Below are 135,966 nucleotides of genomic sequence, written 5' to 3'. Positions count from 1 at the left end.
CAATCAAGTAAAAATCATCTGTACCTTTTATATATCCCCACCAACACTCTGCAGCTCTTAGTTGTTTGTCTACTTCTTGCGGAGTCCGGATGGGGAGGGTTCCCCCGAAATGGAGAAGTAGAGATCTTGGAAGAGTAGGAAGAGCAACATGGTTAGAATGGCCGAAAAAGTTTTCGGAAACATATCCGTTCTGAGTTAAGATGGCGATTTGAATACAAACATCAAATTCTGCTTCCTCACATGCTTAACCCTTAGTAAAACCCTAGGCCCACAAGGATGATGAAATGACAGCAACATTCTGGAAGCTGGAAAGAACAAGTATGAGAGGTAAGTGCCCCAAGCCCCAGCAGTGGGGAAGGCTGATGACAGAGGCGGATTTAAAGGCGGGCGCGCCGACTTCGGAAGGGCGCCGCAAAACCCCAACTTCACACTTTTTTCTAATGACACCAAGTTTGGTTTCATATGTGCAATTTTAACATTAATAATACATAATATTTTTTATTTATTTAAAAATATGGTTCACATGTATTTTTATTTTCCCTGTCTCTCTCTTTTTTTTAAGGGGCCCAATATTTTCTTCTGCACCTGGGGCCTCAACCAACCTTAATCCGACTGCTGATGAACAATTTAAACCACAGACACCTGAAAAGGTTTGGGAGTTGCAGGAGGCACCTCAGAAATTAGGATTCAAGGGAGGATGGAGTGGGTTTCTGAAAATTCGGGCGATTATGGGAAAGCCGCTCGAAAAGCAGATAGATCTTTAGATTTTTTTCCCCTCCAGCCTCCTGTATCTAGGCAGCTGCCCCTTCCCCACCTAGGCTGAAGTTGTGAGGTTTAATTCTCTGGAGAAAGTGAAATCTCTAGGAGGTGCTTGGATATATACCTGAAAAAGGAAATAAGTGACTTTATGCCTGACCAAAGCTATTGACATTAGGCTTCTCTATAAACCAGATCACTCTGTACTGAAATTCAAAGCCAAGACCACAAAAAGCTCAGAGCTTTTTTCCTTTTTATCTTTTTATTATTATTATTATTTTATTTTTTTTACAGAGACAGAGAGAAAGTCAGAGAGAGGGATAGGGACAGACAGACAAGAACAGAGATAGACAAGAAGCATCAATCATCAGTTTTTTTGGTTACAATACCTTAGTTGTTCATTGATTACTTTCTCATATGTGCCTTGACCGTGGGCCTTCAGCAGACTGAGTAACCCCTTGCTCCAGCCAGCGACCCTGGGTCCAAGCCGGCAAGCCTTTTTTCTTTTTTTTCTTTTTTTTTTTTTTTTTGCTCAAGCCAGATAAGCCCGCGCTCAAGCTGGTGACCTCAGGGTCTCGAACTCGGGTTCTCAGCATCCCAGTCTGACGCTCTATCCACTGCGCCACCGCCTGGTCAGGCCATTTTATCTTTTTAAGTCAAGGACAGCAGACAAGAAAATCCAGCAATATAAAAGAGGCCCATACAACTGAAAAAAGAATATGGAAGAAACAGACACTGCAGGGTGAATACTTAAAAACTTCCAGAAAGTTAAGAGAAGATATTGCCAGTATAGGATACAATTACAAAAGGGTGTGTGGTGGATAAATTGAGTTCTTAAAAATTAGAAGATAGGCCCTGGCCGGTTGGCTCAGTGGTAGAGCGTCGGCCTGGCGTGTAGAGGTCCCGGGTTCAATTCCCGGCCAGGGCACACAGGAGAAGCGCCCATCTCCTTCTCCACCCCTCCCCCTCTCCTTCCTCTCTGTCTCTCTCTTCCCCTCCCGCAGCGGAAGCTCCATTGGAGCAAAGATGGCCCGGGCGCTGGGGATGGCTCCTTGGCCTCTGCCCCAGGCACTAGAGTAGCTCTGGTCGCGGCAGAGCGATGCCCCAGAGGGGCAGAGCATCGCCCCCTGGTGGGCAGAGCATCGCCCCCTGGTGGGCGTGCCGGATGGATCCCGGTCGAGCGCATGCGGGAGTCTGTCTGACTGTCTCTCCCCGTTTCCAGCTTCAGAAAAATAAAAAATAAAAAAAAATTAGAAGATAGCAGAAATGAGGGAAAGAGCTCATAGAAGATTTGAGGAAAATAGAGCAAAAATACTCTTCAAAGAGAAAAGAAAATTAGAAGAGTTGTCTAAAGGGGAAGAAATCATTTATTTCAAGAAAAGCTTTCAGGACATGAGTTTTCAGAATGAAAGAGCAAATAGTAGATCCTAAATGCTTCCAGAGAGAAGATAAGAGTATCAGAATGTCATCAGATTTCTCAGCAGCAACATCTGAACCTCAAAGACAATGAAGCAATGTATTTGAAATTTCTAAAAGAACATGATTCTACCTGAAATTCTGCCAAATTATCAAATGGGAAAGTCATGCAAATTTTCGAAGTATGGCCTATTATATATTCTTTCTCAAGAAACTACTAGAAAATGCATTTCAATAAAACAAAGAGGGATAAAAGTTCAGGTGACCAACTTTTTTACAATGAAAAAGAGGACAAAAATAAATTGAAGAAAACAATATCGTAAATAAAAGAAACATTTTATTCATTGCAGCAATAATACACTATAATATGATAAATGCATAATAAAAACATTTGTAATATTTTATATTGTAATTATGCTTACATGCCGATTAATTTTTAATAATAATTGTAAGAAAAGAGTACTTATTTAGATACAAATACATCACATCACATCACACTCAATGGATGGACTCTGCATCGATGGAATACGGACATTTACAGATTAGTCTTCCAATATCAAAAAGGAAGACATGGCCTGACCGGGCGGTGGCGCAGTGGATGGAGCATCGGACTGGGATGCAGAAGGACCTGGGTTCGGACCCCGAGGTCGCCAGCTTGAGCATGGGTTCATCTGGCTTGAGCAAAGGGCTCACCAGCTTGGACCCAAGGTCTCTGGCTAGAGTGGGCGGTTGCTCAGTCTGCTGAAGGCCCGCGGTCGGGGCACATGTGGGAGGGCAGTTGGTGAACAACTAAGGTGTCGCAACGAAGGGCTGGTGATTGATGCTTCTCATCTCTCTCCATTCCTGTCTGTCTGTCCCTCTCTCTGACTCTGACTCTGTGAAAAGAAAAAAAAAAAAAGGAGGACATGTAGGAGGACACTTTCCGAGGGAGGATGAACTTACAAAAAAGGACTATCCTCCCCAAAGAAGGACGATTGTCACCTTAATAAAAAGGATACAGGAAATAGACAACTTAAAATGGAAGAGAGAAGATGTAAATATCTGTTCACCACCCACCCCCAAATGGTGAATCCCATTATAACTGCTGAGCACCACAGACTATCAAGTTCAGATTGTATCATGCTGGAGAATTTGTAAATGATCTGCTGGATCCCCCATGTCAAGGTACATACGAGAAAGCAATCACTTAACGATGAAGGTGCTGCAATTAAGAATTGATGCTTCTCATCTCTCTCCCTTCCTGTCTATCTGTCCCTCTCTCTGTCTCTCTCTCTGTCACAAAACAAACAAACAAACAAACAAAAAACAACAACAAAAAAAACCTACTGCAAGGGCACATACAGCTAAGTTCTACCTGGAACGTTCAGCCAGAGAAGTTTCACATTCAAAGCCTCAAGCAGTATTTTCTGTAGAGTCTTTAATTAATACATGGTAGAAAAACAGACTTGGTTGCTTCCAATAAATTGCTTTGAAACCTGTAAATAGCCTAGTTCTCTATAGTTACATAAATAACACTGTCAGATGGTGAGAGTGCTAAGATTGTTTCATGTGGCCTATTATAATCTAGTTTTCTGAACTCCAGTCTTTCCCTCCTTTAATCTAAGAAACAATTCTTTGGTTTTCAATCCTTAGTCTTGATAAGAATCATCTGCAAGGTTCAAAATGCAGAGTCTTAGGCCCTACACCCAGATATTCTGATACCGTAGGTTTGTACGGGCCCTTGAATGTGAATTTGAAACAAAAGCCCAGGTGATTGTGATGCAAGTGGTTGTGATATATAATTGGAGAGACACGGCCATAATTAGTGCTTTCATAATCTTTCTAAGTACAGGGTTTGTTTGGGTTTTTTTACATCCTACTACCTTTTCAAAAATCTTTTTGCATTCAGTACAGCAGAGTTTCTTAAACGTATGGGAGCTCACAGTTCCTTCTGAGGATCTAATTAAATAGCTATGAACTCTCTCTCTAGAAAAGTGCCTGTCCATATTCATGCAAATTTTGTAAACAGTTTTTAAGTTTATCTATGGACTGTTGGGGTACTTCATCTTAAGTACAATGCTACAAAGTGATTATTCACATAGATAGTCCTCAAGTGGCATTCATAATATTTATTTCACCACCACAGTCCACCCATACCCTATTTTTCCAAAACTTCCTAGGTTCAACTCCTGCCATTCTCCTCATCCACTGCTCTTTTGTCACTCCCACTGTTAACACATAAGAGCATCACATTTTCCTGAACCAAAACATCAGGAATACATGCAAGTCATGATGCCTGATACAGATGACAGAAAACTCAATTTGGTTTGAGCAAAAGAGGGAATTTATTAGTTTCAGAAACTAAAAGTTCATGTATGAATTTCTAGGACCCAATGACTAATAAAACCACTATTTCTCAGTCTTATTCTCCATTTCTCGTCTTTGCTTTTCTCTGAATTGGCTCCATTCTCAGGCAGCCTTTCCCCTTATAGGAAAAATGATTGACAACAGCCCCAGGCTTCCTAACATCTCCAGAGTGTCCCTAACACTTGCAGGCCTCAGGGCAAGGGCACAAGTGGAAATCCTCACACCTGAAGACTAAATACTTAAGTTATAACAAAGCCAACAAACTATTCTCTACCTTCAAAGATATACTTTATAATGACTAAATGAATACATCTATATATGTATGTCTGTTTTTATAAACCTATTGTTTTTATGACTGAAAATCAATGAACTGTTAAAATTATAACATTTCATTATTATTACATAGATATTCATGGTTTATTTGGGTTTTTTTTCTTTACTTATTCCATAAAATTTATTTTTATGTCTTCAGTTCAATAAGGTCACTAATTATACTACAAAAATCAAGATCTTTACATTATTTGTGTTCTCTTTCTTTTTTTACATGGGATGTCATTTATTTTATCCAAATATATACATGAAGTTTTACTTTTACATTTGAGACCAATGTTGTGTAAGGTTGGTGTTTTTAGCCTTATGTTAACTTCTCCACCAGGCGCTACATCCAGTGGAAGTTAAATGTTTATACTTTTACTTTTGCTTTTTAGAGTAACAGAATTCTAAAATAACTTAGCCACTTTGAATCAAACACAAAGATTTCATTGTTTTCTGTATTTCTGAAATTTTATATTGAAAAACACTAAGTGAACTTGTGATATGTTTTCTAAAACACAGCTTTTATTACAGCCTACTCTCAATCATATATTTTTCTCTGTCAACCTTTTGCACACTCATTGAAAATTTGGTCTCCTGGCCCTGACCAGCGGCTCAGTGGATACAACTTCAGCCCAACATATGGACATCCTGGGTTTGATTCTTGGTTAGGGCTCACATGGGATGTGACCATCTGCTTCTCTTCCCCTCCCTCTCCCACTTCTCTTTCTTCTCCTCCCACAGACAATGGCTCAATTGGTTTGAGCATCAGTTGGATGGAGCACTGAGGATAGCTTGGTTGGTCTAAGCTCATCAACCTCAGGCACTAAAAATAGCTCAGTTGATTGGAGCATCAGCTCCAGACAGGGGTTGCCAGGTGGATCCTGGCAGGGGCATATGCAGGAGTCTGTCTCACAAACTCCCCTCTCCTCACCTAAAAAACAATTTGGTCTCCTAAATAAGCATAATAAACAAATATTAGCAAAATTGTTCTCCAAAAAAGTTTCTTTGGAAAAACTTATTACCATCTTTGAAAAATAACATAAAAATAGTCTACTAAATCATGGTAAAATATAACAATTTGAATTTTAAAGTCATTTTTTTAGTTGAAAAAGTAATCCTGTTTTTAAAAAAATCTCTAAGATTTTAATTTGTCCCTTTGAAGAGCCTAAGCAGTATACAAAATTGTACTTAGAAGCAATAAAAATTATGGTGATCAAGCAATTAAGAAGGTCTAATGATCCTGGATGTTTGGGTAAAATTGGAGTCTACATTTAAGTTTTTTTTTTCTTTTTTTTTTTTCTTTATTCATTTTAGAGAGGAGAGGGAGAGACAGAGAGAGAGAGAGAGAGAGGAGAAACAGAGAGAGAGAAGGGGGGAGGAGCAGGAAGCATCAACTCCCATATGTGCCTTGACCAGGCAAGCCCAGGGTTTCAAACCAGCGACCTCAGCATTTCCAAATCGATGCTTTATCCACTGCACCACCACAGGTCAGGCTACATTTAAGTTTTTTATAAGAAAATATTTTCTTAATTCAGAAAAAATCTAGCATCTGATTTAAGTCTATAAAGCTAAAATATTATTTTTGCCACTGCTCTGTTGAAACATATAAATCAAGGAATTGATTAATTTTACTTCTGATAACTAGCTTAGTGAGCAATTATAACTTAAACATAACATTTAACTTAATGGTTGCAAAAGGGCATCCATCAAAGTAAAACCAGTCTTTTTTTTTATTATTCATTTTAGAAAGGAGAGAGAGAGAGAGAAGGGGGGAGGAGCAGGAAGCATCAACTCCCATATGTGCCTTGACCAGGCAAGCCCAGGGTTTCGAACTGGCGACCTCAGCATTTCCAGGTCGATGCTTTATCCACTGCGCCACCACAGGTCAGGCCAAAACCAGTCTTTTACAGAGATACTAAAAGTATACAGAAATAAAAATAAAAATAAACCTTTATTGGTCAATAAAACTGGCTGTATAACTATAGTTTCAGTGGCTAAAATATACTTCAAGTTGCTTAAAACTCGCTTGATTAAACTAAAGTTCAATATTTAAGGAAGACAAAACAAAACAAAAATCTAGTTTAGTGGAAGTATCCTAGATGATGAAAGATTTTAGACAGAATAGGTAGATTTTTTTTAAAAAAAGAAAGAACAGAGAGACTCTATCAGCCCCTCCCATCCTCCAAACAACACCCATAAAAGTTTCAATTTCTAAATAATTTATAGTGTCAACCAGTGTTTCTCCACATTATTATTATTACTAAGGAGCCTTTTCTAGTCCTTTTAATCCTGATTAACATCTGTTTATATTTTATGTTTATATTCATGTTTATACATAGAAAGAATAAAGTTTTTGCCACAAAGAGCATATTTTCATGAAGAATGTATGGTCGAAACAACGAAATGTCAAATCTTCTCTTTTTCTCTCATGTTCCTTCCCGGTGAAAAGAAAGAAGTACCGTAAGTTGTTCTGGCACACAGAAGACGAGACAGTAATGGTTCTAAGTGTACATTCTTATACATCCCTCTTACCTGGTTGATCCTAGTTAGGACTCACTTCCTTCATCAATGGAAGATGAATCAAAATTCTTGAGAGCCCTGGCCAGAGAGCTGGGTTGGTTGGAACCTTGTCCCCATACGCAAAGGTTGCGGGTTGGTTCCCTGGTCAGGGCACATGCAGAAACAGATCAATGTTTCTTTCTCTCTCTCTCCCTCCTCTTTCTCTAAAATCAGTAAATTAATTGTTTTTTAAATAGAATTCTTGAGAAATAAGGCTTACTTTATATTTGTGGGATAATGTGAATTTTAGTTGGTAGGTCTCTGGTGTGTTTGAACTAAAAGAAATAAACCGGTAATACCTTTTGATCAAATAAAACTGCTGTCATTTAAGTGGAAAGACAGAGACCACAATATCAAAGATCAAGTAAAATTTAAAAATAATGTTCATGCTACAATCACAACTGAAGTTTCATTAAATGCCATCTAATAAAAAACTAAAATAGGATGTAATGGGAAATAATTAAAATGATAATTTGAAGAATTCTGAAGGCAGGGTGACTCATTTTGGAAAACAAAGGAATGGAGCACAAGAAAGAAATACAGAATGTTAGCCTCACATAGCACAGATTTATATGATAAAGTTTAGTTTGTGATCCTTGCCAGGTAAGTACCTTGCCACATGGTGATTACTCGCAGAATTAAAAAGAAAGGAAATAGGGCCTATTTAAATTACATATGAAATTAATAATAGCCAAATGACCAAAAGACTCTTTAGTATGAATTTAAAAAGTATAATACTTTTAATTACTAATAATTTTATTTGTGATCATTCCATTATTAATAACAGCAATATAACTAATTATTTTTAATTGCCATGTTGCTATTTACAAAATACTTTAATACACATTATCTCATTAAAATATGTTCAGTAAATAATCATAAATTTAGATCATAGTATCTCTCTAGTATATTCTAAACCTATTTCTAAAACCGAATGCTTGAATTTGGCGACATGATTAGTACCAACTCTTGCAAAGATGCTAATGCATTCCCTGGTTACCACTGCCCCCAAAGCTGCCTTGGCTCATTTGGCTCCACGCATAACGTTGCTGAGACTGCTTTTGCCCGCTTGGCTGCACAGCTGTTACTGCAGCATCTTTCTCCTTTGCATTCATTATTGTATTTGCTTAAGAGTGTGCCTTGGGCCTGACACATTACCTTACATGGAGAGAAGAAGCCCTCACAGCCTATGCTGTGCTTGTCGCCTTATTTGAGAATAACTTTCCCTGTTCTGAGTTTTATGTGTACTTCTTTGTTCTGCTTACAGTGTGTGCATCACATGGGACCCAGCCACCGCCACCGCTATATCTGTTCTTGACAAGGATAAAAGCGGGTTCATTACCTGCAACAAAAAGGGGGACTTGCAGATCATCTCCCTGCACTGGTTCCACAGCAAGACCCCCCGGCCCTCAGTACTCCTGGGTGGGTCGTTTCAGACTGTGTAGGACACAGTTTGGAAACCTCTGATCACATCAGTGCGGCATTAATTCAGGAGAGAGGGCACCGGGTGCCATGTCCGTCTTGGTGCTGACTAGAGAAGGTGCTAGGGAACTCAGTATAGACTAGGTGGCCATTCACACACACAGTCATACTAGTCTTCATAACCTTCTCCTGGCCAGGGCTGACGTGCTTACAATCACCCAGTTGCAGTGATGGGATTCAAATAATTTAACAACTCTGTCCTAATGACTGTTTTAAGTATAAAAAAAGATATACTGAAAGGTAATTTATTACTTCATGCATTTAGTACTTAAATAAAAACAATAAAAGAGGTACACAAAACTATGTTATAAGAAAGAGTTTTAAAATATTAATGAAAAAATATTAAATAATGCTCATAATATCTTGGAGGAATTTTGGACGTAACACAAAGCTGAAACAAATGACAGTTTGTCACCCTTGATTGACACTTTTCCTCTTACGTTATATGTTTGTTTACTGAAGTAACAAATGTGAGGCTATTAAAATGTATTTCATCAAAGGTATAATGACTTGTAAGAAGTGAATAAATAAATATTAGAAGCATAGTTCCATCAAATTTTTCTCACCTATGGCCGGAATAAACATGACTGCGGGTGCTTAGAATACGCCGCTGCCAAGGTGAAAGTTAAAAAAGAGTAAGGAATGTAAATCTGTGATTTCCACATTGGGCGGCGGCCCAGGCGCCCACCTTAGAGAGAACCCTGATACAAGTGCCATTTTAACAACCAGTTTGCTGAACTTAACACAAAATTAGGTATCGGTTCTGCCAAACCGGAACAAACCGGCTGGATCCTACCACTGCCCATTTGTACTTTTGATCTTCCTGAATGGTGCATCTGGTGGGCAAACTTCAGAAATGCCAACTGCAGACAGGAAGAGAGAGCAAGCTCTTTGTCATCTGATTATCTCCACTTGGAGGCAGAGCGGAAAGTCAGCAAGTACAGGGCTGCATTCACACCCATGTGGCTCTGCAGTTAGTTCATGGTCACATGTGGCATGTGGATAATCCTCAGAATATGATTGTGTTCGAAATATTTTCAGGGCATAATTTTTTCCAACTTCCCATCGGTGACCTCAGATTTAACAGAGACCAAGAGACGGGATACCATTATAAGTTTTACCGAGAGTATGAAGGGGTCTTTGGGCCAGTAACCATTACATTGTCAATTTGGGGAGACTGAATCTGGAAATAAGATGTGGAAGTGGCGAAGCCATTTATCAAATCAAAACATTTGAAAAAATATAATAAATGTCCCTAGCATTTATAAAATATTTGGTTAGTTCACTCTAGCAATTTGTTTATTCAGTCATCTAGTAAATATTTATCATATATCTGCTCAATTTCAGACCCTGTAATGGGCTAAACTTTGACATGATATTCAAAGATCCAGAAAATATTAAGTCATACTGGGACATGTTAGACCTTCACCTGTTATAATTTCTCCCCAGTTCCCTCCCTCTCCATTTCTGAAAATCTATAAGCTTTCAGGGAAGCCACCAGGCCCAGGGCGGCAGCAGCCTGGTTACCCTTTCGGAGAATCCCCAGTGGCCCAATGGTCACCACTGTCGTTTTGAGCCAGCCCTCTGACACGAACTAGAAGAGACAGATCTAGTGTGGGCACGAGGTAGGGTTTTATCGTCTCCAAGCAGAAATCGGCTGGGTGACTCCCACATGAGGTAGGGAGAACCGTGAAAGCCAATTTCAGATCCAGTGGGCAGGAATCCCTGTGAAAGAAAAAAGATCCTGGCAGTTTTTAAATGACCTCAGAAGTATTTTGAACTTAAGAGAGTAACTAAACTGGTAAGATGAACTCTTGGATTTCATTGGAATGCCTCATATATTTGATATGGCCAATTTTCTCCTTGGATTTGGGGATGATCCTTGGACTTAGAGAGGGACAGACAGCCCCTCCTTTCCCTGCCCCTCCCCCAGCCTCATCCCGCGGGCTTCTGGGGCTCCCTTCAGGACTGTCCTCAGCTCTCCCATGTTTGGGGGTGGCTCTCCCCCAGTGTGAGCCCTCTGGAGGGGTGGGCTCCAGTGGCAGGGAAGCATGGGAAACACGATCCCATGCTCTTTATTTCATGCTGCCCAATCAAATAAAGTAAATGGAATCAGAACTGTGTTTAAAAGAGGACATGCCTTGCCTTGAAAGGAGACAAACCCCTGACCCTAGAAAATACTGATAATAATGAAAGAATTGCTGGTGTTCTGAGTGGAAAAATGAAATCATTCATTTTGCTTGCAGGAAAGAATATGAACCATTGAGAAAATTGGATTTTTGTGAAGTCACAGCAGGCAGAAAGTGGAATGAAAACATTGATAAGGAACACACTTACTGATAACAAAGGGGTCTCTCTGTCTGGTTTCTACAACTTTTTAGTTCTTCTGACTCATTGATTGATAAAAGCCACCCTGCCTGAGTCAGAAATTTATTTTAGAAATATTCCTGCATCCCCACTGTTGGGAGATATCTGTGAAAGGACTATATGACATCAAAGATTTACAGCAGAGATACATATGGTCCAGAAGAAAGGGAAGATCAAAAGTGAAATCTCTAGCTAGAAGCAACACTCAGAACATGGCCTATTCAGGAGATAATCCAACCCTGCTATACACCCAAGAGCTTGAGCTGCAGTCAGTGGACATTCCGTGTTCGTTTACAACAACTGAACAAACAGCCTTTAATAGCAGGCTTTGCTTATGTTCCCAGTAACCAAAACCATTTTTATGTCAAGCCTTTAAAACACTTAAAAATATGGAAACAAATGATAGACAACTCATGCACACTTTATTGCAGTAATTAATACAAAGGTGGATAAACTTGGTTTCAGAGGAGCAAAGAGACCAGGGGAGTATAGACAAACAGCTCAATGAAATTATACTATATGCAAGTTTTAATTTTATTTTAATCTCATCATTTAGCCATTTTTGGGTTATGTTGCCCAAGTTAGGAACAATAATGTATTTCTATCACATTAATTTCCTGTAAACTGCATTTGGAAAGGTTAACAGAGGATTGGAGGCTTACAAATTCAATACCGCTGTGACATTTTCAACATTTATTAACTATTTTTACAGAAGCGTTTCATGTAGAGTTTTCTTAAGACAGTGTGGTGGGCATACGGGTGATGTGATTAAGGCAAATAACACAAGCGAGTTGCTATCTCACTACTTACACAGGAGCAGAAGGAGACTGGGTGTGAGGAAATGGGGCAGGTGAGATCACTTGCCGAGAAGTTTTTGCTTAACAAAAATTACCAATAATAGCAGCCAAAGGAGTAGCTGGGTAGTGTGAATCTGGGAGCTTGTCTGTGTTTGAAGGTTTGGCCTAAACTGCACCCAACAGGAGGGGCCGGGAGGAGAGGCCGCCAATGCTTGGGAAAGTCTACCAGAGGCGAGGGCTGAGACAGGAGAAAGGAGCAGCCAGGGGAGAGGGTTGGGCTGAGAGGCTGGGACTGGCCTCGGTCTGGACTCCGCCCGGCTGTGACAGACCCCTCACTACTCCCCGATTCAGCTCCTCGTGTGTCTTCTTTTCTGAAGTCGTGTGCCCTTGAAGTCCACTCGTGCCACCTAGATCAGATTGTGTACTCTCCACCTGAAAAGACTTCTATAGTTTTTGTTGCCATTGTTGCTGCTTCGATGACCTAAACTCCCAAGCTAGCTTGCGAAGCCCAGCTCTGCTTCCCACATATCCTGGCTCCTCACTCCCGCCCTGTGCTCTGGCATCCCAGAGCTCGCGGAGCATGGTCCTGCACCAGCCACCACCTGCACCTTGTTCAAAATGCCCAGTCTCAGGCCCCTCCCCAGATCAAAATAATCTGAGACTCTGAGGGAGGGGCCCAGCAATCCGCATCATACCAAGGCTTGCAGGGGTTAGCATGCATGCTCAAGTGTGAGGATTACTGGTCTTGTTTATTGGACAGTCCCCCAAGCCACGCTCTGTGTCAGACACCTCCAGACCTTTCTACACGCTGTCCTCCTTGACCAGAAGGCTCTTCTCCCTCATACTCAGAGGCGAATTAAAGTCGTTTGAGGCCCCGGGTGCAGAAGAAAATATTGGGCCCCTTACATTAGAAAAAAGTATAAACTTGGGATTTTGCGGGGCCCTTCAAAAGTTGGGGCCCAGGGCGCACACCCTGTGCTCCCGCTGTTAAATCCGCCTCTGCTCCCACTCCTCTTTGAAGAGTCATCTATCTCAAGGTTCACCCCCTCTGTAAATCATTTCCTGACCAGCTGTCTACCCCTGTCCATGGTGACTGCCTCTCTCCCCTAGGCTTCCATGGAAACTTGAGAATTTCTTCACTTGGCTGGAACATTGTCTTGCAATGCAGAGGTGGCTGTTTCAGTCCTTGGCTGGGGAACATACAGAAACTGATCGAGAATTTCTGACGCTCAGGTGCCCATAGCTCGTGTGTCTGCTTCCCTCAAAGCCAGCAGGCTCCACAAGTTAGGAGGTGCGTCTGTCCTGACATAGCACTGGAGCTCAAAATGTTATTAAAAATAAAAGTACAGAGAGAGCAGAGAAAAAAGGGACCATGAAGAGCATGCAAGAAATTAGCAGCTATGAAATGATGATAGCTGACGTTGAATTCTGTCTGTCCGCTGGGTGCTGTGCTAAGTGCTTCACATGGACTATGTTATCTAATGTTCCCAACACTACATTGATGTTATTCAACTCATTTACCAGCGATGGAAACTAAGGCACAGAGGGTTACAGAACATGCCTGCGTGTCCCTAGCTGGTCTGTAGCAGAGCAGAGATTCACACGCAGGCAGATCAGTTCCGGAGCTGGTACTCTTAACCCTACAGTCTGAGACAGGAGGTAGCTTTGTTTGGAGCCATTATCAATATTCACTAGTTCAGCAAACATTTTCTTAGCTCCTGCTCTGTGCCAAACTGAGAATACAAATAGGATGCAGAGGTGGGCACAGATACAATGACAGACACATAATCTGGCCATGGAGCAGCCACATTTCAGCAGAGAAGGGGTATCTGTAAACCAGCGTGAGTCACCTCAGGACACTTACTGAGCAACAGTCAGAGGGCTAGCTACTTAGCTCGGGCAGGCAGGGCGGTCTGCTCTGTCAAGGGCAGCATTTAGGTCTTGAAAGATAAGCATAAACTCACTGGCAGGGAAGCGAGGGAGAGAGGAAGACGCAAGGCAGAAGGAGCAGAGATGATGTGAAGGAGGCAGGAACATCCTGGCAGGGCTGCAAAGGCAAGAGCTGCCCTTGAGGCTGGGTGGAGGCGTGTCAGACCCACAGGACTCACTCCAGCCCATCCCCAGGGACCTGCCTGTCCTGAGGACTGGAACTGAAGCTTCATTTATGGAATGCCTTGAAGTGGTCATTCTGGGTGTAATTCTGTTCATCAGATTCCCTTTACAGGAACCAGAACGGTCATTTAAATGATCATTTACAGTCACCTGAGGGGAAAAAGTATCTATGAAAAGCAAAATATTGTTAGGCCACGCGGCTGTGGTACTAAAAATGTAATGCAAGAGTGAAAAAGTCCAAGACCATGAGGTTGGCTGACTTCTTGAGTCCTTAGGAGCATAAAGAAAGGACAAGCACGGAGTCACCTGCTCTGTCCTGTCTGGTACCAAATTCTATGTCTGTCAGGATTGGACGCAGCAGTAAGGGACAGAGCCTCAGAGGAACAGTGGCTTAACCATGTTAGGAGTTAGTTTCTCACAGGAAATTTCGGAGGTAGGAGTCAGGGCTGTGGGTGCTGCCACCTGGCACCCCCCAGCTCGCTGTCCTCCCTCCCCTGGGTTTGTCCCTGACCTTGATGGTGCGAAGGAAGCCGGCCATCACATCTGTGTCCCAGGCTGTAGGATGTATGAGGAGCAGCAGAAAAGGCAGAGGATGTATGTCAGCTCCCTCCTATGATAAGTCCTTGGAATCTCTTAGATAATACTTCCGTTTATATTCCATAGACTTAGACTATAGTTCTATACTCTTTATTCTCTAACTATATTGCATATTTCAATTCTTATAGTTTGTTACCTGGCCTCATCTAGCAGCAAGAAAAACTAGGAAATGTAATGAACAATTATTATTTTAATCAGGAAGGAGGGAATGTGGATTGGGGAACAGTCCGCAGTCTCTCCACATGATGGGGGTAGTGTCAGGTGTGGGCAGGTAGACGCTGGGTGAACAGGAGCCAGACAAAGGCCTTGGGCTAGGTCAGGTAGTTTGAACTGTGTCTTACTGGTAGTAAGATACTATCAGATAGGTTTAATAAGAAGATAGATTAAAAACTAAGATATGTTTTACCAAGGTCGCCCTAATAGCCGTGTGCAGAGGTGGATTTAACGGCGAACACACCAGGCACACGTCCCGGGCTCCAACTTCTGAAGAGCCCCGCAAAACCCCAACTTTACATTTATTTCTAATGACACCAAGTTTGGTTTCATATGTGCAATTTTAACATTAATAGTACATAATATTTTTTATTTATTTAAAAATATAGTTAACATGTGTTTTTATTTTCCCTGTCTCTCTCTTTTTTTTTTAAGGGGCCCAATATTTTCTTCCATGCCTGGGGCCTCAACCTACCTTAATTCGCCTCTAGCTGTGTGAGTAGGTTCTGTGGATGAAAAAGGGGCCGCATCCTAAACCCGGTAAGCTCATTGGAGGCCTCCATGGTGGGCTCTGCAAACTCAGAGACCCAAAATGACTACATAGATGGTCTGACATAAAAATGCCTAACTAAAAGCGAGTCATGTCCTAGGCCTACAACTTCCCTGACAAAGGTCTATCTTTACCTTAAGTGAGCCTGTCCACTGTCTTTTTTCATCTAAGATAACATACCTTTGATATGTCAGAGCAATCTCCTTTTCCAGACCCCTCAGGACACAACCTCCCACCGAGTGCAAGGCCATAAAACCCCTCACAGTAACCTTGTTCCCCACCTACCATTTCTGTGTGCTGTAAATGTGAACTATTCTATACGCACCGATGTCATAGAAGTATGTGGCTGTTTTATTCTTTATCCAATCTCAGAGATTCTCTCTCTTTACTTTTTCCTGTCTCCTTAATCTGTCACCAGTGGACTTCATATATAACCTCCCTTACATCTCCCACTTTAATTCTAATGTATAAAATAAGCTGTGAAACTACCACTCTTCAGAGCATTTTCTCAATCCATTGAAATTTGGCTTCCCAGAAATTGTCATCAGTTTGGCACAAATAAACTTTTAAAAATTCTCTACAAGTTTGGATATCTCATAAGTTGACAGTTTGAAGAAGAGAGAAGACCAGAGCTACTTACAGTAAAAGGTACATTCTTGGGAAGAATCAGTCCTTCATTCTTAGTCTCTGGATTGTTCTAGGGTCACTCTCTAGGTGACTGGTGGTCCAGATATGTAAATGTTTTTTTCCTCAGTTTTTCAGGGAGTCATCAGAGAGTTATCTGGAAGTTTGGTGTATAGCCAGGCATTGATATAAGACTGGAAAGTTCAAAAGTTTAGATTGCCAGGTTAGTTAAAACAAGAATAGGATCTTTTCATATCTCAACTTACTTGATTGGAGTAATTTAGCAACTTGCCTATAGTGATTTCATCTTACTGGTTCACTCTATTTCTCATCCCCAAGCAAGAGACACAGAGGAAGAGGTAGAGTGTCTCAGATTCTGCTCTAAAATGTTCAGTAGTGGAAGAATGAGCCCATCGTTCTTTATTTATTCAGAATCTTTTTAATAATGCTCTTCACATGCCGTAACAGAGCTGAACATGCTCAGTTAGAAGCTGTTCAAAAATGTTAAACACTGGAATTTCAAAACAGAACTTAATAGGCTGCTTCTATGTTACACGAGTCACTTAAAATTAAGATTCTATATTTTTTAGAACAGGTAGGATGATTTCGTCTCTCAAGGACTGCTTGTAGAGATGCTCTGACCTGAACCTTTGTAAATATTGAATGACTGGTTAGACATTAAACATGTTCTGTTCTGCAGACTGCAGCTTTCTTGGTCATTTTCAGAAACTAAGCCCTGAGCTGGGTAAGGGCACAAAAACAGTCTGTAAGACTTGGATTTGTACACTTGAGCCCACAGAGGATGGCCGTCTAATTTTGACCAGGCTGAGACACCAGCAAGAATTTTTCCATTAAGTCACATAGTTTGTGACTTGCCGTACGCTTATTTGTGCACATGTTGGCTGCTCATACAGTACAGACTCAAACGCAGGAGAATCTCATCCTTCCTGTTAGCACATGGACAGAAGAAGAGAAGCCCTCCAAACTTGCAAACAAGAAACAGAAGCATTTAGAGATGACTTTGGGGAACAGAAAAGGTGACAATGCAATGCCCTGGGAATAAAAATAGACTCTAGGAGTTCTTTTGGAAACCGTTGGAGATTATATTTTTGCCTGTTTATGTCAGTGGTTCACCTGAAGTGAGAGGTTTTTTGTTTTTTTTTTGTTTGCATTTTTTTTTTTCATTTTTCTGAAGCTGGAAACAGGGAGAGACAGTCAGACAGACTCCCGCATGCGCCCGACCGGGATCCACCTGGCACACCCACCAGGGGCGAAGCTCTGCCCACCAGGGGGTGATGCTCTGCCCATCCTGGGCATCGCCATGTTGCGACCAGAGCCACTCTAGCACCTGGGGCAGAGGTCACAGAGCCATCCCCAGCGCCCGGGCCATCTTTGCTCCAATGGAGCCTTGGCTGCGGGAGGGGAAGAGAGAGAGAGCACGAGGAAAGCACGGCTGAGGGGTGGAGAAGCAAATGGGCGCTTCTCCTGTGTGCCCTGGCCGGGAATCGAACCCGGGTCCTCCGCACGCTAGGCCAACGCTCTACCGCTGAGCCAACCGGCCAGGGCTGAAGTGAGAGTTTTTACATTAGGATGAAGTCACGTCTGTGAAAGGGAAATACAAGCAAGTTCCCAGGAGCAGAGGAGGACAATCATCATTCTTATTCCTCACCCAAGTGCTCCATTTGTTCAGGGGTGAATCCTGCAGGCTGCGGCTCCTGTCCCTATGACCACAAGATTAAGGACCAGTCTGACACCCAGACCCTGGGAATGAAGCCTGAGCCACCCTGCAGGATCCTGGGGCAATGGCCCTTCCCTGCAGGCTACTAAGAGAGCTCCCTTTCCTAGCTGCCCCTCTGTCTGCCGCTGGTGACAGCTGGGAGAGAGAACTCTGCTGGCACAAGGACATCATGAAGTATCATCCTTCCAGGGGAAGAGGGAAGGAAATTAGGCTCCCAGAAAATGGTGCACCAAACTGAGCCAATGCTAGCTTCCTCTAGTTCCCTGGATATTACATTGAATCAATTATATAACACGGTAATTTATCTTCTGAAATTTCCCTCAACTTTGTGGATATAATTTCTGCATGGGTGACTAAGGAGAGAGAGCCCCGTCTTCTCTCTACATTCCGGCAGAACAAGAGATCGGGTTTGAAGGCAGAACTGTCAGGGTTCCATCACTCCTGCCATCAGCCCACTGTTCTCCTTCTTCTCTCTGTACTTCCCTGGAGTGAGTTAGAAAGAGAAGGCCAAGAGGTCATCGGCACAGGCAGCTTCCAGAAAGGAAGTACGATCATCCCACCATATCCATGGGGATGGGTTTCAGAGACTTCCCTCAGATATCCTCGAGACCCGTATGTAAAATGGCATGGATGGGTGCATAGAGCTGGCCTTCTGCATCTGCAGTTGGTTGAATCTATGGATACGGAGGGTCAACTGCACTCAATGCATTCCCAAGTCCTGGCTGTGAGGAGCTCAGAAATGTACTTCTTTCTGAGGACCACTTTCTTGGAGGATGACTTTTAGTTGTTGAGGAATAGACAAACCATTTTCTGAGCAGCTCCAGGAAAAAAAAATGCAGGCCAGGAGAAACTTTTTAAACAGGTCTTTCCAAATCTCAGTGGGAAGAATATTCTGTGATTTTGAAGCAGAAGTGATAAACTTCCACCTCTAGGTTGAGAGCCATCCAGCAAACCTGACCAACTCCTACAGCCATAGCTAGCCTGCGAGTCCACTGGTAAGTAGGCTGTAGATTTTTATACACTGCGATCCTCATGATCTCCGGGATGGTGAGCTCTGGGCCTGATGACAGACCACTGCAGTGGGTCTTCTCTTGATAGCAACCTTGCTGCCCAGTCTAGTGTTTTTCTACCAGGCCTCACCTGGTGACATTCAAGTGCACAGCACACACCCTTACATGCTAGGGATTAGTCCACACCTTTCTTTTGCTTTCAAGAAACTGAACAAAATGCAAGTACGTGGGATGAAAATAGGAAAAAGTTTTAATTTCCTCTAACATTTAAAAAGGAAATTTATTCATAAGCATTTATACTTTCATATATATATATAGTATTTTTCTGAAGCTGGAAACGGGGAAAGACAGTCAGACAGACTCCCGCATGCGCCTGACCGGGACCCACCCGGCACGCCCACCAGGGGCTATGCTCTGCCCACCAGGGGGCCATGCTCTGCCCCTCCGGGGCGTCGCTCTGCCGCGACCAGAGCCACTCTAGCGCCTGGGGCAGAGGCCAAGGAGCCATCCCCAGCGCCTGGGCCATCTTTGCTCCAATGGAGCCTTGGCTGCGGGAGGGGAAGAGAGAGAGAGGAAGGAGGGGGTTGGGGGTGGAGAAGCAAATGGGTGCTTCTCCTATGTGCCCTGGCCGGGAATCGAACCCGGGTCCCCTGCACGCCAGGCCGACGCTCTACCGCTGAGCCAACCGGCCAGGGCCCATTTATACTTTCTTATAACTAATCTCTTGCCTAGCTGTGGATGGTGACCACTGGCTTGGTCCATGGGATTGTGTTTCTGCTCAGATACTATGAGGCTTTAGTCCGCCCCTGGGCCCAGGGTCCCAACCACCTCCACAGGCCTTGTCAATACCTTCTCCTGGTGAGATGGACCCTTTGCCCTGTATTTTCAACTACAGATTGGCATCTTCTTCTTTTGGGACAAAATGATAATGCTCTTCCTATGGTTATACAAATTGCTAAATTCTCCTTTTGCCTACAATACTTTTAAAAGAGTTTTCATCATTTATACACACATGACTTAGCTATAGGGGACCGAGACTGCTAGCTATGCCCTTGTAGGACCAGCCTAGCCGCTGAGATGGTGATCCCATACCTGGTCAAATCCATGACTGTCTCCTCAGAAGAAGATTATTTTGAGGCCAATAAAAATTGCATGAGAAAAAAAAAATTGCATGAGGCCTGACCTGAGGTGGCGCTGTGGATAAAGAGTCGGCCTGGAACCCTGAAGTGGCTGAGTGGGAGCCCTGGGCTGCTTGGTCAGGGCACACACAGGAAGCAACTACTATGAGTTGATGCTTCCAGCTTCTTCCCCCTCTTTCTCTCTCCTCTCCTCTCTCTAAAAATCAATACATAAAATCTAAAAAAAAAAAAAAAAAATGGCATGAACTTCTATTTTGGAGACCACAACTAAAGGTTTACACTAACACAATCACTTTAATTCATTTACATAGCCTATGACGGCATTCATCTCAGATGGCGGCAGAGCTGAGGAGAGGTGACAGGAACGGTATGTGATGCCTCGTCGCTGTTAACTGCTGCTGCTCAGTTACAACTGCGACCTATAAATTGCAGTTGTAATGTGACAATATTTCAAGTGCTACAGGTTTCACCTTACAGTGACATTTTGAAATTCTTTTTATTACCTGTGCATACCCATTGTGACCAAACAAGAAGAGGAGAGGACTTTGAATATTGTACTCTTGAGGTACGGTGGAATTTGGATATCAAGCTAGATATCAAAGCATGGTTTTATTATGCAATGACACTATAGCTGTGTTGGAAGAATATCATGTATGTTGACATTGTTAGGTAAGCACTCATCACAGTATTTCCAACACATGAGAAAGCAGTGGTCCGAAAAATTAGAAAATTTAAAGTGGAGTATCTTATTGTAGCAGAATTTCTTCATAAAAATAAAAATTGAAAATGAGGGTACAGCCAAGCTAGGTTTCCAAGAAGTTCATTTGTTAGCCAGGCGAGAAAAACTATTTACTGATGGTGAGTTAAAGATTTTAATCACTGCAGCTGAAAAAATGAACCTGTTTAAGACTATCAGCTTTTTGGCAAGAACAGTTACTCTAGAAGCCAAGAACATCAGTAATCAATTTAAAAAACTAAGGCTCTTGATGAGTCAGCAGCTATTACTGATATGGCCATTTGTGGTTTTCTGAGGAGTCAATGGCAGGTTTGAGGTGACAGAAGAATTAACCTCTGTCAATCACTGTCATGAAATTGAAGACGAGCCTTTTCTTTTAAAAAAATGTTTTTTAAAGATTTTAGTTATTGATTTTAGAGAGAGGAGAGAGAGATAGATAGGTAGGGATGGGGGGGGGGAGCAGGAAGCATCCACTCATAGTAGTTACTTCTTGTATGCGCCTTGACCGGAAGAGCTGGTGATCACAGCATTTCAGGTTGTTGCTCTATCTGCTGCACCACCGCAGGTCAGGCAGAATATTTTCAAAGACACTGAGAAAACACTAATTCAGTCCAATCTGGAGTAGAATTTGCAACGATGTATTACAACTGATAGTGGGAAAAGTGTGTGGAACAGCTGATACTGTACAGAAAGATTTGAATCTATTCAGATCTGTTATGTATGATACTATAGGTGTCATTGAACCAATGGGTCCAATGGTGATTTTCTTAATTCTCGTGAACTTAACCATCATCAATTCTGTGAATGTTTGTAAGAAATAGGAGCAGAATATACCAACTTTCCACACACCAGTTTGATGGCTTGGTAGGATAATGTTTTATTGTGATTATTTGAGCTGAGGGCCAAGAGTGAAATTTTTCTGAGGAAACACTTTTATTCACTATTACTGAATATGAAATGACTTGAAAAAATTAGCTTTTGCTGTAGATTTGTTTTAATGAAATCAACCTTTTTGCCTGAACTTACTTGAAATTCTCTCCTGCCTCAAGATGAATAACTTCTTGATATTCACTCTCAAAATCCTGACTCATCTGCTTCCACATCTACCTTTTAAATGCCAGTTAAATCCAAGTCTGCTATTACCTTCTGCTTCTTAAGCTGTTGTTCTTTTGACTTCATGATGCCCACAGCTTCAATAACCACTTATGTGTCAATTCCCAGAACTCACTATTGAGCCCAGCCCCCAATGGTTCCCAGGACAACCCTGATGATTCACTAGGGAAAGCTCAGAAAAACTGTTATATTCATGGCCATGATTTATTGTAGCAAAAGAACATGGATTAAAAATTAGCAAAGGGAAAAGGCGCATGGCCTAACTGCAAGGCACAGGGGGAACCAAGCACAAGCTTCCCGGTTTCCTCTCCTAATGGAGTCATAACAATGTGTGACAATACACGCAAAGTGTTGCCAACCAGGGAAGCTCACCCAAACCTTGGTGTCCAGGGTTTTATTGGGAGTTACTCATATAGGTGTGAAGCTCCCATGTGACAGACCTCGGCTACTCAGATGCCAGCCCAACAGGGAGAAAACAGGCTTTCATTGTAAGTAACCTTGTGAGGATAAACAACGTTGTACAGTATGGCCCAAGACTTCAGGCATACAAAACCACTCCTTTCAGGTGGAATATTCCAAGGTTCAGAGGTTGTTTCCGAGGGGCCAGCCAAAGGCCAGTTCTAAAGACAGAACTCTCTTGGGAGTAATGTGCAGGCAACCCAGGTCTGCTGAGTTAACTTTCCAGCTCAGACCCCCAAAGCTGTCCTGCTTACACTCTATCACGCACCAATACCTGGCCAAGTTCAGCCTGATTGGTGTTAACATCACTCCCACATCTAATCAGATTTGCCTTGTAATTCTAGCCCCTCCTCACAATCACTTCTTGGATCACTGCAACCTGGTCTCAATCTGTTTTCCTTCCAGAAATTCTCCATATTGCTTCCATCTGGAAATTAGAATTGTGATACATGCTATGCCACATGCATGCACAATTAAAGCATTCATAATACATCCTTTAACAGGGAATGCCCACGGTGCTCTGACAAGGAAAGTAAGGCAACAGTCTTGTGACGCATTTGTACTTGAATTATTCAATAGAATCACCAAGCCTTCATGGTAAATTAAAAATCCCTTGTGTTTGAGGCCCTTTTATCCTATCCCCTGCCAATCTCACCCAGGGATCACCTATACTCTTCACTCTGTGCAAACAGAACCATTTGGTATTTTCCCTGAAGGTCATATGGTTTTACACCTCTGATCTTGACTGTTCCATTCCCTATACCTGGAATGTTTACTCTTCAATATATAGCTCAAATATCCTCTCTGACCCCCCACCCCCAGTTTAAGATGCTGCTTCTGTTTTCTGCTCTTCAGAGAATTCTAGCCCCTCTATTGAGGTATTTATCTAACAGCCCTAAATTGTTCATTTACTTATTTCCCCCAGCAGATTGCTAGATTCCATGACAATGGCCAAGTCACCTTTAGTGTTATAACCCCAGCGTCTAGAATTGCAACCCTAATAGGTACTCAATAAACATTTGCTAAATGAATAAAAGGAGATAGTTCAATTCTGAGGACAGAGAGGCGACTGCCGGCTTACAGGATCAGGGAAAACTGTATAGACGTTAAGGCCATTTCAGTTGGTATTAAAGAAAATCGAAGTTTAACGGATTAAGGAGAGAATACGCCATAATTCCCATACAATCCCTGTGTTGAAATATCAGCTCCATCACATATTAGCTGTGTGACACCGGACAAGTTTCTTTACCTTTCCTTGCTTCAGTTTCTTTATCTGTAAAGTCAGTATAAGCATAGCTCCTACCTAGAGTTGCTAGAAGACACTGCTTATTACGGCTTAGTGTGGTGCCTGGCACACAGCAAGGGCTCAATGTAGACAGCTACTTGAGAGTTGGTAAATTTCAGCCCTGCAAAGAGCAGCGTTACAGATGGGTAGATTGGGGAGGCTGGCATGGAATTCCACAAAGCTATCCAGCAGTTATAAATGGGGAGAAGAAAGGCTACTCTATCGGTTCAGCTTTCGTACATGTTCTAAAAATCACCATGTTGTGCAAAATTGTACAGTAAAAAACACAAGACGTAGAGAGAGAGTTGGAGGCACGACTCAAAAATTTCACTGGTGACTAGAATATAGTGCTTCAGAAGTAAAGCATCAAAGCTAAATTGTCAAATTCCAGTTAAAGTTTTTCATGGTTTCTTTAAGATCAAAATAATCTCCTAGAATTTACATGCCAAGGCTTGTGTGACTAGTTGTTGATGGCTATTTCTCCTTAGGGGACTAAACCTAGAACAAAGGTAGTGTTTGGGGGTGAGGGGATGAGCAGTTTGATTTCATTGAGATAAAGAGATTTCATTATTAATACTGTGCTTTAAAAAAATGAAACTACCAAAAATAATCTATCTATTAGTTTTCAAGGTAAGAATGATAGGTGTAAAAAAAAAAAACTAAAAAAATTAAGTTGATATTTTACAAAAGCACTAAAAAAAGGAGTGGATGCAATAGCAAGAACTCCTGGGCAATTCCCGGACAACTCTTTCAAAAGTGCATTTCACTGACCCTCTCACTAGTAAAAATTAAAAAAGATTACTCGGAGTCAGTTCCAGACTGAGAATTACAAAAGAAAAAAATCTTAAGGTATTTGGAGTAAATAAATTACATTACAATTAACTAATAACTATACTTAGGGACTAAGAACTAGCAGTCTGACCCCACCCCTAGCTGGGTGAACAATTTCCACCTCAGTTTGGACATCAGATTTAATACAGAATTGGATCCAAACTGGAATGGAGGGCAGGTTGTCGGATACCAGTCTAAGAACTTTCAGGAATATGCAGTCTACGTTTTCCTGATCAGTGCCCTGGTATGGGCATGGTTTGCTTTCAATGGAGCACTGTACTCAGTAATGAAACTGTCTTAACAGACCAGAAATAAGAAAACAGAGTACTGTAGACACTGCAAGGAAACTAGAAAATCTCACATCCTGCAAGCAGTTCTTCTTTTTTACTTGAGTAAAAATATTCATACACATTACGTAATTACACTACTTGAACATTTCACGATGAAATATCCGCAAAAAGCTACTGGACTTTTGTACAGAACGAAGTGTCTGTGGTCCCTGTGACTGTCATCACAGAGGGACATGGAGCACACAGTGAATGAGACCAGGCCGGAAAAGCAGGTTGCCCAGGTGGATCCAGGATCACTCAGCGGCCTTTGGAGTATATTTGCTATTAAACTAGCTATTTCAGTGACAGCCTTAATGCCCTCGTCTTTAAAGGGCAGAAGTCTAATTATGAATAGGATTGCCACAGTAACCATCACAAAACAAGGCTGTCTTCCCCATGGACCAAATGATAAATACCTTTAATGCAGATGATAGCATAGCAGATTAGGGGTTAAAAATAGAACAATTTCGCTTAAAAAGCCATACTAAAAGGCACTGTAGCAGTCTGGAACAAGTTAGAAATGTAGAAATCAGATTTGTTTTTAAGTTCTGATTTTACCACTGACTAGTTATGGGACCTTCGGTCCATCACTTACCACCTGAGTCTGTTACCAGCTCTAAAAATAAGGTTAATAATCTCTCACAGGGCTATTGGATCAAAAGGAAATGTGTGTTCTGTGCACTGTAAGATATAGTAACTGTAAAACCATTTGAACATTTTTAAAACTTCCTATTATGAAGAAGTTAGAGGAGTCTTAAATACATTCCGTCTAAAACTTAATATTTGAAGTCTTTAATAATAAATCCCTTGCATAGAGTACTGTTTTACTGTTTTTTAAATAAGTAACTGACTGGATGAAACATCAAACACCAACTTTGATCAAATAGCTATGCTTTCTCTATCTCCCAGTCTTGCTTGTAGTGAGGCTGGGGCTGGAGGCCTAAGTTCTTGGCGAAGCAATGAAGATGGAAGCCATGTTTCAGGTCAGGTCCTTAATATCCAACGTCTGCCAGATGGTTCTTTCCCCAGTTTGACACTGGGGGCCTTGGGTTCCAGATGGCATCACGATGGTGGAAGACTGCCCAATCCATGCTGGACATTTCATGTGTAAGAATTAGACTTTCATATTGAGCCACACCAATCTTGTGTTTATTTGTACCTGCTGTATTCCACCCTCATACTCTGTGCAGGGAACAAAGCTACAGAGATATACCCAAAAGTTCCTACCCTCCTGAGAAAAGTTCTAGGATTTTGACATAAAATGTATAGTGTTTATGCCAATTAAGTGATTTGCTGTTTGTCTTATTAATATTTTATATTTCTCATTAACAAATATTGTGTGCTTAATGTGTATTAAGCATCATATTGGGTATATTCCTGAACCTAAAATATATGAATATTGAGGATTATTATGTATTACTGGCATTACAGTAATTCCTAAGACCTCTGAATCAGTTATTTGTAAATGTTAAAAAATTTAAAAATCTTAACCAGTCAAGTGAAACTTTTTATCTAAATCAAATAATTTAATCAATAGTCTACTCCACTTTTACACTCAACCTAAAAAAAAAACCACTATTTAGAAAAATGACTAGAATAACCTATTTTATTATCCTTATTTACATGGTCCCAAACTTTGTAAATACTTTTTCTACTAGATAATACACGTTTTTATGGCACAAAATCTTATACGGCTTTGCGGGTCAATATTTTCTAGAAAACAGAAAAACAAAATGCAGCAAAACAATAATATATCAATTCTCTAGCATTTCCCAGAGGAAAGAATGCAAAGAGTAAGGGGGATGGGAGCCTAGCTTGGTCACTGTTACAAAGTCCTGGAGCAGATCAATCCAAGTGTTAAGACACTGAATGTCTAAATAGCATTTATCATTGTTATTACAATTTAGGTTTATTTATAGAGCTGGTCTTTCAACTCCGAGACTGCAGTGGCAGGCAGTGTGCTCACGTCTTCCAATCCCCACGGACCAGAATACAGAAATAGGTCCCGACATACAGCAGGCTCTTTAGAAATGGTTATTGTAAGACTGAAAGAATGAAGGACCAACACACAGAAAATCTATAATTCCACAACCCATACTTACTTTAAATCCAATCTAGAATTAAGACCATGATTTACATTAGGCAACTTTGAAAATATTACAACAAAGCAATCGCACGAGGGGCCTGCTAGCTCAGTGTCCTGGGAGTAACACCCTGCAGTCTCTCCTGCTCCACCACAGGTCAGGACTGGATTCCAAAGCACTCTCCTCCTCCTCACACACCGTGGAATACATTTTTCCACAAAAACCATGTTATTACTAGCCTACGAACAAGTCCAATAAGGTGGGCAAAATGGAACTCTAACAATAGTAGTCTTTTTTTTTATCTTAGTGAAAGGAGGGGAGGCATAGAGAGACTCCTGCATGTGCCCCAACCGGGATCTACCTGGCAAGCCAACTAGGGGGCGATGCTCTGCCCATCTGGGGCCCTTGCTCTGTTGCAAGAAGCCATTTTTTTAGTGCCTGAGGTGGAGGCCATGGAGCCATCCTCAAGTGCCAGAGGCTGACTCGTTCTAATGGAGCCTTGGCTGCAGGTATGGAGAAAAGGGAGAGAAAGAAGCAAGAGGGAGAGAAAGCAAGAGGAGAGAAGCTTCTCCTGTGTGCCCTGACTGGGAATTGAACCCTGGACTTCTACCGCCTGGCTGATGCTCTACCACTGATCCAACTGGCCAGGACTGTAACAATACTATTCTAATTACACTATGGGGAAAACAATTTGCTGTGGACTGTTCTATGAATCTAAACATTTAATACATTCTTCTACAAGGAAACACCTATCTATTAAGTAAAATTTTAAGCTTAATTTTCTGCCATGATTATTCAATTAATTTTCTCATCATAAATTGAAGATATAAAAATTTAAGAGTAGGAAATCAAGTTTTCCTCTTAAATTTTCTTTGCCACTTTCATGCTTTGAAAATTCAAAATGGATATGCCATGTAAACACAACTTGGTACAAAATATTTCAGATTTACCTACTGAAAAACAAAAAAAACATTTAAGATCATCAGGAGGACTCATGCAAAAGTACGCTATGACACCATCATCTAATCACGGCGAAAGGTCAGACGGCCCTGCAACTGTTATTAGTACACTGCAAATACCTTGAAAGGGAAGGGAATCAAAATCCTAGGAGTAATTTTGGAGTTGTTATTTAGAGTCCAGCAAAATCAACTCTGTTAAGTAAAATACACAACTTTGAGCAGATTTATACTGACTTTTATCAAATGAATTTTTATCAAATTATACAATGAACCTGGCTTTCATTTTACTGTTTTCTCACACCTTAGAATAGATTTTAAGGTAAGTCTCAAGGAATTTGCTTTCCGATATGAGAATTCAACCAATACTGAAATGGAAACATAACAAAATACAGATGCTGCTTTGTATAAATCCATTGTCACAGAATACAATATTCCCTAAAGTAAGATACTTCCTGTAAAAGTTATAATGTTTATTTCTGGCAAAGTATCTCATGGAAACCCTTGGAAAGAAATTCTTGACAAATGTATCACTGACTAAAAATTTGATTGCTTTTCTTTGATCGCAGTACTGCTCAATAGCAAGAAAATTATATCCCAGCTGTTCTTTCCTTTGGAATATGGTATTGTCTCTAAAATGTTTCTAATATTTTAAATGGTAAAAAAATGACAATGCCTTAAGCGACTGTAGTGACTAATTTACTTTTGTTCAAAAGTTAGATCTTTTGAGATTAGATGTGGCCACTTTCTCATGAATAGCTACATTAACCTTGAAAGGTACTTGATGATATCCTATTAACTTGGAAAAATTAGCTGCTGCTACACAATTCCAAAGAGAGGGACAGTGAATGAGTGACAAAAATATATATTTTTAAAAAATATGACTCATTTAAATGGAACAGCACACAGGGTGATTACATGTAAGAGGCTGAACTGCTAGAACATGGGCCTAAACTACAACATTCAGCACAGGTGGAATTTGTGCAGGCTTCTGAGTACAGAGACAAGTAAGATGAGGCACTAAAGACTTTTGGATGAAAATTCGGGAAAGAGCCTGGTCTGCATGTATTATTACTACTATCAATAACAACATACATGAAGAAACATGCAAACAATTCCAAAAATGACATGACACTAGTCTGTCCAGAGTACATGTGGATTATAAAATCTGATGCGATACATTGTCACATCTCCTTAACATTAGTGGCAAATACCTCATTGGAAAATTATTAGAAAATGACTGACGACTATACAAAGCCTTACCTCAGAGGGTCCCCAAACTTTTTACACAGGGGGCCAGTTAACTGTCCCTCAGATCGTTGGAGGGCCAGACTATTAAAAAAACTATGAACAAATCCCTATGCACACTGCACATATCTTATTTTAAAGTAAAAAAAACAAAATGAGAACAAATACAATATTTAAAATAAAGAACAAGTAAATTTAAATCAACAAACTGACCAGTATTTCAATGGGAACTATGCTCCTCTCACCGACCACCAATAAAAGAGGTACCCCTTCTGGAAGTGCGGTGGGGCCAGATAAATGGCCTCAGGGGGCCGCATGCGCAGGCCGTAGTTTGGGGACCCCTGCCTTACCTGGTACAGCTGTTATGGTACTGGTACCTCGCTGGTAAAGAAAGATCACCATCCAAATACCTTAAATATATTAATATCTTCTACTGTCCAAATATCTTGAGCCAATATTCTTAAATTGCTTTATTCAAAGGTACTTTTGTTGTTTTACCTCTATTACCCTATAATCAATACTCTTTTATCCTACATATATAAAAAAATTCTAATGCTGTAGAAGTTTCAAAAATGTATGTTAGTCATTTTAATTATCTAAAGAACTAGGCTTCATGGAATAGCTTTTGAGTATTTATTGCTCAAATGGGTTCAAAAAATTCTTAAACATAATAAGTGGCAATGGCTCTAATGCACCTGTAAACTAAATACCACTAATAAAAATTTTATTGGCATAAAATACTATAATTATGGAAGTGTAAATTTTTAAATCTTAAAGCCTCTTAACAGTCATATATATCTATATACAAAACATACATAAATTCCACTTTGTTTAAGACAGAGAAAATTTCAAATCACACTAAACATAATAAATATAGAACTTGTTTTGTTAAAAATCTACAGTATACATTCAAGTAAAGGCTAAACTCTCAATCCCCACTATATACTGGACAAAATTAAAACATTTTTATAACAGTTTCCTAAAAGTGCTATTTTTAACCTCTAAGAGGAAACTCATTCTAGTGCTTTTGTTTCCATCCAAACATCTGTACATTCCTTTATTCACAGAACCAGATGCTTCTGTTACTAAAAATACATATCCAAACCTTTGTATCTTTTTAAATGTTTAACATTTTAGTTCTTTGGGGGGGGAACAGGAAGTCCAAACAAACAACTCAGACCATTTTAAATTATTAGAGATGATTGACTTTATGGCACACCCTGTTTCAAATGAGATGTGAAATTTGAAGACTATGTTGATGAAAACAATTCCAGTTCACATGTATAAGGTAAGTCATCTTTTTGTCATGAGAATTTGTGGAGGTCAAGGAGCATCCACTACAGCAACCTTCCTGTGGTCCAGGGCTTGCTGCCACACTCCGTCTCTGATCTGCATTCTCTTCCCACCTGATTTGGTTTAGACTCTTCAGGAGTTATATTCAGCACACTGACTGAACTGTTGGGGAAAGAAAGGCAGATCTGAATAATCATCTCCTCCTCCTTTTATATTTTAGATATGCCTCAGTGTCTAAAGGCTGACTGCTCCCTTGTCCCATGCTAAGCAAATTTTGGGACACACTGATCAAAACCAAAGAAGTCTTTCAAAATGTCCTAATTACCACTTCCATGTTATCCATCTATTTATTTTACTTATTGCTTTAGTCTAACTTACATGTAGCTGCCCAACTAAAGCCCGAGGTAGACAGAAAACATGTGAGTTTTGAAAGCTAACGTTTCCCATGTCCCCATCTTGTTGATACTATTTTCTCATCTCTTTATAATTTCTTTCAGTACGTGTCCATTTGTTCACGCACGGTTTCATCTACCCATGCACTCTCCTACACAGATAATTAACGAGTGAGTGCCTACAGAAGTGGCTAAGACTCCAGACCCCAGCTGGACCATGCACTATGTCATTTTGGCAACTTAAACTTCCCTGTTCCTCCGCAGTTATAAACAGAAATAATATCAAAATAATATCAGTAACTATCTCATAAAGTTGGGATAAAAACTAAGTGAGTTAATGTATAGCAACAGAATTGATATTGTATCTTAGAAAATGCTTTTAACGACTTGAGACAGAGGAATATACCAAAATGAGCAGTTAGTAGCAATACATGGGTTTCTTGGGCTGGGGAGGAACTATTTCACTGGTCACTTTGGGCACAGAGCCTCTTTACCAGTCAGGATGGCACTGCTTTGCCCTTCAACACCAATAAAACAGGCACACCAAAAGAAACCTGAGAATATGTACTCTATAAAAATAATATCCTTCTCTTTCATAAAATTAAAGTACTTAAAATACTGATTCCTATAAATATGACCATATCTTAAATTTCATTTTAGATGTGAAACAGAATCACATTATATCACTTAGCTCCCAAAAGATAGGGACAAGGATCTACTTTGTTCACAGCTGTATTCCCAATACCTAGCAGCTGTCTATATATAATGGATACCCAATAAATGTTTGCATAATGAGTGAATCGATCTCCTAAATTCCTCTTGAAATCTCCACTATCGCTGATACTACAGATATGTCAACCTTTCCTGGCAATGCAACTCTAGTGATGTTACACACATGTGATGCGCTCCAGACTAATACCTATGTTCAGATACACAGGAACGGGGCTGGCAAAAGTCTGAAGTCGAAGGAGAAGCAGGAAGAGATTTTGTAAGTTTAGAGGTACAAACTGGAGACCCGTTAGACACACTGTGGGGCTTCTGTCGTGGCCTTGAGAGCACTGTAAGATTGTCCCGATCAGAACCTGTGGGCAAAAGAGGCAGTACATACGGTGAGGTATTCAATATAGTGAAGGTGATGAACACTGGTAGTTCTCAGTAAGGTGTGAGACACAGCTCCAGTCTAGCTCATCTTGTAACCTGTTATGTAGACTCTATAAACATTTAGAAGGATTGTTTGTTTTATAAAATATTTGTTTTATAAAAATATTTGTTTTATAAAATTTTCAAAAACTCAACATACTACACAACAAAAGTTGTGTTTGGTATGCACAGTCCTGTCATTCCCATTTGGACTACAGTAAATAAAATAAGTTGATTCTTTAATTTCAATTGAAAGCACTAATTGGTACTCTCCAAAGTTTCATATTAATAATTTATAGTATTTACGAGCATTTTTAGATGAAGTACTCACTTCCTGAGAAGGCACTGAAAAGCCGCACATTTTCTGAATTCTGGTGGTCAAAAGTAGTCATAGTTAAGAACTGTTGCTTTAACCAACTGGCTCTTTCTTCTTCAAATGCTTTTCTCTGTCATAACAAGCACATCAAAGAATTACTGATCAATATTTCAATATTCATGGAGTTGCTATTTCACATGATTTCCCTAGTGATGTGTTTGCCTCTGGCTATAATAAATGCACGCATACCCCCCCACACACACACAATTTCTTAAGTCAAATGAATTAATCCAGAATATTAAGAAAAATTTCATCTTAAAAAATTGTTTAAAAAAATAAAGTCACCCATTTCACCTAATAAACCAACCAATCAATATTTTTTCAAACCAATTTTGACTAAATTCAAATGGACAATACAAAAAAATAGCATATTAGTGTATGTAACCTTAAAGATATAGAATATTAGCATAACTTTTGAACATATAGAACATTATAAATATAAAACCACAAACAACAGAAAAAACCCCATTGCAAATTAACCACATGAAAAAGGCAGGTAAGGCTTTACCAGACACTGCTGCCATCCACCAACCATCTGCCAGTACTAGCAGCCACCACGAAAGCACAGGGGGCATGTGTCAAACCTCCCCCTTCCTTCCGTACAGCTGATGGATCCTAAAGTAAACTCTCCCCCACCCCTCAGCTCCTGGTCCTTCCTTCCCTCCCCCCCTTCCCTCCCTGCTGCCCCAGTGACAGGGGAGGCGGAGATTGCTCCGCAGAGAACTGGCAGCGGCTGCAAAGTTAGGCAGCAAGAGTTCTGTTAGCGCAGAGGAGACGGGACGGGGACACACACAACATGGGCTCAGAAACGGGATCCTGTAAGACAGTGGTCCCCAAACTTTTTTGGGCTACGGACCGGTTAAATGTCAGAAAATATTTTCACGGACCAGCCTTGAGGGTGGGATAGATAAATGCACAAAATAAAATTATGTGACTGGCGTAAAAACTGTGGTATTTTAAAATATAATTGTCGAACTTATGAGACAAGCGTCAAGAGTGAGTCTTAGACAAATGTAACAGAGGGAATCTGGTCATTTTTAAAAAATAAAACATTGTTCAGACAAATATAAATAAAACAAAAATAATATAAGTTATTTACTCTTTCTTTGTGGACCGGTACCAAATGGCCCATGGACCAGTACCGGTCCACGGCCCAGGGGTTGAGACCACTGCTGTAAGACACAGAAATGCTGGTGCAAACTGCTTTTGTTTCCCGATGAAGATAGCTACTGATGAAATAAACTTTCACAATTGTGAAGAAAATTCACGTCAGCTAATTTAAATAACCAATATATAGTCTTTCACTCATAAATATTAATATAAAATTCTGCATCATCAGACAGGTGAAGAAAACTAATAGCATGAGGGGAAAAGGCCAAGATAAAGAGAAATGACCATGGATAACAGTTCCAGATAGAAAAAAATTTTTTAAACTGTAATACAAATTATCAGATTTATGAGCACCTATAAAATAATGCTATACTAAAAAAAACAAAAAAAAAATAGAGACAATAAAACTTAAAAGATTGACTTTGATCTAAAAACTCAGTGGGTGAAATGAATACTCAAACTGGCCTGCTGGACACCAGGCTGGGGGTACACAGGACAGAGGGCGAGAACTCCCTCGGCACAGAGCAGCCAGCCAGTCACAGAGTAGTCAGAGGCCAAGCATCTGTCTAGTAAAATTCCAGAATGCAAGAAAAGTCGAAGGAGGAAAATACAGAAGAAAATATCTTGTAACTAAAGAAATCCAGTGTATCTTCAGGCTAAAAGATCTACCTAGACAGATTCTGGTAAAATTTCAGAACTTTACGAAGATAAAATTCCAAAACTTCTGGCAGGGAAGGGCAGGGGAGACAAAATACAGGGTTATCTGCAAAGTAATGCAGGTTACACTGTAACCAGGCTTCTTAGGAGCAAAACCAAATACCAGAAGAAATGGAGTGACTTTTTCAAAGTTTCAAGGGCAAAAGTTGGAACCTAAATTTTATATCCAGCCAAAACAATCAAGTATAAATACATATATTTTTAGATATTCCAGAATTCAAAGTATTTTTCACTCACACATTACTTAAGAGAAAATTAATAAGGTAATGCAGCATATTGAAAAAGGAACCCAAGAAAGAGGATAACACGAAATCTGAGAAACACGGCAGCTGAATCTGATTCAGGAAATCCTAAAGAAAGCTACCAAGTCAAGGAGCTCACTATGCAGTGACAGAGAAGAGTCTCTTCCAGGTGGCAGTCCTACTAATATGGATTACTTTCTATGTCTCCAAACACATTAATGAATAATATTTACATAATCATGATGTTATCAAGGTCCGTTCCTGGTTTTCAATTTTTAAGTCTTGACGTTACACAAAGTACTTACACTGGGAATATATTACAGGACAGAATATAAAGGTGATAACATCTACTATGAAAAAGAACATCACAAAAACTGGGAAGTATAAGAGAAAGAGAAGTGGAGTAAATATAACCAGATGAATGTCATCTGACACTGCAGGGACAAATACTGTCTGAAGCTGACCAGATCTGAAGGAGAAGCATTATAAAACAGTTCATGTAAAGTTAAAAGGTCAACCAGAAAACACAATTTTTTAAAAAGTAGTTTAAAAAAGTAACGTTATGAAGAAACCAGACATAGTAGGGGACTATGTAGACGGCAGGTAAGATACGGACATTAAATATATACTTCTCTTTCACAGCAAGGAATCAAGAGACTGGTATCAAGAACAAAGTTGAAGTATATTAAATTTAAAATAGTACTTCCTAGAAGAATTATAAACAAAACTTGTTACAGTGGTTACCTCTGAGGAATGAAAGCGATGATAAGAGAGAATATTTTCTCACTTTTTAGCTTTTGTATAGGTTGATCTGGTTTTTGAAACCATGTTCTGACATTACTTTTATAATTTTTGAAAGGGAAATTTGCAGGTAATACATTACTAAGTAAAAAAATCAAGCTGTAGAAGTGTGTATACAACATTCCAAACTGTTAACCAGTAAGGCAGACATCCCTGGGTGAGGGAGTGGAAAGAGAAAGAACTTTATTTTTTGGCCATACTTCCATTTTTAAAAACAAAACCACCTACTCTTGTTTGTACTGTCTTCTGACACTATACATACGAACCACAGATGGATGACAGAGGCCCAAAAGAGATCTCTCTTGTGAGGCTAAACACTTTAATAGTAGAAACCTAATCCAAAAGATAACAAATGCCTAGTTGTTGTTTTTGTTGTTGTTGTTGTTTGAATTTTCCAATCCTCAAATATGGTACAAAGAGATATCCTCTTAGAGTTCATGTATTTAGTATTCCTCTCATTTCAAGTTATTTATGAAATACTGGTAAAATTCTTTTAAAAAACTGGATAGCAAACAAACACAGAACTTAGATGTATTTTCCTGAGGACTCCCCACATTCTCAAAAGCTCTACATGTAAAGCTAACTGTTTAAAATACCTCCAATCCTAGGCGAATGGCAGCTTCTGTAAAGCTTCGTCTTTCTTTCTCAAAATTCTTCTTTTGTTCTTTAAATAGGGACCACTCTTCTTTGAGGCGTTCCTTTTCTTCCAACAAATAACAGTCTCGCAGCAGGGAAGTGGTATCATCATCACAGGCAGTAGCGAGCTGCTGCTATTAAATTTTATAACAGTGAGTTCCAGAGGGTCCCTGCAACACTCCAGCAAGTTAAAATGAAATGAGGAAAGGGTCAAACTTTAGGGGATGGACAGAAATTACGAAGAATGAGAAAGTCGACAGAGGCATGCCATTTCCCAAATGCTTCTTCTCTAACTGGCAGAGCAATAAGAACGGTATGAAATTTACCTGTTAGTAAGCACAGAACTTAGTTTAGATCAAACACATGTCACACACTACAGATCTTATGAAATAAAAAAATAAGAATTTATTAAGATTCAGAAACATTCTGGTCCTTCTCAAGGGAGAATACTTTTAAAAAGTAATTCACCTAACATCACATCTTAAGGAACAAGAAAAATAAAGCCAACTCAAAGCCAGAAGAGGACAGGAAACAGTAGAAATTAAGAGAACTAAATGAAATAGGGAACAAAAAAATTACAGAAAACATTAATACAACAAAGAGCTTGCTCTTTGAAAAGATCAATAAAATTGACAAACCAGTAGCTAGACTAAGGAGAAAAGAGGAAGGACTCATATAAACAAAACCTGAAATGAAAGAGAAGAAATTACCACAGATATCATAGATATACAAAGGATCATAGTAGAATTTTTTTTTTTTTTTTTTTTTTTTACAGAGACAGAGAGTCAGAGAGAGGGGAGAGAGGGACAGATAGGGACAGACAGACAGGAACAGAGAGAGATGAGAAGCATCAATCATCAGTTTTTCATTGCGACACCTTAGTTGTTCATTGACTGCTTTCTCATATGTGCCTTGACCGCGGGCCTTTAGCAGACCGAGTAACCCCTTACTCGAGCCAGCGACCTTGGGTTCAAGCTGGTGAGCTTTGCTCAAACCAGATGAGCTCGCACTCAAACTGGTGACCTCGGGGTCTTGAACCTGGGTCCTTCCACATCCCAGTCTGACGCTCTATCCACTGCGCCACCGCCTGATCAGGCTCATAGTTATACACCACCAAATTCAACAACCTAGAGGAAATGGATAAATTCCTAGAACTATACAATCTTCCTAGACTGAGTCACGAAGAAGTGGAAAACCTAAACAGACCATTAAGCATGGAGGAAATAGAAATAACTACCAAAAACCTCCCCAAAACAAAAGTCCAGGACCAGATGGCTACACTAGTAAATTTTACCAAACATTCAAAGAAGATTTGGTACCTATCTTTCTCAAAATCTTCCAAAAAATAGAAGCAATACTCCCTAACACATTTTATGAGACCAGTTTAACCCTCATACCAAAACCTGGCAAGGACAACACAAAAAACAAAACTACAGACCATTATCTCTACTCAATATAGACGCAAAAATCCTAAACAAAATTCTAGCAAACCGAATACAACAACACATTGAAAATATAATACACCACAATCAAGTGGGATTCATTCCAGGAACACAAGGATGGTTCAACACACAGAAATGGATCAATATAATACACCACATCAACAAAACAAAGAACAAAAATCATATGATCCTATCAATAGATGCGGAAAAGGCATTTGATAAGATAAAACATCCCTTTATGTTTAAAACACTCAATAAAATTGGAATAGAAAGTACCTCAACATAATAAAGGTCATGTATGACAAATCATCAGCTAACATTATACTAAATGATGAAAAAAATGAAGGCTTTTTCTCTAAAATCAGGAACAAGACAAGGCTGCCCACTCCCTACATTCTTATTTAACATAGTATCGTAAGTTTTAGCCAGAGTGATCAGGCAAGAGAAAAAAATAATAGGCATTCATATCAGGAGAGAAGTAAAGGTATCACTTTTTTGCAGGTGACATGATCCTGTATATAGAAAACCCCAAACACTCTACCAAAAAACTAACAGAAACAATAAATCAATACAGTAAAGTTGCAGGATACAAAATCAATATACAAAGTCTACTGCTTTTCTACATGCCAACCATGAAACTTTGGAAAATGAACTAAAAAAAACCAATTCATTTTACAATTGCAACGAAAAAAATAAAGTACCTAGGAATAAAATTAACAAAGGAGATGAAGAACCTATATACTGAAAACTACAAAACATTAGTAAAAGAAATAAAAAAAAATGAAATGGAAAAATATTCCATGCTCATGGACTGAAAGAATCAATAGTTAAAATGGCCACATTACCCAAAGCAATATACAAATTTAATACAATCCCCATCAAAATCCCAATGTCGGTTTTTAAAGAAATAGAACAAAAACCATCAGGTTTGTATGGAATCATGAAGAACACCACATAGCCAAAGTAATCCTGAGGAAAAAGAATGAAGCCAGAGGTATCATACTACCTGACTTCAAATTATACTACCGAGCCAGGATAATCAAAACAGCATGGTATTGGCAGAAAAACAGACATACAGACCAATGGAACAGCTTATATGGACAAATCATCTTTGACAAAGGAGCCAAAAACAATGGAGAAAAGAAAGCCTCTTCAATAAATGGTGCTGGGAAAACTGGAAAGTCACACATGCAAAAGAATGAAACTTGACTACAGCTTGTCCTTATGCACAAAAATTAATTCAAAATGGATCAAAGACCTAAATATAAGATCTGAAACAATAAATTACATAGAAGAAAACAGGTACTAAGCTCACAGACCTTGGCCATAGAGAACAATTTATGAATTTGACCCCAAAGGCAAGGGAAGTGAAGGCAAAATAAATAAATGGGACTATATCAAACTAAAAAGCTTCTGCACAGCAAAAGAAACTGACAACAAAACAAATACACAGCCAACTAAATGGAAGGTGATATTTGCAAACAGCTCCGATAAGGGGTTAATATCCAAAATTAGAATTCACAAAGCATAAGGGGTTAATATCCAAAATTAGAACTCACAAAGCTAAGCAAACAAACAAGCAAATAATCCAATTAAAAATGGGGAGAGGATCTGAAAAGACACTTCTCCCAAGCAGATATACAAATGGCTAACAGAGATATGGAAAGATGTTCATCTTCACTAGTTATTAGAGAAATGCAAATCAAAACTACAATGAGATACCACCTCACACCTGTTAGGATATTATTAACAAGACAGGTAATAACTATTGGAAAGGCTGTGGAGAGAAAAAGGAACTCTCATTCACTGCTGGTGGTAATGCAAATTAGTACAACCATAATGGAACAAAGTATGGTGGTTCCTCAAAAAATTAAGACTAGAATTATCATATGACCCAGCAATCCCTCTACTGGGTATCTACCCCCCCAAAATAGAAAACATTGGTACGTAAAGACACATGCAGCCCCATGTTCGTTGCAGCATTATTCACAGTGGCCAAGACATGGAAACAACCAAAATGTCCCTCGATAGAGGACTGGGTAAAGATGTGGTACATATATACTATGGAATACTACTCAGCCATAAGAAATGATGACATAGTGACATTTATGACAATATGGATGGACCTTGAGAACATTATACTAAATGAAATAAGTAAATCAGGAAAAGTTAAGAACTGTATGATTTCACACATATGTGGGATATAAAACTGAGACTCAGGATATAGATAAAAGTGAAGCAGTTACCAGGGGCAGGGGGACATGGAAGAGGGGCGTGGGCGAGGGGGTGGGAACGAGGGTGTAAAGAGGGACAAATATAAGGTGACGGAAAATGACTTGACTTTGGGTGATGGGAATACAACATAATCAACAGTTCAATTACTAAAGAAATACTTACCTGAAGCTTATGTACTCTTATTGATCAATGTCACCTGCTTAATTTTCTAAACAAAATTTTAAAAAATGTAACTCATGTTTACCTGTAAAAGTTGTTGCTGAGTTTTAATCATTTCTTTACAGTGCTGAATTTCTAACTCAAGTTTTTCAGTTTCTTCTTCATGGTCTTGTCGTGAGATTACATCTTCATCATTAAAACCTTCTAGGTGTACCTTTGAAACTAACACAAAAGCAGTAATGTGACATAAGTTTAACAGTCACTTTTTAGTTTACGGTGTTTTTTTAAACACATATTTAAAAATCAAGGCTCTCAGAACTTTTCTCTTTCTAGAATCACACGGGTCTTCTAAAACAGTGGTCCCCAACCTTTTTTGGGCCACAGACCGGTTTAATGTCAGAAAATATTTTCACGGACTGACCTTTAGGGTGGGACGGATAAATGTATCACGAGACCGAGACAAGCATCAAGAGTGAGTCTTAGACAAATTTAACAGAGGGAATCTGGTCATTTTTTAAAAATTAAACATCGTTCAGACTTAAATATAAATAAAACGGAAACAATGTAAGTTATTTACTCTTTCTCTGTGGACCGGTACCAAATAGCCCACAGAACGGTACCGGTCCGCAGCCCGGGGACCACTGTTCTAAAAGATACTTATTTCCCTGTGCCCTTTAAAAATTTCATAAGCTATAATAAAATTAGTTATATTATTTCAACACTTGAAAAAAAATTGAAAGCAATGTAACTATAAGGAGTTTATGAAAACTATAAATTGGTACTCTTTTTGGACTAAATGATAGTCTTACAAATAGACTTTTATTGCCAACATTTAATTTGTAATTCACGTTTATTCAAGATCATGTCCTAGTTAAAAATGGACAACCTACATTCATAGAAGAGAAGAATAATTAACATTCATAAACTATGTTCTTCTGACTCTTCTTCAGAGATCGATGTGGTGCTACAAATCTTGCTCTCTGATCGAAAATTCAACAAATAGAAGTGCAAGCATACTTGCTATTCTAACAACAATGATCGACTCACTCAAATCAGAAAAATCTCACGTAACTAATTTTGGTACATATAATAATAGTTTTTCTCATTGCTCTTTATTATTAGACAACTGGTACTGAGTTTGTTATTTTTGACAATTTAGAATAATTTTTTGTTTGTTTTTTAGATTTTATTTATTCATTTTAGAGAGAGGAGACAGAGAGAGAGAAGGGGGGAGGAACAAAAAGCATCAACTCCCATATGTGCCTTGACTAGGCAAGCCCAGGGTTTTGAACCGGCGACCTCACCATTCCAGGTCAACACTTTACCCACTGCACCACCACAGATCAGGCTAGAATAAATTTTTTTTTTTAAATAAGACTTCATTAACTGAACAGGAAATTTTCTTGATGTAAAAGCATCCATACTTTAATAAATATAAAATAGGATATATTCATCAATGTAGATCCATATATACTATCTGTATTGTCAGGAATAAGTCAATTTGTTTATTTATGAATTTTTGGTTTTTTATGTGTTTTTAAATAGTCAATTTGTTTTTTTATGTATTTTTAAATAAATAAGTAATTGGCAAATGTAAGAAGTATAGAACAATATGTACCAAACTGTTAAACATAATGTCAAAATAAACAACACCTGGACATTCTACTTTATGTATTCCATGACTGATGTAAAAACATTGAACATCTATTATTTTGAAAATAATCTTAAAATGGATTATTAGGATCTTTCAAGTATGCAAATATCTAGAATGAGCAAAAGGTTCATACTTATACATGATGATTAATATTTCTTGATTTCCAAGATTTAGTAAGAGGCTGTTTATTTTATGCAGCTGTATACTGCATTTGAGTCACTATGTCCTCTTTTCAGAGAAAGACTCGCTCTGACAGCCAAGTGTACTTTTTCAGTGAGATTCAAACCTCCTGTCTAAGTAGACATCCTTGCTTTTTAAACCACCAAACTGAGCTAAAGCACTTCAGGCTTGAGCTCATAACATGGCTTTTTAAGTGACTGAAAATTTAGTTTACTGAGGGTCACTCCTCACTCTGCATGCATTTAGGCAGTAGTTACCTTGGTTATCAAGTTTTTCTACGTGATTTTTCAAAATTCTCCACTGTTTTCTGATGCTATTTGTAAGCTGCTCTCTCACGGTTTCACAAGAAAGGTCCCACATACTCTCCCGACTCAGTTCCCCAGGATCTTCTTCAACATCAGAGATCACCTACAAGAGATGAAAAGACCAGGATCTTAAAGTGGCTTTAGGTACTTAGGTAGTGATAATCAGACTGATTGTCAAATACCAAAATCATTTCTGTGTTTTATCTTAAGCATATATGACCCAGCACAAATACCTTGAGAAAAAGTAATTACTATCGAAGATAGAAATTCCCCAATTCAGGTCTTGTCCAAACCAGAATTTGAATCCAAATATAGTGAGCAACAAGAGTCATGGAGCTGTGTGAGGAACAGTTACTACTTGTCTAATGTGTTAGGTGCTTCATATGTTAATTAATTCTCAAATCATGTTACAATGTGCGGAAACCCAGGCTTCAAGAAGTAGAGTAACTTAACCAACGTCACACAGCCAAGAGGTAGAACTGAGACAAAGTTAGATCAATCTTAGAATGTCTCCAATCTTAGGCTATTCAAATAAATCTATGAAATACTCTCCCAAGTAAAAGCAACTGTTAATCTTATTTTTCTCATGTAATTTTAAAAAATAAAACTGGAGATTATGTTTGTGAATTCTACCAAGACATTAAATTATAGGGAAGTGTAGCAAACTTAATCCCTGCACATGATCAAACAGAATTAAAGCAGGAAGAAGAACATACAGAAACAAAAGTATCCTGAGTCTGAAGCAGTGTATCAGTATCGACAGTGTGAAGTCAGTGATGGGCTGTGGAGGTCAAGGTCTCCCAGGCAAAGCAGGCAAGAAAATGCCCAGGGTACAGCCCTCATTGTGACTCTGGTTCTTGCTAATCAATCTTCCAGAGCTATTTGCCTATAACTTTCTCTTCTATGTATTTTAAAAACACTACAAATCCATTATTTTTAAAAGATGTACAGAACTGCATATTTCCAAACTGAAACTCTAAAACCACAAAAATTAAAATAAAAAATCACAACATAAATTTTGAGTAAATTTTTTTTTGTAATTAAGTAAACAAAATAATAAATGAAACCTGGATGCTACCTAGACATTACATATTATTCCTCTTGCTATAATCCTTCAATTTTTTCTTAAAAGATATGGTTGGGCGCCCTGGCCGGTTGGCTCAGTGGTAGAGCGTCGGCCTGGCATGCAAGGGGTCCCGGGTTCGATTCCTGGCCAGGGCACACAGGAGAAGTGCCCATCTGTTTTTCCACCCCTCCCCCTCTCCTTCCTCTCTGTCTCTCTCTTCCCCTCCCACAGCGAGGCTCCATTGGAGCAAAGATGGCCTGGGCGCTGGGGATGGCTCCTTGGCCTCTGCCCCAGGAGCTAGAGTGGCTCTGGTCGCAGCAGAGCATCGCCCCCTGGTGGGCAGAGCATCGCCTCCTGGTGGGCAGAGCATCGCCCCCTGGTGGGCAGAGCGTCGCCCCCTGGTGGGCGTGCTGGGTGGATCCCGGTCAGGAGCATGCGGGAGTCTGTCTGACTGTCTCTCCCCGTTTCCAGCTTCAGAAAAATACAAAAAAAAAGAAAAAAAAAAGATATGGTTGGCCCTGGCTGGTTGGCTCAGTGGTAGAGCATCTGCCCGGCATGTGGATGTCCTGGGTTCGATTCCCGGCCAGGGCACACAGGAGAAGCGCCCATCTACTTCTCCACCCCTCCCCCTCTCCTTTCCTTCCTCTCTGTCTCTCTCTTCCCCTCCCGCAGCCAAGACTCCACTGGAGCAAAGTTGGCCCGGGCACTGAGGATGGCTCTGTGGCCTCTGCCTCAGGCACTAGAATAGCTCTGGTTGCAACAGAGCAACACCCTGGATGGGCAGAGCATCGCCCCCTGGTAGGCATGCCGGGTGGATCCTGGTCGGGTGCATGTAGGAGTCTGCTTGCCTGCCTCCCTTCCCCCTTCTCACTTTGGAAAAATATCAAAAAAAAAAAAAAAAAAAAAAAGAAAGAAAAAAGATATGGTTAAATTATTCCAATTTTAACAGAAAAAAGGATTTAGAAAAACATTGTTGGAAAACAGAAAAGATACTTAAGAGACTGTTTCTCCAACCTAAACATTTGAATTATGAATTATGCAGAAACTACACTAAGTAATGGGGAAGGGAGGGATTTAATTATCTGAGCAAGATCTCCTGAATTTATCACCTACTTTTGACAACTAAAAGCTGGTAATGAGAGGTTAGTATAGGTTGGGCCAAAAACGAAAGAAACCACAGGTGTAACAGAAACTACGTTAATCTGGAGAGGTAGTAGCAAATGTTAAGCACTGATGAGAAGAGAGAGACTTTCAGAAAAGGTTAACTAAATAAGCATGTCAAGCAGGCCCCAAATTGTAGAGTTTTAGAAACAGATAATATTTTTTAGAGGAAAAACAAAGGTAAGAGGTGGGATGGACTTATCAGTTGGACAGATCTCTGATACCACAAATAAATACCAGTTTCCCCCATATCAGAAAGTGGAGCATTCCTATGAAACCTTCCATAAAGCAAAACAGCGTAAAGTGAAGAAGCAATTGCTATTGATTTAAAAGCAAAAATCCTCTTCGTATTTCTTTTGCTTAGTGAAAACAGGTACTAATGTAGGTTTTCCGTAAAAGTTAAGTGGCATAATGCGAATTTTGAAGAACAGGAATACTTGTAGTCTTCAAATACAGGTTTAAAAAACAAATTTTGGTGACTTGCTGGTAATTAGCATTTTCTATCAAAATTGTTATTTTCAGATTTTAGTCACAAATCTTGAATCCAGAATTTAAACTTATATGTAAAACAATTAAGTTAAAAGGAGCTTTGCACCATTATGTGACTTGTTTTTTCAGACCTCTGCACATACTATGTTCTACCTTTATTAAATGCATTCCCATATCTTTTACCTCCGAAACACCTACCAACATTATTAAGAGCCAACTCAAATGCTCGGTGATGCTCTCCTTGACTGCCACAGCTGTCCATCTGATTGCAGTCCTATAAAAGCTACATAATTATTACTTCTACACCTGTGCCACTCCAAAAAGGAGCTTAAGGAACACCATGGCCTGAATGCTGTGCTCCCTCAAAATTCCTATGTTGAATCCTACCATCAACACGATGGCATTAGGAGGTGACCTTCAGGAGGTGATGAGGTCATGAGCAGGGCCTCTATAAAAGGGACCGGTGAGCTATCTGACCCTCTACACCACGGGAGAATACAGGAAGTATGCACCGGACCTGCCGGCAACCTGACTTTAGACTTCCCAGCTCCAGAACTGTGAGAAATAAATTTCTTTGTTTATAAACCAGTCTGGCACTTTGTTACAGCAACCCAAACAAAGACAGGGGAAAAGTTCGAATCTTTTTAGCTCTTTCTAGGGACTGGAACATAATGTACACTCAAATATTTATGAACTGAGTGATTATTTGGTTCCTAAAGTTAACAAAACTTTTGCTCTCTGAACAGTAGAGCCTGCTTAAGTGCACAATACTTAAAGTATTTAAAGAGTACTTGGCACAGTGGTTAAAAACACGAAGTCTCGAGTGAGACAGACTTGGACTCAAATACTAGTTCTGTCACGTGTGATAGATACTAGGCTGACTATTGTGCCTCAGGTGCCTACATCTATAAAATGAGGGTAATTATAGTAGCAAAAGCATCAAATTATAAGAATGAAATGATGTAATGTTTATAAAAATGCTTATCACAGTGTCTGACACAGATTAAGTCCTCAGAAAACAATCTCCATCATTTCTCAGGACACACCTAGAAACATCTGGGACATTTTCTAGGTTGTCATGGTGACTGGGGGTAGCAAAGCAAAGGTGTCCTGTCCAAAATATTAAGTGTCCCCACTGAGGATACCTATCCAGCGTTTCAATTGTTCTAATTAGCAATTTGAAGACTGTGAGAGAGGAAAGAGCCACTTACAGTTCCTGTGTTATCATCTGCTCTTTCCCTAGGTTTCTGCTTTTGGGGAGAAAGTAGAGAAATCATTTCCTTTTTCATTTGCTGAAGAACCTTCTTAAGTTCAGCATTTTCCATTAGGATTTGTTTCTGACGATATTCATAATCATTCAAGAGACTCTTATACATTTCATCTTCATTCCTGAAAAGAGAAACTGTGAGTATGAAAATGAGTACAGAGAGCGAAGCCCGGTGAAATGTACCCGTTCCCCTGGGCCTTACCTCGCCTCACTTTTCCCAGTCCTCCAGGAGCCCCTTTTCCCGTCAGCTCTCCCCACATAATTTAAAACTTCCATAGCTACAAGTAAGAACACACAAAACAAAACCAATTCTCATCACACACATTGAAGTGTTTAAAACCCCAATACACTCTTTAATACACCAGGGATATAAGTCAACCTGGTACACAGATTAATATTTGGGCTCAGTCAGCCCAGATTTCAAATTACAGTTCCATCATTTATAAGCACTGAGATCTCTGCAACTTATTTAACTGCTAAGCTTGTTTCTTCATCGATACAGGCAATAATGAAGGTATTTATCCAAAAACAAATTTTTGAAGAGCAAAAGAAATGTTAAAGCAGTTAACATGCCTAATAAGTGTTATTTTATTATCATTAATTTTATCATCAGGCATTGGCAAACTAAGGCCTGCAGGCTGGCTTGCCTGATTTTAAAAATAAAGTCTTATTAGAACGCAACCATACCATTTGTTTCCATATTGTTATGGCTACTCTTGTGCTACAATGGCAGAGATGAACTGTGGAGACCCCACAAACCCAAACATATTTACTACTTGAACTTTACAGAAGTTTGTCAAGCCCTACAGCATCATCAGCAGTAGAGCAGCTGAGGCCCACACAAGTGCTAGTGCCCCATCTGCACCAGGTGGAGATGGAGGCAGCTGGCACAAGAAGCAGAGATGAGAGGAAGCTCCTATGATTTTAGAGCTCATAAACCATGAACTCACTTCCAGCTGGGTTTGGTTTGGACAAGGTCAACAGCCAGGGCACCCCTCCATACCACAAGGGCTCTGCTCCAGAATAAAACTTTAAATAAACTTCTGGAAGCAGGTGATACATTTCATCTTTTAATTTTATTTCCTTCATGAATGAACACCAAGTTAACCAACCTTAAAAACCAATGAGAGTCCAAGTGTAGTTTAAGATTTATTACCACACAACATAATTAACAGTTCAAATGTTACAGAAATGTTTACCTGAAATCTATGTACTCTTATTGATCAATGTCACTCCATTAAATTTAATTTTCTAAATAAAATTTAAAAAAATATTTATTACCTCAGAATACCTAAAGATATTCAACCTTGTCTTAATTGCTTATTACACTTTCATTTTCCAGTAATTTTTAAAATAAAATATTTGAATACTGTATGTGCAGCCTCTGCGCTATACGGCACCATCAGTGGTACAGCCAACACTGAACTGCTTGCTGGTGGAGGCAGAGCCCTCTGTGTGACAGCCTGAGCTGTCCGCTCATCAGCTGTATGCAGGTCCAAGTTCAGGTTAGAGAGGCAGTTTAGGGGTATGACTGTATAATACAGGTTACAGGACAGCCGGGCGTCCACTGGGAAACCACGTTCCAGTAAATAAATGCATAGATTTCCTGTTCCTGAATCTTATCAGGGCAGCAAGACTATGTGTGGAGCTGTGCTTTGTGTTTGTGTAGATTGACTTCTTAATCTATGCTAATCAAGTCATAAATTAATTTTGAAAAGAATACTAGACAGAAGTATACCTTAGATACAAATATAAGCATCCTTTTGAACAGATGTTTCAAAAATGCACAGCTCAGGTAGGAACTCAAACTGACAAATTACTGATCTGATGAACAATTTTCTCAAAAACAGTTCTATTGATACTCAGAAGCTAATTCTGATTTTTAATATTATTGGTTCTTTATCATGGAAGATGAGAGTGTCCTCTGGCTTAGTTTTTCTCTATGGATTAATCCTACACCTGCCATGTTAATAAGAAATGCAATTCTTATATGCCACTAAAAGCAAAGCAAAATTACTATTTTTCACTCACCAGTTGTCTCAATATCTAGTTTATATGAATATATGCCATCTTTAAAATACTATATAAAGCCTGATAATAACACTTCAGGAGTTACTGTGCTCAAGGCTCTTACATTTATTGCTTGCACAGTACTAGCTTATTTCCCTTACCGCTATCTTAGCCAGCTGTTTCCTACCTATTTTTTTATCCTTCTTGTTCATAACAAGTTGATGTAGACGTTCCTTTAGTTTATTATATTCACGCTCCTTTCTCTTCATATCATGATTATATTGAGTAGCTCGACTTGCAATGATATTTTGTAATTTTTGTACCTGAAAAAAAAAATTTCTATCAAATGTGTCCCTTTCAGATTGATAAACCCAGTTGAAATTCACAAATTCAAAATAGAAAAGAGGTCCCAGAGTTCACTTCCCTATATAATAGTTTTTAAATTCTCGGATTATTCTCAACCTTCTTCATCTCGTGGTACACAAATTAATTACTAACATTCTGCAGCATATCAAAAGATCTATTTTGCCGAGCTGACAAAAAATACACTATTGGTATAATTTTGATTCATTTACACCAGACAGCTTTTAGGTTGACTGTTGTCATGTTTTTATTTGACAATCTAAGAGAAAAGAGGTCAGTGCCCCTGACTAAACAGTCAGGTAATACATGTTTTTTTTATTTTATTTATTTATTTTTTGTATTTTTTTGAAGTTGGAAACAGGGAGGCAGTCAGACTCCGGCATGTGCCCGACCGGGATCCACCTGGCATGCCCACCAGGGGGCAATGCTCTGCCCATCTGGGGCATTGCTCTGTTGCAACCAGAGCCACTCGAGCGCCTGAGGCAGAGGCCATAGAGCCATCCTCAGCACCTGGGCCAACTTTGCTCCAATAGAAGCTTGGCTGCAGGAGGGGAAGAGAGAGACAGAGAGGAAGGAGAGGGGGAAGGGTGGAGAAGCAGGTGGGCACTTCTCCTGTGTGCCCTGGCCGGGAATCAAACCCAGGACTCCTGCATGCCAGGCCGACGCTCTACCGGCCGGGGCCTAGGTAATACATGTTTTAAAACCTGCAGCGCATCAATGCGCCTGCTGCAGAGCAGCAATTGGAAATCGCTTTTCTACACTTTCCCACCTATGTCGAGACTCCTGTTAACTTCAAAGCCGAAACTTTATGGAAGTATGTAAGTGATTAAACCTTCATCTGAAACAAGTAGAATTCACCTGATCATTTGCAGTGACTTCCTTAAATGAATGACTTGAATCACTTTATTCCTTATCAATCTGTGACAAGGCAAATTAGCCATGGTACATGGCTGTAGGTGACCAGGTTCATTCTTCTCCAACCACACATAGTTCTCAAATTAGAGTTAAGTACAAATAGCAGCATCTGGTTCAAACATTTTCTTTCTTTTTTTTTTTTCCATTTTCCCAAGATTAAATGATTATTAAAAAAAGCACGCCACACTGTATAGAAATCAACATTCTCTTCAAACATTTTCTGAATATCTACTACTTACCATGTACTAGTGGCTTCTTAGGCAATTCTAATAAAGTTATGATATTAGCCACTTAATCACTATATTAATAACTAAATATAGGAAAATAAACCTATCTAAATAACTACAAGGTCTGTAAAGAAATTTGTCTGCTAACAGTCTTTAATTACAGTTAAAACAACATGTACAACACTGAAATTATAATATTTTTACAGCTATCACATGGTCAAGGATCAAACTGCAGAACAATTACGACATAATCGTTTCTTCTTACATAAATTAAAAAATAATTTAAATTCATCAACTTTATAGGTCCAAATACTAAAAAACCAAAGCTATAGGCCCAAATACTAAGTAACCACTAAAGCAGAAATGAGATTTGAAGTATGATACTTTTAGCCTCAGAAATGAGATTTTTTAATGTGAATTGTTTTTTTTAAACAATAACTCTCGTGCTCAGTTAATCAAATGACTGCTTGATTGGATGAACGATGTCAACACTGAAGATGGGGCAGATATTAAGTATGGGTAGGCAGAGAGTGAACGGTCTGCACTGAAGCACCCCTGTGCTTGACAAGTGACAGTGCATGTGCCCTCAGGAGATTTGGTAGGGGCGCTAGCTGCAGAGCCTGGACTGCCGGTCACACTAAGCCAATGGATCCGCTCGCAGGGGGTGTGGGAGGTTCCTGACCTCAGCAAATATGATACAATGCTATACACAGAAGTCTACAATACAATTTGACACAGGGTGAATAAATTGGTCTTTCTTGTTTAAAGTAAAGTAGCTCTTATGGCCACCTCAAATTATATATTTATAGAAAGTCACTTAAACTTAATCTGCAATAACTGACAACTCACCTCATCTTTCTCATTTTTCAGTAACTGATGCAAATTCCTGTTCTTGCACTGAAGCTGTCTGTCTCTTTCCTGAAGCCCAATCATTTCTCTCCTGGAGGTTTCCAGTTGCTCCTAAAACATTCATATGCACTTTTGATTAAAATTAACATAAGATTCAGAGCAAGTGAATTCTTAAAACATTCGTAAAAACAAGCTAAAATTGAAGTTTGGAGGTACACAAAGTATTTTTAAAGCACTTCTGAAGCTCAATACTATAAAGTTATACAATTTATTTAAATATCAAATTTTATTTAATTTACTTACAAAATGTTTATGTATATTCAAGAGCTTCAATGTGGATTCCCTGAAAGGCTCTTCACTTATTCGAGTGACATCACCACTGAATATTTTAAAACTTCTTTTTAATATTTTTTAACACTTCTGTCGCACACTTTGAGAAAGAGCCAAAAGTGACTCAAAGCTAAGTCTGAAGACTGACCAAGCAAAGTGGAGCACTTCAGGCCAGAAAGGACGGGACTACAGCGCAACACCCCTCCCCCTCGCAGGTGGTCAACTCTGAAGGTTTTCCCCCCAGGGAGAAACGGAGTGATGCTAGAATCAGTATGGGATGAGATGAAGACTTCCAATTCATTCTGCACATTTCTGGAGAAACTGCGCTAAGTTCTGCATGAAGTCACTGCAGCATTTTTTAAATATTCTTTATCTTTTTTAAATATAAAAGCCACTTAAGTTACGTCATAACAGACACAATGATTTGCACAATCTTTATAACAATGGATCCCAAAAAGATACAGACAATTTAGGACTATAACTTGGATAATTCAAAGGTTGTCAAAAATTCTGGCATCTTCTTGTTTAAAACTTCCTATCATGCCAGACCATTTTGCATGACTGGACTTGAAGCCTCTGGGTCCGCTGACATGCCCTACAATACATCCATCAAGTAAGAGATTAGCAGGTGTCCCCAAACTACAGCCCCCTGAGGCCATTTATCTGCCCCCCCACACTTCCGGAAGGGGCACCTCTTTCACTGGTGGTCAGTGAGAGGAGCACTGTATGTGGCGGCCCTCCAAAGGTCTGAGGGACAGTGAACTGGCCCCCTGTGTAAAAAGTTTTGGGGACCCCTGACCCAGAGTGATTATCAACACTCTACCTGAACTCATCACCAACCCTGTAAATTTGTCCTCTGCCCTCCTGCATTTCTTATCTTAGAGGATTGTACCACCATCCTCAGCAAACTCAAGTCAGAGACTTGAATGGTATCTTAAATTCATGACTCTTGTTCCCCAAATGATTTTTCATAAAATTCTACCCATTCTACCCCCCTAAGTTGCCCTTATATCTCACTCTATCTCCACTGGCACTACCTTCATTCAAGTCCAAACCCTCCCTGGTCTGGTGACTGCTACGGCCTGCTAACAGCTGTCCTTTACATCAGGTTTTCCTGAGCCCCCCTCTTTTCATTCCAAATACAAATCCACACCTCCCCCTTATAATTTCTCCACTCCATAGCCAGATTAATATGTACATGATACCTTCCTCCTGTTTACATTCCGCAGTCCCTCAGGTGTCTGCACAATGCCTTTTGTATCATCAGGGGCCTGGATCCCGGCCTCACCACTTACCACTCATGCACCATATACTTCAGCTCCTACACAGCTATATGCTATTCTCTGAGTAAAATGTTCTCTCATGCCTCCATGCTTCTACACAGGTTATATGCTCTGCCTAGAATGTCTTTTCTAAACACTAGCAAACACCAAGAACAATTAGTGAAGCAAGTAATTATGATTCAGTGTGTATCCTTCCACTGGACTATAATCTCCTAGCAAGCAGGGACTAGGTTCCACTCATCTTTGAAACCAGTACCAAGAATACATCAAATTTTGCTCAACAAATTGAATGAAGCATATGCTATCTAGAAACTCTTCAAGGACAGATTAGCAACTTTTTCCACTGAACATACATTTCTGTCCACAGTTGACTCAGAATATCTGATTTTGACCTAGGTCAAATTCTAAATTAGAAGGTATTTTGTAAAATACTCCATGCTATGCAAAATCCTAATAAATGACCACTTCTTAGAGGAAAGGTTCAAGAGTCCCAAATCACCAATATCATTAGTAGCTATTTATAAGACACTTGGCCAATGGTACCCAAATATAAAAAGTTTTAAACCTTAAGACTAGGGTTTACAACTCTGGGTCAGTCTAATTCATAAGAATGTCTATGAGTCTCTCTGATTAAGACTAAAGTAATATCCACAATTTGCAGTCTTTTAATAAAGCCTGGAGAATACCATCCACCTTATCCAGCCTACCAGAGCTCCCCAATCTGCCAAGATACAGAGTTGAATAATCTCTATCTCCTAGGCATAATGGATGTACAAAACATAAAAATATTAAAAAGAAAACATACTGTTATTATGTGCATGAGCTAGAAGACAATATAAAATAGCATTAGGCAATGACGGGCTGGTAGGGGCAGGTGTTACTGAGGAGCTAAGATACTTCTCTAAATCAATTACCAAAACGCTCCCCCTGTTCACATATGGGCCAACTGCAGGCCACTTCTTTACCTTACATTCCCTACTAAAGGATTTGCAAATACGTATTACATACAGAGATCCTATTACTTCCTAACAGAGTTCAGAGATTCAGGATACTAAGTGTTTGTTTTGTTTTTTTTAATTATTATCTGTTCTTGGAGTGGGATGGTCAAGCGGGAGGGGGGAGAGGCTATAATAGAAGAAAAATAAGTAGAGAGGCATAGACCAACAGCTGAAAAACTAAAAGGAAGCTGGTTCTCTGGGAGTGTGCAGATTCAAAAGCTTTTATTTTCACATGTAAGAAAACCCAAAATAGAATAGTATCTTTAGAAAAAAATTTTGCCTTGGATTGATTCTATTACACTCTTCATAATATAAGTCCCTACCATACTGTGACTTTGACCGCCTTCTTCCCTCTCCTCAAATAGATGAAAAGGAACTAGATAAAAAGAAAACATAAAAGAAAGGAAAGAACAAAAGCAAAGCCGAATCCAGCAATAAATGTTGTATAGTTTAAGGTAGCAGGTCAATGGCCCTGTGAAAAACATTTCCTTTGGAGAACAAATAAGCAAGTTTGCAATAGCCCTCTTCTATGGTCTTCTCTAGAGCACCAGACTCTAAGAGTTAGGAGTTATCTGGCCTGCTTCCATTGTTAAACTTTCTAGCAACTTTGGCATAGGTATCTTCTATAATATCTTTCTTGAAATTAAGTGATACAGCTTCTCACGATAAGATTTCGGTGTAAGTTAAACAGCTACTTTGTTAAGCACAACTGAATGGGGCAAGGGAATCCTTATTTATTTTCCTCTGATATAAATATTTCCTAATTAACTTTCTACAGATTCAACAAGTCACTAAACAGTTCATAAAATCAATGTTGTCAATATAGATATCACAAAGCAATACGAAAGATCTACACAAATTACTTTAAGTTCACTTTAATTTTAATTTTTAAATGATTGTGTTAACATGGTTTCAAATGTCCCACTCAATAAAACACTTTATAAGTGTTTTAAGTTCACTTTTACTTACGCATTTAAAAAAAACTAAAAAAATAAATTCAATTTGATAAAGCTAATGAAAATTTATAGTTATCAAATTACGTAATGGGACTGAAATTCCAATTGACATGCAACTTCTACCTTAAGTTTTGCATAGCAGTTCTGTAGATGGTCCATATCACTTCCCAGTTTCAGATTTTGTGTTTCCACATTTTCCTGAGCTAGCAGGTTCTTCCGCTGAAGTATAAGTAGCTCATTCATACAATTTAAAACAGCAACTATATTTAATTTTCTCTTTGTCTCTTTACCTTTGGAGTCTTCATATAATGAAGGAAAACCGAAAGTAGTCAATTCCTGGTAGGAGAAAAGTTTCCTGAAAGTTGGTTACCAGACAACTTAGTAAAAGAAAAACAAAAGTCTTTTCTAAGAAAGAACTAAAACTATCCTGAGATAGTTACAAAAATAGTAAATATCTCAAAGGATGAAGAATTGAGAGAACTGGACTCTTCGGTTCTGCTCTGCAATCAGTCAGAACAAGGCTCTCAGTTTCTAGCTCAGTGAAATGAGGGTGAGGTGCCAGAGGGGTGGAGGCGACCTCATCTAAATAAAAACGTTTACCTCGTATCTAGACAAGTGGTCACCAAGGGATCTCCACAAATCTAATACAAGTCCTGGACCAATACTCAACAATATACTGGTCATGACAAGTGTTCTTATAACTTTATTATGTTCTATTACAGAACATGATTTATATACAATAGCTTCTTAAAAAAACAAAAATCTATGTTACCTGATCAAGATATGAAATACTTTGTTCAATATTCTCTTCTGTGCAGAAGGCACTGAAAAAACTGTGCACATTTTTTGATAAAGGAATTGAAGAACATAGCACTTGCTGTGAGTATAAACTTGATGGAGACATCTTTGTTTCTGAGGTATATTGAGAGAGATATTTGCTTTCTGAAAGAAAAAAAGCACTTATATAATTTATAAAATGCATGCAATGTTAACATAATCTTCATTACCAAATATTTTGAATTATACGAATTTTTTTTTTTTTCTTTCTGTATTTTTCTGAAGCGGGAAACGGGGAGAGACAGTCAGACAGACTCCCGCATGCGCCCAACCGGGATCCACCTGGCATGCCCACTAGGGGGCGACGCTCTGCCCACCAGGGGGCGATGCTCTGCCCCTCCGGGGCGTCGCTCTGTTGCGACCAGAGCCACTCTAGTGCCTGGGGCAGAGGCCGAGGAGCCATCCCCAGCTCCCGGGCCATCTTTGCTCCAGTGGAGCCTTGGCTGCGGGAGGGGAAGAGAGAGACAGAGAGGAAGGAGAGGGGGAGGGGTGGAGAAGCAGATGGGCGCTTCTCCTGTGTGCCCTGGCTGGGAATCGAACCCGGGACTTCTGCACGCCAGGCCGACGCTCTACCACTAAGCCAACCAGCCAGGGCCAAATATTATTATGTATTTTCAAAGTTGGTTTTTGTATGGAAACTAAATACATTTTCCAAAAGATACAACTATATATTAGTGGTGCTCCTACTAGGCATGGTAAGCTACAGCATGCAACCTTAATTTACAGTGCTTTCCAGTTACGAAAATAACAGACAAAAATCACTTGTCCATGTGCTCAAAGTTTATGTGATTAAAGAAATATATCAGAGAAATGTATTAAAGTAGCCAATGAATTTATTTCAAATGCATAAAAACTTCCTCAAAAATAGTAACAATCATAGCACCTGTGTTTGTCTTTGTTTGATTTGTGGGCAAAGACTACATACAGGTGCAAAAAATAAATCCTCTTTTGCAACCCAGAACTCATGGTGCAGTATGAGTTTTGATACATATAAGAAGGAACATGATAAAAAAAAAATAGTAACAATCAGGTAATCTATCACCCATCCACAGCATTTACCCCCACTAATTATGGTCTATTCCTTAGTGCTCCATAACACTGAAGATGGGAATCAGACATTTTACAATAACTTGTGTCTCCTACTAGTCACATTTTCAATATTTGTGGTAGTTATTTTTAGTTTCATTGGAATCACCTTTAAAATTACTGCTTTAGTTTACAAGGATCTGAAACTGAGTTACCTGCAGACAGACCTGGATCTGTGACAGTCATCCAATCTCCCATAGCAGTCTCCAGGGCCAGGGTACCTGAGAAACCGGGTCAGCAGCGCAACACTAGTCCAGCCGCTGTCCCTCCTCTATGTAGGCATCTCCTGAAAAAGCAAATCACAGAATAACAGCATCTAATTAAAAATAGGAAAGCAAATATAAAACCAATGTGTAAGAATTAGTTCTATGTGCTCAAAATAGAAGGATTTTTGCATCATTTACTCTCATGTACACTGACATACAACATGGCACAACTCAATAATTACTGTGTATTGTGCACGTGTAAGTGTGTGTGCATGTGTAGAGATCAAAGTTACAGGTTTCTCCAATTATACGAAGGCATGTACATTATTTAATATACAAAGTACATGGAACATAATTTAACTCACAATATATATCCAAGGAAAATGATTGTTAAGTAATAAATTATTTCTATACTATATCCTTTAAAGTAATGTATAATTTTTATTTATATACTATTGATAAAAAGGTAAAAAATTCTTGGCCAGCATTTCCATTTTTATTTTTGTAAACTATATTAACAACACATTTCTTTTTTTTATAGAGACAGAGAGAGGGATAGATAGGGGCAGACAGGAATGGAGAGAGATGAGAAGCATCAGTCATCAGTTTTTCGTTGTAATGCCTTAGTTGTTCATTGATTGCTTTCTCATATGTGCCTTGACCGTGGGCCTTCAGCAGACTGAGTAACCCCTTGCTCGAGCCAGCGACCTTAGGTCCAAGCTGGTGAGCTTTTGCTTTTTTTTTTTTTTCCTCAAGCCAGATGAGCCTGCGCTCAAGCTGGCGACCTCGGGGTCTCAAATCTGGGTCTTACGCATACCAGTCCGACGCTCTATCCACTGCGCCACCGCCTGGTCAGGCAACATGTTTCTTTTTAATTACAATTCCCAGTGTTGACACAGATATAGAGAAACGAATGCTCCCATAAACTGCTCTCCAGAAAGATTATATCAACTTAGGCTACTACCAAGCAATTTGGCAGTATATCTCAAAATTCTTAAAAAAAAAAAATTATCTAAAATTTAATCCTAATAAAATGACAATTTGTACAAAGATTCACCTATTGTTCTTTACAATATAAAAAGAACAGAAATAACCTATGTTCCACAGTAGGAGATTATTTAAATAAGTGACACATTTATGCAACAGAACACTGCAACCTTCAACATAACCAAGCAGAATCAGGATGGCAAGAAATGTGCATGAAGTAGATTAAGAAACAACCTTTTTAGTCTGCCATTCATGTTTCCATTTCTATAGAAATAACTGAAGATAAAAGTATTTCCCCATCTTAAAAAGTACAATGAAACTATAACTGGCAACTGGAAACTGATTTCAAGGTCAGGGATAGGAGGAGGACAGGTGAAGATGGAACTACACAGGAAAACATGTGCCAACATTTTAGATAGACGCTTGTCAGCTACAACAAATTGTGGCCAAAGGGAAAGCAGGTCCTGTGTTGCTACATCTTTCCCCTTTTAAAAAAGTTGGAATTCTGGATTTTGTGTGAAATCTCCCAATCTTTAAAATTAGAAGCCAATAAAGCAAGATTAACTATACAAATTAGCCTGTGGAAAGAGGGAGTGACTGGGAGAGGAATATGAGAAAGCCTTCTATATCTTGATTGCAAGGTGGTTACATAGGTATACACCAGGGGTCCCCAAACTTTTTAGACAGGGGGCCAGTTCACTGTTCCTCAGACCATTGGAGGGCCAGACTATAAAAAAAACTATGAACAAATCCCTATGCACACTGCACATATCTTATTTTAAAGTAAAAAAACAAAATAGGAACAAATCCAATATTTAAAATAAAGAACAAGTAAATTTAAATCAACAAACTGACCAGTATTTCAATGAGAACTATGCTCCTCTCACTGACCACCAATGAAAGAGTTGCCCCTTCCGGAAGTGCGGCGGGGGCCGGATAAATGGCCTCAGGGGGCCACATGCGGCCCGCGGGCCATAGTTTGGGGACCCCTGGTATACACATTAGTGTGGTTCATCAAATTGTACACTTAAAATCTGTAAATTTGACTCAATATAAGTTATACCTCAAACAACAAAACATATTAGTAAGCCAAATAAAAATGTGTCTTTAGGTCAGATCTCGACTGTGGATCACGCGTTCACAACCCTGTTTTGAATATGTAAGACTAAGGGGAAATATTCCCAATACAATGTTAAAGTGAGATGAAATTTTTCACTCATCCAATAGATTTTTAATTGTGCTACTATGCGCTATCTAGATACTCTATTCTAGGCACAAGAAGTTCACATTCTGGTAGGGATAGAAACAGACAAGTGAGGAATAACTTAAATTAACATAACAATAGGAGGGTGATAAGAACCATAAAGAAAATAAAACCCCTAACATAGTGTATGGAGGGTGAGGGTATCCAGATTAGTCAAGGCTGCACTGAGATGCTGACATTTGAACTCAGACCTAAATGATAAAGGGTCAGCCACAAGATAATCAATGACCAGAAAAGCCCAAGTAGTGGAAAAAGTAAGTACAAAGATCCACGATGAAAATGAACTTTGTAAGTGCGAAAACACAGATCAGTACATTTGAAGCACAGTAAGCAAGGATAGATGACAGCCAGTTGAACTTTTTCTCAATTGTAATAAAATGCTATTGAAGCAGTTTCAGCAAGAAAGCAACATGATCTCCTTTAGGCTTAAAAAAAAAAGATCTCTGACTACTCTGACCCCTGAGTAGATCATAAGTGAGCAATAGTGGAGGCAGAAAGAAGCCACAGTTCAGGCAGAAAGAAGCCACAGTTCAGGCAAGACCAGTGCTACACTAAAGTTCTAACAGTGGCAGCACAGACAGGTGGATAAATTAGAAATGTGTTCTGGACACAGAACCTTCAGGATTATATAGGTAAAAAAGAGCTCAGATGATTCCTACATCATACAGCAGAATGCTAGTTATACTGATGCAAATAATACTATGTGTGTATCCCATGTATAATGCAACATACACATATACACAGAAGGTCATCCAGTCCGGTGCTGACCTTTTACCATTTTCCTACTCCTTTTGTAATTCCCACTGTCCTTAAGTGGGTGTCTCCAACAACAGGATGAGCAAGATGAAGGTTGAGTTTGCATCAAGACAAACAATGATTTTACTTTTGGCTTTTAGAGATAGGAGCCACAAGCAAAACACAGTCCAAGGGACAATAAACCCATCCACTCTAACCCAGCTCCATGTTGAATACGTTATTTAAGTATCTAAGCTTGAGTTTTCTCACTGGTAAAATTGCCATTATTATGGCTCTTATTTCAGTTTCCCCTGGGAATTAAGTGAGATCATGCACATAAACCACCTGGCATATGGAGTTGATTCATATCAGTTGTTATCAAGATGCAGATCTGGGCCCTGGCTGGTTGGCTCAAGTGGTAGAGCTTTAGCCAGCATGTGGAAATCCCAGGTTCGATTCCCAGTCAGAGCACACAGGAGAAGCAACCATCTGCTTCTCCACCTCTCCCTCTTCTCTTTCTCAATCGCCCCTCCCACAGCCATGGCTCATCCAGCAAGTTGGTCCCAGGCGCTGAGGATAGCACCATGGCCTTTGCCTCGCCTCAGGCACGAAAATGGCTCAGTTGCCAAGCAATGGAGTAACGGCCTGAGATAGGCAGAGCACTGCTCCATAGGTGGCTTGCCGGGTGGATCCTCATTGGGGAGCAAGCAGGAGTCTGTATCTCTGCCTCCTGCCCCTCAATTAAAAACAAAAAAGATGCAGATCTAACTGTTTAAATAACAGGATTCTAAAACTCATAACAAAATGCACTGTTGTTCTTAATAAAAACTGAGCATAAATCCTTAGAAGATCTGCCTGACCAGGCGGTGGTGCAGTGGATAGAGCGTCGGACTGGGATGCAGAGGACCCAGTTTCGAGACCCCGAGGTCGCCAGCTTGAGCGCGGGCTCATCTGGTTTAAGCAAAGCTCACCAGCTTGGACTCAAGGTCGCTGGCTCAAGCAAGGGGTTACTCGGTCTGCTGAAGGCCCACGGTCAAGGCACATATGAGAAAGCAATCAATGAACAACTAAGGTCTCGCAATGAAAAACTGATGATTGATGCTTCTCATCTCTCTCTGTTCCTGTCTGTCTGTCCCTGTCATCCCTCTGACTCTCTCTCTGTCTCTGAGAAAAAAAAAAAATCCTTAGAAGATCTGAAGACAGATAACCTTATTAAAAAAACTCATTAGGCAGTGGGTTAATTTTATTATCATTAAGAAGGAGGGATGGACAAGATCAGAAAAAAACAGACATGGCACCTTTCCAAGTCCTTTTTCCCCCATTCTAGATATTTGAAAACAAGACATACAGTCCCCTAAGTGTCTTTTCTCCTCATATAGAAAGATCATCAAACACTAAAACGTGTCCATTGCATATCTATTCTTTATAATTATAAATTTAAGTCAGTTATACTTTCTCTGTGAATTTTAGCTCTCCAGTGTTCACAGGTTTAGACAGTATTTGTTGCTTGTCCTATTAACTAAGAAACAACTGCTAAATATTCCGGTCTTGTTAAATGTTCACAATGAAAACCAGAACTTACTAACATTTTATGATTTCACACAATCTAGAAGTTTCCATGTCCTCTTCTGTTAAATGATACAACTAATTATATACTACAAGGCTTGTGATAAAACCAATTTATCAAAAAAAGGACTTAATACTCTTAATACATATACCAAAACCAAGAGAATAATTTAAGCAGAGTATTCTATTCTAGCTCAATCACAGCTAAAACTTCAAAACTTCAATGTTAAAGACTACAAAGTACTTTTTATGAAAACATTAAAATAAGTCTATAATAATTTCAAAAGCAAAATAAAAAAGGTAAAAGTGTCTCTGATTTGCATAAATCTAACACCATCACAGGTTTATATCAACTTGAAAGCTTCGGAGCGGCCAAGGGGAACTCTGTTAAGATCTGGTGCGAGGACCCAAATGAAGTTCCATGTCACGTATCTGTATGTGTACATATGTAACACATGTTAGTATATATTAACCAAGTCATAGTAAACCATTAAATAGCAGACATGATCATCCATGACAAGTCATATAAGAACAAATTTGGTTATGCTAGCATTGTTACTATAGTTTCACTATAGAAGAAAGGAAAACAGTGTTTTGGTTCAAGTAATCTGTAATCCCCAATTCTTTCTATATACCAATGCTTAGGACAGCTGCTTTGCTTCCAAGATAAGTAAAAATCAAAAGTGAATTTTCTTAACAAAAACTGAAGCTTAAAGTATTTAAACATCTTGTAAATATATTTCATTCATCTAAGATTTTTAGGGAACAATCTTGAAATGTATTAAAGCAAATAAAAACCTGTAAGTACTTCGTAAGTAAGAATTTATTTTTTTTGAGAGGAAGGGAAAGAAAGAGGGGCAAGAGAGAGAGAGAAGCATCAACTTGTCCCACTTAGTTGTGCTATTGATCGCTTCTCATTATGTACCCTGACCAGGGCTGAAACCAGCAACCTCCTTCCTGGAGTTGAGCTGGTGCCCTTAAGGTCAAGCTCTGACTGGGGCTCAAATTGGTGACCTTGTGGTTGAGACAGCACCCCCGTGATCAAGCTGATGACCCTAGAATCAGCAACCCCAGGATTTAGCCAGTGACCTCAGGCTCAAGCTGGTGACCACGGTGCTCCAGGACTACATTTTATCCACTGTGCCACCAGCCAGGCCATAAGTAAGAATTCTTTCTCTTCTCTTTCCCACCTTGCAAGATGGTTGGTAAAAATACTGAGAAACTGACACTAAGGAGAAAACTGAAGCCAAGAAGGTTGATGCTGAAGGCAAGGTTAAGAAGGGTAACTGCAAGGCCAAGATGCCTAAGAAGAGGCAGCCCCACTGCAGCCAAAACCTTGTCAGAGGAACAGGCAGATATTCCTAGTCAGCGATGTATATCCATAGCAGTTAAATACAGAGTAGAAAAGAAAGAGGAGCAAGTTCTTTTGACTGTCACAAAACCAGACAGTGGCAACAAGAATGGTGGGAGCCGTGTGGTTTTCACAGAATGCCTAGGTCTCATTCCACTTGAAGAAGTGCCTCGGGAGCTGCTGAGCCAGGGCTGGGAGCTCTTCAACTGGCCCGTGAGAAAACTGCAGCCAGTCACTCCCGGGACCGTTCCAATCACCCTCACAGGAGGCACAGAGGCACAAGGGTGGTCTTCCTGAAGCACGGGAGCAGTGGCTTGCTACTTGTGACTGGACCTCTGTCCCTTAATCAAGTTCCTCTGCACAGAACACACCAGAATTGTGTCATCGCCACCAAAACTGTTATCAGTGGTGTGCAAATCCCCAAACAGCTCACTAATGCTCACTTCAGAAAGAAGCTGCACAAGCCAGACACCAGGAGGGTGAGATCTTCGCCACAGAGAAAAATACAAGATTGCAGAGCAGCGCAAGTTTGATCAAAAAGCCGTGGTTTTGCAAATTCTGCCAAAAACCTCAATGCTCCAGTGCCAGTGCTACCTCTGCTGTGTTTGCTCTCACAAATGGGATTTACCCTGACAAACTGGTGTTCTAAATTCCTTACAAAGAACTTACTTAAATAACTGATCTATTTAAAATGAAAAAAAAAGAAAAAGAATTCTTTCTCCTATTCAGAGAGACAGTTTTGTTTCTTACTGGTGGATAACATGTACAACGTTCGCATTTAATAAACTTCCTTATCCCAAGTATTCTCAATGTACATTTCAATAAGCCTTCATAACAGAAAATCTTACTGATTGCAGTAAAACGGCAATCATTGCAGAAAAATATGTAATATCTTACTATTTCTCAACAACTACTTTAGTTTCCTCTATGTTGCTCTGGGTCCCAAATACCATGCCATATACCTCAGGTGTAAAATAAGAAAGGGTACTCTGGTTTGTTCTGGGTAACATGGCTTTGCAAAATGTAAGAATTATCTAGTAGCACTTTCTAGGTTAGAACCCTGATAAAACTGAGAAGCAGTGAGACATTTAAACTTAATATGACTGTACCCTTTCTGAATAAAAATAAAGATTTTACTACGTTTCATAAATCTATCATTTTTCATGTCAAAGAATTTCTTTCATATATATTTATCTATATTATAGACAGGAAACTTGAGCTCAGGAAAGTCAACAGCATTACCTGAAGTCACATTTCTAATTGGCTGTGAAGCCTGGACATATATATCTGTCTTCAAAACCGTGCTCTTTTCACTTTATCACTACTCAACCTTTCAACACTGTACACTCCAATCAATCAATCTATCCACCTATCTTCAAAGTGGAATTAAAAAAAAAAAAAGGTTTATGCTAAGTTTTTTTAAAAGACTGAGTTCCCATAATTTACTTTAATTATTCCATTCAGAGCATACCATTTAAAGAAACTTTTCTCTTACTTAAAATTCAGGCACACTTACAAACTTCTCTGCTATACCACAAACAATAGCGTCTCTCATTTATACACACTTTGCTTTGAAAAGGCAAAAACAATTCCCAGAAATGAGATCAGTTACACAGAAAGTTTAATGAGGTTGGAGTAACTCATTTTACCCTATAAAACAGTATATATATAGCTCACAAAAATTAAGGGGTATTTTATTGCTTCATATTAATTTTGAAATATCCCCTAATTTTTGTGAGCAGTGTATTAAGAAAACATCAAAAGTAACTTTATAGATCTTTAGCAAAAACATTCGTGGTTCGGATTAATTACACACACACACACACACACACACACACACACACACACACGCCTCATCAGAAAAGTTCCTTGGCTGGTTCTTCTTTCTTCTACCCATAGACTTGGATTTTCTATATATATCAATCATTTGCAGAATTTTGGAAGAGACAGACTCTGGGATGGCCCTCAATGATTCGGTAGATTTAGTGATTAGTTCCTAACAAATAGAATACAGCAGAACTAAACTGATGAGATGTCACTTCCAAATTTAGATTATAAAAGGGCCGTGGCCTCCATTTGGAGTCGGTTCTCACTTGCTATCCTTGGATCTCTCTTTCTGGGGAAAGCGAGCTGTCATGTTGTGAGTAGCTCCATGAAGGGCCAATGTGTCAAGGAACTGATGTCTCTAGTCAAAAGCCAATGAGTGCCTAAGGCGTGCTAAGAGCCTTAAGAGTGAGTCTGAAAGTAGACCCACCCCAATTCTTTTTTTTTTTTTTTTTCACCCCAATTCAAGCTTTGAGATGACTGCAACCTTGGCCAACACCTTGAAATCAGCCTAGTGAGGAACCTTGAGACAGGCACCCAGGTAAGCCACACCTAGATTCCTGATCGACAGAAATTGGGAGAAAAATGCTTATTGTTCATATCTGCTAGATTTTAGAGTAATTTATTACACAGCAATAGATAACTAATAAAAGTTTTAAAAATATATATATATATATATATACACACATACATACACACACATACAGGGTGGGCAAAAGTAGGTTTACAGTCATGAGCACATGAAGTTTATTTTTAAATTATTTATTAATTATTGCATTATTTTCTGTATCAACTGAAAGCCTACTTTTGCCCACCCCTGTATACATGTCTGGATCCCTGCCCATATTTACATGTCTCTTGCTGAAACATAACTAAAGTGATACCATAAACTACAAAAGCAACTACATATTTAGGTCTATAACAATATTACCCAGTACTATAACTAATCACTCTCCATTATTATAGTTGAATGCCTCCCTCATTAGTTTGTGAACTTTTATAGGGATAGGAAATGCATTCATCTTTGTATTCAACAGTTTCTGAGACATAGCAGGTGCTCAGTAAATGCTTATAAAATGAATTGAGTCCCACATATAGCCCACTCTCTCCATATGTGCTCTCTCCCAGCCTGTGTGGTCCACTTATGCTTTCTTCTTTCACCACCCCCAAACTAATGCTTCTTCAAAGGCCAGCTCAACCACCATCATCCCTTCTACATACTCCATCAAACTCCACACACTTACTAGCTCATTTTATCTTTCCCAGATAGTTTTTAAATACCACATACTTTACATTTCTGGATTCTCCCCACTCATCTCAATAGATGGCATAATCTATGAATAATCAAGTCAATAACTGATGATAAACTAACCTGTTCATTCCAGCAAGCGAAAGTGAATAAAGGAAACAGCAATGGAAAAGATGGAAAGGATGTGAATCTCTTAGAGGAAAGTATTACTCTTCACCCCCCAGATCTCTCCTAACATACCTGCCCGCTGAAAGAGGGCTCAGCAGAAACATTAGTGTCACAATTACAAGATTTCCTTCACACTGTACGCTATTTTAAGTATTCTTTTCAAGTTCTCTTGGAATTTAGACTTGAGAAGGCACAATTGCCTACCTAATCAGAATTCTAAAACAAACTTCAATCAAGTGTCAGAAAATAATAGTTTTTCATTATACAGGAATGTGGTATCATCACACCATCTAGGCTTCTCAATATTGCACAGGAGTTTCACAAATAGCAAACTAAAGTCTTTGCTGAAATCTCACAAAGTCAGAGCTACCAAATTGTTGGGTTAAAAAAATAAAATTGTTAAAACTAAGTCTTTAAACATTAGTCCTCTTTTACAAAGTCAGTCATGAATCTTGAGAATTTAGTTATCAGCATACTTGATATGCATATCAGAATAGAAACAAAATAAAAACTCAATCTCTAGAAAATCTACTTTTTACAAATTTATAATCTAAATCATTTCACCTGACTGGAGTAATTTAATAATATAGCTATTTTCCACAGAAATAAACTCTTCATAAGTTTTAATATATCTGAATGGTTGGAACTGAAAATCTGGTATCCCTTAATCACCTTCCCCCTTGCTGGGTTTGCAGCTCTGAGCAGGATTCACATTTGGAAAGTCCAGTGCAAACAACAAGCCTCATAGGCCTGGGTCAGGGATTTGGGGTCTGACCCTGACCAAATCTCTCTGAGCCAGTTTCCTGCCCTGGAAAATAGTGATACTATCTACTTTGTAGGTGGCTGTAAAAAACAAGGTAAAGGGTAAAAAGCTAAGCCCAGTATACACAAGGGACTGATTCAACACACATGCAGTAGTAGGTGCTGTTCTAAATGCTCTGCACATTATGAGGTCAATCCTTACAACCACCTTATTACATTATTTCTTTTTGACAGCTAAGGGAATTGAGGAACAGAGGGGCTAGGAAATTTGCCCCGGGTCCTCGATCTGGCAAGTGCCAGACTCAGACACATTCCTCATTCCAGAGTCCAGAGCCCGTTCTTTAACAATCATCCTGAGTTGCAGCTGCAATGGAAGCAGTATCTCCTACCACCGCTAGTTAAGTCAAATCTCCCAACTGGACAAAAACTGCACAAATAGTGTGAAGACACAAATTATGGTAAAATATTTCATATGTATCTCTTTCAGTTGAGGGATACAATCTCAGTGAAGCTCTAAGCCAGAATTTGCCATTAGCAAATTAGTACTTTAGTGGGTAGGGAGTTACATTAAATTCCTTACACCAATCACTGCAGCAGAGTGGGAAACAGTACGCTGTGCTGACTAAACGCACAGACCTGAAGGCGGACCCCCTGGCTTCAAACCCCAGTTCCAGCACTTACAAGGTAAGTGGACCTGAACGTAAATCTCTGTACTTCATTTTCCTCATCTGCGAACAGAGAGTAAAAACAGTCTTGGCCTCAAAGCACTGAAATGTGGTAAATAATAAAGTTAAATTAAAAATGTATTTAATAATTGAAAATAAGTTTATGCATATAAAGGTCTTGAGTACATAGTAAGTGCTCAAAAATCTCAGCTATTATTAGATATTTTTACTGATTTGGAAAGAGTTCCACAATATTTTGTTAAGTAAGATCTAACATGATCTTATTTGGTCTAAGAAAAGTACATGAGTATATATGTACAGTACAAAGTCTGCTCCTTAAAGATAAAAGAACAGGAAACACTGAAGATAAGCTGGGCCTGGAAGCAGAAGAGGGCGGGGCCAGGCTAGCCTTCACCCCTCCTTCATGCACTGTCACTCAATGAGGACTTTATAGATAATCTCTACTTTCTGCATCTTCCAAACTTTCTATAAATGAATATGGCTTTCATATAATGAGAAAAAAATACATGTTTTTAAAAGGATATAACAGTGATAAGCAGAGGCAATGGGGATAATTAGCACCATTCTCAAACACCAAAACTAATGGCAGAAAAGCATGGGTAATAAAAAGTATAATACTTATTTCCAGATTAATCAGTTAACCTACAGTACCTTAACATGAGAAGTCCTGTTGGTCAAAACCTGGTTAGAAATCACACAAATGTTCAGTTATTCATATCATCAATTATATGATTATGTGAAGGAAATAGGACATTACTAGAGGTCAGTAGTTTGTAGTTTTAGATGGCAATCTCACAGTATACAAAAATTTGAAATGCATAAGTATTTCCACTGATCAACTGTACTTCTAGGCACCTATCACCGCATATTCAATCACATAAGTGAGAAGGAATGACATACAAGGATATGGTCGACAGCAGCATTACTTGTGATGGCAAGAAACTGGAGACAATCAAAATACCCGTCCACAGAGAAACAGTTAAAACCCAATACATATGGTACAGCCAGAAGAGGTAGTCTCGGATTATTAAAGTGGGATAGAAATGGATGTATAGCACGGAAAAAATTATGGATAACGAGAATAGCATAATCATTATTTTTTGCTAAATCAAACTAAATACATTTAAGAATAAAGGACTGGAAAAGTTACAAACTGTCACCAATGACAATTCTGGGGAATGGGATGGGTGGGAGTAGTGAGTGGTTGGCTAGGGCTTTCTTTCCTTCAATAACACACCTTTATAGAGCTGGAGTGTTTTAGAGGCATGTAGTATTTTGTAAAACTTTTAGAGGCAGTGGGTTCACGCAGAGTTAATGAAATAAAATGTGTGAAAGTACTCCCACCTCAATCCCAGAAAGTAGCACCCTGCCCTTCAGTAGAAAATCTACTCAGACGAATGATAAACTCTGCACCAATCAATCACATGGCTAACACCTATCGCATGTACTTACGCATGTAAGTAAGGACGATGCGGTCTTCACACTCATACCCTGCTATGTCAGAGTGTCTGTGGGGACCTAGTTCATCAGAGAGGCAGATTTCCCCCCTGTTGTGAAGAGCAAAGATCCAGCGTACTAGTCAATGTAGCAAAGGTAGCCTCTCGCTCTAGATCAACTATACTCAAAATTCAGTAGGAGGAAAGAGTGGGGGCAATTTAATTTATAACTATTTTTTAAAAGATTTTATTTATTCATTTTTGAGAGGGGAAAGAGAAGGGGAAGAGGAGCAGGAAGCATTAACTCCCATATGTGCCTTGACCAGGCAAGCCCAGGGTTTTGAACTGAAGACTTCAGCATTCCAGGTCGACGCTTTATCCACTGTGCCACCACAGGTCAGGCCTGATTAATAACTATTAAGATTTTTTTATAAAAGATACTCTTAATCTATCAATTCTGTATCACGTGCATTTCACTGCTTCAAGAGAGCAGCTCATGAAGATATACAGGTATGTACTTAGAATCCATGTTGCACCACGTGGTAATTCTTTATGGACTGACTTTTTATTGCTAATGTTTTCATCTTTTTTGATCTGGGCTCTTCAATTACACTTAGTTTACAGGGCACTGTCACTGCAGGAAGCTGTACAGGGTACTGAAAGTGTGCCAGACCGAGTGTCAGGGGCTGTGGTTCTCAGTGCGGCTTTTATCATTTACTGAGCAACTGTGAACAGGTCATAACTGCTCTGGTTTTCAGTTTCCACATCTGTAAAATTAGGAGGTCAAACTAGATGATCTTTAAAGAATTTTCAGTTCTATCACCCATGATTTTCACATTTCTCAAGGGACCTAAAATGGAATCAGGTATAACTATTTATATCAAAACTTCTTCATATTTTTAAAACAATGTACACAGTCTTCACAATCACTTGTTTATCTAATAAGATTCCACTTAACTTTAACAATAAAAACAATCTACTATACATAAGCCATTTACTTGGAACAAGTAAAGTTAAAGCATACAAAAACATTACCCCCTACTACACACAGATGAGGATACTGAGGCCCACAGTGTTCTTGGGCAAGTGACACAGCTAGAATGTGACAAAGCCAAGATTCAAACCATACTAGTCCAGCACATTTAATTATTACCCCCTCCTGGCTCTAATGTAGGAGAGGAGGGAATACACAATTTGTGAGCTGCTTGTTTAAACTGTACACACACGCAGCTACTTGCTTCTCTACTATCTCACCTTGAGACTAGTTACAACCAGACACTAACTATTCCAATTGAGTGACTGGAATGTGAACTGTAGAAAAGCAGACAAAAATTTAAATTCAAACATAAAAAAATTTTTTTTTTTTAATCTAGTGAATACAGAGCCCAAATTACCAAGCTTTTCCCAAACTACCATTCTCTTCTCTTTGTTCTTCCAGAACACTCTGCATACAGTTAACCCTGTTACAGTACAGATCTAACTGTAATGAAACCCCTCTCCACTTAAACTGAGCTTCTGGTCGGCAGGCCCAGCATCATCCTGTGTGTACCCTGATTTATTATGAATATGGTAATTGACCTACGGTAGGAACCCAATCAAGTCTGTGGAACGAATGTCAACGAAGTTCAGTGACACATTAGTGTGAAGCATGCTACTATGATAAACGAGAATCAACACTTTAGCCATGCTGCAACTTAGAAGAGCTTTTGATCGAGTCTAGACTGGTGCCAGCTTAGAGAAGTAGAAAGGTGCGTGAATTGAGAGCGTGACAATTTACAGACAGTATACCAATCCCAAATCCGTCCAGCGCAGAGCAATCATACTCTTACATGAAGATTACTAACAAAAAGAGAAGCGCTGTTTTTAAACCTAGCTTACTTTGTGAAGTTGAAAGTGAGCTAAGAAGTCCAAATAAAATAAAAAACAATTACCATTTATCGGTATTTCATTCCTAAAATAATTAAGCAACAGGTAACAAAATCTACTACATACAGGCAATGAAGACAACAAAGAAACTAAACATTATTCATGAATCTGTTCTGTAATAGTGTATAGTCATCTTTCTATAATAATTTTTCAATGTTTAGCTCAAATTCAATCACTGGTTACAGTTCTCAAATTTTGGTTCCAGGACCAGCAGCATCAGCAGCACCAAGGAACCTGTTCAAATTCTCAAGTCCCACTTCAGATCTACAGATTCAGAAACTCAGGGTGAAATCCAGAAATCAGTGTTTGAACAGACCCTCATGTGACTGATGCATAGTTTGAGAAGATGGCTGTACTCTACAGAACGTGCTTCAGTATAAATTAGTATTCTATATATGCAGTTTAGACTACAGGATGCCCAAAAGGTATTCTTTTCTAAGAGTGCTAAAGAATGGACTCCAATAATAATGTCGAAGTGTCCCAAAGTACTGAATGAAGGTTTAAAATAACAAAGAGTCCTAAGGACACCTGGCTAAGGCTTACTGAACACTGGAGGATGGGCAGAACCTTTGAAAACAAACAGTATGGCAGTTGAAATTCACATATCCTTTTCACACATACTCAACAACCTAGACTGTCCACTTCTAGGTATAAATCCAAGAAAAACTCTTGCCTATGTACGCCGGGAGGTATGAACATAAGCAGCCGCCTTCTTCACAACAGCAAAAGAGCATAACCCTGGAAGCAACCTCCACATCCACCAACAGGAAAATGGACAGACTGGCATTTCTGCAAAACAGAATGTCATGCAGCAATCAGAAAACTTGGTCAACATACAATACAGATGAACCTCAGCAACAGAATTTTAAGTGGATGAATTTCAGCATTTATAATGCAAGCAGCATCTCAAAAGATAGGGCATGTAACAGAGTTTTTAATTGTGTAGCATGTATGGAAAACTTAAAGGTAGCAGTATGGTGGTCAAACCAAAAATTTCACTCAAAAGAGTTAAGAAGGAGGGAAGGCAATGTATGAAGTAAGGGTTAATAGATAGGTGAGAACTATAAATGTTAAGATTACACTGATTGTTAAATTGGTTGCAGTTTAATGTCTATTTGAGTACTATTTTTTATTTGAATTTTGTATTCTCTTGTCTCAGAATCCTACGTGGCTAGGACCTGACATTTTTATGCCTCTTATGAGTCAGATTCCACACTGCATTATAATTGTGTTCTCTCTCCTGCTGAACTCTGAATTTCTTAAACATAGATAGGGCTGTATTTTATATATCCTTGCATCTCTATTCCCCCAACCTTAAAAGTAGAAGATACTAGACTTACTTACTGTGATTATTTCACAACATATAGAAATACTGAATCTGTTATACATTTGAAATTAAGGTTATATCAATTATACTTCGATAAGAAATACAAAAACAAAAAAATAATAAAGGTTGGTTATATGAATAGTCATTTTTACTTTTTAAAAGTTTCTGAGGGCTTCAATAAAATATTTTTAATTGCTGTGTAGGGCTACTGTCTATCAAATATTACTCTGTCTATGTTCAGAACACTTTTGGATCACTAAATTACTGTTTTTTAGAGGAAGTACTTCTAATTCCCCTGGATAAAACCTTTTAAAAATTCCCTATCTGGAAACAGCCCAAGTGTCCATCAGTGGATGCGCAGATAAAAAACTGTGATACATTTAGACAATGGAATACTAAACAGCCGTAAAGAAGGAAATCGTATCTTTTGCAACAACATGGATGAACCTGAAGATTATTATGCTAAAGTGAAATAAACCAGTCAGAGAAAGACACATATCATATGATCTCGCTTATATGTGAAATCTAATGAATACAATAAACTGAGCAACAAAACAGAAACAGAGGCATGGACACATGGAACAGATGGACACTGTCAGAGGGAAACGGGGTAAGGGGACTAGATAAAAGAAGGTGAAGGGATTAGAAGGAAAACATATACATAACACATATATACAGACAACAGGGTTACAACAACAAGAGGGAAGAGGGGAGGGGAAACTGGAGTGGAAAAACACTGCTTGGAGTGGGGGCGCATGATGTGTATATAGGTGTTGCTATTGAGTTGTACTCTTGAAACCTGTATGGTTTGGCGAACCATATTACTTAACCCAATAAAAAGAAAAAAAAAAGATTCCCTAGCACCTGTTGGTCAAAGGTTATATCCCTATTCTTCAACCTTATCACTAACCCAATCTAACTGGCTCTAACTACCAATCCACCTGTACTTCCCCAACAGTACACTGTACAGAAAATGCCACTATGTGTCCAACAAGTAAACGACAACACCACCTCCTCCTCCATCAGGGCACAGTTGAAATTGTCTTTTCTAAAGCCTTCCCATATTTGCAATGTTTATTTTCTATTTTTTCTCTCACCCTTACTAAAATAAACTCCATTAAGGCAACACTTATTTTTATCCTCAGGTCTGGCAAGGAGGAGATGCTTAGTAAATGTTTAATATTTACTAAAAAAATAAATTATTAAAGTATAACTCAGTAAACCTGCTGGTACTATATAATACTGACCCACTATCAAAAGCAAATATGTAAGGTAGTTTTCCATTATCAATAATGAATGGTGCACTTTTTTATTCTATTTCAACCATAAATTTGTGAGTTCAAGATAACTTGTTCCTTTATTAACAACTTATCGTGATCACCATAACCAAAGACACAAAACAGATCCACAGAGTACCAAAATCTCTCCTGGTCAAACCAATTAAGGCATATATATTCACTGGTAAATGATATGGAAAAACATCACTTAAAAAGCTTTGGAAATGATCCAATTTAACCTGTGGAATGAATTAAAATCACATAATTCTGGGGCAGTGTCTTTTTCATCTTTTTATCTCTAGGTGCATATTACACAGGAGATACTCAAAAGTCTCCTTTTATAAAACTGGTGTGACAGCCAGCTTTGTCAAAAAGCAGCTATGTCAGGATTTTGGGATAGGCCAAGAATATAATCTGGTTTTGTGTTAGCCTTGAGGCCTTTGGCAAGTCATCTGAACAATTAACATTTTAGTTTTCTCATAAACTAACTGCCTCAGGGAGTTTGGAACATAGCATACTGTAACAAGTCTTTGTCATAAGGTACAATGAGATCTTCACATTTCCTCCTGGAACAGGGGTCGGTAACCTTTTTGGCTGAGAGCCATGAACACCACAGATTTTACAATGTAATTCTGTGAGAGCCATACAGCGACCAGTGCAGGTTATGCATTATCCAATAAAAACTTGGTGTGTCCTGGAGGACAGCTGTGATTGGCTCCAGCCACCTGCAACCATGAACATGAGCGGTAGGAAATGAATGGATTGTAATACATGAGAATGTTTTATATTTTTAACATTATTATTTTTATTAAAGATTTGTCTGCGAGCCAGATGCAGCCATCAAAAGAGCCACATCTGGCTTGCGAGCCACAGGTTCCCGAACCCCGTCCTAGAATAAGTTCTTGCAGCTATCTTCAAGCTGTGTCACTCATGTTCCATAACCCTAGGGCTTTATTATCTTCCCCATACACACAGGGAAGGAGAAGGGAAGGAAGGGTATAAAATGACTTGGCTGAAAAGATCCAGCAAGTCACCAAAAGAGCCTTCATTTTAACTCTCAATTCTTTCATCCTCTTTTCAAAGAACCATTTTCAGAAACCTTCACTGAAAGCAGGCAGATTGAGTGTCAAATTAGTCATTAGCTTTTTTTTTTTTTTTTTTTCATTTTTCTGAAGCTGGAAACAGGGAGAGACAGTCAGACTCCCGCATGCGCCCGACTGGGATTCACCCGGCACGCCCACCAAGGGCGAAGCTCTGCCCACCAGGGGGCGATGCTCTGCCCATCCTGGGCGTCACCATGTTGCGACCAGAGCCACTCTAGCGCCTGGGGCAGAGGCCACAGAGCCATCCCCAGCGCCTGGGCCATCTTTGCTCCAATGGAGCCTTGGCTGCGGGAGGGGAAGAGAGAGACAGAGAGGAAAGCGCGGCGGAGGGGTGGAGAAGCAAATGTGCGCTTCTCCTGCGTGCCCTGGCCGGGAATCGAACCCGGGTCCTCCGCACACTAGGCCGACCGGCCAGGGCCTTCATTAGCTTTTTTTGTTTTAATTTTTTTATTTATTCATTTTTAGAGAGGAGAGAGAGAGAGAGAGAGAGAGAGAGAGAGGGAGGTGAGAGAGGAGAGAGAGACAGAGAGAAGGGGGGAGGAGCTGGAAGCATCAATTCCCATATGTGCCTTGACCAGGCAAGCCCAGGGTTTCGAACCGGTGACCTCAGCATTTCCAGGTCGACGCTTTATCCACTGCGCCACCACAGGTCAGGCAGTCATTAGCTTTTAATGTTTAGATTCAATGAATAACTTAAGCTTCCCCGGCCTGTAGGCCAAAATAGTTTTCTAGGATTGGATGGATTACGTTTTGCTGACTGAATCCAAGTTCGTAAATCTATCTTCTTCTAAATTTTAAAATAGCTTGACCTAAATTTTAACTCTAAAGGCATTATTTTTCTCTCTCTTTCCAGATGTCTCATTCTTTTCAAATTCTGTTCAGTCTCCTAAATGTGTTAAGTCATACCTACCTTTCCAGGTCAGGATCAAGGGTGCCAGAATTTTCTTCTACCTAAACAGTAAATCAATCCTTCCTCATACGTAAAAAAATTCCAAGGTACCCATCATTCACAGTCAACTCTAGACATAAACTCCAATCTGAACTGTTAGGAAGCCCAGCATTTTCAAATTCTAGAAGACCCCCTCTCTTACACTTCCGAACCACTCCAAAGTGCCTTTTCTAAGCCTTTACTCCATTATGGAGCCCAAAAATGGGATATCTCGATTCACTCAGATTCAACAAGAACTACATTAGCGTTGCAAGCAATGACAATTGAGCAATCATAACTACGGACCCTGAAGTGGGGTAACAATCTAAAGATTTCCATATTGCACGGGCTGAAAACAAGTTATTCAGCAGATTCCATTTTCTGGGCCCAGGTGACTTGCATAACTGAGCGATCAGCATAGGCTCAAAAGGGGGCAGGGAGCTCATAATTCAGTTTACTGTACCTTATTTTAAAATTCTACACCGAAATATTCTCACACATACCTGCCTCTTAGATAACGTTAAGTTCTTCCCCTAGACATTTAATTATCATCGGGGTTCTCTTCCTCTGCAGCGACCACGGGCCACCCGGTAACTCATTCCAACGACAACTCCCGCGGCTTTGCGCTAACAAATCCCGATGCCCACACAGCCCGCAGCACCAAACTGGCAAGCCTCTCTTCCCTCACGTCCCCGCGTCGCTCGTCACTCTACGCCAGGCGCAACCCTCTCGCCATCCGAGAAAGGGTTTCAGGCTCCCCGAGCCGGAGCCCTTCCGTAGGCAGAGCACTGCCACCGCCCGCGGGAGCGGTCCCCCAGCTGGCACCTACCTCCCCACCTCCACCTTCGGCCGCGGCCGGGATCAGCGCTCGCCCGCCTCCTCCAACGACCCAAACGGCCGCGCCGGGGCTATCGCAGAGAAGCGGGGCGCCGAGACAGGTGCCCACGCTCACCTCCGCGCCCAACCGCCCCGTGCCCACCCCGCCCCCGCCCGCACCCACCCTCGCCCCGCCCCGCCTCCAGGCTACCCCAGCCAGTCTGCCCCCGGCCCCGCTGGTGCCGTCGCCTCCCCCCGGGCGGGCGCGTCACTATCCCCGCCGCGGGGCTTGGCTCTCACCGTCACGATCCCCGGGTGCCGCGGGGAGATACCACTCGGCGTGCTAGTGGGATCGCACAGCCCCAGGGCGCGCACAGGAGCGCGGAACGCAGCGCCCGGGCCGGCGGCCCCGCCTCCGCCTCCGCCTCCGGCTCCCGCCTTCCCGGTCCCAGGCCGGCTACGCTCCGCCCCTCGCGGCCGCCTCCCAGCCTCGGCAGGTTCGCAAGGTTCCCTCCCCGCCCCCGCGCCGCCTGCGCCGCAGGGGAGGCAGCCTTTCATTGGCTCCGCTCGTTGCTAGGCGATGAACAACCGCGGCCTGCATTGGTTGGGTGGGGGCCTTGAGTCTCCTCCCCATCTCCAAAAAACCCTCGGAGAAAAAGAAAACCTTATCCCTAGAGCCGAGCGGGATGCTGGCGCAGCTGTGGCTGCGGCACCTGTTACGCCCTGTGATTCACCCTGCCCGGCTCCCCTCCGGCCCCGCCTCAAGTCTGCAGGGCTCGGGGCCCCGAGGGGGTTGGGGGTCGTGGATGCATTAAAGCACATGTTCCGGTGAACCCTAGCACCCACACTAGAAGCAAAAATGAAGCTTCCTGAAGAGCGACGTGCGCTTGTAAAAGTGGAGAAATAAACCTAACAACAGTGGGCACCCGTAATTAGGTCATGCTTAGGGGAAGGGAGTTTCAAGCGTTAGGAATCGTGGATACAAACAGCTCAACCAGGAGAGTTACATGTAAAATTAGGGCAAAGAAAGAGGCGAAGACAACGGGAACACTAAGCATGGCACTTAAGATCTAGAAGTTTATGCAGAAATGTCTCACAGCCACCCAGCAAAAAACATGAAAAGAAAAGGTTTGCCTGTTGTACCCATAGCCAAGGTCAGGTTGGCTCCTCCTCCTATGTCAGCCCAAAATTCTTCCGGGAAGAAGAGAGGCCCGAAAAAGGAAAGATCAGATGGGGAAATTGCAGACATATGAGTTGAGTTATAAATACAAATACGTACGTACTTTGACAGATTTTTGTGTGTTTACAAGCCAAAGGATCTGTTTACTCCAGAGAGGGGAAACAGGTTTGGCGTTTTAAAGAGGTTCCTGAGAGTACTTTGAAACTAAAATACCAAAATAGAATAAAACAAGAAAAAAATAATAAACAAGATAGGAACGAGTGCCATCCTCCCAATTTACATGTACGTATCCCCAATCCCGGATGAAAGATCAAGGCGAAAAAATGAGCACGCCAGGGCACAATTTAAGAATCCAACGAAATCCTCCTGTTTGCCTTTGGCCTAAGCCAAACTTTTTGAGGTCGAGGCGCATTTAAAATCCTACAAATAATTGTAGGCGCACTATATACAAATTTCTGAGAAATATGTTATATTAATTAAGTCAAATATTAAAAAAAATAAAGTCCAAGCGTGCTTTCATGGTAAACGAAATAAATATGACAAAATTAAATTTATTCTGACATTAAAAAACATTTTTACGTTACATTTTTTGTTATGCTTTTTAGAATTCGTAAAAAAGAGGGGTTAAAAAAATAAAACGAGGCCCTGGCCGGTTGGCTCAGCGGTAGAGCGTCGGCCTAGCGTGCGGAGGACCAGGGTTCGATTCCCGGCCAGGGCACACAGGAGAAGCGCCCATTTGCTTCTCCACCCCTCCGCCGCGCTTTCCTCTCTGTCTCTCTCTTCCCCTCCCGCAGCCAAGGCTCCATTGGAGCAAAGATGGCCCGAGCGCTGGGCATGGCTCTGTGGCCTCTGCCTCAGGCGCTAGAGTGGCTCTGGTCGCAACATGGCGACGCCCAGGATGGGCAGAGCATCGCCCCCTGGTGGGCAGAGCATTGCCCCATGGTGGGCGTGCCGGGTGGATTCCGGTTGGGCGCATGCGGGAGTCTGTCTGACTGTTTCTCCTTGTTTCTAGCTTCAGAAAAATGCAAAAAAATAAAAAATAAAAATAAATAAATAAAAATAATAAAAATAAAACGAGGCCCTGGCAGGTTGGCTTAGTGGTAGAGCATCAGCCTGGTGTGCAGGAGTCTCGGGTTCGATTCCCGGCCAGGGCACACAGGAGAAGCGCCCATCAGCTTCTCCACCCCTCCCCCTCTCCTTCCTCTCTGTCTCTCTCTTCTCCTCCCGCAGCCAAGGTTCCATTGGAGCAAAGTTGGCCAGGGCACTTGAGGATGGATCTGTGGCCTCTGCCTCAGGCGCTAGAATGGCTCTGGTTGCAACAGAGTGATGCCCCAAGATGGGCAGAGCATCGCCCCCTGGTGGGCGTGCTGGGTGGATCCCGGTTGGGCGTATGCGAGAGTCTGTCTGACTGCCTCCCCATTTCCAACTTCAGAAAAATACAAAAATTAAAATAAAAAAATAAAATGACAGCCTGACCTGTGGTGGCGCAGTGGATAAAGCGTCGACCTAGAAATGCTGAGGTTGCCGGTTCGAAACCCTGGGCTTGCCTGGTCAAGGCACATATGGGAGTTGATGCTTCCAGCTCCTCCCCCCTTCTCTCTCTCTCTGTCTCTCTCCTCTCTCTCTCTCTGTCTTTCCCTTTCCTCTCTAAAATGAATAAATAAAAAAAAAAATTAAAAAAAAAAAATAAAATGACAAAAAAGTCATCTTTTTATATATATATATAGATACATTCTTAGTTAGATTTGGTAAACTTGACAGGTCCCGGAGAGAATGTGTTAAGTTTTTTCATTCTTGTGTTTACGAGAAGCATGAGCCGGATGTGTCCTAGTGATTTCTTTAATGTTTGGGCATATATTTGAAAGGCAAACTCTCATTTCCTCATTAATACATTGAAGAATTCCTCTCTTTTTACTTTTTTTTTTTTTTTTACAGAGACAGAAATAGAGTCAAAGATAGGGACAGATAGGGACAGACAGACAGAAACGGAGAGAGATGAGAAGCATCAATTTTTCGTTGTGACACCTTAGTTGTTCATTGATTGCATTCTCATATGTGCCTTGACTGTGGGCTACAGCAGACCAAGTAACCCCTTGCTCAAGCCAGTGACTTTGGGTCCAACCTGGTGAGCTTTGTTGAAACCAGATGAACCCATGCTCAAGCTGGGGACCTTGGGGGTCTTGAACCTGGGTCCTCCGCATCCCAGTCTGACACTCTATCCACTGTGCCACCACCTGGTCAAGCCCTCCCTTTTTACTCTTGTGTTGAGTACAGAAAACCCCCACCATACATATCATGTTAACTTTACACTAAACAAAGGATAGAAGAAACTTGCCTCCAGTCTTCCTAGGAAACATGAGGGGGTAGTGTAAACAATTCAGCACCACAGCTTAACAGCCTTTTACAACCTAATCAGGCAAGTGAGCTGGGGGCTTGGGCAGACTGTCAGCTTACAGCCAATTCTCCACACCTCTGTCCCCGCAAAATCTAAACTCCAAAAACCCTGTTGGTTTTTTGGTCCCCAACAGGCACATATTTCTCTGGAATACCATAGGGCACACACTTTGAGAACCACTGGACTAAGCGATCAAGAGGCCGGCTGGATGCTGTCATACTTAGGTGAGCGATAGCCCAATACCTGCTGGGGCCCATCATTGTTAAGGACGCTGTAAATGCAGGGTTGGTGAGGAGGAAGAAATCAATTATTACCAATAATTACCTTACTCCCTACCCCAAAGTACTGATGACGATATGGGGGGGGGGGGGAGGTATCTCTGCTCCAAAAATAGGTTTTGCAATTTCAACTGTCCACCCGCAGGGGAAGAGTTTTATCCCTGAGAGACCATAGAAGTCTTTTCCTTACTTCCTGCTCTGGCCATCCTCCAGTGAGCAAGACATGTTTGGAGTTGTGGTGGAATATCCCAAAACTATAAGAGAAAAGAAAAAGAAGAAGAAAAAGCAAAAGTAAACAGGAAAGGCAACCCAGAACCCAGATGTCAGTGAGTGGCTAAATTAACCTACTCTGGCTCTGTATACCTCCAGACTGCTCACACGTGAGCTAGTAAATGGCCAATTGCTTAAGCCAGTTTGGGTTAGGTATTCAGCTACTTGCAGTCAAGAAGATCTTGACAGATACATAGGACAAGATAAGAAATTTGGCCACAGCCTGAAAATAGTGTAAGGACACATTAAGCTCATGGCTACAAGATTCTCATGACCTCTCTTAACTCTCTGACCTTGGGTTCTACAACTCTCTCCCTTGCTCAAGTAAGCATTAGTTGCATCACTGTTCCTCATCCTTGCCAGGCACATTAGTGCCTCAGGACCTTTGCACTAGCTAACCTCTCTTTTTGAATGTCCTCCCTCTTAACATCTATATAACTCCTCTTTCTAGTTTACCCAAAGTCACCTTCTTTGTGCAGCCCAACCTGATAACATTATTATTATTTTTTTATTTATTTATTTATTTTTACAGAGGCAGAGATAGACAGGGACAGACAGACAGGAATGGAGAGAGATGAGAAGCATCAATCATTAGTTTTTCGTTGCGACTTCTTAGTTGTTCATTGATTGCTTTCTTAGTTGTTCATTGATTGCTTTCTCATATGTGCCTTGACCACGGGCCTTCAGCAGACTGAGTAACCCCTTGCTGGAGCCAGCGACCTTGGGTCCAAACTGGTGAGCTTTGCTCAAACCAGATGAGCCAGCGCTCAAGCTGGCGACCTCGGGGTCTCGAACCTGGGTCCTTCTGCATCCCAGTCCGACGCTCTATCCACTGCGCCACCACCTGGTCAGGCCCTGATAACATTATTTAAAATCAGAACCCCCGCCTGACCATGCGGTGGCGCAGGGGATAGAGCATCAGACTGGGATGTGGAAAACCCAGGTTCGAGACCCCGAGGTCACCAGCTTGAGCAAGGGCTCATCTGGCTTGAGCAAAAAGCTTACCAGCTTGGACCCAAGGTCGCTGGCTCAAGCAAGGGGTTACTCAGTCTGCTGAAGGCCCACGGTCAAGGCACATATGAGAAAGCAATCAATGAACAATTAAGGTGTTGCAATGTGCAATGAAAAACTAATGATTGATGCTTCTCATCTCTCCGTTCCTGTCTGTCTGTCCCTGTCTATCCCTCTCTCTGGCTCTCTCTCTGTAAAAAAAACAAACAAACAAAAAAACCAAACAAACAAAAAAAAATCAGAACCCCCTTCAGCTTTCCAAATCTCTTACCTCCCTCTAATATCATTTCTACCATAATATAGCATTTACTTATTTTGTTTGTTTGTTTCTTTGGTCCATCTCCCGTTGCTAGATTATAAGCCCAGCAGAGACAGAGATTTTGTTTGCTCGTTCACTGATGTATCCTCAGTGCCTACAACTGTGCCTGGTACATTGTGGTTAGTGCTTAATAATTATTTACTGAATAAATGAACATAACTTGTTTTTAATTTCAAAGAAATTACCTTGGCAATCTACTGTGTATTTATTACAGTGATGCTGCTTTAAAGATATCACATCAGTAGGCACTGTATTTGTTGAAAATACTACTTTCCTTGAGAATAAATCTAGATTTTGGAACAATCCAGAAGTCAGTCAGAGCCAAGTCTGATGAACACATTCTGGAACCATGTTAAAATGCCAAACCTGTGTTTGCCAACTAAGTGACTGCATTTACGTGGATAGGGAAAGGTCAACAAAGAAGACGTGTTTGATTCTTTTAGGACAGACAGTAAACTGACTCTGAACATAATTTCAGAGAGGAGTTCTAAAAATGTACACCGGTAGCAACTTTCAGAAAAATACATGTATTTTAAACTTTGTATGTTTGTATGTGTGAATGAGTCTCTTCCAATCTGTCTGCAGACTTCCATTCTCGCCCCCATTACATCAGAGTTTTTCAAAAATGAAAATCAAATTCTCTTCACTCCTCTCTCTCACCCCTTACAATTAAGAGCCTTTAATGGCTCTTATTTGTTTAATGGCCTCTATTGTATGCAACATGGAATTGAACTTCCTACCCAGCCTTGCACACATTGTCTGGCTCCTGTCCCCATTTTGGAACTCTCGCTTTGGCACACAAAGTGCCCCAGCTGGCCCTTTTTGTCATCTTCTGGCCCTTTGCACCTGCCATCTAGTCGGCCTGGAAGGCTCTTCCCACAGAATTCAAGACTATGATTTTTTTCAACATCTGAATCTTACTAGCATATATTAAGCAAACTTTCCAGGCTTGGTTTTATTTGTTTCTTTGCTTGCTTATGGCCTGTATTCTGCCACTAGAATGTAAGCCCAATGAAGGCAGGGACTTGGTTGGTGGTGTTTGCCTCTGTAGCCCCAGCCCCTCCACGCCTGCACTGGAGGGTTGTTAACCAAACCGTTACTGGGAAAATGGTGTGGGATGTGAATAGGAGGGAAGCAACAACCATTTTTCATTTTATTAACTTCTGTTATATGTGAATTTTTATAAGCACATATTATTGTTATTTTTAAGTATTTTAATTTTGCTGAAATAAATAGGCTCTGACTTTAATATGTATTAAGTTAAAAATCTACCCTTATTTACTCCTATGTGTTTCTCAGAACTTAAGTGTTTCAAATACCCCAGCAAACATTCAGGACACACAGCTTCTGCTAACAGGTATATTCAGGTCTGGGTAATAATGGGCTTTGTGTAATTCATACTGTCTGGGTTATTTCAATAGCAGCAACAGTTTCTGAATCTAGGAAAGATGTTAGGGCCCCTGTGCTATAACAGATGAGAAGATGGGCTGAGTCCCCTTTTCTTAATGGCCTCACATTCATTCACTTTCTGGCCAAGACTTTCTTCCCAGCAGCGGCAGGGAGCGTGAACAAAGTTTTGCAGGGTATTGTAGTAGGAACTTCATATCCATGGCCTCATTTTATTCAGAAGATACATAAGTCTGTTAGTAATTAACTGCAATATAGTATAGAACAGCTTTCAAAGGCTGCAAGATCTCAGAGTCCTATATGTGGGCTGAAGTGGTCAGGGAGTACTCCATGGAGAAAGAACTGGAGTAGGACCTTGAGGCAGCCTTCCTTTGGCTAGCCTGGCAGTACCAGACCACCAGCTCCGCCTCCTGACCTCCAAAAGTCTCACAGTTAGCTGCACTTGGTTCCTCTGGCTGAGTGAATCTCTGCATCGTGTTGCATTTCTGAAGATGATTCATTTCTGGCCAATCCTTTTGGCTTTGGGCCAATAGTACCAGCTTGAAATGACAGTCTTGTGTCACTTACAAAGTGCTGGCTGAGTTTACAGGAAAAACAGATCCCTGCGGTTCCCTTTTCCTCCTCCCTTTACCCGGGTGAAAATTCCCAGAAAAGAAAACTACCCTTGCTCCTTAACCACCATGTTCTAACTCCCCCCACAGGCACAGACACACAGAAGACAAATGCGTGATCATCTTCTAGGTCCTCCACTCTTAGCACTTGAGATTTTCGTCTGGTCTGAAGAGTGTTTTGCCCCACTACTTTTTTGAAATGGTTCTTTTAGAGCAAGGACACCTAATAGATTTTTATCAACCTCAAACACATTGATTTCTTACTCTCCATGTGTCTCCAAATTGATTTATTAATTTAAAAATATCCCATGTAAAACTTGATCATGCATAAATCACTCAAAGGGTTTATAAAGTGCTATCATGAAAAAGTGGTCAGTTACCAAAGAGAAGTTCCCAAATCCTGTATTTCCAAGAGAAAATCATACCTCCTTAAATAACTGCAGTAAACACACATGCACGTCACATGCACACACAATAGGCAATCATTTTGAACATTTTGAGCATTCAGGAGGACATCCTGAATTCTAACACTTCAACCATGTTAGCTATAGTGTTTGACACAAATTCATCTTCTTCAGTATCCAATCATAGTGTAAATTTATTTATTTTTATTACTGAAATCTTATGGGGTTTCATCACACAGTGCATAACATCTCACTTTTTAAAAACTCACCAATCATACATATCTCCTCTTTAGTCTCTCCTCCAGCTGCCTTAATTTTGATAAACCCCCTTCCCTTCCAGTACACACGCACATGCGCACACACGCACACACACACACACCCGCGCGCACACACACACTCAAAGCTAAACTTGCTGACTACAGTGGCCTCTAAACCTTTCTTACACAGAAAATTTAGTTTAGTTTACATTTCTAAACCTGAAAATTTAAACCCAAAGCATTGGTCAACCAACAAAAGATTCTCCAAGGAGGTAGGGGGGACTATAAATGACCTAAAAATATATTTTTTTTTAGTTTACAAATCTATTTAAAAACCACAGAGTACAAAGATTCAGTATCAAGTTGAGTAGTTCTAACTAATTTAATTCTGCATGAATGCACCCTTTTATTCTACCTAGTCTTAGTCTTCCTTGCTCTTATATCAATTTTTCTTCAATGGTTTAATAAATATTTACTGAATGATTACCATGTGCCAATGCATACCATTGCGGGATATAAGGTCCCTGCTCACCACAGAAACTCGGCCTCCCAGGAAGACAGAATAATGACAGTCTGAATATTGTCGAGAAGAAGTGACCTGCACCGTAGGCACTTGAGTCAGACTGCCTGGGCTGAAGTACAGCTCAGCCTCCTGGGTCCATGCTGACATCACTGGCTTCCAAAGCAACCCAGGGTTCCCTTCCTCTAGGCATTCTGTTCACTAAACAATAAGTGCTTTGTGATCTAAGTCACTACCAGTTAGGTTGTTTGTTACTTGAGATTAAAAGTATCTTATATGATAATACACCAAAAAAAGAGCTCTCATAAAGTGACCTAAGGTGTGATATTTCATTTATGGGTACAGACATACTCAGATGTCCAAAGTGGAAACAACCAAGTAACCAAAAAGAGTCAGAGAGAAATGAAGTATAGGAGTTATTTACAAAGGATTGATTAACTAGAATAATTAAATTAGAAGCAGCAAAAATGTGGAGCTGTTTTTTTGCTATGAATTCTAAATATGTATATCTAGAATATTAACATTTTTCTATAACATATGTATATATAAATTTAACTAGGCCACAGAAGTTAAAGTATATCAGTATATATAACTTTCCACAAATGATTTGCTATGCTGAGATCTTCAGAGCATAGTACTATGTTTTCTTGCTAGCACTTGCTTTATGTTATAGATCTTTTTTTAACAAAATTCATGTGTAAATAATATATTTAGAAATCAAATGTTCTAAATGTAGTAGTGAAAGTAGATGTGTAAAAGAGAATTATGATAATTTCTTTGTATGGTGAACAACACCTTTGTAGAACAAATAATCTCTATCGTTTATCAATTCTATAAGATTACATTTTTAGTATTAGATTTCTTTTAAAAAGTTTTACATAAAACCCAGACTTTTATGCAGCTATTTTAGTGAGTTTTCTGTAATATAAATCATACTCCAGAAGGCAGAGGTGTTGCAACCAACAAAACAGTTCAAATCTTTTTATTCTGCAACTGGCAATTCTATTTTATCTTAGCTATAAATTTCCACTTGTTAAGTGAAATGTCTTTTTTCTGCATTCTCAGTGAAGAAGAGATCTGGAGGCTTGATTCTTGATGGGTTTTATTTTCTGTTTTGTAAAACCTCTATCAATGATGTCATCAAATAATTGTTCAAATTGAAATATAGTGAGATAATATACAAATCCTTTGTATGATGGGTAAAACATCCACATATAAATGCAGATTCGTTATCAGTTAAAATACGGTATTGATTTAAAGTAACTATTTAAGACTTAAAATCGTATATGAATTTGCCGTCCCTTTAAAAAGAAAAGCTGAACTCTCTTGGATTTATTTTATCTTAGCAGCTGTTCTCAAAGTTGATGTTATTCAAATGAGGGTTTTCAACTCTTTGTTGTGTTTTTCAACTTATGGTATATGCTATCACACATTAAACCCAAATTTAGAATGAAGTGGATTTAGGACAAAAATACTGGAGAAATAAAATAATATTGAAAAAAACCTCTAAATTTTCTCTCTCTCTTTTTTAGTTACTTGTTAGCAAAGAAATTTATTTGCATGTAAATAATCAGGTTCTTTTATTTTAATGTTTCAGGGGAGAAATCCCACAGATTTTGTCTACTTTAAAAAAAAATGAAAAACCCTAAACCTCTCATTTTCATTTAACAAAGATAAAACTGTTGCACATGATCTGCCCGAAGCCCCTGTAACAATGGCAAGGCACCAAAAGTCGGATGATATATTTAGTAATGTGTATGGGGAGGGGAGGGGAGGTGTCCTAGATGGCAATGTCGATACTTCCTGTGGTCACAGACTATGAGGAAGACACGTCAAACACTTTCCTTGACACTCTGAAATAAGCATATTTTAAATTTTACCTAATGTAGGCTACCTACCCATTGATCTAGAAAGAATAACTTCACAACTCATACACCTATTTTCATTTATTTTTGTTGCATTTGTTTTGCAAGGGTCAGCATAGCAAGATCATTAAGAGGACAAACTCTGGATAAGGATCTTGGCTCTGACCCTACTTGCTGTGAATACTTGTACTTTTCATTTAATTTACAAACTAAACCAGTTAGCTTCAATAATACCAAAATACATATAAAACTTTAACTTATTGAGGAGTTATTGTCTTCATTTTATGTCATATGTAGTCATTTCCTAGTATCAATGCTTTCCAAGACTGCTTCTTGCCAAGCACTGTTCTAAGTACTTTACATATTAATTCATTTTCTTCTCACAACAACTAGATGAGGTAGGGTCATTATTGCCTTTACTTCCTGATTAAGAATTAAGAAGGCAGATGTTAGGTAATTTGCCCAAGATTACCCAGCTAGTAAACTTCAGAGCTCTTCTCTTAATCACCATGTCATCACCAAACAGTTTAGGATTGAGTTCATCTCTGTTGCTCGCCAATCATTTCTGTTCAAATGCCTGCTCATTAATTAAAAGAAATCTTCAATCTGTGATAGCCACCCCCTGCCCATGCACATAAAGATTCTCTGAGTGGTCCAGAGCATGGACAACTTTAAGGGAATCAATTTCACATCCCCAATTTCTGTCCTACAATTGATTTCCTATACCAGGGGTCCCCAAACTACGGCCCGCGGGCCACATGCGGCCCCCTAAGGCCATTTATCCGGCCCCCGCCACACTTCTGGAAGGGGCACCTGTTTCATTGGTGGTCAGTGAGAGGAGCACATTGACCATCTCATTAGCCAAAAGCAGGCCCATAGTTCCCATTGATATACTGGTCAGTTTGTTGATTTAAAATAAAGAAATATTTCTTTATTTTAAATATTGTACTTGTTCCCATTTTGGTTTTTTACTTTAAAATAAGATATGTGTCGTGTGCATAGGGATTTGTTCATAGTTTTCTTTATAGTCCGGCCCTCTAACAGTCTGAGGGACAGTGAACTGGCCCCCTGTGTAAAAAGTTTGGGGACCCCTGTCCTATACCCTCTCTGCCTGAGAACATGCTGGGGTCTCTTTCCACCCCCTTTCACAATCACCATTTTTTCACTTAACAAAAGAAAGCCACTCTTCTCACAGATCTCACATCTTTTTTTTTTTTTTTTTTTTAAAAGAGACAGAGAGAGAGAGTCAGAGAGAGGGATGGACAGGGACGGAGAGATGAGAAGCATCAATCATTAGTTTTTCGTTGCGCATTGCAACACCTTAATTGTTCATTGATTGCCTTCTCATACGTGCCTTGACCGTGGGCCTTCAGCAGACCAAGTAACCCCTTGCTTGAGCCAGCGAGCTTGGGTCCAACCTGGTGAGCTTTTGCTCAAACCAGAAGAGCCCTCACTCAAGCTGGTGACCTTGGAGTCTTGAACCTGGGTCTTCCGCATCCCAGTCTGAGGCTCTATCCACTGTGCCACCGCCCCGTCAGGCGATCCCACATCTTTCTGCAGTACTTTGACCACAGGTGCACAAAACACAAAAAATTAGAAGCCTGTGTTAGTGTTGAGAAAGGGAATGACTGATGGCTGGAAATATAACTGTTACCTGATAGACCATTAAAAATGATTTTGGTGATAGATCATCACATGATTTTGGGCATATAATTGGAAGGAGTTTGAGGAATTGAGTAACACTGCCACAACAAATTCCTCCCATTCCCATCTACTTATTTCTACGAACAAAGTGCCTTAGCATTTATATCTATAGGAACAAATGCCTGAATAGACTTGAGGCAGAACTCAGTCTCATTCTAGTTATAAATAGTTCATCCACAGATCCACTGGGGGGAAAAAGTGCCCCTACCATTCCATTAACAGATACATTTTCAATAAAATCTTATTTTTATGTTTTAAAATACATAGTTATCAATCTGCAATATAGCTACTGCTTGATCAATTTTTTATTACTAACAAGTTTAAGGATAACTTTAACCAGAGATTTTTAACACCTAGAACTTCACAGTCACAAGAAAATAAAATTGTGTAAATATGTAGTTATAATGTCTGTTGTAAAGAATGATGTAATGATCAATAAACACTTTTAAAGCATGAAAGTATGCAATATGATAGCATTCTGAGGGGTAAATGAAGTGAAAATATGAGTTCAAGAAGAAAGAACAATATAAATTTTCCATTAAAGTGCTATTCATCTATATTTAAAATGAATAATGTAGGGTAACAAATTATGTGGGATTTAAATTCTTCGGGATAAATCTAGAAGAGTGAGTTAACAGCTTTATTTTAAAATATCGTGAATTGCAATACCCTGGAGATTACACCTTTTGCAAATTTATGATGAAGAATCACAGGCGCAAGATAAAAATATGGGAGGGATATAAGTTTTTCAAAATTCTTTCAGAGACATATGTGAGCAAAAGTTTGAAAACCATTGATCTTGACTACCTAACTCTTCAGGGTATCTAAAATCTGGTCCAGGTACTCATAAACACTACTATTTAATTCACAAAAACAAGGCTGACATGCAAAATGAAATGCCCTTGTTCTATGCTCTGTATGCCTGGATATTCAGCAAGTGGAACAAATGAGAACTGAATATACCATGTTTTCCTGTGCTATTCTTTTACCTCTGAAGACACTATACATAGCTACGTCTACCATACTGTGTGTGTTTCAGGAAAACAAAAACACAAACTATAGCTTTTAAGATAAATAAATGCGCCATAAGCTTTTCCTGTTATTTCACTGTCTATATAAACCTGGTCTATGAGCTTCTTAGGTTACAGACTTTCCACACCCAAATTTAGTACTCACAATCTGATATGTAAAGGTGTCCTTTGGAGGTAAAACAGGAAGTTTATTGGAAATTAAAAATTTCCTGAAAATCCAGGCACTTGAGTCAAAATAAGTAGGTATAATTCATATCTCACCTGTTACCTTAAAATGAAAGTATTCTAACTTACTCCAGTGCCAAACTTGGACTCCAGAAAGCTAGGATTCTCCTTTTATTCTGCTACTAATACTTAACAAATAACTTCTCTCGGCTTCATTTTCTCCATCTGTAAAATAAGTGGGATTACTTACATTTCTTTTGTGTTCCTCCTGTTCTATTCACTCATTAATCCAGCACACTTTGATACTGAGCAGCCTCTTGTACCTGTGCTGTGCAGGCTGTTGTTGGAGATTCAAAGGTAAATGGACAAAGTCCCTCTTCTCAAGGAGCTTAGGCTATGATGACATTAAAACTGTTAACTTGTTTACTCTCTTTGTTTGCGGATGATTACAGAGTGATAAATGTTGCATAGAGAAGGCACAGTAGTGGCTCAGTAGAGGGAACCATCAAGTTAGGGAACACTTCACACAAAAGGAAACATGTATCTTCCTTTGCCCATTTGATGCTTTAAAACTTTTCATTTTCATTACTTTTAAAGATAAGGCAATACATTCATATAATATAAAATCCAAAATATGTGAAAGGGCACGCTGTGAAAGTTTCCCTTCTACTTATCTCTCACAGGTCTCCGGGGCTGCCCAGGGCCCTTTCTTTGGAATAAACAGGACTGCCAGTTTCTTGTACATTCTACCAAACATTTGAATGATATCCTTAAAGAATGACTATAAGATCATTGAGTGAAAAAGAGAGTCTGGGCCCTGGCCGGTTGGCTCAGTGGTAGAGCGTCGGCCTGGCATGCAGAAGTCCTGGGTTCGATTCCCTGCCAGGGCACACAGGAGAAGCGCCCATCTGCTTCTCCACCTCTCCCCCTCTCCTTCCTCTCTGTCTCTCTCTTCCCCTCCCGCAGCCAAGGCTCCATTGGAGCAAAGATGGCCCCGGCGCTAGGGATGGCTCCTTGGCCTCTGCCCCAGGCGCTAGAGTGGCTCTGGTCGTGACAGAGCGACACCCCGAGGGGCAGAGCATCGCCCCCTGGTGGGCAGAGCGTCGCCCCCTGGTGGGTGTGCCGGGTGGATCCCGGTCAGGCGCATGCAGGAGTCTGTCTGACTGTCTCTCCCCGTTTCCAGCTTCAGAGAAATACAAAAAAAAAAAAAAAAAAGAGAGAGTCTGAGCACTGCAAACAAAGGGAACAGCCTGAGCTTGTGGAGCAGTGTGGGCCATGGGTTGCAGGACAGACGGAACAAGGGTCGGCTCCTTGAGGGGCCTTCCCACGGTAACGGGTTTGGATCTTATCTTGAAACTTTGGACAGCCATCAGTGCACTAACAGAAATGTGGAGAATGAGAGGCGAGATCAATGGGGAAGACCAGTTAGCAGGCAACTTTAATAATCCTGGGAAGAACTAATGAGTGCCTAAATCACCACAGACAGAATCAGTGGGAATTGAAAAGGGGTCAACTCGAGTTAAGGAAGAAGGATGAACAGTATTATTGGATCCATTGGATTCTAATAAATTTAATTCCTTCTCTCTTTTCACCTAAGAATTTCCCAAATTTCAAGAATAATTAGAATTAATTATCTCCTTTTTTTATGCTGCCATTGGGGAACCCCATCTTGTTTTAGATGTTTATTTCAATGACCTCAAGATGTCCAAGCTTCCCAGATTAATTTTGTCGCTCAAATCCTTATCTTCATATTGCTGTCATCACAGAAATCCCCTATACTTACACTCTTCTCTGAAAAATCCCTTTACCTTGTAGTCTGAGGGAAACTGGCGTTTTCCTGAGGACACTGAATTCCCTGCAGCACACACGACTGTCATGCACCACTGGGCCAGAAGGTGGTACAGGTGTTCTTCTGGCTCCTCACTGCCACTTCCAAACCACTCTCTTTCTTGCTCTCCCCCACCAGCTGCTTTGAAGCTTATGCCTTCAGACTATACCTCCCGCTAGATCCCCTTGCTGTGGTTCTCCTCTATCTTCCTGGTTGCCCCCACACATTTCTCAGAGATTTCAACACCAGGTTCACTGTCTTTCTCTCCTCCATTCTCCTGTCATCACTCTGTGATTTCAGTATCTACATAAATGGTCCATCCAATCTCATGGCTTCTGCATTCTTCAACCTCTTTATTTCCAGTGACTGACTAGCCTCACTTGGATCTCTTAATAAAATCCTCTACCAAAGGCAGTGCTATCACAATTAGCAGTCCCACTAAGATCACGTGGGGAAAAGGAGGAGCAGTTAAGAGAGGCTGGTGCTCTTACCAAAAAAAAAGGTATGCAAGATAAATGAAGACAACTGCTGCTTGACCAGGTGGTGGCACAGTGGATAGAGCGTTGGACTGGGATGCGGAGGACCCAGGTTCAAGACTCCGAGGTCGCCAGTTTGAGCGCTGGCTCATCTGGTGTGAGCAAAGCTCACCAGCTTGGACCCAAGGTTGCTGGCTAGAACAAGGGATTACTCAGTCTGCTGAAGGCCCACAGTCAAGGCACATATGAGAAAGCAATCAATGAACAACTAAAGTGTCGCAACAAAAAACTGATGATTGATGCTTCTCATCTCTCTCCGTTCCTGTCTATCCCTCTCTCTGACTTTCTCTCTGTCTCTGTTTAAAAAAAAAAAGAAGACAACAGCTCCCCCTAACAAAATTTCTAAGGTGAAATAGGCATCTGGAAAAGTAGGTGGCAGACAAGTTCTAGAAACATGATTGTAGTATATTTAGATTAGAATTTATTCCATAACCAGAGTCAAATTGGTGAAATAAATTTCAATGCCTGATCCAATCATCTACAAAATATAAATAATAAAAATAAAGTAGTGCATAAAATATATTTATAAAATAATATTAAGCAAAGTCTAGGAAATAAAAGTTCAGAAAAGATCAAAGGAATGTAATTTGAATGTTGCAAGTCAGTAACATGAGACACATTCAAATCAGAGCAACACAATTAATACCCTTCATTTTTCATTTTCATAAGAAACAGAGCTTTAGCTCACTCTAAATTTAACATACTTTCTGCCAACCTAGTATAGAAAATAAAAAATACAAAGACGTTCTAGAATATTCAAACATAGCCTTAAGAAACAAAAATAAGCCTGACCTGTGGTGGCGCAGTGGATAAAGCGTTGACCTGGAAATGCTGAGGTCGCCGGTTCGAAACCCTGGGCTTGCCTGGTCAAGGCACATATGGGAGTTGATGCTTCCAGCTCCTCCCCACCTTCTCTCTCTGTCTCTCTCTCCTCTCTCTCTCCCTCTCTGTCTCTCTCTCTCCCTTTCTCTCTCCTCTCTAAAATGAATAAAATAAAATAAAAAATAAATAAAAATTAAAAAAAATCCCTTAAAAAAAAAAAGAAACAAAAATAAGCATTTGAAGATTTTATCTATACAGAACATTTTGTTATATCATTTGTTTAATGTAAGAATAATTGCTGGGAATAAAACCCCTCTTTTTTCAACTATATAAAACAAAACTAACAAATGCACCCACAATAAAACAGAAAAACCCACAAACCCTGCTGGTGGGTTTGAAATGCTAAAGTTCTTAGAACTGCTGTTTGCATTTATGAAATAGGATGAACTATTTATAAACTCAGCATTTTCAGAATTCAGCATATTTAAATGCTGCTACCTGATTTTACCAGCCAAGGGATTAAGTTAGAACTGTAAACATATGGATAGAATAGTCAAACCCAGACCAGATGGCTCTTTAATGCTTTTTAAGTAGGCTGGTGGTAACATGGTGTTATCTGAGGATGAAAAAATAAAAACCCACTTCAGAAATATCTCCTTTATCTGAGAGTCCTGGTGCCTGGAATTTCATCTTCAGCAATGGTGGAAGGTAGAAAACAGATCTTGCGCTTGTCTGCCCAGCATTTATTTCTCCTTTTGGTAATCACATCCTGGCTTCCTTAAGAAAGCACCTCTACCCAGCTCTCCTTGAAGCTGTTAAATGGAATTGATTCAGACTCTAAATTTAGAGGTGATCATGATACCCAGTCTTGACCAAATATGGCACTGCATCCCTCTGGCCACAGAAATTGGTTAAGGGACAGACATATAAACTAATCAGATTCATTCGTGGGATTTTGAATGAGGGGACTAAGAGAGAGACACTACTCCTCCCCCTGGGAAGTTAACACTGTGTTAGAGTGCTATAAGCTTGATGTGTCTGGGGTCGTTTCCCTAGCTCCTCTCCTCCTTCCCATACTCTCGCTTAGACCAACTGCTGTGGTGCTGGGATAAGGGAATGCCTTTGCAGACTCCTGCCCAGGCTCTCAGAGCCAACCAACCCTGCTCCTCGTCCACATTTTCCAGCTCTTTGAGATTCTCTAGAATGATTTTAATGACATCTATTAAGTACTGACTTTCATGTTTCCCACACAAATTCCAGAATACATGTTCTAGGAGAACCAATGTTAACTTATGTAAATGTGCGTGGTATTAACATGACTGCCAATATTCACACAAGGGGGGAAAAGGACATACCCATTTATAAGAAATTACTTGAATTTTCTTTTTTGGATCTGGCCTCTTTGAATGAAGCTAAAGGGATATTCAATTTTTCTAATTACAAAAATGGAATATGAATATTAAGTTTATTGTCTACACAATAAAGATATTTTAGATATTGTAAAGGTCTTAGAGTGTTATAGTCAACAAGGACCTCTTAAGCAGATCCATTCTCCTCTGTTCCTAGAAGCTTTTCATAGTGACTAACAAAATGCCAACAATAAGGAGAAAGGCATGGAAAATTTGTTCTTCAGAATATATTTCACTTCTTCCATATTTCCATATTTGACACGTCTCCAGAAGAAACCATCTACAGTGAGGGGAAATGCCTGAGCAATAAGCCCATTTTATAAATGTTAGGAGTAAACCGACCTGAGTTTCTGTATATGTTCTGCTTCTTCCACTCCTAACCTTCCCCCCAATTCACTTACTCTCTACCTACAGTGAGGCAAAGGGACACCGTATGACAGACAATGTTCTACACATCATGGACATAGCAACAGAAAAAAGGTAAGTCTTTCTCTCATGGAGCTTACTTATACTTGTTGGATTAGTCAAAAAGAAAAAGAAAACAAATTAATCAATAAGGTAACTTAACATGGTCTTATTAATATAAAGAAAACAAAATAAAGCATGTGACAGATAGTATGGATAGGTGGGATGCCTCAGGTGGGGTGCTCATTCTAAAATTTCAGGGCAGCCTGACTTGTGGTGGTGCAGTGGACAAAGTGTAGACCTGGAATGCTGAGGTTGCTGGTTTGAAACCTCTGGCTTGCCTGGTCAAGGCACATATGGGCGTTAATGTTTCCTGCCCCTCCCCTCTTCTCTCTCTCTCTCTCTCTCTCTCTCTCTCTCTCTCTCCTTTCTAAAATAAATGAATAAAGTCTTAAAAATAAAATAAAATTGCAGAGCAGTCTAAGCAAAGGGAACAGCAAGTACAAAGACTCTGAAGTCAGAAGAAATTTGTTGTGTTTGAAGCACAGAACAGCAGTGAGAGAGTATACATTAGTTTCTGATTGCTGCTGTAACAAATTACCAAACAGTGACTTTAAGCAGTTTATTTATTTATTTATTTTACAGTTCTATAGATCAGAAATCCAACATAGGATTCACTGGGCCAAAATCAATGTATCAAAAGGACTACATACCCTCTGTAAGCTCCAGTGAGAATTAGTTTCCTTGCTTTTTCTAGCTTCTAGAAGGCGCCTGCATTCCTTGGCTTATGGTCCCTTCCTCCATCTCCAAAGCTAGCAGGCTAACATATTCAAATCTCTCTATAATCAATCCCTGTACCCTCTTCCATACTGCCTCCTTCTTCTCCTTATAAGGACCCTTGTGATTACAATGGGCGTACTCAGATCTGGGATAATCACTCACAAATTCACTCCCTACCTCATGTTCTTTAACTTAATTAAATCTGTGAAATCCCTTCTGCTATGTAAGTAACAATTTCACAGGCTCCAGGGATTACAACATAGACATCTTGGGGGAGGGGGATGGGTGTTATTTTGACCACCACAGAATGTCAGGAGGAAGTGGTGGGGAGCTTGGGCTTTGGATGGCTAAGGGGAAGCGGAAGCCATCAGGGCAGGGACTTGTCCTGATATCAGTTTTAACAATATTACTCTGTTGTGTGGAAAATAGAAGTGATGGTGCCAAAGTGAAAGCAAGAAGGTCAATTAAGAGGCTGTGGCAGTAATTCCGGTGAGCGGTGGTGGGGATGCATAGACTTGGGAAGAGCTGCTTCTCTCCTCTATGGCTCAGGAGACTTAGCCTACAGTCACGTTAATGTTGTGGGTTCTGTTGTAGCAATGCAAGTAAAAGATTTCAGTACAGTACTTAATTCCGACTAGTGCTCAAGAAATGACAGCTATTGTTTTCATTATGCTTTGAAGTTAAAGTTTTAATTTAAAATATTGGGGCCTACCACAGGCGTGTGAGGGAGGCCACAAATTGATCTCTTTGAGTTTGCTGAGTACACACCATGAGTAAAGCTCATCCTCCTGAGTTAAAAAATATTATGAAATTATTTTTTGAAATTAAATGGTGGCAGACATGTCCATGAAATATTGTAGGGATTGGATCCCTTTGTGAACCTTGAGACAGATGAATGTGTGGAGATGGCAACCAGTGGGCAACAGAACAATATGGGAATGGCGGTAACTCGGGAAAATAGTCCATCACGCTAAAGCCTTGGAACGAGTATAAAGAATGGCTGTGTTCTCCGGTGAGGTCAACTGCTTGTATTGTACAAGGTCTCTCTCCACATCACCTGTTGTACTACACTATAAAAATCGAGTGTGTACATTTTTATATTGAATATTTTTGCTAAATAATCTTTTGTAATAGTTATAAAATAGAACGTTTAAATAGTAAAAGACATCTTAAGGATTAAGAAAATGAAACCCTGCCTGGCCTAATAGCTTGGTTGGTGAGAGTGTCATCCCAAAGTGCAGAGGTTGCAGATTCGATCCTCGGCCAAGGCACACACAGGAACAGATTGATGTTTCTCTCGCTCGCTCGCTCGCTTCTTTCCTCTCTCTCTAAAAATCGATAAGTAAAATTTTAAAATATGGAGCTCAGTAAAGAGAAGTAACTTACCCAGGGATACTCTGTTAGCACATAGATATCAAGCAGTGCACCAAAGAGAAGGAAGTAAGGAGAAAGAGCGATGTCCTGTTGTCCTTGCAGGAACTAGAAAAGGCAGCTCAGAGCTCACTGGGAAGCAACGGGAAGGGCAGGGGAACTGATTCTGTGAAATAAGCAGGTTCTGTGGTGTGGGCTGTGGGGGCAGACGGGCATGCAGAGGGGATCCAAGGACCTACTTTCAAACCTATTACTTACTGACTATATGATTTTAGGCAAGTCATTTAACCTCCCTTTATCTCATTTATTTCTCTTAAAAATGGGCACAATATCACACTCCACAGGATGTCTTAAGTTTAAATGATAGAGCATTTTGTAAATTGCCAACGCTATAAAGTTAAATATTACTAAATCCTTCCTCCTGATCATCTGCTTTCATTCCTTTAAAGGCATAGGGCATACTTATTTCTAATTCTAAATAGAGCAAATCTTACTTTTTTCATGAGGCTTTGAGACTGAGTGACAACCATCTGAGGTGACTGTCTGGATAGTGGATCCAGCAATCTTTGCCATTTTGTACTTCTGAGCACGTGAAATTTTTCCTTCAAAAAGTGACATTCAAACACAACATGTGCTTTCTCCAGTTGTATGGTTCTGGGTTTTCATTTCTTCAATTTTTTTCTGCCTAAAAGTTCATTTGTTATAGAACTCAGAAGCAATAAAAATAACTCTACTCCCCCAAAAGATAAAATAGATTTGAAGCTACATGCAACTGGGGATTATTTATAACAAAGCCAGTTTAAGGATGCATCTAGCACACTAGCATGTACATGCCTTACATAACAGAGTTTTGAGAGGCTTTAAAAAGCATTAGAAATGACAGAATTTTAAGGCCAAATGAGTGGATATAAGACAATGCTACTATTTAAATTATGCCGAAAGGCCAAATTTCAAATAATATTTGTACCATTCTGAATTCATTCACACATGTCAGCTTGTGGATGGCTTATCTGATCCTTAAACTGCCAACTACCTGCTCTGAATACAACACACCACCCTTTCTCCCAGCTCCCTCCCTCCCTCACTCTTTGTTTTCAAGAGTTCTCAGCTGTAAGTGTATTAAATGCTGTCTAGTTTCAGACCCACCTTCTCCCAGGGGAGAGTCCGCTGTCTGTCTTCTCTACAGAGGCCTGAATGGAAATAAATCAGCCATTCAATATGTCTAATCAGAAGAAAGCTTCTTCCCTGAAGGATGACCTCAATCCCACAGTGAAAGGGGAACAGATTAGCATATTGCAGATCCCAGGGCACCAGGCATTGTCTGGTAAACAAAAAGAAATTAAAAACACAGGAGTGAAACAAAAAAGCCAAGACAAATTAATGCTTTACATGTGGTAATGTTTACCTTTGTTTAAATACAGATTTTTGAGACTTGGTGAGTTATCTGTAAATAAATGTCTGGTTAGGCTACAGTATGGGGGTCGAAGAGGGCAATGCCTGTTCAGTAGAACAAACAAGGTTTGAATTTCACAGGTGAAAGCTTCAGAATCATTGAAAATAAAGATGACTTCGTCCTACATCAAACTTTGTTAAATAGCAGTTTTGTTTGTAGCCAGACCTCTATTATACGGTAGGTATATGTATGGCTGAAAGGATGGAGTCAACAGTCAAAAAAATAAGACAAGATTAGCAATAACTATAGGAATCAACAGTGGCCAGGGGAACGTGTAAATAATTAGATGAAGATTTGCAAAACCCAGAATGTGGAAAAATCTACAGGACCAGTGAGACATGGGTTTTCTAATAAATAAAATACAAGGGAAAAAAAAATAAGAGAAAAGGAAAACCTAAACAATAAAAGAGACATAAGAGACATTTCAACCAAATGCAATGTGTGATCCTTGTTTGGATCTTTCCTTTTTATGTGCATAATATTTTATTTATTTTTTGAAAATGTCTTCCCACCTTCCTTAATTTTCTTTTTTAATTGAATTTATTGTGGTGAAACTGGTTAACATAGTATATAGGTTTCAGGAGCCCAATTCTACAACACATTTCTGTACACCATATTGTATGTTCACTCCACCAAGTTAAGTCTTTGTCCATCACCCTTTATCTCCCCTATACTTTCCTACAGCTCCTTGGATCTTGATTTGCATAAACAAATGTTAACCAAAAAATCTAAGAGACAATTGGAAATATTTGAACACTGGATATTTGATTAAATGAAGCTTATTTTTTAGAGACTTATACTGAATATATATAAGTAAAATGATACAATGTCTAAGATGTGGTTCAAAATATAAAACATGATTAATTGTTCATGGTTAATAATTATTAAGGGAGAGAGGTTGGTATTTGGGGATTCTTTATACTACCTTCTCTACTTTTCTGTGTTAGAATTTACCTAAAATACAAAGCTTTGTCCCTGGCCGGTTGGCTCAGTGGTAGAGTGTCGGCCTGGCGTGTGGAAGTCCCAGGTCTGATTCCCAACCAGGGCACACAGAAGAAGCACCCATCTGCTTCCCCATCCTCCCCCCTCTCCTATCTCTCTAACTCTCTCTTCCCCTCCCACAGCCAAGGCTCCATTGGAGCAAAGTTGACCTGGGTGCGGAGGATGGTTCCATAGCCCCAGCCTCAGGTGCTAGAATGGCTCTGGTTGTAATGGAACAATGTCCCAGATGGGCAGAGCATTGCCCCCTGGTGGGCATGCCAGGGGTCGGGGGGGGGGGATCCTGGTCAGGCGCATGTAGAAGTCTGTCTGTCTGCCTCTCCACTTTTGACATAAAAAAAAAAAAGCCCTGGCCAGTTGGCTCAGTGGTAGAGCGTCAGCCTGGCATGCAGAGGTCCCGGGTTCGATTCCCGGCCAGGGCACATAGGAGAAGCACCCATCTGCTTCTCCACCCCTCCCCCTCTCCTTCCTCTCTGTCTCTCTCTTCCCCTCCCGCAGCCGAGGCTCCATTGGAGCGAGGATGGCCCGGGCGCTGGGGATGGCTCTGTGGCCTCTGCCTCAGGCGCTAGAGTAGCTCTGGTCACAACATAGTGATGCCCAGGATGGGCAAAGCATCGCCCCCTGGTGGGCAGAGCATCGCCCCTCGTGGGTGTGCTGGGTGGATCCCGGTCGGGCGCATGTGGGAGTCTGTCTGACTGTCTCTCCCCGTTTCCAGCTTCAGAAAAAAAAAAAGCTTTCTGTGTATTTTTTTTAATGAACAGACTTTAAGTAATAAAACAAATTACTCTTGTTAAAATTACACTATGGTACTTCTATTGTTCTTATATAAGTGTACTGTAGAAGTCAAATCAAAGTTCATAAACATAGAAGCTCTTTTCTAAACAAATTAATACACATAGAGCATTTAAAATGATGTTGGGTATACTACATGAAGAGTGTTCAGTAAATGTTAACCAGTTCTCATTTTCTTAAATGTAGTAGGTCTAAATCTTAGCCTTACAAATGCCATGCATATAAAAAAAAGTTTTGGTTTTTTTACAACCAAACATCCTTTTTTTAAACCCACTTTCTATTTAGGTGGTAGAACAAACCTTAGTCAATTCTCAGATCCTCCCTAACCTTTACCTATAATTGTATCTAAATTGCAGAGATGCGTAGAGATCCAACTGTTGGGGTTGGGGGGATAGGGGAGAGTCTATCTGATCCTCAATGTCTTCTTTTCATACCATCTACTGAGACGTCCCTCATTCCACATGACCCTCTTACCTTTGTGTTCTCTCTTCTCCCCATCTTCAAGTTGGGTAGGTCTCTAACCTACTGGTAGGCCAATCTCAGGTCCTTGGGACTCATACTGCTGCTCCTACTGCAGTGGGTCATCTATAAGACTCTCCAAAGCCACTTCTTCTCTGGGGTTTTCCTAAGTTCAGAGGCTCTGCCTGGGGAAGAAGGCTCTTTTTTGGAACCTCAGATCTAGCTGTGGTTTTACCCTCCCCTGCTCCCCCATCCAGGCTGAGACCCGGAGCTGGTACAGGGCTTCTTTTCTTTGAGACCTACCAAAATAATTTCCCACGTATCTGTCATTCCCCCTCAAAACTGCCTTCTCTTGCATCCTGGGAAGCCCTGCCTCTTACTCAGCTATATTCCTCACATAATTTTCTGTGCGCCTTTAAAACTCAGGTTTTGGAAAAAAAGGTGCCTTGTCCTCTGCTTTCTCTTATCATATTCCTTCTTTAAGGCAATGAATGGAGAAGGAGTAGCTGACTAAATGGGGAAAGGAAATGATGGGGGAATATGTCCATAAGTATTTCAGTTATTTTTCCTTCCATTCCAACAATGCAAGAATGGAAAAAGTACACAGCTGAGTTACTTAACCTTTTCAAATTTCCATAATTAATGACAACAGCCTTGGCTATGTCTCAGAACGTCCAGATGGGAATCATGAGTGTCTGTCCTCAACCCAGCCCCAAAAGGACAGGTGAACCCTCCAATGTGGAATTACAGGCTCAAAGAAGATTCCCTCTTTAATACTTTCCAAGAAGACATACAATCTTTTCCAAAAGAACTATAGTAAAAGTGAGTAAACTCAGACCAAAAGAAACGTGGCCAGATAGCGTGCATCAATTGCAGCCTTCCAATTTTAGGTAGAAGTTCAAATTTCAGGACAGTCTTTTTATTTTAAATATTTTTTTAACAAAATAGAATTTAGTAAATTTTGTGCTTTTGTGCTTTCAGTTCTGAGTTGTCCCACTATGTTGTACATTTGGTGATCATGCCATTCCCACTAGATGCCGTAACCTCCTGGTCATGCGTTCAGTAAATATTGGTGAGAATCTATGTGCCAGGCACTGTGCGAAGAATTCAGCTACAACCATGAGTAAGGCTGTCTGGTTCTTCTTCGGTATGTAATGGGCTGTTTCCTAATCGGACTTGACCAATCTATGAGTGTGAATTTGAAAAATTAATAAATCAGGGTTTGGCCAGAAATATTAGTTTTTAAAAGCTAAGGAATGTATAGCTATGAAATGTGTGACTAAGAAGAAGAAAAAAACATTAACAGTGACTTTCAGCTGAACAGGCAGAGAATTGAATGAAGAGGCCCTTTATCGGTGTGTAACTGTGCAGATAGAGCACGGTGACGGGAGTGCATGGTGCCTTCTGAATACCAGGTTAAAAGACTCTGCATTATTACTGGTCTGGTGACTTTTAAGTGTCATCCTCACGCAAATCCGGTGAGCAACAAAGATAAAGAAGTTCTGCTGTCACAGCTGAAAACGTGACAGTGCTTACTTACCAAGGCACTTCCTAAACTAGCATACCAGCAGACTGGATTGTACTTTGGACCCATTAAGAACCCACTCCACAAAACAAACATTTCTTTGAAATTGTAGTTCTTAGCCCTAGTAAAAGACAGAGAGAAAAAGCACTAATTGTAATCTAACAATTAAGGAACCAGAAGGTCTAGCCCTGGCCCGTTGGCTCAGTGGTAGAGCGTCAGCCTGGCATGTGGATGTCCCAGGGTTGATTCCGAGTCAGGGCACACAGAAGAAGTGACCATCTGCTTCTCCACCTTTTCTTCTCCCCCTTCTCTCTCTTTCTCTCTCTCTCTTCTCCTCCCACAGCCATGGTTCAACTGGTTCAAGTGCATTGGCCATGGGCACTGAGAATGGCTCTGTGGAACCTCCGCCTTAGGTGCTAAAAATAGCTTGGTTGGGAGCATTGCCAGGTGGATCCTTGTTGGGGTGCATGCAGGAGTCTGTCTCTCTATCTCCCCTCCTCTCACTTGAAAATTTTCATTTTAAATTAAAAAAAAGAAAGAACAGAAGGTCATGTATTCACCTTACTTCACATACTCCTAGAATTTCTAGCTCACTGAAAGTATAGAAATTATTACTTTTTTCCTTATATACGTAGTTTCCCCACCAATATGAAAAGCTAAAACTTTATTAAATTTCAATGAATTAGTGATAACTGGTTTATAGCCAGTTGATTCAGGTCATTGGATAAAAAGAAAGGCTCTCTTATAGAAATTACTTGTTTTGTTTTGTTTGCTATGGTGTGTGTTATTATTTTTCAAATAATTAAGGAGCCAAAGCTATTTTCATATGACATTTTTTTTTTAAATTTGTTTATTTATTTATTCATTTTTAGAGAGGAGAGAGATTGAGAGAGAGGAGAGAGAGACAGAGAGAGAGAAGGGGGAGGAGCTGGAAGCATCAACTCCCATATGTGCCTTGACCAGGCAAGCCCAGGGTTTTCGAACCGGCGACCTCAGCATTTCCAGGTCGACGCTTTATCCACTGCGCCACCACAGGTCAGGCTCCATATGACATTTAAACAAAGTGGTTATTCGGTGAGATTCCTTCTGCGGATTAGTGACTTTGAATATTCAATATATAAAAGAAAAACAAGAAGAAAGACCCTTTCTCAAAAATATATACTTAAACTATAGTGTAAGACTTAACCTTATTTTACATCTATTCAAACCTAATTTTTTAAATAAAATATATATGTGTATGGAAATTTACATAGGAAAAAGTATAAATGAACAAACAGGTTCTTTGACTAAGGGCCATAAAATGCTCTCTGGTGTAAGTCTTAGGGATCCATGTTCCTGGCTGCACCACAGACCTCCTCCCAGAGAGGCGAGGGTTTGCTGACTCCGGTCTCTTTCTCCTCCAATAAGGCAGGCAACCTGCTGCCAAGTCCCAGGACTTCCCTATAGATCAACCATCATTCTTAGGCAAGTCTATACAGAGTGTTGGTAATAAACACTATGAGGTAACTATAACCTTCAGCCCAATGCCTAAATTGTAACAGATTATTTTGTTTTCCATTTTTTCCAATTAGCCCAATGCCCATATTTATGGCTTTCTTCCATTTGGGGCAGTCTTGCTATTCTTTCCCTGAAAAAGCAGTAAATCTGCCTTCAGCTTCATCCTCTTCACATTTTGACATATAATTATGAATTTCTAATGAAAGCAATCTTAGAGAGTTTAAATTCATAATTGGAAATTCCTCTTTTAGTGTTTTTAGGCTTACTTGGAACAGGATTAGACGTTAGGCCTTTCTTTTTTCTACTGAATATCTTTGTAGGGTCAGAAAAGGTCTAGCATAGAAAAGGCTTTCCAACAAATGCACTATGGACATTTTCCCCTGTCTTTCCAAACTTCTGTAAACTAATGGAGCACTAAACTCCACACTGAAATATTATATCGCACACCGTGATGAGGACAGCTTTACTTGGATGTTTTTATCACCTGCAGTTTCTAGGACTTGGTGTAGTTGGTTGTGGTTTTCTCATACTGCTTTATGGGTGAATGACACATGGGAAGCCAAGATCTGTGGCTGGAATTAGAAATGCTGGCCACAGAAAGGTTAATACTAGATTCCTTTCTCATTACCTAGATAGAAGTAATCAGATACTCTTATCTTTCACAAATGCTGGCATGCCACAGGATACCACCTGGTCTCTCTCTCTTTCTCTCTTTTTTTTCAGTCAATTTGAACAGCATGGGCAAGAGATATGAAGTCAGCCCATTTGATCTATTCCTGAGACTGAGGGTGGGATAATTTCTGTTCCTCCCCTCCTCGCACCTGTTATTGTGGTAGGTCCTGCCAAAGTTTAAATGAATTAAAAAATAAGACACACAAGACACCAGAAATGGCTTTCAATTTGTAGCAAAACAGACTTGCCCAAATCCTTCCCTTTCTAAAAGATTAATCTAGCACAGGGGTCAGGAAACTTTTTGGCTGAGAGAGCCATGAACGCCACAGATTTTAAAATGTAATTCCGTGAGAGCCATACAACAACCCGTGTACATTACGCATTATCCAATAAAAATTTGGTGTTGTCCCAGAGGATAGCTGTGATTGGCTCCAGCCACCCGCAACCATGAACATGAGTGGTAGGAAATGAATGGATTGTAATACATGAGAATGTTTTATATTTTTAACATTATTATTTTTTTTATTGAAGATTTGTCTGTGAGCCAGATGCTGCCATCAAAAGAACCATATCTGGCTCGCGAGCCATAGGTTCCTGACCACTGATCTAGCAAGTAACTAGCTCAGATGTGAGACCAGAGCTCCTACAACAGGAACAAGCCCTATAAAATAAGCCCTGTAACTTATAATTAGATAGGAAGCCCCCCCTACCCCACCCCTTGAACTAAGAGGCTTCAAGGGCTTTTTATGTTTTAGGCCAGGGGTCCTGTTGGGCAGATAAAATGTATCATGCTCACTTTGTTCAAGATGGCACTGCCAAGCCTGACCTGTGGTGGCGCAGTGGATAAAGCGTCGACCTGGAAATGCTGAGGTTGCCGGTTCGAAACCTGGGCTTGCCTGGTCAAGGCACATATGGGAGTTGATGCTTCCAGCTCCTCCCCCCTTCTCTCTCTCTGCCTCTCCTCTCTCTCTCTCCCTCTCCTCTCTAAAATGAATTAAAAAAAAAAAAAAAAGATGGTGCTGCCCACGTGGAGGCCATTGCCCAGGTGATATTAATGTGTGTTGGGGGCGGGCTGTGGGCAGACAGAATCCTTGTAGCCTGGGGCTTGGCTTTGGGATTAAGCCTTTCCCACCCTTTTTGATGTGGGGTGGTACAATCCCATCATGCCCCAGATAAGTGACTTTGTATTAGAGACTTCCCTATTTTGTATATTGGATTAAAGGTTTGGATTTCTACACTATAAAATGAGGGCAGAACGGGAGCTCACTCTTGGTTCCTGAGACTAATATTAGAGGAGAGAGCAGAGAGGAGAGCCGAGAGAGGCCACAAGAAGCAGCCAAGATGGCGGAGTGTTGAGTGAGAAGCCAGTTAGTGCAGAGTTTGTGCAGGGAGAAGGAAGGAGATGGGGAACAGAGGTGAATAAGTCTGGTGAGCTAGAAACCTTTGATTCTAGGAAACTCAGATAAGTCAGTAGCTTTGTGAGTACTGAATGTGAGTGGTTTTTGGAGCTCAGTGTGTGTGTTTTACTTGCCCGCCGGATGCAAGCTAGGATTAAAGAAGATGGCCCATCAGTTTTTGGCTCCGTTGTTGCTTTACCGACTGTTCAAATCCAATGTGAACCTGCATGAGCCAGGTGGCTGTGATAGTGGCCCCAGCTATTGGCTTTACAGGTCCCCAAACTACAGCCCAGGGGCCACAAGTGGCCCCCTGAGGTCATTTATCCGGCCCCTGCCGCACTTCCAGAAGGGGCACCTCTTTCATTGGTGGTCAGTGAGAGGAGCATAGTTCCCATTGAAATACTGGTCAGTTTGTTATTTAAATTTACTTGTTCTTTATTTTAAATATTGTAGTTGTTCCCTATAAAGCCAGCAGCCAAGGCTACCATCATAGCAGCCTGGCCCATGCAGGTTCGCATTGGATTCGGACAGTCGGTAAAGAAACAAAGGAGCCAAAAACTGGTGGGCCATCATCTTTAATCCTAGCTTGCACCCGGTGGGCAAGTAAAAACACACACTGGGCCCCAAAACCCACTCACATTCAGTGCTCACAAAGCTACTGACTTATCTGAGTGTCCTAGAATTGAAGGTTTCAAGCTCACCAGACTTATTCACCTCTGTTCCCCATCTCCTTCCTTCTCCCCGCACAAACTCTGCACAAAATGACTTCTCACTCAACACTCCACCATCTTGGCTGCTTCTCCTGGCCTCCTCCACGTGGCCTTTATCTGCTCTCTGCTGTCTCCTCTAATGTTAATCTCAGGAACTAAGAGAGCAAGCTCCCGTTCTGCCCCCATTTTATAGTGTAGAAATCAAAACCTTTAATCCAATATACAAAATAAGGAAGTCTCTAATACAAAGTCACTTATCTGGGGCATGATGGGATTGTACCACCCCACATCAAAGAGGGTGGGAAAGGCTTAATCCCAAAACCAAGCCCCAGGCTACAAGGACTCTGCCTGCCCACAGCCCACCCCCAACACACATTAATATCACCTGGGTGACGGCCTCCACGTGGGCAGCACCATTTTTAACAAAGTGAGCATAATATATTTTATCTGCCCAACATTCCCGTTTTGTTTTTTTAGTTTAAAATAAGATATGTGCAGTGTGCATAGGGATTTGTTCATAGTTTTTTTTATAGTCTGGCCCTCCAACAGTCTGAGGGACAGTGAACTGGCCCCCTGTGTAAAAAGTTTGGGGACCCCTGTTTTAGGCCAAGCATTCAGAGAGATTTTGTAAATATGATTTTTTTTTTTTTTTTGTAAATACGATTTTTATACTTGTGTGTGATTTACAATGAGGGCTAGGCAACACCAGCTAAAGATGGCCGGTAAAGATCGCATTCCTGCTTAGGAAGGGCTATTATATTGCTAATGGAGAGGTTTTCATACTAGAAAGTTTGAAAGGAAGAAGGAAGGAGACATCAGAGCCCCCTCCTTGTCCCATTCACTAAGGAGGAAGATAAGCAATAAAGAATGCAGGGGGAAAGGGAGGTCTGAATAGCCCCTTCCTCTCCCCTTTTCAAGACCTTAATGGATGACTTACAAACGCTTATCTTCTGACATCACCTAAACCTCTCCCATCCTGAAATAGTGTTATTGATGTGTATGTTTCTAGACAAAGAAACCATGAGACCCATGTATGTGAACCTGTGTTCTGTAAAGGGTTTATAAGATGTAAGAAATCTAATTTCAGGGAGCACATTTCTTTGGAGCTACTAACCCTGCATGCTCCGCCAGCTTTTAAGAAATTCTCTTTTCCTCTTACAAAATTATCTGAGTGTCTGTCCTCCGCTGGGTTGCTTTCCTGCAACAATAACATACAAGAGAACTAACAGACGAGTATTTGGAGATTTGGCAACTCAGAAGATGAGACAGAGAAAGAGATTGAGTCAGGTCTGCTCAGTTTCATCACCAAATTCACTGATTAAGTAAGTAATCCTCCTTCCCTGAGGAGGAGATAATGAAGGGCAGAAAGAAGTTGATTGTGTTCTTTCCTTCTGGGTGGCAGAGTGAAAAATTCTTTTCCTCTATGAGCACATGAGCAGTGGAAACTAAACAGTCACCTCTAGCACAATCAGAAATGCTGGAAGAGTTGAAGGAAGGGAGCAGGCCCATTTGATTGTGTTGTCCAGGCTGCCCCTGCCAAGATGAGCTTATCTGGGGGTAACGGGTAAGGAGAGTAGCAGAGACACAAATGGGCCCTCTCTGCCCTTCTCCCTAGACATTGGTGCCTTGGCAACGACTAGGTAAGTATCTTTCCTTTTTCCTCTTTCTTCCATGCTAGACTATGAAACTCATGACTGCTTAGGTCAAGATGACTCTTTATCAATGAATAACCTCTAGTTTTAGAGGGCAGGTTTACCAGCTCGGTGCTCATTGTCCACCACCATTGCACTTTGACTCAAAGGCCGGGGCAAGAATGTCTGGAGCAGTCCTTGCATCCCTGACTGAATGATGACAAGTAGGTGAGCAGGGGGGAGGAGAAAGGGCACGTGCAGTTCCGTACTGATCGCTACTGGCCTTAGAGCTGTAAACCAAGTTGCTAGTCAGGGCTTCTGGAAAGCTCTTAAGAGAACATGGGGTTAGACAGCTCTTGCCCTTGACCCCACCCCTTCTCTGGTGTGCGGTGGCCCATAGTAGAAGTAGAACCACCATCATTTTCCAGGTGATGGCCATGCGCATTAAAGTCACATACCGAGGGTGTCAGGGCACTGGGGAGGAGCCTGTGTCCCTGGTGGCCTCAAAGGTCCTTGTACTAGCCCAGATTCCCTACCTCCAGATTCTATTTCTGTGAGAAAAGTGAACATCTAATTTGTTTAAACCACTGTTTTTAGAAGTTTCAACTATAACCAATAGAATCTTTAATCAATATGCTTAAACAAAACATAAGTTCACATTCAGGGGTCTCGTGATTCCTTTGTCGTCAATCACATGATTTCAGGATGGCAGGGGGCTTGCAGGATGCCAGAGGATAATCATTTGTAAATCGCCCATTAAGGAGAAAGAAAGGGGAGAGAAAAGGGCTACTCAAGTCTCCCTTCCCCTCCTATATTCCTGGCTGTTTCACCTTTTTTCCCCCAGGTGTATAGAGGGTGGGGGTCCAAACCTCCTTCGTTCTTCTATTCAAAACGTTTTAAGTATGAAAACCTCTTCATTTACAATATAACAGCCCTTTCTAAATAGGAATACGGATCGGCCATCTTGAGATTTTGTAAATTACACAAATACAAAATTATATTTACAAAATCTCTCTGAACGCTTGACCTAAATTATAAAATATCCTTGAAGCCTCTTATTTGAAGGGGGGTCTCCTTCCTCAGTAAAACCTTAGTTACAGTTTAATTACCCTTTATCTCATGGCCCGAGATCAGGATCCATAACCATGATGCCACTGTGGCTGGGCACGGGAAGAGCCATGTCCAGCATAGACCCTATAATAAGTAAGAAGAAAATGAAATATTCCAAAGAATAATTTTTCTTGATATTGAGTCTCCAACAGAAAGGAAATGTCATGGATAATACCATTTATAATATTCCTACAGGAATACGTACATTTATAATTTTCATTTATAATAGGGTATCTAAAATACTGATTTTGAAAAAATAAAGTCCTACAATGGAGCAAAATAATCCAATCTCAGTATGTCACTGTCTGATGCTTAATCTAAAAACAACATTTGAACCCTAGAGCTGTGATTTTGAATCATGCATTGTGGATGCTCTGGAATTCCAGGGCTGTGCTGGTTGGGGAAGCAGGGCTGAGTCTGAGGAATCCAGGGTCTTATCCTTTTAATGTATTTTTGGATTTAATTTGGTAATGTTTTTGTTAAGGGTTTTAGCATCTATGCTTATGAGGGATTTGGGTCCATTGTTTCTTTGCTTGTACTATCTTTGTCTGAATGATGCTGGTCTAAAATGAGCTGGGAGGTAAATCCCAGAGGGAAAGGGAGAGGGGGGAGGGGGAGGGGGACAAAGGTAGTGTAATGGGTGACACGGGCGTGGGGGTGAGGGTGTTCTATTGACTGGGACACTTGAATTCAACACAATAAATTAAAATTAATAAAAATAAAGAAAAAGAAATATGAAATGAATTGGGGGAGGTGTTCTCTCCTCCTATAGTATCTGGAAGAGGTTGTGTAGAATTAGTATTCTTTCTTTCCTAAATATTTGATAGGATTTACTGTTGTCACTGCTTTATATTTCTCATTTCTTATCCAATCTTCACCTGGGTAAGGTTGACAGTGAAAATACAGAATTCCAGGTTAAATTTGAATTTTAAACACACAACAGTTTTTAAATACTTTGTCTGGCTTTTAAATCTAGCTCCACACAACCACTTGTCACCACCACTGCTGCTGCAACTTGCCTCCACCTCCACCACCGTGGAGAACATAACCGAGCACAGCAACACGGAGGAATTTGTAGAAGGATCCAAAATCAACGTGAACAAGAATCAGCAGGATGACAGTGAAATGTTTGTTGGAGGCTTGAGTTGGGACACAGGTTCGAGCTCGATTTGGGGAAGTTGCGAACTGCACAATTAAAACAAATCCAGTCATGGGAAGATCAAGAGGATTTGGATTTGGGCTTTTCAAAGATGCTGCTAGTGTTGATAAGGTTTGGAACTAAAGTACCCAAACTGGATGGCAAATTGATAGACCCCAAAAAGGCCAAAGCTTAAAAGGGAAGAAAGTGCCCAAAGAGGTTTCTATGAGTGGATTAAGCCCAAATCCTTTTTAAGAACAAATTAAAGAATATTTTTGGAGTCTTTGAAGAGATCAAAAGTACTGAACTTCCCATGGATACGAAAACAAATGAAAGAAGAGGTTTTTGTTCTATCTTGTATACAGAAGAGAAACCAGTAAAGAAATTGTTAGGAAGCAGATATCATCAAATTGGTTCTGAAAAGTGTGAAATCAAAGTTGCCCAACCCAAAGAGGTATATAAGCAGTAAAAGGAAGGAAGAGGTGCTGCCACTGATGGACAGTTGATACTAAGGGTCATAGCCAACATCAGGACCAAAACTAAAATCAAAGATTTAATAACTATTATGAGACCCTGGCCAGATGACTCAGTGGTAGAGTGTCGACCTGGCATGTGTAAGTCCGGGTTCGATTCCTGGTCAGGGCACACAGGCGAAGCAACCATCTGTTTTTCCACCCCTCCCCCTTCCCTCTTCCTTCTGTCTCTCTCTCTCTCTCTCCCTCTCTCTCTCTCCCCATTCTGCAGCCATGGCTCGATTGCTTAGAGTGCATCACCCCCAGGCACTGAGAATGGCTGCAGGGGAGCCTCTACCTCAAGCACTAAAAACAGCTCAGTTGCAGCAGGGCCCAGATGGGCAGAGATCATCGCCCCCTAGTGGGCTTGCTGGGTGGATCTAGGTCAGGGCTCATGCGGGCGTCTCTATCTCTCCTCCTTTCACTTAAATAAAAAAATTTAAAAAGTAACTATTATGATCAAGGATAATGAAATTACAATAGTGCCTATAATAGTGATCAAAGCTATAGTGGCACTGGAAGCTTTGATTATAGTGGTTATGACTATATGAATTATAGATATGGACAAGGATATGCAGACTAGAGTGGCCAACAGAGAACTTACCACAAAGCCTCTAGAGAGGGTGGCAACCACCAAAACAATTATCAGCCATACTAAAGGAGGACATTGAAGAAAACAGGAAGAGATTGCTAAAGTAACACAGGATGACATTAAAGATTGGTCTTTTGTTACTCTAAGATGATTATCTTGTAAAAGACATTTTACAGGTACAAGACACAACTCTGTCTAACTGTATATAGCCACCCACTAGTTTTGTTTTCTTTTTTTTTTACTGTCTTTTGCTACCTGTGTTATGCTTCAATGTAGATTTGTGTTTATACAAATTTTGTTTGTATGATTTGTGTTAAACCTCAAATGAATGCTCTTTTACATGATTGTTTAAAAATAAATAAATAAAAATAAATGTTTGTCTTATGTAGTATTTGAGCCACACTTACATTAAAATTAGTCATTGTTTATCTGAAATCCAAATTTAACATATTCAAGAGAATTAAAAACATATGTTCATACAAAAACTTGTACTTGAATGTTCATTGTAGCATATTCTTAATAACCAAACAGTAGAAGCAACCCAAATGTCTACCAACTGACAAATGGATAAACAAACTGTAGTATACTCATATAATGGAATATGATCAGCCATAGAAAGAAGTGAAGTACTGATTCATACTATAACACTAATGGACCTTAAAAACATTATGCTGTTTCCCATCCAAGTACTAACCAGGCCCGACCTTAGCTTCTGAGATCAGATGAGATCAGGCGCGTTCAGGGTGGTATGGCCGTAGACGAGTGGATTAAAAAGCTTTGGTACATATATACTATGGAATACTACTCAGCCATAAGAAATGATGACATCGGATCATTTACAATAACATGGATGGACCTTGATAACATTATATGGAGTAAAATAAGTAAATCAGAAAAAACTAAGAACTATATGAATCCATACATAGATGGGACATAAAAATGAGACTCAGAGACATGAACAAGAATGTGATGGTAACAGGGGAGGAGGGGTGGGGGGAGGGGGGGAGGGGATGAAGAAGGAGAGAGGGGGTGGGGGAGGGGCACAAAGAAAACCAGATAGAAGGTGACGGAGACAATTTGACTTTGTGGGAGGGGTATACAGCATAATCAAATGTCAAAATAATCTGGAGATGTTTTCTCTCCAAAACATATGTACCCTGATTTATCAATGTCACTGCATTAAATTTAATAAAAAAAAGAAAGAAAAAAAATTATGCTAAGGTGAAAGAAGCCAGACACAAAAGGCTAGATATTATATGACTTATATGAAATGTTCAGAATGGCAGATCTATGAAGACAGAGGGAGATTAGGCTTTCAAGGGCTGGAGAAAGAGAGAAATGAAGAGTGATTGCTAGTGAGTAGGGGATTTCTTTGGGGAGTAAGGGTGATAGAAATATTTTGGAATTAAATAGTGTTGATGGTCACACAACTTTATGAATATACTGAAAATTTCTAAATTGTATACTTTAAAAGGGTAAATTTTATGGTATGTGAATTACCATATTTCTCCATGTATAAGACATACCTCAATTTGGGGGCCTGAAATCTGAAGAAAAAAAAATTACATAAAGTTATTGAACTCAAGTTTTATTCTTCATAAAATTCATACAACTCCTCATCACTATCAAACTCCCATCCAGCCTGACCAGGCGGTGATGCAGTGGATAGAGCGTCGAACTGGGATGCAGAGGACCCAGGTTCGAGACAACCAAGGTCACCTGCTTGAGCACAGGCTCATCTGGTTTGAGCAAAGCTCACCAGTTTGGACCCAAGGTTGCTGGCTCAAGCAAGGGGTTACTCGGTCTGCTGAAGGCCCGCGGTCAAGGCACATATGAGAAAGCAATCAATGAACAACTAAGGTGTTGCAACAAAAAACTGATGATTGATGCTTCTCATCTCTCTCTGTTCCTGTCTGTCTGTCCCTATCTATCCCTCTCTCTGACTCTCTCTCTCTCTCTCTGTAAAAAAAACACCACAAAAAACAAAAAACTCCCATCCATTAGCTTGTCTTCATCTGTGTCTGATGATGAATCACTGTCTTCATATTGTTAAGCCTAATCCGGAGGGACTCGAAACATTGAAGACCCAAACAAAATTTGTTGATTCCACACCAAAGCTTTATTGTCTAGAATGGCCAAGCGGTAGCAACTCCAATAGAAATCTGAGGGAGAGCGCGCCGGCCCTTTGTTCTACCTAGTTTTTATAGTTTTGCAAGCAGGAAGTACAGAAGCAAAAATTGCGATAAGGTGCCCTTTATCACTATTGGTTATAGTAATATGCCCTTTAATATGATAGGACCATGTTCAATTTGCAAGCCATACATTATTTTGGAGAAAACAAAATTTACAAGTCAACACAATGATAGAAAGAAGTCTCTTCCTGCACCTGGCTAGCCATTCACCCCTTTCCCCACAGGTGTGGTGGAATGTCAGGGAATCCATGTTTTCCTTCCCTTTGCATTTACAATACAATGCTAAGGGCCATCCTGGTTATGCCAATCACACAGTACAGAGATCATTCACAAAATTTCTCTGCACACCTTAACCCAAATTAATGAAATGTTCTTTAAGCCTCTTAAAATATTAATATTGATTCTGTAGCTTTTGGTACTTTACAACACCTGCGGGTGAGGTGGTGCAGTGGCTCCTCAGGGCTCCTCAATATGTTGCCTCATGCTGAGTTCCATCTATGGCATTTGAAATTCCACAAACACTGTATAAGACACATCCAGTTTCTAGACCCCAAATCTTTTGAAAAGGGTGTGTCTTATACATGAGAAATATGGTATATCTCACTAAATAAATATATATGTATGTATATATAAATTTTAACTGGGTGTCATCCTGCTGTATTTGCTAAATCTGAGCGCATTTGATTGCTGAAACCCAAGTTTATACTTCTGTACTCCAGCTGCAAGGGAATTTGGGAAATGTTGCTTTGGAACTCAATGTGGGAAACTATAAAAATGTAGAGAGAATGTTTGAAACATGTTAAACAGCCTCAAATGGAAGATTTTTATTACATATTCTGAAGTCAAATGCATCGATTTGAATGTTATATCTGCCACTCACCAGCTGTGTGACTAGAGAAGGTTATATAACCATCTGTGTCTCAATTTTCTCATGCACGCCATTTGTCTATGTGGGTGCAACTGTTTCCTAACTGGTCTCGGCGGAAATTCTCCCTTGCAGTCTTTTTTTTTTTTTTCTTTTTTTTATTTCTGAAGCTGGAAACGGGGAGAGACAGTCAGACAGACTCCTGCATGCGCCCAACCGGGATCCACCCGGCATGCCCCCCAGGGGCAACGCTCTGCCCACCAGGGGGCGACGCTCTGCCCCTCCCGGGGGGGGGGGGTCGCTCTGTTGCGACCAGAGCCACTCCAGCGCCTGGGGCACAGGCCAAGGAGCCATCCCCAGCGCCCGGGCCATCCTTGCTCCAATGGAGCCTCAGCTGCGGGAGGGGAAGAGAGAGACAGAGAGGAAGGGGGCGGTGGAGAAGCAAATGGGCGCTTCTCCTATGTGCCCTGGCAGGGAATCGAACCCGGGTCCCCCGCACACCAGGCCGACGCTCTACCGCTGAGCCAACTGGCCAGGGCCCTCCCTTGCAGTCTTTGTTCAACAGAACAGTCAGAGTAATCCTTTTTAAAACATGTTTGATTGTATCACTTATTTGCTTAGAACTCTTCAATGGTTTTCCAGATTATGGTACTTGGAGTGAAAAGACAAGGACTCATACTGAGGAGAAAGTTTGTGGAGTGGAATCCAAGTTGAGTGGGACAGGGCCAATGAAATAAAGGAAAGAGTGGTACAGACAAAAATGTGGAGGGGAACAGAATCAGGGGAGCTCAGAAAACATATTTTCTAAACCCTACATATAAAAATAAGTAAACAAAGAAACAAACAGAAAAGAGAGCTCTGTAATATTAGAAACCTCTCGAAATAATTTTAAATAAAAATGAGCCACAGAAAGAAATCAAGATCAAATCCCAAAGTTACAAGTACAAAGAGACTAAGAAACAGAATTACCCCTGTGATCAATACATACGAGAAAGGTAGTATCTTTAAAATAAATTAAAACTATAACCTATTACTTCATAACAAGCTAAATAAATTTTAAAAAAATAGTAAAAGACATAAAAGAAAAACAAAAATCAGAATTAGTAAAACAAAATGAGATGACAGAACACAATATGAGAAATAAAAATTATTTTAGAGATGAAATCTAGAAAAAACACAAAAGCAAACACAATAAATAATATCTTTTAAAAAGTTGAAGGTGAGCCTGACCAGGCGGTGACGCAGTGGATAGAGCGTTGAACTGGGATGCAGAGGACCCAGGTTCAACACCCTGAGGTCGCCAGCTTGAGCATGGGCTCATCTGGTTTGAGCAAAGCTCACCAGCTTGAACCCAAGGCCGCTGGCTCAAGCAAGGGGTTACTTGGTCTGCTGAAGGCCCATGGTCAAGGCACATATGAGAAAGCAATCAATGAACAACTAAGGTGTTGCAACAAAAAACTGATGATTGATGCTTCTCATCTCTCTCCATTCCTATCTGTCCATCCCTATCTATCCCTCTCTCTGACTCTCTCTCTGTTGCTGTAAAAAAAAAAAAAGTTGAAGATGAGAAAGAGAAAAGTTAAAAATCGAGAGGATATGCAGGAAACAAAGTACAAATACTGAAAACAGGCAAAAACATATCTGTACAGATAATAGGAGTCACTGAAGAAAATAACTAATGCAAGTGAAGAAATACTAAAAGCTACAGTTCAGGAAAAAATTTTTGAAATAAAAATAATTTGAAAAATATATTGAGCCTGACCTGTGGTGGCGCAGTGGATAAAGCGTCGACTTAGAAATGCTGAGGTCGGCCTGACCTGTGGTGGCGCAGTGGATAAAGCGTCGACCTGGAAATGCTGAGGTCGCCGGTTCAAAAACCCTGGGCTTGCCTGGTCAAGGCACATATGGGAGTTGATGCTTCCAGCTCCTCCCCCCTTCTCTCTCTCTGTCTCTCTCTCCCTCTCTGTCTCTCTCCTCTCTAAAAATAAATAAAAAAAAAGTAAAAAAAAAAAAAAAAAAAAAAAAGAAATGCTGAGGTCGCCGGTTCGAAACCCTGGGCTTGCCTGGTCAAGGCACATATGGGAGTTGATGCTTCCAGCTCCTTTCCCCTGTCTCTCTCTCCTCTCTGTCTCTCTCTGTCTCTCTCTCTCTCCTCTCTAAAATGAATAAATAAAAAAAATAAAATTAAAAAAATGAAAAAAAAGAAAAGAAAAATATATTGAAAGAACAAACCATTAACCTAGAATATCAACCTAAGATGACCAACATGGCATGTAAAATTACTAGATTTTAAATGAAGAGGAAAATACCTTTGGACATGTAGGCAAAAAGAACAAGTGCCTTATAAAAGAATAAAAATTAGATTACCTTTATATTTTTTTTTCTTTTTTCTTTTTTCTTTTGTATTTTTCTGAAGCTGGAAATGGGAAGAGACAGTCAGACAGACTCCCGCATGCGCCCGACTGGGATCCACCCGGCACGCCCACCAGGGGCGACGCTCTGCCCACCAGGGGGCGATGCTCTGCCCCTCTGGGGCGTCGCTCTGCCGCGACCAGAGCCACTCGAGCGCCTGGGGCAGAGGCCAAGGAGCCATCCCCAGCGCCCAGGCCATCTTTGCTCCAATGGAGCCTTGGCTGCAGGAGGGGAAGAGAGAGACAGAGAGGAAGGAGAGGGGGGGCGGTGGAGAAGCAAATGGGCGCTTCTCCTATGTGCCCTGGCCAGGAATCGAACCCGGGTCCCCCACACGCCAGGCCGACGCTCTACCGCTGAGCCAACCGGCCAGGGCCCCTTTAGAGTTTTTAACAACACCTCATACTATAAGAAATTTTAGTAGCATATTTTAGATGCTCAGAGAAAGAGAATATGAGTGAAGAATTTTATATCCAGCAAATGATCTTTTGAGTAAAAAAGGCATATCCTGTTATCAACGTACAAGAACCTAGAGATGACTGTTACCCCAAGATCTTCAGAAAGTTATAATAATTTAAGAGACATAGACATATGGATTAGTGTAAATACTAAAGCTGTAGTTATCTGTAGAATTCAGACTAAATGAAGCTAAGAGGGAGAAAGGATCCATGCATGGTTGTATGTTCTAACAATGCAAATAAAAGCAATTGTGAATGGGAACATCTGCAAAAAAAATTTAACTCTTTTTAGTAATCATCACTGGTGGTGAGTGCATTAGTATTGTTATTTTGGTTCTCTAATATGGGATAAAGCAAATAAATAATTATGAGATATTTTCATCTTATCATCTACTGTATCCTTGAGAACCAGAATTCTTATATAAAGAGTCTTAAAATTGGTAGTCTTAATGTTTGAATAAAAATAGTTAATATGAACACATGAAATTTTTTTTAAATACCATGTATGTGTATGTGTATCTATATCTATATCTATACATATCTACTGAAAAGCTATAGAAACAATGACCAAGCCAGGGACCATGAACACTCCTAGAGCCAACTGTGGTCTTGAAATACTATTTCAAGAAACCAGGCTTCTTATTCTTGAAGAACTGGCTAATTTTGAGTATGAAGCAGAAGTATAAAAAATAAGTTTGTACCATCCTGTTATTCAAGATAGTGAGGTAGCTGTCAAAGACTATAGGGTCATTTCAAAAACACTTGAAGCTGGCCCTGGCCGGTTGGCTCAGCGGTAGAGCATCGGCCTGGCGTGCGGGGGACCCGGGTTCGATTCCCAGCCAGGGCACACAGGAGAAGCGCCCATTTGCTTCTCCACCCCCCCCCCCCCCCCCCGCCCTCCTTCCTCTCTGTCTCTCTCTTCCCCTCCCGCAGCCAAGGCTCCATTGGAGCAAAGATGGCCTGGGCGCTGGGGATGGCTCCTTGGCCTCTGCCCCAGGCACTAGAGTGGCTCTGGTCTCGGCAGAGCGAGGCCCCAAGGGGCAGAGCGTCGCCCCAGGTGGGCGTGCCGGGTGGATCCCAGTGGGGCGCATGCGGGAGTCTGTCTGACTGTCTCTCCCTGTTTCCAGCTTCAGAAAAATACAAAAAAGAAAAAAAAAAAACACTTGAAGCCAACTTGAGGAGTTTCTTGGTAGCCACAGATGGAATAATTTGAGCTTCGGTAATAATAATTACTATCATGCATTGCAACACATAAAATATATTTGAACTAATAGCTTATAATGATATTTTTTAAATATAAAAATAATTGGTCATCTTTAAATTAGTCACTTTGAAAACTGGTAAATAGATGAAAAGAATCAAACATTTATCCTGCCTTTCCTATTGAACTTTAACCAAATAGCAGAGAAAGAAACCAAATAATGGAGAACCAAATAGTAGAGAAGGTTCTCTACATAAAATTGTTCCAGCTGATAAACCAAAACAAAATTATATCGTTTGAATATCACTGATTTGCAACCACTAATGAATTAATGAGCCTAAGAAATGAGCATCAATGGTGGCCATCATTATTTAAAAAGAGCCATCCAGACATTTGTGCCTCATGATGAAAGAACACACAACCCATATTCTTGCCAAAGGAATAAAACCCGAGTCTAGTGAAGACTCTGAGTCTAGCACCCAATCTGCAAGAAACTCAGAGGACAGTGAAATTTATTGAATTGTGGTGCACACAGCACCATCATAACTGGAAAATTCCACATGTCAGTGATTTTCAAAGTGTGGTCCTGCCTGACCTGTGGTGGCGCAGTGGATAAAAGCGTCGACCTGGAATACTGAGGTCACCGGTTCAAAACCCTGGGCTTGCCCAGTCAAGGCACATATGGGAGTTGAAGCTTCCTGCTCCTCCCCTCCTCCCTCTCTCTCTCTCTCTCTCTCTCTCTCTCTCCTCCCCCTAAAATGAATAAAAAAAAAAAAAAAGAGTACAAAGTGTGGTCCTATACTAGCCACACCTACATCACTTGGGAATTTGCTAGAAATGCAGATTATCAGGCTCCATTCCGACCTGCTGAATCAGAAACTCTAGAAGTGAGGCTCAGCAGCTGTATTTTAATGAGCTCTGCAGGTGACTCCATGTAAGCTGATGCTTGAGAACAATTGGTATAGATCAAATGTTCAGGGTTCTTCAATAGAAGTGTAAGAAAAAGGAAAGATGAAAAAGAGACTATAAAGTAAAAGATATACTGCTCACAAAAATTAGGGGATATTTCAAAATGCACTTTCAAGATCAAGGAACATGCAGATACACCAGGACTTTCAGCCTTTTGTACAGTGCATTTTCACCAATGAAGTAAAAGTTGGTTTTACATCTCATTTGCATAACCAGACAACTTTCTTTGACTTGTCATTTGCTTTTCTGATGTTCTTGTTTAATAAAAAAATCAGCCTGATCTGTGGTGGCACAGTGGATAAAGCGTCAACCTGGAAATGCTGAGGTTGCCGGTTCGAAATCCTGGGCTTGCCTGGTCAAGGCACATATGGGAGTTGGTGCTTCCAGCTCCTCCCCCACTTCTCTCTCTCTCTCTCTCTCTCTCTCTCCCTCCCTCTCTGTTTCCCCCTCTCCTCTATAAAATGAATAAATAAAAAAATTTATAAAAAAAAAAATCAAATGCTTCTCTTTTTTATCGCTTCATATTCATTTTGAAATATCCCCTGTGAGCAGAATATAATAAAGCTTTAATAATGGGCAACACTAAATCATAGTGTCTAAAGATATGCACTTGAGAAAAAAAAGCCATAAAGAACCATAAGGAAATTGTTAGTTCCAAGTCAAGAGTGTCGTTACTTTTGGAGAGATGTAAGGTTATAACTTAAGTCAGACCTCATGGAAGGATCTCTGGAGGGGTGGAAAACTTCTATTTCTTCATGTGGTGATTATAAAGGTGTTCACTAAGCTCTATATTGGTTTTGTGTGGGTCTCTGTAATTTTGTTTTATTTTACAATAAATGTTATGAAAAATTGATGTTGGTTGGATGACATTTAAACCTCTTGGGCTTTAGTTTTTCTGCCTGAGCTGTGAAGATATAGCTTCGTGTTCACTCTGGAATTTTACTTTACAACCCAAATAATGTTGACCTTATTGTAGTTACTTGTCATAGTTACGGGAAATGACTGAATACATTATAGTTTGCCAAGATGGTGCTTAAATCATGTATGAGGAATGGAGAGGATTAGTTTTATTTTGACAATAATTGCCTCCACACTCCCATTTTCTTTTTTTTTTTAAATTTATTTATTTTTTATTAATTTTACTAGGGTGACATCAATAAATCAGGGTACATATGTTCAAAGAAAACATGTCCAGGTTATCTTGTCAATCAATTATGTTGCATACCCATCACCCAAAGTCAGATTGTCCTCCGTAACCTTCTATCTAGTTTTCTTTGTGCCCCTCCCCGTCCCCCTTTTCCTCCCCCCCCCGCCCCGTAACCATCACATTCTTTTTTTTTTTTTTTTTTTTTAGATTTATTTATTCATTATAGAGAGGAAAGAGAGAGAGAGAGAGAAGGGGGGAGGAGCAGGAAGCATCAACTCCCATATGCGCCTTGACCAGGCTAGCCCAGGGTTTCGAACCGGCAACCTCAGTGTTTCCAGGTTGACACTTTATCCACTGCGCCACCACAGGTCAGGCACCGTAACCACCACATTCTTATCAATGTCTCTTTACGTATGGAATAATGCAGTTCTTGTTTTTTTCTGATTTACTTATGCCATTTTCTCTTTACAGCTGCCGAAGAATACACTTGCTCTCCAGGAACCTGTCATGGAAGAGGAGAAAGGTGAGAAGAGGAATCCTCTGAGGAAGGAAGATCTATCTCCTTGCTCTGCTCTCTCCCAGGAGAATGTGTACAGTCTCTACCGCACTATCCTGCTTGAGGCTGGGGTCCTCACACAGACAGTGTGCTGAGAATTACCATGGGATTCAAGGTTTGATGACCTCTTTCAGCCCAGATGAAGGGGAGGCTTGGCGAGGAGACTTAAGTGATGTTGGATGTCAAGGTTCAACCCATCCAAGGTTTTTCATGACTGAGGAAAAGGCTGAGTTGTTGAAGTGGAGAGTTTAGCAGACAGATAAACCAGGGCATGAGGTGTCAGAGTCTAAATGGACTGGCTCCACCCCTGACTGGCAATGATCAGCCATTTTCTGCGGCTGCAGGTCAGGGAGGCGTGTGCCCATGGGTCTTAGGGTTTATGTAGACAAAGGTAATTATGAGGGAGCTTGAAACCACTCATGTGGTTTTGGAACATTTACATTCTTTATTTCTCTTTCTTCCTCTTTTAATTAAATATTTATTCCTTTTATAAATAAATATTTAATATGTTTCTTCACTATTTAATTTTTATATTAGTTGATTTTTATTGTGTTTCACAGAATTATCAGTCTATGATTGATTGTAAATTAAATACCAAATGGAAAAAAAAACCCAAAAATATATCTTGCCACAGATAGTTTAAGAAGCACTGAAATGACTACATTAAAATCAAGAAATTCTGTTCATTACAAATCATTGTAAAGAGTAAAAAAAGCAAGCTACAGAAAGGGAGAAAGTATTTGCAATACATTAAAACAACAAAAAGCTAATATCTAAAATACATAAATAATTCATTCAAATTAATTAGAAAACTGAGCAAAAAACTTGAATAGTCACTTCACATTAAAAGGAAATTCTAACAGCTAATAAGCATATGGAAAGGATTCAGTTCATTTGGGAAATGAAAAATTAAAACCACAGATGGCACAGTGGATAAAGCATGGACCTGGAATGCTGGGGTCACTGGTTCAAAACCCCGGGTTTGCCTGGTCGCAGCACAGATGAGAAGCAACTATGAGTTGATGCTTCCCGCTCCACTCCCCTTTTCTCTCTCTAAAGTCAATTAAACGCTTAAACACCCCCTCCCCCCACATACACACACACACAGAAGAAAAACACATGGTCACCTGATTGGCAAAATTTAAGTCTCCCAATTCTGAATATTGATTCTTTTTTAAATTTTTATTTATTTTTCCGAAGTTGGAAACAGGGAGGCTGTCAGACTCCCGCATGTGCCCGATCGGGATCCACCCGGCACGCCCACCAGGCGGCAATGCTCTGCCTATCTGGGGCGTCTCTCTGCTGCAACCAGAGACATTCTAGCGCCTGAGGCAGAGGCCACGGAGCCATCCGCAGCACCTGGGCCAACTTTGCTCCAATGGAGCCTCGGCTGCGGGAGGGGAAGAGAGAGACAGAGAGAAAGGAGAGGGGGAGGGGTGGAGAAGCAGATGGGCGCTTCTCCTCTGTGCCCTGGCTGGGAATTGAACCCGGGACTCCTGCACACCAGGCTAATGCTCTACCACTGAGCCAACCAGCCAGGGCATGAATATTGATTCTTGATGGGCATCCTCATTTGCAATTTTCTTCGCTTTTATCCAAGCATCATCTGCTGTGTGATTTATCCTTAACCATCTTTTCACTGTAGGAGTAGGATCCCATTCCTTTACCTATGGACGGAATGAACAGTACTACGGGCGCTTAGAATACACTGTTGTACAGATGAATGTTAAAAAAGAGTAAGGAGCCTGACCTGTGGTGGCACAGTGGATAAAGCGTCGACCTGGAAATGCTGAGGTTGCCGGTTCAAAACCCTGGGCTTGCCTGGTTAAAGCACATATGGGAGTTAATGCTTCCAGCTCCTCCTTCCTTCTCTCTCTCTGTCTCTCTCCTCTCTAAAAATGAATAAAAAATAAAAAAAGAGTAAGGAATGTAAATTTGTGATTTGCACATTACCTTGAGCAGTGGTCCCCAACCTTTTTTGGGCCATGGACTGGTTTAATGTCAGAAAATATTTTCATGGACCGGCCTTTAGGGTGGGACGGATAAATGTATTACGTGACCGAGACAAGCATCAAGAGTGAGTCTTAGATGGATGTAACAAAGGGAATCTGGTCATTTTTAAAAAATAAAACATTGTTCAGACTTAAATATAAATAAAACGGAAATAATGTAAGTTATTCATTCTTTCTCTGTGGACCGGTACCAAATGGCCCACGACTGGTACTGCCTTAAAGAGAACCCTGATTACAAGTGCCATTTTAACAACCTGTTCACCGAACCCAACAAAAAATTAGGTATCGGTTCTGCTGAACCAGTGCGAACCGGCTGAATCTCACCATGGTGCACATCTTACTGGGAAAGGCACGCAGCACCCTCACACTCCCACTGAAGCCTCTCCTGGTGGTCCCCACTGTATAAAGAAAAACTTCAAATTTTGCTTACAAACTATATATAGGAAAAGGGTTATATTTGTGAACCACCTGAAACAAAATGTAAAGTGTTATACTTAATTACAAGAGTGAGAATTAATTCTCAGTGGTCTCCCCTGTGGCTTTTGGGGTGTTGCAGATTGCTGCTTTTCGTTGATCCTGTCTGTGACTGACTCACTGTTCAGAATAAAAATCACTCAGAAACAGAATGAAGATTGATAGTTTGCAGTAAATCCTGGTGGCTCACAGTTTGAAAGCTTGTTTTGTATGTATACCAATGTGTGGCTTTAAAACACTTCTTCCATTATGCCATTGTTTCATTCCAACATCCCCTGTGGAGGATTTTTGTCTGTTGTATGACTCAGCTCCCTAAACACCAATTCTCCCCTGACAGCAAGAAACAGTCTTCCTTCAAATACACCAGAGCAGAAGCGAAAGGGGCAACCTCCCTTCTGAGTTAGAAAAAATAAAAAGACTGCATTTGTGAGGGAAAAAATTTAGATATAAATATAGTATTTATAAATAATAGATTTTTATATTGTATCTATTAATTATATAAATCAAAATGTATTAAGGATCTGTGATGTGCGGATACTATACCAGGGTGCTGGGGACATGACAATGAACACAGCAGTTTCCAACCTCAAGTTCAAGCAGTCTAGAGAGCCTTAGTACTTGACTACCATAGAGAAATGTGACTTCTAGCTTTTAACAATCTTTCAAAATGACATATTTTTGCTTAGATTCATCACTCATACGAGCATTAGTCTCTTCTTTTAGATTTTGAGTAGGAAAGGCAGCAACTTAAACTTCTGTCCTCTTTGTTCAGCCACCAATACTCCCTGAGACATCTTCCTGAGGTATGTTTGTCTAAAAAAAGAGCAAATGCACAAACGTGGCACTGACGTGGGTAGTAGTACCATGTCCAAGGGCAAGTCAATATGGTATCGTGTGACCACCATGGAGGCACCAATTGGGATTTACAGACATGATTACATTCCAAGAAAGGTGGCTCTTGTTCGTCAAGACTGTTATTGGTTGTTGCTTTTCCTGGAAGCTGAGTTTGGAAGCAGGGATGGAGAATGTTTGTTTTTGCAAAACAATGAGAAGAATTGGGAGTTCTCAGCGCCCATCTACAGAGGAGGAAAGTGCAGAGTCAAAGGAGGGAGGAGCCAGAGGAGGACAAGGCCCTGTGGGGTGAAATGGCCAGGGAACCACCCTTCTTGGTGGAATGGCCAAAAGAATGACCTCTGGGAGTCCACGCGAACTAGTTGGTGTGGCTGCAATAAAGCATTTCTCCTCCCTGGCAATCTTCTATGCCCATCAGTAAAGTCTGCTACTCACATACGTGGTTTGTATGAATAAGTGTTGGGTTATATGATGGGCAGAGTAATGGCCTCCAAATTTGTCCTAATCCCTGGAAACTGTGATTATGTTAGATGCCTCTACAGATGTGATTAAGCTAAAGATCTTGAGGTGGAAAGATTATCCTGGATTACCTGGGTGTGCTTCACGTAATCACAAGGATCCTTGAAAGTGGAAGCAGGAGGCAGAGGAGGGGAAGGAGAGGGAGGTGTGGCTGCTGCTTTGAGAGCTGGAAGAAGCAAGGAAGTGGATTTTTGCTTGCCACCTCTTGGAAGTAACCCTTGTCAACACTGACATTTTGGCCCTGCAAGAACTATGTCAGACTTCTGACCTCCAGCACTGTAAGATCAGGAATTTATATTTTTAAGCAACTAAGTGTATGGTAACTTGTTAAACCAGCAATAGAAAACAAACCCAGGGTGTACGTCAGGGAGAGGAGTTGAGTGCAAAGACAGGACAATGTGAGGATGATTTAGGGAGTCATTAGCCCAGAGAGTTACTGGTAGGGGGATATTAGAATTGAAAGTCAGAAAGGTCAGTTTGGGTCAGGCTGTGGGGAGCTTTAAGTGAGAGATTAATGAGTTTAAACATGATCTTTGGGCCACTGAAAAGCCACTGATGGGTTCTGGAAGGAGCTGTAATGAGCAGGATTTCAGAAGGGAGGAAGAGAGGGCGCTAGGGGACGTTCGCAGTGCACTCTGCGAAGCGCCCAGGGCTACCGCCCTGCCTCCCTGAGTTAGGGCAAGTGCCAGGCCCTCGAGCTACCACCCCGCTTCTCTGGAGCACTTTGTGTTGTATACTCTAGGCTTCCACTTCAGATTTCATTCGATCAAGGGATTTGTGCCTAAAATAATAAAATGAAAACCTGGAAAAAGCACAACTTGCTGTAGAGAGGTGAAGTGTCTCGTTCCAGGTCACCCCGACGCAGGCAAGGTCTGCTCCCTCAGAATCCTGGCTCACATAAGGAAATAAACTGTAGGAATGGAAAGAACCAGTAAGTCATTAAAACCCTTTTACCACTTAAACTACTTAGTGTACTGCAGTAATGCAAAAGTAGTTACAATATTTCTATTTAAGTAATAATGCCCTGACAATTGCAAGACCTGCTCAGAGAACAGCAGGTTTTAAATATTCATCCTGAACCCTCAAAGAGCTGATTGGCTTATGATGTTACCAGTCCCCCAGAAGCCGGGTCTTGAGAAGGTTAGCAGACTGGGCTGTAATTCCTCTGGGATCACTGGCAGACGTCCAAGCGCAGGTCTGGGCTTCCTGCTCTACCATTTCATTCATTTTCTTATTTTATCAACACAACTGGACCCTCCTCATTAAAGCAATCCATGCATGGTTAGTGTCCTCTCTTGGGGTCTGCTGATGTGACTCTCCTTCATGCAGGAGCACTAAAGTGTCCACCTCTTCGTCTGTGGCTTCTTGGACTTGGAAGGGGATGGTGTAGTGTTCTTCGGCGGCATCCACCGACTTAAAAATGAAGCACTACTGCCTCTGGGTCCCCCGAGTCTCCCAGACACGTTCAAAGCACCCCAGATGGTTCTAATGCACAGCTGGGGTTGTGGTTCCCACCAGGCAATGACTTTTAAGTTCCCGCTGGAATAAGAATTCGCTGTGACTCATGTTAGGCACAGAGAGTGAGGGCTCCCGTGGTCAGCAGGTCCCGGTGCAGCCTGGGAACCTGCTGGTTTAACACAGCGCAGCGCCACCATCCGCAGCAGCCTCCACCGCAGGCTGCAGGCTCTGGGGGTGCGGACCCTGCCAGTAGTGCCATCTGGAGGCTCCAGCCCCGCCCATCACTCAGGCCAGGACATTGTTCTAAGAAGCAGAAGCACTGGGAAGGAAGAGATTCTTTGCTAGGGTCTCTAAGAGAAAGGTCACAGTTGGGTGTAAGCACCAATTTGTCTCTACCAGGCTGGCAACCGGAAGGGGATAGGAAAAAGTGTGAGTATATGTTTGTACACAATACACCCCTCCTTTCTCACCAGATGATAAAAGTGAATCAGGTCTTGGTGAATTTCTCCTTTCCCACAGTCACCATGACCTGCCATAACATATTAACGTCTTACATTTCATTGATAAATTATAAAGAAGAGTTCAATGGAAATCCTCATATGAATTCTCACTGTACACTGTCAATATCCAGTTGTTTCACATCCATCCAGCTTCTGTTCATTGGGTTTTTACTCACCTTAAATTTTGTAACAAAGATGGGTTGTCATTACCGACATAAGTATATGGGAAATTTGTGAGTCAGTCAGTCAGGGTCTAGGTTGCTGGCTGTCAGGTCAGTTCTGCTCAGTTATCTGTGGTTTCATTTCCGAATACTTATATAGGTGATCTTACTCATCAAGGACAAGCAAACATCTTCTTATGTGAGGCAGGAAAATACAACTTCCTCAATGCTCACGCTAACTTTTTTTCAGCCTCTCTTCTTGGTTGGATGCAAGATGGTATAGAATGAATGAGTCAGCTCGCCTTACCTGCTGAGACCAGTGGGCTCCTAACACAAGCTAGGTGTATGCATCTGGACGGACCCAGGTGGAGACCTGAAGGACTGACACAAGGGTGGGTCATCTCTAGGTCAACTCTGCTTCTGAGAACTCTGGGGATGGTGAGCAGACAGCAGTTGGGCTGAGGGTCTTCTGTAATCAAGCTCAGTGGTGGCAGAATCTGATAAGATCCAAGGATCTGGACTACACTGTTCTTTGAACCTCCCACTGAAGGACTCAGGAATCTTGGAAGAGAAGTGGCCTTGGCAGGTGATAGAGTCATCGTCTTCAAGATGGGTTAACATAGCGTGGCATCTGTAGATTTTCCCAGCCCTCCAACTCTGCACATGACCCACAGTGCGTGGTTTCGACCCAGTCTTTGCATGTCACTGTACTTACAGCTACACCAGGTCAGAGCCTTCCCCTTCCACAGGAAAGGTGTAAGATTAGGAGTGGCAGCATCAAAAAATTACTGCTGAGATATATAAAAATAATAGAATTTCTAGGAAATCTGCAAGTGCGAAGAAATGACTGATGGTTCATCTGAAACCACGTCACCAGCTGGGGAGTTGCCACGCCCTGACAGCAGCCTTGATGGTAAAGACCAATCCTGACCCTCCCTCTGGAATCTGGCTGGCCACAAGTTGTCTGCAATCTGTGGAAACAAAGGCAAGAACTACAGGGAAAGGAAGGACTTGAAGCTGCTTCCACACACACTTGCCCAAAGCTCACTTGCATTCCAAATCCCTCTGTCATGCTTCACACAGCGTATAATATACTTTAGCTGGTTAATACTTGAGGTTGGTTTGGGTCTTACTTCAAGGAGGGCAGCTACTTTAAAATGCCCACATGATATCTCCTGCACTACTAATGCTGTGATAAGACTCTAAAATGCCTTCATTTGTTTAGGAAGGGATTAGGTTCATTGTTCCAAATGAATTATTCTCCACAATTCCATCCTGAAAAGGAAAAGCATCAGAGTGACTCGCTGACTTCTCGGTGCGACTCGAGCTCACTGAGCGCAGAGACCTTGTTTGTCTCCAAAGTGCTCTGCTCTTACTGAGCCCTGGTAAGTACTGAATCAATAAATTAATCAACTAATACCAAGCTATCCATTATTTGGTTCTATCCAAATTTAAGTGTGTTCTGAGGGTTTCACAACTTACATTTAAAGGCTTCTATGAGGCATTACTGTAGTTGAAGATGGTAGTTTATAGACTTTGACTAAAATCTATTAGTGACAGAAACCACATAATTGCAAACTTCTGACAAAATGCCTTTTAAAATAAAAGGGCTCCATGGCTTTGTGAAGCTCTGGCTGAGTCCGTGGCTCAAACATTTCCTGGTATTTTGACGTGTATTTTCCTGCCTGATGAGGCACATTGCTAAGTGTTCACAGAGCACAATATAGCATATATAGATGCTGTATGCCTTAAACTTATATAATGTTATAAATCAATGTCACCTCAATAAAAGAAAAAGTTTTGGGGGGCCGTCATGAGAGGACATGTGCACACATGCACAGATGGAGAACTGAGAGTAGTTTAGTGGCATCCCAGAAAGAACACTTTTTTACAAAAAATGTTTATGTTTAGCACAAAAATGTATTCTGATTCCACTTAAATTATGGCATGAATTAACATATTCATGGGGTATAAAGATCTAAGTTTAAACTGGGAGTTCTCTCCTCAATTCTAAGAAAGGCTGGAATCATCATGCAAGTCGGGTGCCAATACTCTGGCAAGCAAGTTTGTCCCTTGGAGCCTCCAAGAAAAGAATCACCTAGTGAGGCTGCCAGCATTTACACATGACATTTAACTGAGGAAAGATTTCACATAATAGTTCCCTTACGTGCAATACACCTGAATAATTTTCATTCTATTCCACTCCATTTTTTAAAATGCTGGTTACATCTAGTTTATTGATTACCTGACCCACTAATGAACTGTGATCTTCTGTTGGAAAAATACTGCAGTAGAAATATAAAGTGTTCCCAAACTAAAGATTCCAACAGACAGCCACAAGACTCCAAAGACTGCTTGGGAGGTTCGGGAAAGTTGTGGTCCAGAACATCCATCCTCAGAACACAGTCCTCAGCAGTGGCTCCTGGTCTGGGGAGCAGGCTGTTGGCATGCCCTGGGCAGCAGCACCCTGTGCTCACACCATGGGGAGTTGTGAGAGACAGGCTGTAAACTGACAAAGTCCTTATAACCTAGGGCTTTGTTTAAGACTAAACTCGTCCCCACACCCTTGTAAGACTAAGATCTTCCCCACACCCTTGACTGTTGCATGGTGGGGTGGTGCACTCTTATGAGGAATCCCATTTATGCTTCAGATGTGTGACGTTGTATCAGAGATTTCCTTATTTGCATATGGCTCTGCACTATATAATAAAGCTGACTGGGGCTTTGCTTTGCTCTTGCAAGCTAAAGGTATTGCAGAGACCCCCAATCCCATCCTTTTTCTCTCTGAGTTTATTTCTTCATTTCGCACTGTTCTCACTCAGGACCTGGACACTTAACGAGTTGAGTTGTGCTGGTTCTTGGCAGGGAGTAGGGATAGGGTGGGGCTTTGCCTCCTTTCCCCTTCAGTGCAGCATGTTCAAGGACAAGCCACCACTCCTTGTTCTCAGCAGAGGCCCACAGAGCTCTGTCATTTCAAGATACCTCTCATCCTTTGAGATAAAACTCAAGTGTCATTTTTATGAATCATTCCTTTAACTCTTACAGTTGAAAGTTCTCTTTTCCTCTTCTCAACGCCTGCAGCGCTTTACCCACACCTCACTTTGTGTACATAACACTTTCTAAACTGCGGATTAGTTATGATTTGGTCTTATTTCTTTTACTGATTGTGTAACTGTTATACTATCTTACTTTTATGTCTCTGATTGAGCACAGTGCCTTGCGAATAGTAGTTAGTTGATATTTAGTACCTACTCAAGGAGGTCGGAGAAATGCTTTTTTTCTACCTGGAAGTTAAAAATGATTTATCTTTGAGAAACTGTCACTAAAATTCTGCAGAGGACTCACTTATCTAGCATCCATCCATCCGTCCATCTATCCATCCATCCATCCATTCATCTATTCATTCCCTCGTCCATTCCTCCACCCATCCATCCATTCACTCATTCCTCTGTTCATCCATGCAACACTTATTGAGAGTCTACTGTGTCCCATTGTGGTTACTAAGATGGGTAAGATGGTTCTTGCCTCTGAATCCCAGAGTCCAGTGGAAGAGAAGACAAAGTGGAGAGTAATGACAATATAGTATGAGAAATGCTATGAGGAGGGACAGTTAACCCAGTCTCCTGACTCATATCCTAATCTACTGTCCTCTCACCAAAGTTCATCTACTTTTCTAGAACTTCTTAAACTCTGCTCCACCAGCAAATATTTTGTTATGCTTTGGATCCTATAGCTTGTATTATGAAAACCATATCTGTGTAGGAATGTAAAATTGTTTTAATATTGAATTTTTTTCCAGACTGTTTACCTATATCCAAAACAAAGATGATAAAGTAAAAATTAATATACAGCATGAAAAGCAAACTGTTCAAGTTGAATAACTTCATTTTACTGCTGAAACTCTTCAAAGGCTTCCCTTCTCCCTAAGAATCCATCTGAGCTGAAGTCTTACTGTGACTAAAGGTTTCTGCAAGGTCTGGCCTGTATCTGCACATCCCTCTCCACACTCTTTTCCTAGCTGTTCCCTACACAGGTGGCCCTCTGTCCCTCTGCTTGGCATATTCTTCCTCCCTCCATTGGTGGTGGTGATGGTGATTGGGGTTGGGGGTGCAGCGGAAAAACTCATCAGAAAGGCCTTCTCTGAGCACCTCGTATAAAGGCAGTTGCCCACCATTATTTCCTCTAGTAGGAGCCTAACCTTTGCCTTCACAGACTTAATCACAATGTGTAATTATTTCATTTGATTGCCTGTTTCTCTTGCTAGATTATGAGATCTAGCAAAATGCTCTGTTCATTAGCCTATCCTCAGGGACCCACATGGTTTCTGGTCATTTTTAGATACATTATACGTTTTTGTTTTTGTTTTTTACTAAATTAATATTATAGCAGTTCTCAGTACTTGCAAAATGAGGACATTTTCGGGAACAGCAAGAGAGAAGTCATCTGCAGGACCCAGTAATGGTACAACAGCGCCACCTAGTGGCAACTCACCATTACCCAAGGTTTCTGTTCCTTTCCAGAAATCGTGGCATTTAGAATACGGTTCCCGGTATTTTAAGGGGAATCATAATCCACTAAACTTGTTTCTTTATTTACTTCCTTTTTAAAAATTAAAAATTGCCCTCAAATTTTTCCTAAATCTCCTCCTCCACAGAGCAGGGCATTTGAAGGCCTGTGGAGGCGAACTAGCTAAGCGGGGGAGTTACAATGGTAACCCTTACCTATTTCTGCTAATCTGCACGCTTTGGAAAGGTCTGCTTGATTCTACTTTGTTTTTTTCAAGCTTTGATTTACTGTATTTAATTTGTTTCACCTTCCAATTTTTTAAATGACAAGTTATTAAAATCCCTCAAGGAGTCGTCAGGCATCTGCTGCCAGAGAGACAAAACTGCCTTCCGGAGGCGTCAGTGATTCCCGCGTGAGTGAGCTTCCCTTACACGGTTTTGAAAGCCCAAGAAGGTCTTCTCGCTTGGCCGCTGTGGCCAGAGGGAGCATTGGCCTGGAGGCTGCAGCCGCAGCAGCTCGAATTTGGGCGATGCCCACAAAGCCTGCCTGTCTCTTCATTTCCTGCGTGGGCGCCTGGTCCTCGGCTGCTGCTGCTGCTGCTGGTCGCGGTGCGGTGCGACAAGAGTGACCCTGATTACCCTGCTTGTCTCCTCTCATTAGTCATCCCTTCAAGACAGGAAATCAATGTTCCGTGCTCAAGTAGAATGACGCTAAAAATGCGCCGCTTAGGTCTGTCCATTGCAGATATGAAATGAATGTAAGCTGCAGAACCAGCCATCAGGCGGAAATGGCAGGGCTGTGCCTCAAGCTGGGGACGGGGAAACAGGGGACTGGGGAGGCGCGGGCAGCACCGCCTCCTGCGCAGGGAGGTGCAAGTGTCAGGTAAAGGAATGCAGGTTACAGAAAAGCTGCTCATGTCACCAGAAGTACAGATACAAGAACTTTCAGGAGGATGGCAGGGGTATAAATGTTTTGCATTTTGAGAAAAATAGATATGAACACCCTCTTAAACATTATCAAACAGTTTTAGGCTCCATCTTGTCCTTTAAGTAAAAGGGAGGCAGTTTCTCTCAGCAAAGATCAAAGCCTTGGTGTCCTTTCTGTTACATGGTGTGTGCTTATACACTTTCCCTAATTTTTTTAATGATAAATATGTAGTTGTTGTTTTACCTGAATGCATGTACCGTATAAAGGGGGATCAAATAACAGAAGTATATACAGAAAACCCGAAGTTCCCTTCTCTTACCCCCTGTCTACTGACCTCTCCAGTAGAGGTCAGTTTGCTGGGAGGGAGCAGTTTGCTGTGCAGTTTTCCATACATGTATAAATGTGTGTGTGTGTGTGTGTGTATACATGTAGAGGCCCTGGATTGGAACATAGAACAGGGATAGAGTTCAGTGCCCTGAGGCAAAAGCCACATTGGCTTTACTGACAGAAGTTCTGAATGAAGTACCCTGCTGAATGCAACACAATAGGGATAGAATGAGCACTTCTGATCAATCAATAGGTGGGGACATTTGAGCTACTTTCCTTGCCCTTTTCTTTTCTCAGGAAGTTCCCCTTCCTGACTTCCTCATTCTCATCTCTGCTTCTATTTGTGTGTATCAATAAATACCCAGAAGGACTAGGGGTCAGCCATCTCATGCAACCTGTGTAGGGATAGTGAGCCGTCTCCCCCAGGTCCCTCTGTGCACGCCATGTGGTCTCCAAGTAGTCATTGTCTCTGCAACAAGTGGTGCCCCGTGTGAGGAACACGAACAGAATGACATACACATACATACAATTTAGGTGTACAATTAAACTTTAGGGCCAAATGCTGCTCTTATTGGGCTTTCTTTTTCTTTTTTTTTTTTTAGCGAGAAAAATGGACAGACAGGCAGGAAAGGAGAGAGATGAGAAACATCAAGTCTTTGTTGCGGCACCTTAGTTGTTCATTGATTGCTTTCTCATATGTGCCTTGACAGGGGGAAGGGGGCTACAGCAGAATGAGTGACCCCTTGCTCAAGCCAGCAACCTTGGGCTTCAAACCAGCGACCTTTGGGTTCAAGCCAGAGACCATGGGGTCATGTCTATGATTCCACGCTCAAGTCAGTGACCCCACGCTCAAACTGGTGAACCCATAGTCAAGCTGGATGAGCTCACACTCAAACTGGCGATTTGGGGGTTTTGAACCTGGGTCCTTTGCATCCCAGTCCGAAGCTCTATCCACTGCGCCAATGCCTGGTCAGGCTCTTGTCGGGCTATTTTTCTTGAGTGCAGTTTTTATTGTTCCTTAATTTTGTTCCAGTTTGTGTCTCAGACACAGGCCCCTTTGGTCTCCTGTTCCCTCTCCACTCCTTGGTGCTGGCCTCCCTACACACCAGGCCCTGACTCCTTGCACATTGGATCTGTGCATCCTGGGAATGCAGTCTGGATTTTGTCCATACCTTTCTGCCACCTTCAAGTTTTCTGAAGAAGCTCTGCTCCCATGATAACCACCATACTTCCCAGAATCATTTCACCTGAGTAAAGTCCACCCCCTTCCTTACGTCTAGCCTTGCAAGACTTCCCTGGCAACTTCCATGGTGTCTCCTGTAAAGCCATATCCAAGGCCACCATCACAGCCACCTGGCCCATGCAGGTTCACATTGGATTCAGACAGTCGGTAAAGAAACAACGGAGCCAAAAACTGGTGGACCATCACCTTTAATCCTAGTTTGCACCCGGCAGGCAAGTAAAAACACACACTGGGCTCCAAAACCCACTCATTCGGTGCTCACAAAGCTACTGACTTATCCGTGTTTCCTAGAATCAAAGGTTTCTAACCTTACCAGTCTCATTCACCTCTGTTCCTCATCTCCTCTCTGCACAAACTGGCTTCTCCTTTAAACGCCACCATCTTGGCTGCCTCTCCTGGCCTCCTCCACATGGCCTTTTTATGCTCTCTGCTCTCTCCTCTAATGCTAATCTCAGGAACTGAGAGAGCAAGCTCCCGGTCTGCCCCACTTTATAGTGTAGAAATTCAAACCTTTAGTCCAATATACAAACAAGGAAGTCTCCGATACAAAGTCACTTACCTAAGGCATAATGGGATTCCTCATGAGAGTGCACCACCCCACATCATGCAATCAATCAAGGGTGTGGGGAAAAGTTTAGTCTTAAAACTAAACCTTAGGCTATAATGACCCGGCCTGCTTACAGCCTGTCCCCCACATCCAATACAAACTATAAGTGAACAAACATATATATCATATTTACAAACTTATTTGACCAACATCTCCTTATCTCTGAGTGTGACACAAAACACCAACCATCTTCCAAAGGGTATCTAATGGACCCTACACTTGCCTGAGCTCTTTTTACCAACTTTATCTTGCTGCATTAACATCAAGCTTGTCCCTTTCAGCTCTAGAGTTGCCCAGATCTTGATAAATGGAGGGCACACCCATCCCAACTGTGATCTGTCTGGTTTGGCATTTTGCATAATGATAGCCATATTTCCTTAAGAAAAGTTGGGGAGGAAGACACTTTCCTCTACCCTTCAAGATACTTTCAGCTGTCTTACAATGAAATCTACATGAGACAGATTAACCAATGAAATTAACCAAACTTAATTACATAAATGTATGGGAACCTCACACACACGAGTCAGAGACCTCACAAACCTGAGAGGTTCAGGGACAGAAGTTAAAATGAGATATTTACCGTTTCCCCGAAAATAAGACAGTGTCATTAATTTTTGCTCCTAAAGACACACTAGGTCTTATTTTCAGGGAAGGCCTTATTTTCAGGGAAACAGGGTATGCCTTTCTGAGCTAAGGATGAGGTCAGATGCCTTGGGGGCTCAGAGGGAAGAAAGCTCATTGCAAAATAGAAGAGCAGATGTTCAACATTTAGTAATTTCAGATAGAAAGATCAAAAAGGTTATCTAAAAATCTCTTATTATGGGCAAGTCTTCTAATTTAAATTCTTTTAGGTAAATAAGGGGTGAGGGCAAAAGTTTCTCTTGAGCCCAAAGGGACTCAGTTGCCTTTAGTTCCAAATGATCTGCAGACCACAGAGTCACATCTTGGGGCACATCTGAACCCTTACTGAATTATATAATATAAAAGACATGTACTTGTAAAACTTGTCAGAGTGGCTCCACACTAAAATCATTTTGCTTCAAAGTGAAATTGTGATAGCTATTGGATGGTTACTGTGTCTGCTTCCTTTCAGATTCTTTATTTTCTACCTATAATTTATTTGACATTGACCGAGAAAGTTGTTATTCAGGGCATAACCCTGTGATCAGCACTGCGAGGGAAATAAAAAAGCCATGGGATCAACTCTTTTAAGAAGATGTTAATTGGATTTTTTCCATATAAAACACCCCCTAGCATTTTATTTCCTACCTCTGCTTCTCACAGTCAACTTCATTTGCCCATTTAATGCAATTTGCTTCTCATGATAAGATTCTATTAAGTGATTATTAAGACATTCTGAGTTACTTCAGCCAAGCAAGTCTATAATTATTACCTACCTCCTGGGGTGATGCGAGATGTAATTACCTCCCAGCACCCTGAACTACAAACAGAAAACACTTCAGCCCAGCCAGTCTGCCAGTCCTGAACTCACCCCACCAGCAGAACCCATGCAGCCTATTCACATGTACATTAAGAACTATGCTTAATGACCATCAGTGTCAGATCGGTGGAAATGGACAGCATTCTAGAAGCTGGCTATCTCTGTGGACATCAAATGCTATCCTGAAGGGTTGATTTATTTTGGTTCCTAAACCATATTACACAATTGCCGGGGTCCTGCTCCGGGCTGGATCCAGGGGTCCCACAGGAATGGACGGAGTCAGCACGAAAGGAGTGAGAGAGCTGAATTCTTTTAGCTCATCTGCCAGGCATCTCTGCCAATGGCTAGTATAGCTTTATTTTTGTACACTAAGTTATAATCACATGGTCTGCAGAATACATTGATTAATAATTGTTTTTGCTTTAACGTGAGTAAATATTCCAGGAAGAGGTTAGTACATTTCTTTAAGCTATAAATCAGGTGGTAAACCATTCTAAATACAGTTATACAATAACTTGAGAGCAGCAACAATATTGGCGCAAGGTTCTAAAAAGTCCTTATTGATTCTGTTTTACTCAGAGGCCTATTGTCTAGTAAAATTATGTTTGTCTACTATTTTCATCTACTATTTAAGTTCTAACTTTATTTTTCCCAGAACATTCCACTACCAGAAAGTCAGGTTTGTCAGAGGAATGGAAAGTTTTACTATTCTTCTATAGTATGAAAAGGCTAGGGGGTTAAGCAATATATTAGTTACAGGCTGAAAGGTGCTTTTGTGTTTAGCCTGTTTCCTGCCTATTCATAAGTAATCTATTTTTCCCTAATATGATTTTTAGGAGGGAGTTTTCCTACAGACCTAGCCCCTTTCGGGGATAGCCAGCCTCCTATGTCTATG

At 40.6% G+C, this 135,966-nt stretch overlaps 1 protein-coding gene, 1 long non-coding RNA gene, 1 other non-coding gene and 2 pseudogenes across 10 annotated transcripts; 3 read left to right on the top strand and 2 right to left on the bottom strand.

The window, feature by feature from the left end:
- Positions 1 to 29,754: 29,754 nt before the first annotated feature.
- Positions 29,755 to 75,621, bottom strand: SSX2IP (SSX family member 2 interacting protein). Of its 8 annotated transcripts, none has more exons than XM_066268776.1 (15): positions 75,493 to 75,621; positions 70,415 to 70,530; positions 55,737 to 55,867; positions 54,431 to 54,600; positions 53,782 to 53,994; positions 50,092 to 50,202; positions 47,925 to 48,060; positions 45,930 to 46,005; positions 45,672 to 45,849; positions 41,697 to 41,847; positions 39,691 to 39,827; positions 35,730 to 35,903; positions 32,219 to 32,333; positions 31,667 to 31,829; positions 29,755 to 30,517 (listed from the first exon to the last, which is right to left on the bottom strand). In XM_066268776.1, exons 3-15 carry the CDS (start codon positions 55,777 to 55,779, stop codon positions 30,400 to 30,402), a joined length of 1,785 nt encoding a protein of 594 aa, XP_066124873.1. In that variant the 5' UTR covers positions 55,780 to 55,867; positions 70,415 to 70,530; positions 75,493 to 75,621; the 3' UTR covers positions 29,755 to 30,399. The 8 variants fall into 8 exon arrangements, with proteins under 8 accessions (XP_066124873.1, XP_066124878.1, XP_066124879.1 ...); XM_066268781.1 differs by having other exon boundaries at positions 35,730 to 35,900; XM_066268782.1 differs by having other exon boundaries at positions 55,749 to 55,867.
- Positions 55,374 to 55,500, top strand: LOC136332426 (small nucleolar RNA SNORA40). The gene has a single exon (XR_010730690.1). It is a non-coding gene; the product is annotated as a small nucleolar RNA SNORA40 (small nucleolar RNA).
- Positions 58,312 to 62,339, top strand: LOC136329989 (large ribosomal subunit protein eL6 pseudogene; annotated as a pseudogene).
- Positions 75,622 to 93,637: 18,016 nt separating the features above from the next.
- LOC136329988 (heterogeneous nuclear ribonucleoprotein D-like) lies at positions 93,638 to 110,313 on the top strand (annotated as a pseudogene).
- On the bottom strand, positions 95,574 to 96,961 carry LOC136329000 (uncharacterized). The gene is made up of 3 exons (XR_010730129.1): positions 96,907 to 96,961; positions 96,255 to 96,445; positions 95,574 to 95,717 (listed from the first exon to the last, which is right to left on the bottom strand). It is a non-coding gene; the product is annotated as an uncharacterized lncRNA (long non-coding RNA).
- Positions 110,314 to 135,966: the final 25,653 nt, after the last annotated feature.

Source organism: Saccopteryx bilineata, chromosome 3, assembly GCF_036850765.1.
Source record: "Saccopteryx bilineata isolate mSacBil1 chromosome 3, mSacBil1_pri_phased_curated, whole genome shotgun sequence".
NCBI classification, from domain to species: domain Eukaryota; kingdom Metazoa; phylum Chordata; class Mammalia; order Chiroptera; family Emballonuridae; genus Saccopteryx; species Saccopteryx bilineata.
This window is presented reverse-complemented; position numbering and strand designations above follow the sequence as displayed.

What these genes read in the sequence shown, in the direction of transcription:
- SSX2IP (XM_066268776.1), bottom strand. Translation starts at nt 55,779, where the DNA reads ATGGGAGATTGGATGACTGTCACAGATCCAGGTCTGTCTGCAG. An exon ending in CAGATGATAACACAGGAACT is followed by an intron (nt 41,848 to 45,671) that starts GTAAGTGGCTCT and finishes CATCTCTTGTAG; the next exon opens with GTGATCTCTGATGTTGAAGA. An exon ending in TCCTGTGTATCTGAACATAG is followed by an intron (nt 30,518 to 31,666) that starts GTATTAGTCTGG and finishes TTTCCCCAACAG; the next exon opens with TTCAGTCAGTGTGCTGAATA.